Source organism: Argopecten irradians, chromosome 1, assembly GCF_041381155.1.
Source record: "Argopecten irradians isolate NY chromosome 1, Ai_NY, whole genome shotgun sequence".
Lineage (NCBI taxonomy): Eukaryota > Metazoa > Mollusca > Bivalvia > Pectinida > Pectinidae > Argopecten > Argopecten irradians.
In genome coordinates this window covers 68,786,280-68,896,911 of record NC_091134.1, presented here as the reverse complement: position 1 = coordinate 68,896,911, position 110,632 = coordinate 68,786,280, and the positions used below count along the sequence as shown (strand labels likewise).

The 110,632-nt window shown below is 36.7% G+C and overlaps 2 protein-coding genes across 4 annotated transcripts; one reads left to right on the top strand and one right to left on the bottom strand.

Moving 5' to 3' along the window:
- Window positions 1-17,635: 17,635 nt before the first annotated feature.
- On the top strand, window positions 17,636-34,442 carry LOC138306637 (snake venom 5'-nucleotidase-like). Its single transcript, XM_069247080.1, has 8 exons — window positions 17,636-18,638; window positions 28,662-28,875; window positions 29,127-29,312; window positions 29,567-29,764; window positions 31,647-31,898; window positions 32,280-32,435; window positions 32,976-33,179; window positions 33,426-34,442. Exons 1-8 carry the CDS (start codon window positions 18,282-18,284, stop codon window positions 33,626-33,628), a joined length of 1,770 nt encoding a protein of 589 aa, XP_069103181.1. The 5' UTR covers window positions 17,636-18,281; the 3' UTR covers window positions 33,629-34,442.
- Window positions 34,443-34,601: 159 nt separating this feature from the next.
- LOC138306665 (uncharacterized) lies at window positions 34,602-73,397 on the bottom strand. 3 transcript variants are annotated; one of them, XM_069247122.1, is made up of 9 exons: window positions 72,825-73,397; window positions 72,016-72,211; window positions 70,482-70,624; window positions 69,099-69,215; window positions 68,691-68,759; window positions 56,229-56,381; window positions 55,573-55,778; window positions 37,899-38,057; window positions 34,602-37,544 (listed from the first exon to the last, which is right to left on the bottom strand). In XM_069247122.1, the coding sequence occupies exons 2-9, from the start codon at window positions 72,153-72,155 to the stop codon at window positions 37,347-37,349; spliced, it is 1,185 nt and encodes a 394-aa protein (XP_069103223.1). In that variant the 5' UTR covers window positions 72,156-72,211; window positions 72,825-73,397; the 3' UTR covers window positions 34,602-37,346. The 3 variants fall into 3 exon arrangements, with proteins under 3 accessions (XP_069103223.1, XP_069103210.1, XP_069103218.1); XM_069247109.1 differs by having other exon boundaries at window positions 34,603-37,544; window positions 68,646-68,759; window positions 72,825-73,042; XM_069247117.1 differs by lacking the exon at window positions 72,825-73,397 and having other exon boundaries at window positions 34,603-37,544; window positions 68,646-68,759; window positions 72,016-72,354.
- Window positions 73,398-110,632: the final 37,235 nt, after the last annotated feature.

Here is a 110,632-nt window from a genome sequence, read left to right as displayed (position 1 = left end):
GAAGGGGTAAAATTGACTAAAATTTTAAAAATCTTCTTTTCCACTCACAGATGTGCTAGAATCAAATACTCTTCATAGATAGAAAGGTTTCAAGGCCCTCTACAAAAATTGTGAATTATATGACTTTGGAGTCTCATGTTTCCCCCTGGGGAAGGGGTCAAGTTTACTATAGTTTATATAGGAAAAACACATTTATGAACGTTATTTGCTTATTAGTCAAACTGGGTTATAATTTTTAGCCTGAGATAGCATTTATCGTCATATCCATATTGGTCCTGGCCGACCCCCAGGGGCCAGAGGGGCGGGGCCAAAAGGGGTCAAATTGGCTAACTTTTCAAAAATCTTATTTCTGAATTTACAGATTCGATGGAACCAAATACTCTTCATAGATTGAAAGTTAGTGAGGCTCTTTACAAAATATGTGAATTTCTTGGCCCTGGGATCTCAGATTTTCCCCTCGGAAGGGAGTCAAATTTACTATAGTTTATATATGAAAAACACATTTAACATTATTTGTTTTGTTTTAATAGGAAATGAGTCAAACTGGGTTAGAATTATTAGCCCAAAATAGCATTTTAACACCATATCTATATTGGTCCTGGCTGACCCCCAGGGACCAGAGTGGCGGGGTCAAAATGGCTAAAAATTCAAAAATCTTCTGAATTTACAGGTTTGATTGAACCAAATATTCTTCATAGATTAATTAAAGAAATTTATAAAATCACTGACTGACTTCTAGTTTGGTTTTGTTGTTTAACGTTGGCAAAGTAAATTGGAATTTTAAGCATAAGGTTTAGTAACATGATACACTAACTATCAAAATGAAAAACAAAAAATAAAAATTCTAGTACGAAGATTCTACTTGAAAGTTTATTCTAATTCGTAAATTTTTTTTTACAGATTTGAAACAACTTTGCAATTGTCTTTCTGTATCAGCACTCAGGTGACCTTCAAGGCCTCTTGGGCCTCTTGTCTTGAGTTACAAAAGTTACTTACTTTACACTATTACCACCATTGAAAAATTCGAGCTTCTAATTTAACTTAGACAAAATATTTAAAATAACTGATTGCAGTTAAAGAGTAATTGCGACCATTTTGAAAAAAAACCCGTTCGATTCAAATGCCTTTTAGCGAGGAGAAATTTCAGTGATTTGGTGCATTTGTTATGTTTACGATGGCCCATACATTATATGTATACGCCTTGTCAATATGCAACATAGTTTTGACAATAGTTTCACACTAAAGCAGTTGATTTTTAGCTCACCTGACCCGATCTGCATGAATTGTACCCAAATTTAGCCAGAAACATACATGGACGAAGGGGAACAACGTTTGTATACATTTTTTCTCAGACCACCTGGGGGCAGGAGGGGCTGGGTCCAATTGGGAAAATAGAGGTAAATCCTTTAAATCGCTACTAGTCATAGAGCTCTGCATGGATTTTAACCAAATTTTGTCAGAAACATCCTTTGGCAAAGGGGAACAGAGTTTGTATAAATTTATGCTCTGACCCCCCGGGGGCAGGAGGGGCGGGGTTGTAGTATAACGATGCCTTGAAATGGAAATTTAATTTAAAGATTTAAGTGAAAGTAAGCTATATATAACTTGGTAATTTGATTGACCAATGTGAATATGTCTTCAGGCAGTTGATTCAGGAACATCGTCTAAGAATTAAGCCCATATAGGAAGTTAGTTCATATCTAGGAAGTTGTTATTGAATCATTGCCTGACATAATTTTAGGAAATCGTGACCTTTACGCCATTCCTGCTTCCTTCCTGGTATCGAATATATAAGAGACTCGAGATATTCTTTAAACACACTCCACAGACACTCTACACTCCATAGACACTCCGGACACAACAGACACTACAGACATGACACTCTTCACACCAGGACACCTATGAAGATACCAACACTAGGAAGCATGGAAATAATTTTGTACATGTATTTTAGTAGACGGAGAAGTTATGATTGTAATTCCCGTCAGGATGTATAGGACTATATGGTCCTTTATCCACTGTACATATATACTATATGTATATGTACTATACTGTATATATATGGAACCAAATAAAAACTATGCCACTAAAACTCAACGCCTCCATCATCATTCAACTCTACAACTACATCGACACGAACATCACGAGCCATGGGACAAGAACGACCCACATCCATCATAAATTATCAAACATGAAAATATTATACTGATGCCGTGACAATGCGATGGAATTTTGGGTTCCGCGGATATCACCAACGGAGCTACGCCACTATGCGATCATCAGTGCCACAAGAACACAGCCAACCAAACCCATCACCACAAACCACACAATGAACGAAACAAGAGGAACCAAAATGCAGAGACCACCAACAACACCCTACTGACCACTACACAACCAGCGCCGTGAATGAGCCATAAAGTTAAAAGACAGAAGATCGAAGACAGAAGACAAACAAAAATGAACTTCTTAAAAATTTGGACATTTATAAATGTGTTTTTATATATTGGAACTTACTTTTTGGTAATGTATAGTGTTTTATTGTTTTATAAACTGATATACTTATACATTTTTTTAAAAAGTTGTTTTCATCTAAATATCATATGTTTTAAGGTACAACGTATCAGTAAATTTATGATTATTTTTTTTACATACATATAACAGGATGATAATTGTTCTAAGCGAAATGTTATGTAGTAATGTAATACATTTTTTTTTAATTCAATGTGGTAAATATAATTTACTTCATTACACTTAAATATTTAATATTACCATACTATCAATTTCATTTTTATATTTTTTTTCCTGAGCTAACAGATTTTTGAGATTTTTTGATAAATAATGTTTTGTTAATTTCATTTCTATTAATATGTTCATGACTTGTGCTGTTCATTTATGTCATTCACAGAGAAAGTTCCTCAACATACCTTTTTGTTTTAAATTATTATTTTTCATTTACACAAATACATTTTTTACACAATATATATTTAAAACGTCTGGTTTGTTCTGCTGACATGGTTAACATGCAGTATTAAAATGTAAATTGGAACAACCAGTATGTCTTGAGTACAATAGGGTGGTGAGGTATCTCATTAAGGCCCATTGTCTCGTTATTTATGACATATTTACGTTTATATATATTATTTCACGTTGGGAGGAATACCCGATGCAGTTCAATGCCGGGCACACACAAGTTTTTTATGTTTCTTTCAACGTGTACATACACAAATACACAATAATGGAACTTTCTTTGCAAAATGATTTTCATTTCATTTTTATTATTAAAGATATCAGCTTTAATTGGAAAGCGATATTTCATCCGTTTGTTTTTTTAGACGATTCAACGTCAAATTCAAACAATATATTTTTTTTCTCATTAACGTCATTTTTTATACAGCACAAGTCTTAACAGTACTAGATCAGGATAATTGATTTTTTTCTCTTTTGGATTTAATAACTATTTACAATTGATTTTTATTTTGCTAACGAACTGTTATCATCCTATATTTTATAAAATCAAGACATTTCAATTTGGAACAATTACGTTATTCATATCAGTTAACACATTTTGTAATGGTTGGTCAGGTATCTGCCTGAAGACATATCTGCTTCCGCTTTGACAAATTGTGCCCCAGGTCAAAAAACACTTATAGATATCTTATTAATATATATTTGATAATTACGGTAGCTTAACTGTTCATATTAACAGTACAATTTTTTTTAAAGTTTTATAACATTTTATTTTTAAATTTCTAATACACGTTACATCTTACTTTAAAAAAAACTCATCCAAGTCGCATTAATTTTTTTACAATGACTTGTTCATGATTATGCTGTTTTTATATACTTAATATTCATATGGAAGTTCTTTTAACATTTTTTTACTTTATTTGTTGACACGTATACACATTTTACATATTATATATACTTATGGGAAGTTTCTCTCACGTGCTAATGCATGGAGAATGAAACGTATTCATAAACTTCCCATTTTTTATGTTAGAGGCGGAGTATTGATGTGATATAACACACACATTTAATTGTTGTTGCTCCGACGTTCTAATAACATATCACGCACAATTCTCAACATACCACTTAATATCATCAACATACGTCAATCCAAACATCATTGTTACATTGTACATTTACCCGAAAATTTATTTTAATGTGTTTTATTGAAATATTTACATTGTATGGCAAAAGAATAGTGTACAGTTATGTTAATTTTGACAATATCTTTTTTTTTTTGCACATTTCACAGTGAACTTTCTTCAGATGTTTTTAGTATAAACGATGCCTTAATATGGAAATTTAATTTTACTTTTGTAGCATAATGATTTCAAATTTTAGCTAATTTGAAATCATATATGAGTATATGGCGAATGTAGTATAACGATGCCTTGAAATGGAAATTTAATTTAAAGATTTAAGTGAAAGTAAGCTATATATAACTTGGTAATTTGATTGACCAATGTGAATATGTCTTCAGGCAGTTGATTCAGGAACATCGTCTAAGAATTAAGCCCATATAGGAAGTTAGTTCATATCTAGGAAGTTGTTATTGAATCATTGCCTGACATAATTTTAGGAAATCGTGACCTTTACGCCATTCCTGCTTCCTTCCTGGTATCGAATATATAAGAGACTCGAGATATTCTTTAAACACACTCCACAGACACTCTACACTCCATAGACACTCCGGACACAACAGACACTACAGACATGACACTCTTCACACCAGGACACCTATGAAGATACCAACACTAGGAAGCATGGAAATAATTTTGTACATGTATTTTAGTAGACGGAGAAGTTATGATTGTAATTCCCGTCAGGATGTATAGGACTATATGGTCCTTTATCCACTGTACATATATACTATATGTATATGTACTATACTGTATATATATGGAACCAAATAAAAACTATGCCACTAAAACTCAACGCCTCCATCATCATTCAACTCTACAACTACATCGACACGAACATCACGAGCCATGGGACAAGAACGACCCACATCCATCATAAATTATCAAACATGAAAATATTATACTGTTAAATATTTAGAAAATTGCATAATATATTATACCAATTTATAGCTAAATTGTTATAATTTATAACATGGAGACGAATGTGCCATTATATGGAAATGTTAAATATTTAGAAAATTAACTTTATGTATAATTCAATGAATACACTTAGTCTACTATAGGTACACATATAGCCTTAGACATCAGGTCGCAGTGACCAGACCGTTATAGACGGTTATTCATGTATATGCCTTGTAGCTATCATGACCAAGTCATCGGTTTCGATACACTATTACTTAAGTGCATATTCGTGACAAGAAGTGGTCAGATTACTTAAGAAGGATATGTACTCTGACATTTATTATAAAACTGATTGATGTTGAATGTCCATGTACCTCTATATAAACTAAGATTTCACAAGTAAACGGAGTCGCTCTTAAGGACTCCACGAATAAACACCAGAAGCTACCAACACGTGTTTGAGTCCTACATATACACACCACTACAGAACATACCACCAAACTACAGAACTTCTACATTTCAGGGTCCAATAGGTACAAATAGAGGAAAATCCTTTAAATCGCTACTAGTCATAGAGTTCTGCATGGATTGTAACCAAATTTTGCCAGAAACATCCTTGTGGAAAGGGGAACAGAGTTTGTATAAATTTTTGCTCTGACCCCCCAGGGTAGGAGGGGCGGGGCCCAATAGGGAGATTAGAGGTAAATATTATAATTCCTTTAGAAAAGAAACAATGAAGCTGAGCGATACAAGCCCTCTGGGCCACTTGTTTTCAAGTGTTGTGCAATTCTTTTTTGTCAAATTATACCCATATACGCCTGTCATTAATCTAACATTGCTTCGGGGTAATTAGCATTCCTTCCTGATTGTAACTGACTGATAATTTGACAGAAATACTCACATTCTTCCCCGCACAATATCTGAGAGAATGTCGCACGTCTTTAGTTGCTGATGGGTACCGACTGATGGCGCTCAAAGCACGGAAATAACATTTGTTTTTATCAACTATGGGGGAGAGGATTATTGGGGGTAAGGGAGAGGAGGTTACCTGCTTAACGTTTAATGCCATCTGTGTCCCATCAGATGGTTGAGTGTTATCAAGAAGGAATGTAACATGTAATTACTCCAAAGCAACGTCAGAAATGTGACAGGCGTATACGGGCACGAAGCAGCATTGACGACATAAACTAAAAGCAAAGAAGAATTTGACAAAAAAAGAATTGTAAACACTCGACAAAAATCCACTGCTTTTGTGGTTGCTGACAACGTTTTTGTGTGAACGTACTGTCAATACTAGGTTACTTAAGTTTATATCAACAAGGCGTGAACTATATGTACTTTAACTTAAAAATGGAAAGAAATAACGACACATTCAGGCCAAGGCTAGCAAGGCCTTATCAGAAGAATTTTCACTCATTTGGACGAGGTGAACGCCTTGGTGTTATATAAGGCCTTAGTAAGACCCCATCTAGAATACGGAAACACAATCTGGCACTCTCATCAAGTGGAACACATAACAGCGATCGAGAACGTTCATCGAAGAGACGTTAATCACAACTACTACGGATCTTCTATATTCAGATAGACTAAATTAATTACGCCTTCCAACACTAGCCTATAGAAAAATCAGAGGAGGCCTACAAAATTTTAACACTTACGATCAATCAGTCACCATGAACTTACAACGTAACCACAATTTACTAGAGGTCACATTTACAAAACATCATCACGCAGATCTCGGAGAGATGATGGATGTGTTAACACTCATTGTATCATCGTGGAATAATCTACCACCCGGGAAAGATGCGAAAAAAATATAGCGGCCTCAGCCTGTGTTCAGAAATCATCTTAAGGTATCCTAAGGTAAAATATCGCCTCTTTACATCATAGCCGGTAAGACGATGCTCTGTTTCTTGTCTCCTTATATGTCGGGAGTTGGAATCACATGGAGTACCAGAATTACCTTTAGGCAAACAGACATCGGTACATAATGTTGTGTAAATTTAATACCTCTATTTAGTGTTGTAGGTTGTATCTTCTACCTTTTAGAACGAATATCGCATTGTGTAATGTCATACATAGAATTTGGATACACACGCTCACAACTAATTTTTAGCTCACCTGGCCCGAAGGGCCGGTGAGCTTATGTCATGGAGCGGCGTCCGTCGTCCGTCGTCTGTCGTCCGTCCGTCCGTCCGTCCGTCAACATTTCCTATAAATCGCTACTTCTCCTAGAGTTCTGCATGGATTGTAACCAAATTTGGCCACAAACATCCTTGGGGGAGGGGGAACAGAACTTGTATAAATTTTGGCTCTGACCCCCCAGGGGCAGGAGGGGCGGGGCCCAATAGGGGAAATAGAGGTAAATCCTTTAAATCACTACTTGTCCTAGAGTTAGGCATGGAATGTAACCAAAATCAGCCACAAACATCCTTTGGGGAAGGGGAACAGTACTTGTATAAATTTTGGCTCTGATCACCCAGGGGCAGGAGGGGCGGGGCCCAATAGGGGAAATAGAGGTAAATCCTTTAAATCGCTACTAGTCATAGAGTTGTGAATGGAATGTACCCAAATTTGGCCACAAACATCCTTGGGGGAAGGGGAACAGAACTTGTATAAATTTTGGCTCTGGCCCCCCCCGGGGGCAGGAGGGGCGGGGCCCAATAGGGGAAATAGAGGTAAATCCTTTAAATCGCTACTAGTCATAGAGTTCTGAATGAAATGTAACCAAATTTGGCCACAAACATCCTTGGGGGAAGGGGAACAGAACTTGTATAAATTTTGGCTCTGATCACCCAGGGGCAGGAGGGGCGGGGCCCAATAGGGGAAATAGAGGTAAATCCTTTAAATCGCTACTAGTCATAGAGTTGTGAATGGAATGTACCCAAATTTGGCCACAAACATCCTTGGGGGAAGGGGAACAGAACTTGTATAAATTTTGGCTCTGGCCCCCCCCCCCCCGGGGGCAGGAGGGGCGGGGCCCAATAGGGGAAATAGAGGTAAATCCTTTAAATCGCTACTAGTCATAGAGTTGTGAATGGAATGTACCCAAATTTGGCCACAAACATCCTTGGGGGAAGGGGAACAGAACTTGTATAAATTTTGGCTCTGACCCCCCCCCCCCCCCCGGGGGCAGGAGGGGCGGGGCCCAATAGGGGAAATAGAGGTAAATCCTTTAAATCGCTACTAGTCATAGAGTTCTGAATGAAATGTAACCAAATTTGGCCACAAACATCCTTGGGGGAAGGGGAACAGAACTTGTATAAATTTTGGCTCTGACCCCCCGGGGGCAGGAGGGGCGGGGCCCAATAGGGGAAATAGAGGTAAATCCTTTAAATCGCTACTAGTCATAGAGTTCTGAATGGAATGTAACCAAATTTGGCCACAAACATCCTTGGGGGAAGGGGAACAGAACTTGTATAAATTTTGGCTCTGGCCCCCCCCCCCCCCCCCCCCCCCCCCCCCGGGGGCAGGAGGGGCGGGGCCCAATAGGGGAAATAGAGGTAAATCCTTTAAATCGCTACTAGTCATAGAGTTCTGAATGAAATGTAACCAAATTTGGCCACAAACATCCTTGGGGGAAGGGGAACAGAACTTGTATAAATTTTGGCTCTGACCACCCTGGGGCAGGAGGGCGGGGCCCAATAGGGGAAATAGAGGTAAATCCTTTAAATCGCTACTAGTCATAGAGTTCTGCAGGGATTGGAACCAAATTTGGCCACAAACATCCTTGGGGGAAGGGGAACAGAACTTGTATAAATTTTGGCTCTGGCCCCCCAGGGGCTGGAGGGGCGGAGCCTAATAGGGGAAATAGAGGTAAATCCTTTAAATCGCTACTAGTCACAGAGTTCCGCATGGAATGTAACCAAATTTGGCCAGAAATATCCTTGGGAGAATAAGAACTGAGTTTGTATAAATTTTGGCTCTGGTCCCGGGGGGCAGGAGGGGCGGGGCCCAATAGGGGAAATAGAGGTAAATTCTTTAAATCGCTACTAGTCATAGAGTTCTGTATGGATTGTAACCAAATTTGGCCACAAACATCCTTGGGGGAAGGGGAACAGAACTTGTATAAGTTTTGGCTCTGGCCCCCCAGGGGCTGGACGGGTGGGGCCCAATAGGGGAAATAGAGGTAAATCCTATAAATTGCTACTTGTCCTAGAGTTTTGCTTGGATTGTGACCAAATTTGGCCACAAACATCCTTGGAGGAAGGGGAACAGAACAGAAATATAAATTTTGGCTCTGACCCCCTGGGGGCAGGAGGGGTGGGGCCTAATAGGGGATTTAGAGGTTAATATTAAAATTCCTTCAGAAAAGAAACAATGAACCTGTATTCAGAACATTACTTGGCATTACAAACCAGGTGAGCGATACAGGCCCTCTGGGCCTCTTGTTTGTCATGTTTTCGTACATTCAAAATAATCTCAATTGAAAGTAATACTGTCTCTAAAATTCCTACTATTCATTATCGTAGACAAATTTATTGGACCTGAAGGATTAATATGTGAACTAGGATGAAGTTTTGCAATAGATTTGATACATGAGTTACGCATGACTGTGTATGGTGACCAGTTGCGTGTCTAAAGCACCTATTACTGTCATGACTCTGGTCAATTTGTTTGATTACAGGGTAAAGATAGGTGTTTGTTTGTTTGATTAATTAACGTCATATCAACAGTCAGGGTCATGTAAGCACGGCCTTCCATGTATGCGGACTGTTGCGTGTATGAAGTGCAGGTGTTGTGTGTTTCGGGAGTCAGCGGTATATTCGTGTAGGCTTCTTGTTTAGTTTAGTTTAAACATATTTTATTTGAACTAAGTCAAAAGGAATTAAGCACAAGTTATACAACTTAGAATTGCACTCTCCCGTACAAATGTACTTGATGTTACAAAATCAAACATACAATAGTAGCATTGATGATTGTATATCAAATTATATGTAAAAGAAAGAAAGAATAACGAAATGAACAAACATTAACAATTCTTGTATAGTGGAACTATTGCCCATTTTGTAGTGTTCTATCACTGAAACATGTCGCCGAAGACACCAAGCAACACACACAACCCGTTCACATTATACTTCCAACGGACGAACCAGTCGTCCCACTCCCATTGATAGGGCAGTGGGGGCCGAATGGTTAAGATGTCTCGATATATTTCCACAAGCCCTAGACCCTTGGTCGCGAGTTCGAATCCCATGTGGGGCAGTTGTCATGTACTGACCGCTGGTCGGTGGTTTTTTCCCGGGTAGTCCGGCTTTCCTCCACCAACAAACCTGGCACGTCCTTACATGACCCTGGCTGTTAATATAACATGGTCTCATCTTGTTCATGAGCTTCACATAGGTACACTAATTCTATCAGAGTTATAGAGAATACATGGTTAGTATGTTGCAGTCGAGTCATCTCGGCTTTCCGAGTCGAACACTAAAATAAATCTTGTAAGATATTAATCGCGTATTCAGTTTATCCTGCAACAATTAAATTACATAACATTAAAATCAAACAGTCATGAAAGTATGACTTATACACACAAGTCTCGACATTGAATTGTATTATTTACAATTCATTCAAATAACAATTCAAGGAAACATTTTACATATCGCAGGTTACACATGCAGGTCAGAGTTCAGGGTGATGTTGAAAGTAGTTCCATCAGGTTGGTATGGAGTAAATTCACGTGAATCGTATTGACGGATAAAGCACAAACTTATCCGGCAGTAGTTATCGGTCAGTATATGGGACAGTTGCATGATGAAATAATGGATGTAAATTGCTGCTTTTATATTGCTAGTGTACCGCGTCTTTAACCAGACCATCGTGTAAATATATGCTATCATATATATAGCACCCACAAGTTACTAATTTTTGCAAAGAAAGGAAACAACCTCGCCGATGAGAGACTTGCGCAATGTATGTCAATCATATTTTAATAAGTTTGAAGTTGATGTCCATACAAATGAAAGTACGACGATCATTGTTTTTGAAAGATGTCCTTTGATCAGAGGTGTAATTTATATGGAATCGATTCTGTTGATTTGAATGCCAAATAATATGGCATATAAATAAAGAGGAGATAGGACCGAAATTTTTAAGAAAGGTCATTCATACTGTTTTCCCTGCCTGGTGAACAAAGTTGTAAAATGCTAGCTTTAGATAAGGTTCCAGAACAACTAGACAACTATTTACACCCCTGCAACATGAAACAGAGTGAAACACAGCATTAATTGTGAGTCTTAATTAATATGATATAATCTCAGGTTCTATTCACAATTGAAAACAAATCTCTGGGAAACTAACAAATGAAGTGAAAGAAGGTTTGAAGAATACCGGCAAACAATGTAAGTGTGATTAACTGTAAGTTATTATTGCTAGTTTTTGCGAGTACGTATGGCCTTTATTGCGATCATTGCGTAATGTTGACCTTTACTGGCCCCTTATCAAACAGGGTCCGTGAGCCTTGAGCTCTGTTCTCACCCTTTTTTACTGGCCCTTGGTGGTTTTAAAGTGGACCAGTAGCTGACCATATACCTACTAACTAATCAAAACCAAGATCAAGCCGTCAATATATAATTATTATTGGTCACAAATGCCGGTATGTCAATCGCTGTCAATTCTCTGCTCTGTTGAAAGGATTAATCTATCTTATAAGTCATATAACATTTTTGATAATATAGATATACCAAACTGAGACTGTATAGAAAAGCATTCAGCAATTTGCCGTATCGGTCAATAATATCTAAGATATCCTAGAGAAATCTTAGCTCCCATTTTTGAATGTTCAATATTCGTGGAATAAAAGGTTTATTTTTTGTACATTTACTCTTCCTACTGTTTACTGTTTTCCCTTCCTACATTCAATTTCTTCAACTGGCTGAGATGTCACTATCATAAACGGCTTGATAACAAATAACAAGTGTATCACCCGACACGACTTCCAGACCCGAATCAATAGCTTGTATATCATCTCCCCTTGCTTCAGACGACTTTATTAATGTCAAAGACATTGAATCATACAAGAGGTAACTGTCCTTTGAGGTATACCATCCACTCCACAATAATGACCTTATTTTAACGATGCACATGTAATGCTAATATAGTAAATATACTATAGATGCAAGAGTGCTGCAGACAAACATCAGATTGCACGATAAAAAACAGTCTTCTTCAGTTTGGACAGAATTGTTTATGTACGGATTTAATTTCAACAAATTTTGTTACAAATAAGACGCAAATGGTTTGGCATCAGGAAAAGACGTTTATTTATAAATGTGTTTGTTATATAAGATTCGCTCTATCAATATTTATATTATCAAGCCAATTCGTTGAATTTTTATCCCACGCTTTCGTTAAAGATGCTCCACCGCTGACAATTGGTATTTTTCACTATCAAAAACAGGTGCAGACGATTTCATATTTTTCTTCAGTTATAAAAGTTACTTACTTTACACCATTACCACCATTGAAAAGTTTGAGCTTCTAATTTTACTTCAAGTTGAAAATATAAAAAATGATTAATTGCATCCCGAAAAAAATCTGTGGCACTATATCCTATATGGAATGAAGTACTGATTGTGCATGCACCAAAGACAAAATAAGTTATCTTATAATATTTTTTGTGTTAATTAGACATATGTATACAAGATAAAACACCAATTATTGTTCTTATGATGAATGCCATTTTTGCTCTGTCGGCGGTGGAGCATCTTTAATCAAAGGCTAAATAGGGTCCTATGAAACTGCCAATCGAACTAGTCCAGGACCCGAGTCATTTAATCATTTTACAAAATTTCGAGAAAATTCCGGTAATATTTGCGAGAGTTATTGAACAAAAACCGAAGAAAATGACGTTTATCGTTAATCATAGCCCTGCCATAACTCCGCCAAATATCGTCCAAAAAGTGCCGAGTGGATATCGCTCATTTTCAGGCTGTTAAAAAGATAGTTGTACAATTTCTTTTAAATGCTGTGGTGAATGGCTACGGAGTATCTTAAACATAAGAATCAATTTGTGTTTTTGACGCGGATCAGAGAGGTTCCCAAGCTAGTTTTTTTTTATAAAATATATCATTAGATGTAACTCTGCGCATACCCGTTATAATCTTGTTGGCTTCTACATTATCATATGTAGGGAATAGACCCTAGCAGAAGTTTACACTTTTCAGTACAGTTATTACATAAAACATCTGCATATTCTAAAATACATGTAGGTAATTTTTTTTATAAATGTATCAAAGAGTATTACGTGGAACTCTTTTTTAATGCCTTTCAAATATTTTCAAACGAGTCCATTTACAATCGTCAGAAAGTAAAACTCCTAAATGTCTATGTGTGTTACATGTAGCTGTACAGTGTTATTGTCGAAGTAAAACTCCTAAATGTCTATGTGTGTTACATGTAGTTGTACAGTGTTATTGTCAAAGTAAAACTCCTAAATGTCTATGTGTGTTACATGTAGTTGTACAGTGTTATTGTCAAAGTAAAACTCCTAAATGTCTATGTGTGTTACATGTAGCTGTACAGTGTTATTGTCAAAGTAAAACTCCTAAATGTCTATGTGTGTAACATGTAGCTGTACAGTGTTATTGTCAAAGTAAAACTCCTAAATGTCTATGTGTGTAACATGTAGCTGTACAGTGTTATTGTCAAAGTAAAACTCCTAAATGTCTATGTGTGTTACATGTAGCTGTACAGTGTTATTGTCAAAGTAAAACTCCTAAATGTCTATGTGTGTAACATGTAGCTGTACAGTGTTATTGTCAAAGTAAAACTCCTAAATGTCTATGTGTGTAACATGTAGCTGTACAGTGTTATTGTCAAAGTAAAACTCCTAAATGTCTATGTGTGTTACATGTAGTTGTACAGTGTTATTGTCAAAGTAAAACTCCTAAATGTCTATGTGTGTTACATGTAGCTGTACAGTGTTATTGTCAAAGTAAAACTCCTAAATGTCTATGTGTGTAACATGTAGCTGTACAGTGTTATTGTCAAAGTAAAACTCCTAAATGTCTATGTGTGTTACATGTAGCTGTACAGTGTTATTGTCAAAGTAAAACTCCTAAATGTCTATGTGTGTAACATGTAGCTGTACAGTGTTATTGTCAAAGTAAAACTCCTAAATGTCTATGTGTGTAACATGTAGCTGTACAGTGTTATTGTCAAAGTAAAACTCCTAAATGTCTATGTGTGTAACATGTAGCTGTACAGTGTTATTGTCAAAGTAAAACTCCTAAATGTCTATGTGTGTAACATGTAGCTGTACAGTGTTATTGTCAAAGTAAAACTCCTAAATGTCTATGTGTGTTACATGTAGCTGTACAGTGTTATTGTCAAAGTAAAACTCCTAAATGTCTATGTGTGTAACATGTAGCTGTACAGTGTTATTGTCAAAGTAAAACTCCTAAATGTCTATGTGTGTAACATGTAGCTGTACAGTGTTATTGTCAAAGTAAAACTCCTAAATGTCTATGTGTGTTACATGTAGTTGTACAGTGTTATTGTCAAAGTAAAACTCCTAAATGTCTATGTGTGTTACATGTAGCTGTACAGTGTAATTGTCAAAGTAAAACTCCTAAATGTCTATGTGTGTTACATGTAGCTGTACAGTGTTATTGTCAAAGTAAAACTCCTAAATGTCTATGTGTGTAACATGTAGCTGTACAGTGTTATTGTCAAAGTAAAACTCCTAAATGTCTATGTGTACATGTAGCTGTACAGTGTTATTGTCAAAGTAAAACTCCTAAATGTCTATGTGTGTAACATGTAGCTGTCAAAGTAAATATCGTGATTAATAACGTTTCGTTTCCGTGAAAATATTAATGATTCGGTTATTTGGGGGTTTAACTTTATATCCTATTTTTGTGAAAGCGTATTTGCAGCATATATTTGGTTATTACCAATGACTTCACTTAATTAAGTGTCAACTGCAAATAATTTGCAATAACTAGTAATAATATTTGTTATGTCATTTATATACAATAGCAATAAAAAGGGTTTAAGACAGATCCCTGTGGGACTCCAGTATCAGCAGTTTTTAAAGTAGAGAAAATGATTTGAATTAAAACAAGCAATTGCATTACTTGGCTACAAGAGATGGCTACCACATAATGATGCATGGTTTCCGGTTTGTACACAGTATCATTTGGGGTGCTTGTGGTGGTCTTCATATTTTACAGAACCTGAACAGTGGCAATTGGTATATTGTAGTTAAATTACTTCACAGTTAAATTACAGTTCCTGTATTCGTTTGGTGCTCTAGATGGCAACCTGTAGTCATACGGTGTCATAAGGACGGATAAACCTATATTTCCCCAATAAATGGTATCATGAGCTAACAGTCCTTGTCAATTTCGAATTCAAGTTGTTTAATGTTGGTTCTCAATGTGGTACTCTGACGATCAGATCGGTAGCCAAAATGAATTGAAGAGGGACGTTGAAAATGGACCATTTGGCATGGTTGTAACATCCAAAATGGCCAATCACTAGCTGGGCTATCTTAACATTGGCGACGACGTATGTTTTAGGAAATTTTGGCGATTGAAGCTTTTCTTCAGACTGGGCTCGCTAACAACGATAACTTTCCCCGGGTCAAAGATTTATGGAAAATGTTTTCATTATGTATGTAATTGCGATAACATTGATATGTTTCAATCATTAACCATCATACTCGCTTGTGTTTTATGTTTTGGGCGTCAGTGCCTATAACACAAAAAACTCCTACTCCTTCACAGAGCATACAAAGATGATTTTGAATGGATCGCAAATCATAATTAGGAATAGAAGTAAAACGAATGTATAAGAATGGGATATCTAAATCTTATTGAAACAATTAGTCTAAGAAGACATAGGTATTCTATAAGTGACAAGAACAATCTTACAAACATGCTGCATCGAAATTCCATTTCAGTTCTACGCACACGTGGAATTATTTTAGTCTTTGCTTCGTCGACTTTGATGTTCTTTTCCTTGTATAGATTACAGTATTGTGATTACTTACGGGGAACGATTTTTAATGTCAATTTGTCCGTGCACTTTAACGATATGTTTCACTTATGTTGGCAAATGGCTCCCGTCGTTGACCACCCTCATCAACAAGATAATTCCTAAACCAACCTAATGCTTTCCCTTTGAAACCTTAATATTCTAATCTAAATAATAGTCCATCATGTCACACTCTATCAAAGGTTTTACTTATATAAAAGAAAACTGACCTAACTTCTTTTCCTTTGTCTAAAGAGTCAGTAATACATTGTATGGTACATGTATATTGAGAGAAGTTGGAGCCAGATTGATGTTGAGTGATAACTTGACAATCACGCAGATAATTATAGAGATACTTACTTTTTCTATTATTTTACTGAAGCAAGAGTTGACAGAAATGGGTAGATAGTTGGAGATACCATTCACATCACCTTTCCCTTTTATATGGCATTGATGCTAGCAGCTTTCCATGGGAATAGAAGTTTCCATAGTTTTATTACAAAGAATGGTAAGAAATGAAAAATACAAGATGTTCACAATCTCATCAGGTCCCGCAGGGTTTTTTCCTTTAAGATTAGAACTGATCTTTGATATCATGTTGAGTAAATACGATATTGTCAATCTCAAAAGGACACTCGGGAGTAATGCGAGTGGGTTCATTAATAAAACTATTTAGATAATATTGTGTCAGCCTAGATGAGAGTGGGACTGAATGTTAAACATATTAACATTTATATCACCAGCTATGACTACATCAGTAATATTATCATCAAAAACAGTATCGAACATGTCATCTCATTTTCTCCAGTATTCTAGATTAGATTCGGGTCTATATATGCAACCTAGTAAAACTAATGGCTATCTACTGAAACTTTTATGTACGGATATTTGTTAAACAACCATATGTTTTTTATGTAATGTTTCGATGGATAGGACAGTACATACACTTTCATCCTCATCAGATGTCACCGAATGATATTGTTATGGTGGGACTACAGCACAGAACCTAGCATTGTGGCCCTGCAGGTAGGACGTTAAAATTGTACCTGCTGCCCCTATTGCATGATCGTAAAAGGCTACTAAAATTATTATATTTTCTTTCTTCCTAACTTACTTTCTTCGTCCTATCGTCTCCCTTGCCACCGCCTCAATTTGGGCCTTCGTTTAAGCGCTAGCCCCTGAGAGGAATGCTCTGGGGCGACTGGTTCGCCCGTTGTCAGTATAATGTACCCACACTTGCATCTCATACACGCAACATTCCGCATACATGGTAGGCCGTCCTTACATAACCCTGGCTGTTGATAGGACTTAAATTAATCAATCAATCAAGCTAACACCTATCATTGCCCTATAATAAAACACATGGACCAGAGTCATGACGGTACTCCACATGTAAACCTGTCAAATAGTATATTATGGCAATAAATAAACATATCACGCATGGTTTGAACCGGTTCCGGTCGTGACCAAGCTTAGGTTTTCTATAATCCCCCAGGCTTTGCCATTCAGTAAGTTTACTATACCGGTTTATATTAGCCGCTGTATAGATCCGCCTGCGGCTATATTTGTATCTGATTGCTTTTTAGTGGTCGTCGTACCGGATGTAAAACGGGTGTGTTATTAGGAATGATGAGCCGTAAGTTTCAAAGAAATAAAGAATTGAAGGAAGAACAATAATGAGTACCAAGAAGGCACGCTGACCATGGGTTATAATACAATGTGACTTCGAGATTTATTACTACTCCGTGACTTTACGCATGTGTGGAGGACGCACCACTGATGTACAAATAGAATGTTATGAGAGTGGAGATTAAATTAGCATACCTGATACATGTTTGTAAAACAGTTAGTCATTGCCGACATTCTGCTACTAGTTAGTAAAGAAGCTAATAGTTGTATCTCCGAGTTAGGTTAAGGTCTTCACAACAGAAGCACCACTAGTACTGTCTGTGAGTGTCACTCACACTAAACATTGTACACTCTATTGAGTCTAACCTACTTTACCTGCGCGTTACCTGCACAGGTTTATCCTTACTAAAATGTATGTAGAAGTTGGAATTACAATTACTTGACAAGGTGCTCAATTGTTTAAGAGTTATCTACAAATGATGCGATGCTGATAATATTTTTAAGCGCGATATTCATCGAAGGTTAACAGTAAGACAGTGTGTATGAACGTTTTTCTGGTGTCGGTTACAAGGCGTAATACATTCTACTAAGTAAACAGTGTGGAATTCGTGAGGAAGACTTGCGACGATGCGTTCCACCATTTTAGGATTAAAATGCCATATTATGTCTGTGTATACCGGTCACGTGATTGTGTGCGTCCTCGTCGGCGTCTGTCTGACGTCGGCGTTTGACCTGACAGTCCTGCACACAAACGATCTACACGCGCGATATGAAGAAACCAACAAGTTCAGCGGAAGTTGTTCGGGCGATGACTGTTACGGAGGGCTTGTCCGTCTGAAGACAAAGATCGAGGAGCTCCGATCATCGATACCAAATACCATATTGCTAGATGGCGGAGATATGTACCAAGGAACCGTCTGGTTCAACCATTTTGGTGGAGCCATTACAGGATTCTTTGGCAATTTTCTGGGCTATGATGCAATGGTGAGTAATATTTGACCTAATATTGTATTTAATTGAACTGTATATTCCTGTTTACAGTGAAAATGCTTTCTAATTTTTGTTTGAACATCGATTTTGTCTATGCTCTTAAATGTGGACAGCATTAGTACTGATGCTGATCAGCCATTTTACAACCTAGGAAAGAATTAATTGAAGTTATCATAAAGATGTTTCTTTCTCTATTTTTCTTATAATTTTTATGACCGCCATTGAGAGGTGCGTGCTAACCATGCATGCCCATCCGTCGCATCACTTCGTGCGGAGGCGAGGGTATGTTTGATCGTGTGCTGATTTTTAATCTCTTTCAATCAGTGTCGTTTACTAAGATGGTTTTTGTTCATTTAGTCTTGTGTGGAGATAGTGACGAACATTAGCTAACTCACATCACAATCACATGTCGGCGACGAACATTGCAATTAATATTACACCAGTATACTACAGAATTTCGTTCACATTCATATTAGCAGCAAGTTTCAATGAGAGGAAATGATAATTTCAAGGTGAAGTGATAATTCTTAAGTCAAGAATAACCTAAATATAGTAACGCATACATAGGTATTCAAATAATGTGTGATTATGCTAATATATGAATTCATTAGTAAGTATAAACACTACTGTGTACAGAGCTGTTGTTGTTACTTACACCGCCTCGGACATCACTAAATATAGACAATCATTATAACTACGAACATTTTAATATACGAATATTTGAGCATAAATTCTTAAAGAGAATAAGGAAGAATTATTGAAACTGAATCAGTGACATCTTTACAATTTAATCGTGCGTTTGAATTAGTCTTTAGTAATTCCATGAGCAATCTTTTACGCTAAAATTGGATGGGTGTACCCCTGGAGCTCTGAACTGGTTAACAGCTGGTTAAGTTATCTAGCATGTACAAACACACGTTTTTCTTTTTTCAACAAAATTATATTCCGAAAAAAAAAACCTTTTTTAAATCGATAAAAACTTTTAAGCTGGTCTGATATATCTGTAGAATGTGCTATTACCTCCCATTACGGGTTATAAAAACCTTTAATGTAAAATTTATCTCGATTAGATCACTGCCCCATGTCACTTCACTGATAGAAACGACAGTATAACGACAGCATGTTTAGTGATATATAAATAAACCACAGTTTCGATCTATTAACACTCGACTATTTGTACAGGTAGTGATGACGGACATTCACCATAAAATCTATGAATCACCAAGGGCTTTATTTATTTTATTTTGATTCACTATTTACTAAACTTGTTGCTAATGTAGTGTTAGCTGCTCAGTTTAAATAAGCACTGTTTTCTGTATGAATCTTTTAACATTGAGGATAACTATTTACAATATTCACTTCGTTCCTTTATACGAGCGAAACTGTATGGGGTAAATGTTGTCTCACTTGTCCGTCAGATAGCTGGATATCAAGTGATTATTGTTTACTGTAAAACTCTACCAAAGAATTACCAGTTTTATATAGTTTTAGTAATGGCTCTATCCATCAAGAGTTTTGGACATCCTTGTATTACTTCTATTCAATGAAATAACACCGCCCAATGTACATTATTTGATATAACACCCACTCTTACAAGACGCAGATTTACCGTGTGTGATGGTTGAAATAAGCAATACGATCATACATTTCTGTGTATTAAATGTGTCGTGTTCATTGTGTCAAGTAGCTAGAAAGGCCCTTTATGACGTCCCACCACAGGAAACTCTGGCGTATTTACCTGTATTATAACATGATGTTGCCACACTAGTTACTCTAATGTCTGTATTCGTGTGAATGATTGATGTGCCACGTACCACAATGTGCCACGTACCTGTGGAAGAATTTAACTTGATAAATATTATTTAACTTTATTTATCCATAATAATATCTCAATCTTGAATGCTTAGAAGATAAATTCAAATAGAAAGTGCCGAGGCTGAAATCGCCATGAGTTATCTGTGTATCATAATCTCGGTCGAAAGTTGATGTGTAAATGACTCACAAGAATTGCCAATTAAACAGTTAAATTTATAACTTCTGGTTTAAATGATGCATACGGATTTTCACAGCAGCGGTATCTGTAACAACTTTGTTTGATTTGTTATGTATATCCTCTATTCTCTCTTGTTTATTAAATAAGAATCGAAAAATTGGAAATCTCCTTTTTCTGAGGAACGTAATTTTTTAGTTAACATATAATTATCACAATATCTACATCGATGTATTTAAACATTTCAATATTTTCGTAAATCTATAATATAATTATAAAAAATCAATGCATGATTTTATAATGCTATCATTCAACTTATTATATACATGTTTTGGGATATTTATTGATATTCTCCCATTAATTATAACGTTCCTTAGAAATGGATTTATTATAATAATCTTGTAATTGAGTTCCCTTCCTAATTCGACATGCATCTGGGAGGCTATACAAATACATTTCAAGCTTTTACAGTCATGATTTTCATTTGATGAAAAGAATTATATAAATTCATTGTCTTGGCTTATTCTGCGAAACGGCTTTTAATTTTTAAAATGGGAATATAAAACAAGATCGATAATTTTGAAGAGTCACAAAAATTATTAACTTACCGTTAATACTACGTTTATCATCACCTTCTGAACGATTTGGTTAGAATAAATAAAATGTTTATTTTCATAAAGCGGGTCGTATTATGTTTCCCGCCGTCATCCTAAATACCGCGCGGTAGTTGACTATCACTGCGCCAGACGGCAAAACAGCGAATTGACTCTCCACTGTTTTCATATATTACGCAGGAAATCTTGCATATGTTTGGTGTCGTAACCTTACTTTAGGTCATCGGTATGCATTTTCTGATGTTATTAATGTTTTTTAAGACACCTTTATTTTTTGCTCCGGAAAGGTAATGGGCCTTTAATGCTTTCAATAATGTAATAACTTTATATTGGAGTTATCTCCATTTATGTGAGTTTATATGTCTACATGTACATAATACTTTCTTTGAAGTTATCTTTGTCAATTCACATCACCTTCATGAAACAATGTGGATCGTACTGGAAATCGCACTTGACATTCATAATAGTAATCGTTGCTGTTAAACATAAATGAAATAAAAGCGTTGGGGGAAAGAACTGCTAAACATGATAAACAATACTATATTTTAACGAACCTACTGATGATATGCTATATAAATTAGTTTATTTAAATATATTTTATTATTAAAGCAAAAGAAAAAATGATCGGGCTTTTAAATGCCCCTTCCTTACATACAATGACAAACAAAAGAGGCAACAGACCTAGACAATGTTAAGCAATTAAGTACAAAAATTACCTTTTTTTCATCAAAAGATGATATTCATGTTAACATAAAAAAAACTGTAGCAGATTTCGAAAGAGCCACTGTGTACATGTCAGATTAGAATACAGGGCGCTGCATACTTAAGGTGGAATATTTGCCTTTATTCAACAAATGTCACCGGTTAGAGCTGTCTAAAAATAGAAAGCAGCATAAAGTCCAAGGCCCTATACCTGAATTCAAAGTCGGGTACAAAGTATGTGTTAAGTAAAGTTAAAAATACAATAACATCCAATAAAACCGGCCTGTAGTCGGAAATCATTGTAAACACTGGGCTAAAAAACCTATATACCCGGTAGCTTTGTTCAATGCCGTATGTGAAAGTTCATGGAATCCTTTTGAAGAATAAGCGGCCTCTTGACCTTATCGGACACAGCCTTGATACAAATCTAACTTACAATAATGTACCTAACTCACGTTACGATCGGACGTTGGCACGTCTCATTTTCTAGTATATAAGGAAGCACACATAATTCGTGTTACACTGTGATGTTACCATATGATATTGAATTGCTTCAAACACGTCCCCAGATTTGGGTGAAGAAACATTGTCAACATGCCAAAGTGATCTGATATTATATGACTTGCTATCTTCAAGTGTGGGAAAAAGTGTCCACAAGTGATATTATTTAGAAGTACTATTCGTGGTAAGATGTTATAGACGTGCTCAGGGCGTCTGGTGTCCGTTTTATTGGTGATCGGATATGACGTAGAGTTAACGGCGGGATTTCGCCACTAAAGCAGGGAACGCTCACTCTTCTGGAACTTACATTCCCCTGGTAGTGTATATAGTGTGTGAATTAATGACATTTGAATGCATTTTGCCCCGACCCAATAGATTTTATCAACTAATATATATTTGCTTATAAATAAGCACCCGTTTGTTTTATGCGCTAGAATATTGATATTTCATATTATTCCTAATATTCTATATTATTCCATTATAATTAATTTGTATTCATACTAAATCTGATATTCTCTTTTCTTACCTAAATGACAATAAATCCAAAAAGGCGCAAAAACAAATGACGTTTTCGTGACACCGATACGGAGACACTAACGTTGCATATCTATTTGGAAAAAATACCCCTTCAAAATCCTAAATCAAGGTCAAATAAAAACAAATATCCGAAATATTGAGAATAAATTATTGCCAACGTTTGGCTTGATATATTGCTTGTAATTTGTACGATTTCACCGATATTGATTGTTTTTAAAACTTTTAATTATTAAAGTATTGTAGTTTCGTCACATATGTTTTATTATGAAACTTCTTTGTAAGAATTTACTGTCATAGACAGACGACCTGTTTAGACGAATGCCTGTTGTGTGATACAATTACGGCTTTGCTCAAAATGTTTGGGAGCAAATTCCCCGTGTATTTCACAAGTGTACATGAAAATGGAGCACACGTCTGTGACCTTAATCTTCCTTTAGCTACTAACATTACCGTTTAGGATTTATTACGTGTAAGAACAAACAAAATAGTTTAAAAGCTTTGACCTTACTATTCTTATAATAAACATATTGTACATTTTTCATTTAAATACAGTATACAAATGGTAATTATAGTTTAAAACTATCGCACATTTTATCACCTGAACGTCGTAAACAAATAAAAAATAGTATTACCGATATCACAGAATGTAATACAAATTCAGGATTCATCAAACATTGATAGAATCTGACCAGATCAGATAAACATGAGGAAACAGAACCATACATTCCGCGAGAATAAGCTCTCTCGACATACATGTGTGTGGTAAACATAGTTTTCTTTGATGATGACTGTTAACTCAGTAATGGTCCCTCATTTCCTTTAGATAACTGAATACTAATGTTTATTTAGATATTTATTTCAAAGTACTGTGTAGATTTCCGAAGAGATAATGTTATAAATGGGAAAGTTTGCAAATGTGCTAATGTAGAATAAATTGGCTGCATTGTGTCATTTGCACCTGTATAAAAATGTTCAAACGAGAGAGAGAAAATCAATTCGCAGTAACGTACCAAAACAAACGTCCGATTTAAGATTTAAAAACTTTGAAAATTAACAACAGTTGCTATTAGGCCGGGATCTAGTATAATGAAATGAATCTTTTCTATTTTTGTTGTCTGAAGTGGGATGTAGCTTTTGTTGGTTCCATGGCTCGTGAGGTTCATGTCGATGTTGTGTTGTAATTGAAGAAGGACTCCCATGTTGTGTCGACTTTTCATTTCAATCTGTGTTGCATATTTACATTTCAACTACAATATACGTATAAGCATAGTTACAGTGTAATACTGTGGTTGGTCCCAAAATGGGACCAGACACAGGGGTGTCCGCTATCCGTCCCTACTGCTCTGTATGTTCTGGTAAGATATTGCTTACGTGTACAAATGACAGGTAACTCATGTTAGTACAACATAACATTATGACATTGACAGCTACATGTAGGAAGCGACATTAGACTGACCGGTCTGACTGTTACATATACATTAGGCCTTGGGACATACATGTATAGCAATATCTCTTCCTGTTTAATTACCGGTCTAGTTTTAGACAATGACAATATTATTATGGATCTCTAAAATAAAACTGATTATGTTATACTAGGGGGGTCTACGTGCACCCCCCCCCCCCCCCCACAACTTAACGAACCAATGTTTTTCTGAAGCCTTATGACCCACTGATAACGAAATCGAGAGGTAACATTGTATAAACTGGGATGAACTTCCGGTTATGACGTCATCAAGATGGCCGCCATCTCGAATTTCACTAAAGATTGAAAAATAGTCATAACATTGACATTTTTCAACCGAAGAAGACAAATGAGGCATCAAAATGACCACGATAGAACAACAAATACATATCAGGACCATAAAATCCAATATATGTAGTTATTTCTACGCAGGAAATGAAAAAATCGGATTTTAAGCTCAAAAATGGTAATTTTTTAGCAATTTTTTCATATTTGGCTTGACGCAGCAAAAATGTTTGCCAACAGCAAACTATTATTTCTAATCAGTTATTTGACCTCTTATCAATCAGTAAAAACGACACCAACAAAAAACAATGTTAACATTGTATAAGCTCCGGTTATGACGTCATCAAGATGGCCGCCATCTCGAATTTCACTAACAATTGAAAAATAGTCATAGCATTAACATTTTTCAACCGAAGTAGACAAATGAGGTATCAAAATGATCATAATATAACAAAAAATTCATATCGGGACCATATAATCCAATATATGTAGTGATTTCTACGCAGGAAATGAAAAAATCGGATTTTAAGCTCAAAAATGATAATTTTTAGCAAATTTTTCATATTTGGCTTTACGCAGCTATAATTGTTTCCCAACAAGAAACTATTATTCGTAATCAGTTATTTGACCTCTTATCAATTAGTAAAAACAACAACAACAAAAATATATAGAAATGCAAAAGAGAATTATTGTTATACCATCATTTGGTATACAAAACATCACCGGGTGCGTATACAGGGTATATAATTGCTGTTTTTTCCAAACCGCTGACACTACAGTTTCCGGATGTCTTAGAACTTCCTGAAGATAACATTGGCAATTGACGATCCATATCTTAACACATTTGAATTATAAGTTGGCTTAATATCTAAGTGGGACTTGACAATTTCCTAACAAAATTCATTTTCATGTTCGAAAGTTTGTAGACTAGTAGCGTCTCAAAATGAATTTTTACTGCACAACGCCAACTAATAGGGTATCAAATTAAAACTGAAGAAAGCATTTGTTTCCGTTAAAGAGACAATTCACTCAGGCTAATTCTTTTACATAACCAAGAAGCTAAATATAGCATAAATGTATTGTTCTACATTTCTTATGAAACATAAAACGTAAAACATTGACAAATTCCTCGACATTGTTAAGTATTTTAATTAACATCGTTGAAATATCAAATCGTTGATCTATACGATTAACCAGATACAATATGGACGCTGTACCCATACCCGAGCCAAAGTAACGCACGTTAAACAAATGAACTACATAACCACTGAGAAGGTGATAAAATGATTTTAGGCAAGACAATTCACCTAATAAGGTAAACACACTATTGTCAGAGCGATTTGAGCAGTTTTAGGCAAAAGTTGCATTACTCTACGAGCAAGGGACAAGGTTCGGCATACAAGAAGTTTGACCACAGTGTGTAATGGCGGACAGCGGGCGAGTTTGAACATTTCACACATATGTCACCACTATGGGCTTTTCATGCATATCACAGTAAAACCGACTGATCTAATTTCCATTAGAACTTGGTTTTTTTATATATGTACAAATTCTAATGTTCTCTTAGAATGAATTGTCCCTTTAATACCACGACACTTTCCGAAATTTGTTTCTTTTAGAAATAGCGCATCCACTGTTAACTTTATTTTTCTGTGTGTAACGTAAGGAAATGTCAGATGGTTACTGCAGTATCACATATTTCTTTCAATAGTTCTTAATGATAAGCATTATCGTTGTGCGTGCTTTCTCGCCAGAGTGTCGATGAGCTGATGAGCTGATGTGACATTACATTACCGGTTTACCATCGTGGTTCTAACTTGTCAACCGTCCATGGCCAGAGGTAACATCAAGAACATCGGGTTCGCGGATGTGGGAGCTCATCCTGTTTTCAACCTAGTGATTCACATATCGTATATGATGTTCCAGACCTCTCCGGTAGGATGGAAAAGACACCAGAGCCACATTCTGCGAAGGGTTGAGTTGCATCTCCTTAATTCGTATGAAGCACAATTCCTCATTCTTGTGAACCCTCAGTGACCATAGATGACACAGGTGAATTATTTGAGGTCATAAATGAGGTCTACAGTGAAGTTCCTCTCTTTACAGTCTGGAGAGCACTGTAGAAAACTTTTTCTGGAGAGTCTTCAATGGTGTATCCACGCATACACCAGATGCGACACAATCAGTACCTTCAAGGGACATGGAAAAGTCTGACCAATGAAAAAACATTTAACATTTATGACCTCATTAAAGACCTCTAGGATATCACCTGTGCCATCTATAGTCGCACGAGTGTCGACAAGGTTAATGAATGGTGCTTGAATCATTCCACCATTCGAAGAATCTGGATCTGGTGTAATTTCCCGAGAAGTCTGAAACAGCATATACGATGTGTTAGAATCTGAAGGAGATCCCACATCCCTGAACCTGTTGTTCCTGATATAAACTCTGGCCATGGATGGGCCATGAAAGATGACAGGCTAGAACACCACTTTTAATGTAGTGTCACATCATCTCATCGACATCGAAGACGACGCCCTGGCTTTCGACGAATTGGATACTGATATCTCGATTACTCTGATTTGGACTGCATGTACCAGCTACCAGACATGCCGAGTCATGTCAGAGGATAGTGCAGTGAGGTGGGAAAGCACGCACAATGATAATGGTTATAATTGAGAACCAGTGAAAGAAATATGTGACATTGTGGTAGCTATCTGACATTTTGCTAATAATATGCATAGGAAATAAACGAAACTGTGACTTGTCCTACCCGAGGCTAGATATTCTGTCAACTTTACATTCATGTTTCCTACTTATAAATCGCCAATAGTCAAACTTATTTAAGGAACTTGTAATACACCAGGAAACTGTAGTGTCAGCGGTTTGGAGTTAGAAAAATAGCATATACCCAGTATACCCACCCGGTGATGTTTTGTAAACTTAATGATGGTATAACAATAATTCTTTTTTGTATCTCTATATATTTTATTGTTTTACTGAGTGATTAGAGGTCAAATAACTGTTTACGAATAATAGTTTGCTGTTGGTAAACATTTTTGCTGCGTCAAGCCAAATATGAAAAATTTGCTAAAAATTATCATTTTTGAGCTTAAAATCCGAATTTTTCATTTCCTACCTAGAAATCACTACATATATTGAATTATGTGGTCCCGATATGAATTTGATGTTCTATTATGATCATTTTGATACCTCATTTGTCTACTTCGGTTGAAAAATGTTAATGTTATGACTATTTTTCAATTGTTAGTGAAATTCGAGATGGCGGCCATCTTGATGACGTCATAACCGGAGCTTATACAATGTTAACATTGTTTTTTTGTTGGTGTCGTTTTTACTGATTGATAAGAGGTCAAATAACTGATTAGAAATAATAGTTTGCTGTTGGCAAACATTTTTGCTGCGTCAAGCCAAATATGAAAAATTTGCTAAAAAATTACCATTTTTGAGCTTAAAATCCGATTTTTTCATTTCCTGCGTAGAAATAACTACATATATTGGATTATATGGTCCTGATATGTATTTGTTGTTCTATTGTGGTCATTTTGATGCCTCATTTGTCTTCTTCGGTTGAAAAATGTCAATGTTATGACTATTTTTCAATCTTTAGTGAAATTCGAGATGGCGGCCATCTTGATGACGTAATAATCGGAAGTTCATCCCAGTGTATACAATGTTACCTTTCGATTTCGTTATCAGTGGGTCATAAGGGTTCAGAAAAACATTGGTTCGTTAAGTTGTGGGGGGGGGGGGTGCACGTAGACACCCCCCCCTAGATCCAAGCCTATATGTAACATATAATTATTTATCGCTGTTATTTACTTACACGGGTCATAATTATTATTTCGTCATTGATTACTGATATTCTTACCTGTATTTTATCACATGTTTTTAATGATTGCCAGGCCTTGGGAAACCATGAGTTTGACCGAGGTATCTCTGGCCTCCTTCCATTCCTCGACAACGTCACATTTCCCGTGCTCAGCAGTAACCTTGACGACACCTTGGAACCATCTATCAGGGGGAAGTACGCCAGCTCTACTGTATTGTCTGTTGGCGGGAAACAGATCGGGGTCATCGGGTACACAACCAAGGATACTGAGATAATCTCTAATCCAGGTAACTACTGGTAACCAGGGCTACAATACCATATAGGATTATAAGTGCATATAACTAAGGCTACTGAGATAATTTCAAATTTAGATAACTCGGTCAATTATATATATTTTCAACTAATCAAAAACAATGCAAAAACATTATATGAAAAGCGTTATCTACATGAGTATATATCGATCGTTTTTCCTTTTTATTATTCAATACTTTATTTTGCCTTCATCTTGTGATTCAGTCCACCAAAATTTGTTTTCTAGGGTCTGCGTCTTTCAATGATGAAATAGATTCAGTGAAATTAGAGGTCACGCAGCTTCAAGGTCAAGGTATTAACATAATCATCGCGGTTGGGCACGCTGGCTATCTAGTAGATAAACAGATGGCGGCCGAAGTGGAAGGCTTGGACATCATTGTAGGAGGACACAGCAACACATTCCTCTATACAGGTAAACACACACATAGTATAGAGGTTAATACAAACAGAGAACAACACACCTTTCTCTAAAAAGGTAAGTAAAAACCTAATGAAAGAATGACATGTATAATTAACGTTAATGTATACTAGTATTACTTCTTCAAAAGGTCACGAACCATACACATGCTGAAAAATGGCGAAACTGTTACTACCTAACTACTTTCCACGCAGGTACGTAAACAACACCTGTCTTTATACAGGTATTTCTATCTATAACAATTGTAGGCGATGCCCCGTCCAATGAGAACCCTGTTGCAGCCTATCCTACTGTCATTACACAGGCCAACGGAGACAGCGTGCTGGTCGTTCAGGATTATGCTTATGGGAAATATCTTGGTGTTCTTAACATGACCTTCAACGATCAGGGAAAGATAACTCAGTATGGAGGAAATCCCGTGTTACTGGATTCTAGTGTCCCTAAAGGTGATTATAAAATCATTATCCCAAATTTCAAATTCAAAATTATCTTCCTTTTGTACTGTAAAATAATCCCTCCTCTTTTTAAATTATCACATACGTCGTTCAAGGAATGTATGCATACTACACGTTAAAAAGTTAAAACTTGAAAACGTTGAAATGGATTTCATGTGAAATGTATTCATCTATTTAGATATTGTTTTTTTTTTTTTTTTTTTAATTTTCATCAACAGAAATTATTAAAAGAAGGTTTAATGGTAACTCTATGACTTCCGTTTTCAATCTTTTGTTACTGACTTGGATGTTGCGATTTGATCGCACCGAACGACGTGATATGAATATGAAGTATTTTTATGAATTTAAAAACATAATTCAGATGACCTTCGGTCGGCTGACAGCATCCTCTGCAGAACTAAGACGTCCTAACTCGACATGAAAATAAAATTTATCACACAGAAATTTGAGCAATCGTAAAGAAATATATAAGCGTACTCATCACATTGGTATGAGTTTTAATTGTATATATGAGTCTAAGTTGAAAAGCTATTAGCAATGAGAAAGTGTAAGAATTCAGGTGTTGTATTCAGTTGTATTCATACACATAATGATGAAATTCTTTCTATTTCAAATTCAGAGAAGGGTTTTGTAAGCGTTGTCAGGTTAATAACCATATCACAAAATATAAACGCTTGACGTAATCACTGATACCAGTGACAAAACCTTAAGAGAATAACGGAGTTCCAAAGATTTGCATTATGTGATGTTCATAATTAAAAGAGGCTAGTCAAGAAGCTGCAAAGCATGGCCAATTCTTTTTATTGCAAACTGTTTCAGTAGTTCGCCTTTTCCATAGTCTGATAGCAAAGTATACTTTTGATTTTATTTCGCTCTTATCAAATATTCTCGTATGCAGTAATGATATTGTGGAAAGAACTCTATTTAAATTAGCTTCTTTCTTAGTCATCATTGTGGACATAATCCTTCACACTCATAATACTTTTTCCCCAAAGGGCCTCGTTGATTGGACTGTTATTTTTTTATTTATAAAAGGCCATCCCAGTAAAAGTAGAAGAGAGCTTTTAGACGAGTTCATTTATTTTTAATTGAAAACGAATACTTTCATAATATGATTATTATTAGTTAATACAAAAGGTCATACTTCAAATGCATCTATTACCAACATAATCAGGAAACCATAATCCAGAACCGACATCAAAAGATCGAGAATGAACAAACACAGGTTGATACCAGACTACTGATGAAGTACCAGGGTAATCAACATGGACTGAACACGATTAGCTAATCACAATCTTCAGTAGATTATTTTGCAAAACATTTAATCTTTATAACCATCTTTGTATCGGGTATCGTGTTTATATCGGTGGACTCGAAGTAGATTTAGTCAAATATTATTTATATTTATATTTATGTGAGAGTTCACCACATGAGATTAGACCCAGTCATCGAACCCATTAGTCACGCGCTCACACAATGAGTTTTATTGTCGGTAGTTCTCTAGAATACTCTGGTGACCCTGGTTTGTGTCTTTTGCGCTGTTTCCCCTATGAATCAATTTGTTCTTCGGAGCTCCTCACGGTTACACCTTCTAGTTTCCTATAGAAAGATATGTGAGCTCTCCTATGAAATTACAGCACTGATAGTCAAAATGAAAATTTATTTCAACTGCTTTAAAATGAATATTTTCTTTTATAAAATATCCATAATTAAGTGTCCACGATTGGTTTGGTTCCATAGGTGTAAACATCCTATGAACAGAGTGATGCCTGATCGATGCTTCCTCCTAACTAGTTTTTGTATATTAAGCATTGTTTGGTTTAATTCTACGTTTGTAAGATGTGATACTAGATTATGTGTTCCTTCTGATCAGATCCAGCTGCTGAAACGATGTTAAACATCTTTAGACCACAACTGGACGCCTTCCAGAACAAGGTGGCAGGGCACACGTTAGTTAGGATGGAGGGAGAACGCTTCACTTGTAGAATGATGGAGTGTAACATGGGCAATATGATAGCGGACGGCATGGTTTACCAGAACCTCAAACATGCCGACTCCCTGGCAGCATCCAAAATATTCATCGCTCTCCTCAACTCGGGGTCCATTAGGTCCTCATTCAACCCAGGTAGGTAACGCGCGGTTCGTGTTTGGAAAGCGCCATTAAATTTATCTTCAGATAAACTATACAGCTATGCGGAGTAAATAAGTAGGTCAACACTATTTTATACTAAAACATACGTAGTATCAAAGTAAATTCACTTGCTTTATCTTTATAAGTGTCAATGATGTGTACCGCATCTAGATTCTAAGATCAGGAAAGGATTTATATCGAATATCAACTGTTTTTCTTATGTTTGACAAAAATACAGATCATTCACAAAACATGTTTAGATCATTTCGATGGTCAATCTTAAAACACGCTTCATATATAGATCGTTACGTGAAGTCCAAGGCCACTTTTGACCTTTTGCTTTGTGAATATTACACCCTATATATTTCTCTGTAGGGAATATCACGTTCGGCAATATCATTGAGGTACAACCGTTCAGGAACACTCTAGATACCATTCGCCTACAAGGGCGCCACCTACGGGCAGCGTTGGAGAATAGCGTCAGCAGATGGAATACAGTAGATCCGTCTGGCCGTTTCCTTCAAATCTCAGGTTAGTAGTGGACAAAGTCATACTCCATCTGGTAACATACATGTATCAGATCCAAAGCAATTTGTGTGTGTTATTAATGTCGGCTCTTTTTATAAGATACTATAAACAAATATTAAAGAAAACATTAAACGTAGAATTTAATGATCTCATAATTAATGCAATGATCACCTTTGTCTCTCTCTCTTACGTGAGTATCGCCTCTCTCTCACACTCTCCCTTCGAACTTCTTTACGGTTGTTTTCTTCAAAAAACATACCGATCGGGCATTTTCTTTGTAGTCTTACATACTTTCTCTTCTCACCCTAATATTTTTTCACGGCATTGATTTTCTTCATGTAGTATACAATGTATTATCTATACATTACACAACATGGGAGATAATCGTAGCTTAACTGGTACCTAACGTTCTGTCTTGTTTGTTTTGTTAACACGCATGCTATAGTATCAGAATATATAAAACAACTATTACAAACGCATATGTTTATGAATTATGAATGGGGTTGAAATGATATTTTAAAAAAAACATACGTTAATGTTTAGGTCTGCGTGTAACCTATGACCTCACTAAGGCGGTTGGCCAGAGGGTTGCTGACGTACAAGCCCTGTGTTCCGATTGTACAATACCGGAATTCCAGCCTCTGGACGACGATAAAATGTACGGAATGATTGTGTCCAACTTTCTCGTTAACGGTGGCGACGGTTACAGCGCCATCAGGGATAACGCAGAACAGGAACACATTGTTGGTAAGGCAAATACAACTTCATACGACCCATTTTTTCACATTGATGACCTCGATATCATATTTCCGGTAATATGATTACAATTAGTATTGGTTTATTGAGCTCATATATATATATTACAAAATTACTTTCAATTATAGATTTTTCGAAACGCTCGTCATTATTAGCGCATATATGTGATTTTTTTTCCTAATCAGATTAAAGTATTACTTTCCATTTAAATTTTATCATTGACCTTGTACCTGGCAGGTGATCTTGACTCGGACGTGTTGACGGAGTACATCCAGGAGATGTCGCCTCTGTATCATGGTCTGGATGGACGAATCAAGTTTGTGAATAGAACCGACAGTGTGGATTGTGTCGCAGCAGGATCCGCCGCTCATTCTTCTATAGCTTTCACCTTCATTCCAGTGTTCATTTTACAATGCATGGTTGCAGTTGGATTAAGCTAAATAAAGATTCCATTATAGCAAAAGTATATTCCATAGAATGCACGTGTTCGATTGCATACGTTGATGTTCCTTGGATTACACGCCTTGTTAGAAGCTATCTTGACTTAAAACAAAACTGAACCAAACAGAGAGGACACAAGTTTAAGAGACTACATTTATCACATGTAAATCTACCTTGTATGCTTCAAGTCGGTTACTGTAAACCAACTTTCCTTCACGGCTACTAAATTTTGCGATTTCCGTTTCAAAACATTTAGTTTCTCGGAATTAGTATTGAATGGATTCATCATTGAATTCAATTGTGCAAAAATTATGGAAGATATCAATTCGCAGAGATAAACTTTCGCGGATTTACCTTCATCGCGAAATTCGCGAAAATAAATCGCACGCGAAAGAGAGTTGGTTGACAGTACTTGATTGGTTTGGCAGGCGGACAATTGTTATTATACTTTTGGTCTAATCAACCAGGAACTCAAGGAAATGCGACGATATCATTGGATAATGATTGATGTGCAACGGTGTGACTGGCTCGTGATTTTGTACTCTGATTGGATGAACGTTTGTCTTTACATTGCGAAAGATAGTATCAATATTATGATAGAGTTTTTTGTTCATTTGGATGATTCCATTTGTTTTCAATGAAATCCATTTCATTTATAAACAATTCTAATAACATGTCTTTGTTTATATGGATTGTATTTATCTAGTGTGTGATATTTGTTTTTATTATACCTCAAGTGAGAATCCTGCATTCTGATTGGTCGAGAGATATTTGGTATTTTACACTATCACACGGCAGGTAACATTAGAACAATAGGAAACAATAGACACGTTCGTAGCAACCCCCTAGCAAGGGGTGATAGTGTATTTTTGACAGTGCAAAATATTAACCGCCCGAAAAAAATGCGCACTCATTTCTTTTTTCGACGCCATCTTTGTTTTTTGAAGCGACGCTTCAAAATTTATCTAGAGCTATTGAGTAATGGTTTTGCCAAATTAGTCTATTTATCAATGTATTTTTTTAAATTAAGGACGGCGCTTTCCGTTTACACCTTTCCGCTTACCGTCCAGCGCTATATGTTGGTTTTTAAGAACCCGTCGGTGATTAGGTGAACGGAAGACATGCGATTTCAAGCGTCTTCGTGACGTTGCTAATGTTGTAAACAGACGACGGGACGAAATAAAAATCATTGAGATTTACAAAAACATTAAGATTTAAACAAACGCAGGAGACAACACACACACAAGACAAGAAGAATTTTCACTAAATGTTTATTGTGAGTATTCTTTTTTATAATGCAATGATAGTTAGCGTTACTGAGTAGAAGCTGATCATGATTTGCTATTCTACTGCCGACGGTGACTGTTCGACTTTTGCTAAAATCAGTTAAAATGTTTCAATAGATTGAAAATACTTGAAAACTAGTTTTGTTTCTAGACTTTTGGTATAATAAAATAAATACCACCTGCATTAGAGGGTGACAGTACCTAGTGTCACCCCTCGGATTATCACCGTCACCCTCTGCTTCGCCTCGGGTAACAGTGATATCCTCGTGGTGACACTAGGCACTGTCACCCTCTAATGCAGGTAGTATTTATATATTATTATACCTCAAGTGAGAATCCTGCATTCTGATTGGTCGAGAGATATTTGGTATTTTACACTATCACACGGCAGGTAACATTAGAACAATAGGAAACAATAGACACTTTCGTAGCAACTCCCTAGCAACGGGTGATAATGTATTTTTGACAGTGCAAAATATTAACCGCCCGAAAAAGATGCGCACTCGTTTCTTTTTTCGACGCCATCTTTGTTTTTTGAAGCGACACTTCAAAATTTATCTGGAGCTATTTAGTAATAGTTTTGCCAAATAAGTCTGTTTATCAATAAAAAAAATCATATTAAGGACGGCGCTTTCCGTTCACGTCTTTTCGCTTTTACCGTCAAAGCGCTATGTGTTGATTTTTATGAACCCGTCGGTGATTAGGTGAACGGAAGACATGCGATTTCAAGCGTCTTCGTGACATTGCTAATGTTGTAAACAGACGACTTGACGAAATCAAAATTCATTGAAATTGACAAAAACGTTAAGATTTAAACAAACGCAAGAGACAAGACAACAAGAATTTTCACTAAATGCTTATTGTGAGTATATTCTTTTTTAATAATTCAATGATAGTTAGCGCTACTGAGTAGAAGCTGATATGCTATTCTACTGCCGACGGTAACTGTTAGACTTTAGCTTAAAATAACAGGACAACCAGTGAGACAATCGATTTATACTTAAATAGAGATATTTCTCTCTATATAATGAATCAATATGATTTTCGTATACTTCTACTGCAGACATTCTGAATTTATAATAATTATTATTGTAATAATTTAATAATTGTAATATTATAAATTCATAATCATTAATTTATGTAGTAAGACACATTATGTTGATTGATTCCCAGTGATAAAACAAGAAAACTAACCAAGGTACACTGTATGTATCGTTAAAATCTTCCACTATAAAAGATAAACTTCTGTACCGAATCAAAACATTTTCATGTTCTTTCCAAGTGAAGGATCACCCCATAAATGGATATCTAAATTATTAACGGTATTGTATTTTGTGAATATGCCAGAGAGACGTTATTGTCTGATGTCAGCATAGTTGATGCATTGAACAAAAAAAGAAATGTATCTTCTATCATAAATATACAGGCACAATGAGATAAGTCTACAATATTTTTACTGAAAAGATGCAAATTCAGTGAACTACATTCTAGACGCAGCCGAGCATGAAGTATTTGATCTGATCTATTGACAGTCTTAAAATAAACTAAACGGTGAGTTATGTTTGAAAGTATGCTTTGAGAACCTTGATAGAGGAATTTTCTCTTATATCTATTGGAAGTTCATTCCATACTCGAGTAGAAGAAGGCAAAAAAAAATCTTTATACAAATTTGTCCTTGTGCGAATTGTTTGATGCATGTCTGATCGTCTAGTGTCATATGTACGAAATAGTCTAGGGGGTAATATAGACGAAAGATATGTTGGAGATGTGTTATGAACCATTATTCTAAAAGTTTAAGTTTTCGGCTAGCTTCTCCCATTGTGTGTCTTTATAGAGTAGTTCTATATTTTGAAAGTTTTATACCCCCTATTACAATTCGGACCTATTCCCATGTCTTCAAATACTACGTGTATGATTGAAACAATAATGAGAAAATTAGTTTTCTTCTAAATGTAGATGTCTGTTTTACCAACACTCAAGCTGGATAACTCTACTATCCTTCTACCGTCGCAAATCACTTCCTCACATACACAGCTGCTTTTAGTTATAGACAATTAATGACAGAAAACAGGTATCATTATATAATACAGAAAAAACTTACTTATGATAATAATATGTACCTAAAGTATATCTGACTGAAGGTATAGAAATAATTAATAAATCTGTTTAATTATAATTGTAAACAAAACAAACTTCAGGTTGATTGTTAATTAACATGATAAACAAAGAAAATGATAACAATTTATGTTATATTTTACCATCTATTATCAGATAATATTATCACTAGTTTTCAATAATATAGAATAGTTTCAAGACTATTCTTCTCCTTGTTAAATACATCACAAAACATAACACTTATATTAACTATACACCAGTATTGTTGAACAATAAACAAATGGTTACACCATAGGGATATAACGGCATTATGTTACTAATTATTCTCGTTTTTAATAAATGTGTGTCGTTTCTCAGCTATTGACATAATGGCCTTCCCATAGGTCTCATAGTCCTGCATACAGTTGTAGATTTGGACGGACACGCGAGCGTATAACTGGTTCTGTATAGACTTCAGACTTGCGTCAATACGGTAATCAAAGAATAGGATATCTGTCAAGGCCATGGCGTCCTCCTGCAACAGTCATACATATAGTAAATATAGTCTTCTTGGTCATTTGTATAGACATATCAGTAAAAACAGTCAAAGCTAGAGGAGTGCAATTGTTTAAAATATTTACTATAACGAAGAATTTCCTTCGTGAAGCCGTCGATTTGTTCCTTACAGACTTCAGATAGCTTGGTCACATTATCTTAGCTGTAAGCTTGTACTTTGGTTTCACATATAACCTCAGAAGTAACAAATCTGTGGATTATCTGTAGACCAATAAATAATCCAAAAAACAAGTAGCGTTACAAGTAAACGCCAAACATTTTGATTTGTCCAGTACCTGAGCTTATAAATTTGGTTATGTTATCATTTTCTTACCTCAGAAGTACCGAATCCGTTGATTTTCGGAAGACGTATCATCCGTATAAATGGCGGTTCCATGGATGTTGGGATATCTAATTTACTAGTCTGCCATAACGATACCAGGTACTCGGATGCCATTTGTAGAAGTCGGGTATTGTATCCGGATATACGTTCCTAAAAAACACGGAAACACGGACGGTTTTAAATATGTACCTATTACATAATGTAGGCTATTACTTAAACACATTATACCAGAGGATCATGGACTATTAGAATCTTACATGGGTCTGTCAAGTGGACAGGGATATCTCAACCCGAGTGAAAGATTTTGGCATGTCAACCCGAGGCTTGCCAACGGTTGACGACCAAAAAAAATTTCACCAGCATTGAGATATTCCTGTCTACTTGACAGACCTATGTTTGATTCTTTTTCTCCCATACTTATTTGAACAAATATGAAACTTCCGATGCTTTCCAGCATTTTCATCACGTCATGATGAAAGGAACGTCGTTATACGTTAAAATTTATGACGTCATCGACAATGCAAGCCGCGGCTACGCCGCATCCTTTGATGGCGTCATTTTGATTACAACCCCGTTATCTTTTCCCTAGCACCAACGGGATATACGTGTAAAGTATGGGAGAAAATCAGATCGTATCACCATTAAACAGGCGGGTCATAAACAATCAGATCACATCACTATTATACAGGAGGGTCATAGACAATCAGATCGTATCACTATTATAAAGGAGGTTATGTATGATCAGATCGTATCACTATTATACAGGAGGGTCATGGACAATCAGATCGTATCACTATTATACAGGATGGTCATGGACAATCAGATCGTATCACTATTATACTGGAGGGTTATGGACAATCAGATCGTATTACTATTATACGGGAAGGTCATGGACAATCAGATCGTATCACTGTTATACAGGAGGGTCATGGAATATCAGATCGAATCACTATAATACAGGAGGGTCATGGACAATCAGATCGTATCACTATTATACAGGAGGGTTATGGACAATCAGATCGTATTACTATTATACGAGAAGGTCATGGACAATCAGATCGTACAGGTATCACTGTTATACAGGAGGGTCATGGACAATCAGATCGTATCACTATTATACTGGAGGGTCATGGAAAATCAGATCGTATCACTGTTATACAGGAGGGTCATGGACAATCAGATCGTATCACTGTTATACAGGAGGGTCATGGACAATCAGATCAAATCACTGTTATACAGGCGGGTCATGGACAATCAGATCATATCACTATTATACAAGAGGATCATGGACAATCAGATCGTATCACTGTTATACAGGAGGGTGATGGACAATCAGATCGTATTACTATTATACAGGGGGTCATGTACAATCAGATGGTATCACTATTATAGAGGAGGGTCATGTACAATCAGATCGTATCACTGTTATACATGGACACTCATATCGTATCACTATTATACAGGAGGGTCATGGACAATCAGATCGTATTACTATCATACAGGGGGTCATATACAACCAGATAGTATCACTATTATAGAGGAGAGTCATGGACAATCAGATCGTATTACTGTTATACAGGAGGGTCATAGACAATCAGATCGAATCACTATCATACTGGAGGGTCATGGAAAATCAGATCGTATCACTGTTATACAGGATGGTGATGGACAATCAGGTCGTATTACTATTATACAGGGGGTCATATACAATCAGAACATATCACTTTTATAAGGGAGGGTCACGTACAATCAGATCGTACCACTATCATACAGGCGAGTCATGGACATTCAGATCGTATCACTATTATACAGGAGGGTCATGGACACTCAGATCGTATCACAATTATACAGGAAGGTCATGGACATTCAGATCGTACCACTATTATACAGGAGGGTCATGGACAATCAGATCGTATCACTATTATACAGGAAGGTCATGGACATTCAGATCGTTCCACTATTATACAGGAGGGTCATGGACAATCAGATCGTATCACTATTATACAGGAGGGTCACGTACAATCAGATCGCATCACTATTATACAGGCGGGTCATGGACAATCAGTTCGTATCACTATTATACAGGAGGGTCATGGCCAATCAGATCGTATCACTATTATACAGAAGGGTCACGTACAATCAGATCGTATCACTGTTATACAGGCGGGTCATGGACAATCAGTTCGTATCACTGTTATACAGGAGGGTAATGGCCAATCAGATCGTACCACTATTATACAGGAGGGTCATGGAAATCAGATCGTACCACTATTATACAGGAGGGTCATGGACAATCAGATCGTATCACTATTATACAGGAGGGTCATGGACAATCAGATCGTATCACTATTATACAGGAGGGTCATGGACAATCAGATCGTATCACTGTTATACAGGAGGGTCACGTACAATCAGAACATATCACTTTTATACGGGAGGGTCATGGACAATCAGATCGTATCACTATTATACGGGAGGGTCATGGACATTCAGATCGTATCATAATCATACAGGCGGGTCATGGACAATCAAATCGTATAACTGTTATACAGGCGGGTCATGGACAATCAGATCGTATTACTATTATACAGGAGGGTCATGTACAATCAGATCGTATCACTATTATACAGGAGGGTCATGGACAATCAGATGGTATTACTATTATACAGGAGGGTCGTGGACAATCAGATCGTATTACTATTATACAGGAGGGTCATGGACAATCAGATCGTATCACAATTATACGGGAGGGTCATGGACAATCAGATCGTATCACTGTTATACAGGAGGATCATGGACAATCAGATCGTATCACTATTATACATGAGGATCATGGACACTCAGATCGTATCACTGTTATACAGGAGGATCATGGACAATCAGATCGTATCACTATTATACATGAGGATCATGGACAATCAGATCGTATCACAATTATACGGGAGGGTCATGGACAATCAGATCGTATCACTATTATACAGGAGGGTCATGGACAATCAGATCGTATCACTATTATACAGGAGGGTCATGGACAATCAGATCGTATCACTGTTATACAGGCGGGTCATGGACAATCAGATCGTATTACTATTATACAGGAGGGTCATGGACAATCAGATCGTATCACTATTATACAGGAGGGTCATGGACAATCAGATCGTATCACTGTTATACAGGAGGGTCATGGACAATCAGATCGTATCACTATTATACAGGAGGGTCATGGACAATCAGATCGTATCACTATTATACAGGAGGGTCATGGACAATCAGATCGTATCACTATTATACAGGAGGGTCATGGACAATCAGATCGTATCACTGTTATACAGGAGGGTCATGGACAATCAGATCGTATCACTATTATACAGGAGGGTCATGGACAATCAGATCGTATCACTATTATACAGGAGGGTCATGGACAATCAGATCGTATCACTATTATACAGGAGGGTCATGGACAATCAGATCGTATCACAATTATACAGGAGGGTCATGGACAATCAGATCGTATCACTATTATACAGGAGGGTCATGGACAATCAGATCGTATCACTATTATACAGGAGGGTCATGGACAATCAGATCGTATCACTATTATACAGGAGGGTCATGGACAATCAGATCGTATCACTATTATACAGGAGGGTCATGGACAATCAGATCGTATCACTATTATACAGGAGGGTCATGGACAATCAGATCGTATTACTATTATACAGGAGGGTCATGGACAATCAGATCGTATCACAATTATACAGGAGGGTCATGGACAATCAGATCGTATCACTGTTATACAGGAGGGTCATGGACAATCAGATCGTATCACTATTATACAGGAGGGTCATGGACAATCAGATCGTATCACTATTATACAGGAGGGTCATGGACAATCAGATCGTATCACAATTATACAGGAGGGTCATGGACAATCAGATCGTATCACTGTTATACAGGCGGGTCATGGACAATCAGATCTTATTACTATTATACAGGCGGCTCATAGGCTATCAGATCGTATCACTTTTACACAGGAGGGTTATGGACAATCAGATCGTATTACTATTATACGGGAGGGTCATGGACAATCAGATCACATCACTGTTATACAGGAGGGTCATGGAAAATCAGATCGTATCTCAATTATATAGGAGGGTCATGGACAATCAGACCTATCACTGTTATACAGGCGGGTCATGGACAATCAGATCGTATCACAATTATACGGGAGGGTCATGGACAATCAGATCGTATCACTGTTATACCAGGAGGATCATGGACAATCAGATCGTATCACTATTATACATGAGGATCATGGACACTCAGATCGTATCACTGTTATACAGGAGGATCATGGACAATCAGATCGTATCACTATTATACATGAGGATCATGGACAATCAGATCGTATCACAATTATACGGGAGGGTCATGGACAATCAGATCGTATCACAATTATACAGGAGGGTCATTGACAATCAGATCATATCACAATTATACAGGAGGGTCATGGACAATCAGATCGTATCACCGTTATACAGGCGGGTCATGGACAATCAGATCGTATTACTATTATACAGGAGGGTCATGGACAATCAGATCGTATCACTATTATACAGGAGGGTCATGGACAATCAGATCGTATTACTATTATACAGGAGGGTCATGGACAATCAGATCGTATCACTGTTATACAGGAGGGTCATGGACAATCAGATCGTATCACAATTATGTAGGAGGGTCATGGACAATCAGATCGTATCAATGTTATACAGGAGGGTCATCGACAATCAGATCGTATCACTGTTATACAGGAGGGTCATCGACAATCAGATCGTATCACTGTTATACAAGAGGATCATGGACACTCAGATCGTATCACTATCATACAGCAGGGTCATGGACAATCAGATCGTATCACTATTATACAGGAGGGTCGTGGACAATCAGATAGTATCACAATTATACAGGAGGGTCATGGACAATCAGATCGTACCACTGTTATACAGGCGGATCATGGACAATCAGATCGTATCACTATTATACAGGAGGGTCATGGACACTCAGATCGTATCACTATCATACAGCAGGGTCATGGACAATCAGATCGTATCAGTATTATACAGGAGGGTCGTGGACAATCAGATAGTATCACAATTATACAGGAGGGTCATGGACAATCAGATCGTACCACAATTATACAGGAGGGTCATGGACAATCAGATTGTATCACTGTTATACAGGAGGGTCATGGACAATCAGATCGTATCACTATTATACAGGAGGGTCGTGGACAATCAGATAGTATCAAAATTATACAGGAGGGTCATGGACAATCAGATCGTACCACAATTATACAGGAGGGTCATGGACAATCAGATCGTATCACTGTTATACAGGCGGGTCATGGACAATCAGATCTTATTACTATTATACAGGCGGCTCATAGGCTATCAGATCGTATCACTTTTACACAGGAGGGTTATGGACAATCAGATCGTATTACTATTATACGGGAGGGTCATGGACAATCAGATCACATCACTGTTATACAGGAGGGTCATGGAAAATCAGATCGTATCTCAATTATATAGGAGGGTCATGGACAATCAGACCCTATCACTGTTATACAGGCGGGTCATGGACAATCGGATCGTATTATTATTATACAGGAGGGGTCATGGACAATCAGACCGTATCACTGTTATACAGGCTGGTCATAGACAATCAGATCGTATAGCCGGGAAATGGACAATCAGATCGTATCACTAATATACAGAAGGGTCATGGACAATCATATCGTCTCACTATTATACCGCAGGGTCATGGACTGTCAGATCGTATCACAATTATACAGGCGGGATATGGACAATCAGATCGTATCACTGATATACAGGCGGGACATGGACAATCAGATCGTACCGGTATCACTGTTATACAGGAGGGTCATGGACAGTCAGATCGTATCACAATTATACAGGAGGGATATGGACAATCAGATCGTATCACTAATATACAGGCGGGACATGGACAATCAGATCGTACCGGTATCACTGTTATACAGGAGGGTCATGGACAATCAGATCGTATCACTATTATACTGGAGGGTCATGGAAAATCATATCGTATCACTGTTATACAGGAGGGTCATGGACAATCAGATCGTATCACTGTTATACAGGAGGGTATTGGACAATCAGATCGAATCACTGTTATACAGGCGGGTCATGGACAATCAGATCATATCACTATTATACAAGAGGATCATGGACAATCAGATCGTATCACTGTTATACAGGAGGGTGATGGACAATCAGATCGTATTACTATTATACAGGGGGTCATATACAATCAGATGGTATCGTTATTATAGAGAAGGGTCATGTACAATCAGATCGAATCACTATTATACTGGAGGGTCATGGAAAATCAGATCGTATCACTGTTATACATGGACACTCAGATCGTATCACTATTATACAGGAGGGTCATGGACAATCAGATCGTATTACTATTATACAGGAGGGTCATGGACAATCAGATCGTATCACTATTATACAGGAGGGTCATGGACAATCAGATCGTATCACTATTATACAGGAGGGTCATGGACAATCAGATCGTATCACTATTATACATGGACACTCAGATCGTATCACTATTATACAGGAGGGTCATGGACAATCAGATCGTATTACTATTATACAGGAGGGTCATGGACAATCAGATCGTATCACTGTTATACAGGAGGGTCACGTACAATCAGAACATATCACTTTTATACAGGAGGGTCATGGACAATCAGATCGTATCACTATTATACAGGGAGGGTCATGGACAATCAGATCGTATCACTATTATACAGGAGGGTCATGGACAATCAGATCGTATCACTATTATACAGGAGGGTCATGGACAATCAAATCGTATCACTGTTATACAGGCGGGTCATGGACAATCAGATCTTATTACTATTTTACAGGCGGCTTATAGGCAATCAGATCGTATCACTATTATACAGGACGGTTATGGACAATCAGATCGTATTACTATTATACAGGAGGGTCATGGACAATCATATCGTATCACTGTTATACAGGAGGGTGATGGACAATCAGATCGTATTACTAATATACAGGAGGGTCATGTACAATCAGATCGTATTACTATTATACAGGAGGGTCATGGACAATCAGATCGTATCACTATTATACGGGAGGGTCATGGACAATCAGATCGAATCACTGTTATACAGGCGGGTCATGGACATTCAGATCGTATTACTATTATACAGCAGGGTCATGGACAATCAGATCGTATCACTGTTATACAGGAGAGTCATGGACAATCAGATCGTATTAGTATTATACAGGAGGGTCATGGATAATCAGATCGTATCACTATTATACAGGAGGGTCATGGACAATCAGATCGTATCACTGTTATACAGGCGGGTCATGGACAATCAGATCGTATCACTATTATACAGGAGGGTCATGGACAATCAGATCGTATCACTATTATACAGGAGGGTCATGGACAATCAGATCGTATCACTATTATACAGGAGGGTCATGGACAATCAGATCGTATCACTATTATACAGGAGGGTCATGGACAATCAGATCGTATCACTGTTATACAGGAGGGTCATGGACAATCAGATCGTATCACAATTATACAGGAGGGTCATGGACAATCAGATCGTATCACTGTTATACAGGAGGGTCATGGACAATCAGATCGTATCACTATTATACAGGAGGGTCATGGACAATCAGATCGTATCACTATTATACAGGAGGGTCATGGACAATCAGATCGTATCACTATTATACAGGAGGGTCATGGACAATCAGATCGTATCACAATTATACAGGAGGGTCATGGACAATCAGATCGTATCACTATTATACAGGAGGGTCATGGACAATCAGATCGTATCACTATTATACAGGAGGGTCATGGACAATCAGATCGTATTACTATTATACAGGAGGGTCATGGACAATCAGATCGTATCACTATTATACAGGAGGGTCATGGACAATCAGATCGTATCACTATTATACAGGAGGGTCATGGACAATCAGATCGTATCACTATTATACAGGAGGGTCATGGACAATCAGATCGTATCACTATTATACAGGAGGGTCATGGACAATCAGATCGATCACTATTATACAGGAGGGTCATGGACAATCAGATCGTATCATATTATACAGGAGGGTCATGGACAATCAGATCGTATCACTATTATACAGGAGGGTCATGGACAATCAGATCGTATCACTATTATACAGGAGGGTCATGGACAATCAGATCGTATCACTATTATACAGGAGGGTCATGGACAATCAGATCGTATCACTGTTATACAGGCGGGTCATGGACAATCAGATCGTATCACTATTATACAGGAGGGTCATGGACAATCAGATCGTATCACTTTATCAGGAGGGTCATGGACAATCAGATCGTATCACTCAGGGGGTATGGACAATCAGATCGTATCACTATTATACAGGAGGGTCATGGACAATCAGATCGTATCACTATTATACAGGCGGGTCATGGACAATCAGATCGTATCACTATTATACAGGAGGGTCATGGACAATCAGATCGTATCACTATTATACAGGAGGGTCATGGACAATCAGATCGTATCACTATTATACAGGAGGGTCATGGACAATCAGATCGTATCACTATTATACAGGAGGGTCATGGACAATCAGATCGTATCACTATTATACAGGAGGGTCATGGACAATCAGATCGTATCACTATTATACAGGAGGGTCATGGACAATCAGATCGTATCACTATTATACAGGAGGGTCATGGACAATCAGATCGTATCACTATTATACAGGAGGGTCATGGACAATCAGATCGTATCACTATTATACAGGAGGGTCATGGACAATCAGATCGTATCACTACTATATACAGGAGGGTCATGGACAATCAGATCGTATCACTATTATACAGGAGGGTCATGGACAATCAGATCGTATCACTATTATACAGGAGGGTCATGGACAATCAGATCGTATCACTATTTATACAGGAGGGTCATGGACAATCAGATCGTATCACTATTATACAGGAGGGTCATGGACAATCAGATCGTATCACTATTATACAGGAGGGTCATGGACAATCAGATCGTATCACTATTATACAGGAGGGTCATGGACAATCAGATCGTATCACTATTATACAGGAGGGTCATGGACAATCAGATCGTATCACTATTATACAGGAGGGTCATGGACAATCAGATCGTATCACTATTATACAGGAGGGTCATGGACAATCAGATCGTATCACTATTATACAGGAGGGTCATGGACAATCAGATCGTATCACTATTATACAGGAGGGTCATGGACAATCAGATCGTATCACTATTATACAGGAGGGTCATGGACAATCAGATCGTATCACTATTTATACAGGAGGGTCATGGACAATCAGATCGTATCACTATTATACAGGAGGGTCATGGACAATCAGATCGTATCACTATTATACAGGAGGCATGGACAATCAGATCGTATTACTATTATACAGGAGGGTCATGGACAATCAGATCGTATACTATTATACAGGAGGGTCATGGACAATCAGATCGTATCACTATTATACAGGAGGGTCATGGACAATCAGATCGTATCACTATTATACAGGAGGGTCATGGACAATCAGATCGTATCACTATTATACAGGAGGGTCATGGACAATCAGATCGTATCACTTTATACAGGAGGGTCATGGACAATCAGATCGTATCACTATTATACAGGAGGGTCATGGACAATCAGATCGTATCACTTTTATACAGGAGGGTCATGGACAATCAGATCGTATTACTATTATACAGGAGGGTCATGGACAATCAGATCGTATTACTATTATACAGGAGGGTCATGGACAATCAGATCGTATCACTATTATACAGGCATGGACATGATCGACAATACAGATCATGGACAATAGATCGTATCACTATTATACAGGAGGGTCATGGACAATCAGATCGTATCACTATTATACAGGAGGGTCATGGACAATCAGATCGTATCACTATTATACAGGAGGGTCATGGACAATCAGATCGTATCACTGTTATACAGGAGGGTCATGGACAATCAGATCGTATCACTATTATACAGGAGGGTCATGGACAATCAGATCGTATCACTATTATACAGGAGGGTCATGGACAATCAGATCGTATTACAATTATACAGGAGGGTCATGGACAATCAGATCGTATCACTGTTATACAGGCGGGTCATGGACAATCAGATCGTATAGCCGGGACATGGACAATCAGATCGTATCACTAATATACAGGCGGGACATGGACAATCAGATCGTATCACTATTATACAGGAGGGTCATGGACAATCAGATCGTATCACATATTATATACAGGAGGGTCATGGACAATCAGATCGTATCACTATTATACAGGAGGGTCATGGACAATCAGATCGTATCACTAATATACAGGAGGGTCATGGACAATCAGATCGTATCACTATTATACAGGAGGGTCATGGACAATCAGATCGTATCACTATTATACAGGAGGGTCATGGACAATCAGATCGTATCACTATTATACAGGAGGGTCATGGACAATCAGATCGTATCACTATTATACAGGAGGGTCATGGACAATCAGATCGTATCACTATTATACAGGAGGGTCATGGACAATCAGATCGTATCACTATTATACAGGAGGGTCATGGACAATCAGATCGTATCACTATTATACAGGAGGGTCATGGACAATCAGATCGTATCACTGTTATACAGGCGGGTCATGGACAATCAGATCGTATCACAATTATACAGGAGGGTCATGGACAATCAGATCGTATCACTATTATACAGGAAGGTCATGGACAATCGGATCGTATTATTATTATACAGGAGGGGTCATGGACAATCAGATCGTATCACTGTTATACAGGCGGGTCATGGACAATCAGATCGTATCACTGTTATACAGGCGGGTCATGGACAATCAGATCGTATAGCCGGGACATGGACAATCAGATCGTATCACTAATATACAGGCGGGACATGGACAATCAGATCGTATCACTAATATACAGGAGGGTCATGGACAATCATATCGTCTCACTATTATACAGGAGGGTCATGGACAGTCAGATCGTATCACAATTATACAGGCGGGTCATGGACAATCAGATCGTATCACAATTATACAGGAGGGTCATGGACAATCAGATCGTATCACTATTATACAGGAGGGTCATGGACAATCAGATCGTATCACTATTATACAGGCGGGACATGGACAATCAGATCGTATCACTAATATACAGGAGGGTCATGGACAATCAGATCGTATCACTATTATACAGGAGGGTCATGGACAATCAGATCGTATCACTATTATACAGGAGGGTCATGGACAATCAGATCGTATCACTATTATACAGGAGGGTCATGGACAATCAGATCGTCTCACTATTATACAGGAGGGTCATGGACAATCAGATCGTATCACTGTTATACAGGCGGGTCATGGACAATCAGATCGTATCACAATTATACAGGAGGGTCATGGACAATCAGATCGTATCACTATTATACAGGAGGGTCATGGACAATCAGATCGTATTATATTATACAGGAGGGTCATGGACAATCAGATCGTATCATAATATACAGGCGGGTCATGGACAATCAGATCGTATCACTAATATACAGGAGGGTCATGGACAATCATATCGTCTCACTATTATACCGGAGGGTCATGGACAATCAGATCGTATCACTATTATACAGGCAGGGATCATGGACAATCAGATCGTATCACTATTATACAGGAGGGTCATGGACAATCAGATCGTATCACTATTATACAGGAGGGTCATGGACAATCAGATCGTATCACTATTATACAGGCGGGTCATGGACAATCAGATCGTATCACTATTATACAGGAGGGTCATGGACAATCAGATCGTATCACTGTTATACAGGAGGGTCATGGACAATGCAGATCGTATCACTGTTATACAGGAGGGTCATGGACAATCAGATCTATCACTATTATACAGGAGGGTCATGGACAATCAGATCAGGACAATCAATCACTATTATACAGGAGGGTCATGGACAATCAGATCGTATCACTATTATACAGGAGGGTCATGGACAATCAGATCGTCTCACTATTATACAGGAGGGTCATGGACAATCAGATCGTATCACTGTTATACAGGTGGGTCATGGACAATCAGATCGTATCACAATTATACAGGAGGGTCATGGACAATCAGATCGTATCACTATTATACAGGAAGGGTCATGGACAATCGGATCGTATTATTATTATACAGGAGGGTCATGGACAATCAGATCGTATCACTGTTATACAGGCGGGTCATGGACAATCAGATCGTATCACTAATATACAGCCGGGACATGGACAATCAGATCGTATCACTAATATACAGGCGGGACATGGACAATCAGATCGTATCACTAATATACAGGAGGGTCATGGACAATCATATCGTCTCACTATTATACCGGAGGGTCATGGACAGTCAGATCGTATCACAATTATACAGGCGGGATATGGACAATCAGATCGTATCACTAATATACAGGAGGGTCATGGAAATCAGATCGTATCACTATTATACAGGAGGGTCATGGACAATCAGATCGTATAACTATAATACAGAAGGGTAATGTTAAATCAGTTCGTATCACTATTATACAGGAGGGTCATGGACAATCAGATCGTATCACTATTATACAGGAGGGTCATGGACAATCAGATCGTATCACTATTATACAGGAGGGTCATGGAAAATCAGATCGTATCACTATTATACAGGAGGGTCATGGACAATCAGATCGTATCACTGTTATACAGGCGGGTCATGGACAATCAGATCGTATCACAATTATACAGGAGGGTCATGGACAATCAGATCGTATCACTATTATACAGGAAGGTCATGGACAATCGGATCGTATTATTATTATACAGGAGGGGTCATGGACAATCAGACGTATCACTGTTATACAGGCGGGTCATGGACAATCAGATCGAATCACTGTTATACAGGCGGGTCATGGACAATCAGATCGTATCAGCCGGGACATGGACAATCAGATCGTATCACTAATATACAGGCGGGACATGGACAATCAGATCGTATCACTAATATACAGGAGGGTCATGGACAATCATATCGTCTCACTATTATACCGGAGGGTCATGGACAGTCAGATCGTATCACAATTATACAGGCGGGATATGGACAATCAGATCGTATCACTAATATACAGGAGGGTCATGGACAATCAGATCGTATCACTATTATACAGGAGGGTCATGGACAATCAGATCGTATAACTATAATATAGAAGGGTAATGTAAAATCAGATCGTATCACTATGAAACAAGAGGGTCAGGGACAATCAAATCGTATTACTATTATACAGGAGGGTCATGGACAATCAGATCGTATCACTATTATACAGGAGGGTCATGGACAATCAGATCGTATCACTATTATACAGGAGGGTCATGGACAATCAGATCGTATCACTATTATACAGGAGGGTCATGGACAATCAGATCGTATCACTTTATACAGGAGGGTCATGGACAATCAGATCGTATCACTATTATACAGGAGGGTCATGGACAATCAGATCGTATCACTATTATAATACAGGAGGGTCATGGACAATCAGATCGTATCACTATTATACAGGAGGGTCATGGACAATCAGATCGTATCACTATTATACAGGAGGGTCATGGACAATCAGATCGTATCACTATTATACAGGAGGGTCATGGACAATCAGATCGTATCACTATTATACAGGAGGGTCATGGACAATCAGATCGTATCACTATTATACAGGAGGGTCATGGACAATCAGATCGTATCACTATTATACAGGAGGGTCATGGACAATCAGATCGTATCACTATTATACAGGAGGGTCATGGACAATCAGATCGTATCACTATTATACAGGAGGGTCATGGACAATCAGATCGTATCACTATATACAGGAGGGTCATGGACAATCAGATCGTATCACTAAATACAGGAGGGTCATGGACAATCAGATCGTATCACTATTATACAGGAGGGTCATGGACAATCAGATCGTATCACTATTATACAGGAGGGTCATGGACAATCAGATCGTATCACTATTATACAGGAAGGAGAGGGTCATGGACAATCAGATCGTATCACTATTATACAGGAGGGTCATGGACAATCAGATCGTATCACTATTATACAGGAGGGTCATGGACAATCAGATCGTATTACTATTATACAGGAGGGTCATGTACAATCAGATCGTATCACTATTATACAGGAGGGTCATGGACATTCAGATCGTATCACAATTATACAGTAGGGTCATGGACAATCAGATCGTATCACTATTATACAGGGGGGTCATGGACAATCTGATCGTATCACTATTATACAGGAAGGTCATGGACAATGAGATCGTATCACAATTATACAGGAGAGTCATGGACAATCAGATCGTATCACTAATTATACAGGAGGGTCATGGACAATCAGATCGTATCACTATTATACAGGAGAGGGTCATGGACAATCAGATCGTATAACTACAATATAGGAGGGTAATGTAAAATCAGATCGTATCACTATGAAACAAGAGGGTCAGGGACAATCAAATCGTATTACTATTATACAGGAGGGTCATGAAAATCAGATCGTATCACTATTATACAGGAGGTCATGGACAATCAGATCGTATCACTATTATACAGGAGGGTCATGGACAATCAGATCGTATCACTATTATACAGGAGGGTCATGGACAATCAGATCGTATCACAATCAGATCGATACATATACAGGAGGGTCATGGACAATCAGATCGTATCACTATTATACAGGAGGGTCAGGGACAATCAGATCGTATCACTATTATACAGGAGGGTCATGGACAATCAGATCGTATCACTATTATACAGGAGGGTCATGGACAATCAGATCGTATCACTATTATACAGGAGGGTCAGGGACAATCAGATCGTATCACTATTATACAGGAGGGTCATGGACAATCAGATCGTATCACTATTATACAGGAGGGTCATGGACAATCAGATCGTATCACTATTATACAGGAGGGTCATGGACAATCAGATCGATCACTATTATACAGGAGGGTCATAGACAATCAGATCGTATCACTATTATACAGGAGGGTAATGTAAAATCAGATCATATCACTATTATACAGGAGGGTCAGGGACAATCAGATCGCATCACTTTTATACAGGAGGGTCATGGACAATCAGATCGTATCACTATTATACAGGAGGGTCAGGGACAATCAGATCGTATCACTATTATACAGGAGGGTCATGGACAATCAGATCGTATCACTATTATACAGGAGGGTCAGGGACAATCAGATCGTATCACTATTATACAGGAGGGTCATGGACAATCAGATCGTATCACTATTATACAGGAGGGTCATGGACAATCAGATCGTATCACTATTATACAGGAGGGTCATGGACAATCAGATCGTATCACTATTATACAGGAGGGTCATGGACAATCAGATCGTATCACTATTATACAGGAGGGTCATGGACAATCAGATCGTATCACTATTATACAGGAGGGTCATGGACAATCAGATCGTATCACTATTATACAGGAGGGTCATGGACAATCAGATCGTATCACTATTATACAGGAGGGTCAGGGACAATCAGATCGTATCACTATTATACAGGAGGGTCATGGACAATCAGATCGTATCACTATTATACAGGAGGGTCATGGACAATCAGATCGTATCACTATTATACAGGAGGGTCATGGACAATCAGATCGTATCACTATTATACAGGAGGGTCATGGACAATCAGATCGTATCACTATTATACAGGAGGGTCATGGACAATCAGATCGTATCACTATTATACAGGAGGGTCATGGACAATCAGATCGTATCACTATTATACAGGAGGGTCATGGACAATCAGATCGTATCACTATTATACAGGAGGGTCAGGGACAATCAGATCGTATCACTATTATACAGGAGGGTCATGGACAATCAGATCGTATCACTATTATACAGGAGGGTCATGGACAATCAGATCGTATCACTATTATACAGGAGGGTCATGGACAATCAGATCGTATCACTATTATACAGGAGGGTCATGGACAATCAGATCGTATCACTATTATACAGGAGGGGTCATGGACAATCAGATCGTATCACTATTATACAGGAGGGTCATGGACAATCAGATCGTATCACTATTATACAGGAGGGTCATGGACAATCAGATCGTATCACTTTTATACAGGAGGGTCATGGACAATCAGATCGTATCACTATTATACAGGAGGGTCATGGGACAATCAGATCGTATCACTATTATACAGGAGGGTCATGTAAAATCAGATCGTATCACTATTATACAGGAGGGTCATGGACAATCAGATCGTATCACTATTATACAGGAGGGTCAGGGACAATCAGATCGTATCACTATTATACAGGAGGGTCAGGGACAATCAGATCGTATCACTATTATACAGGAGGGTCATGGACAAGCAGATCGTATCACTATTATACAGGAGGGTCATGGACAATCAGATCGTATCACTATTATACAGGAGGGTCAGGGACAATCAGATCGTATCACTATTATACAGGAGGGTCATGGACAATCAGATCGTATCACTATTATACAGGAGGGTCATGGACAATCAGATCGTATCACTATTATACAGGAGGGTCATGGACAATCAGATCGTATCACTATTATACAGGAGGGTCATGGACAATCAGATCGTATCACTATTATACAGGAGGGTCATGGACAATCAGATCGTATCACTATTATACAGGAGGGTCATGGACAATCAGATCGTATCACTATTATACAGGAGGGTCATGGACAATCAGATCGTATCACTATTATACAGGAGGGTCATGGACAATCAGATCGTATCACTATTATACAGGAGGGACATGGACAATCAGATCGTATCACTGTTATACACTCGGGACATGGAAAATCAGATCGTATTACTATTATACAGGAGGGACATGGAATCAGGAAACTATCAGATCGTCGTATCACTATTATTCAGGAGGGTCATGGGAAATCAGATCGTATCACTATTATACAGGGGGGTCATGGACAATCAGATCGTATCACTATAATACAGGCGGGTCATGGACAATCAAATTGTATCACTGTTATACAGCAGGGTCATGGACAATCAGATCTTATCAATGTTATACAGGAGGGTCATGAACAATCAGATTGCATAGCTATTTTACAGGCGTTGTACAAGATGGTGTCACATTTCATAATCAAATTATAAACATTACTATTTTGGTAAACTTCATGTATCTTTACAGCAAACTGATTTCGAACTAGTAAGCACAATGATCAATTGGATTATTCGATGTAGCTACATGTGCCAAACTTACAGTGGAGAAAATGTGTGTATATGTAAAAGTGTTTGAGTATAGTTTTCACAGACATAGGTACGTATATAGTATTGCCATATCGTTGTGGTATGTAACTCACAAGTCCTCCTTTAGACTTGAAGTATTCCACGGCGGCTGGTATGGACCCATAGTTACTGTCATCTTTCGTGCCTTGTAAACAAAACTGTGTTACCAAGTCATAAGTCGGCGAGGAACTCAACAAAGACCTCAAAGGGAAAGTTACTCTCTTGTTCTTCCACACAAAAGCACAACCCCAAGGCGCGAACATCCATTTATGGAAATTTCCTTAAAGTAATAGAAGCTAACTATTATGTACAACCAGTGTAAAAATTATATTATAACACAAGCTGGCAACCCTCAATGCCGGTGTGATAATTAAACTACTTTAAAACAAATTGCCTATTTCATGTTTTCGTCTTTTTTCGTTTTTGCTGGTTAATTAATGATTTGCAAATGGTATTCTATTTCTTTCTTATTTCACTTTTCAGAACATTTTGATAATTATTTTATCAATTACAAATTTTGTTTTTTAGTTGGTAAACTATAATTGTACTTTGTGCTATGCATACATTTATATAACTGGTATCGAACAACCTGAAAAATTTCAGATGATTTTTGTGTATCTTTTATACCAATACATTAATTAATGTTTTATGCAATTATTCATGTTTAAGTTCAAATATCGATAAATAGATAATTTCGACTCAAATATACTTTGAATAAGAACATAGATACCGAAGAAAAAATCAGCTTCAACATCACGAAGCGAGACCGGAAATTGCCCAGGCCAATGCGCACCATCGACGATGGTGATAGTGTTGTATTTCTGACAAAGTTGTACGATTTCTGTCACTGGAAGTTGCATTGCGCATCCACATGAAACGTAGTCTGAAGAAGAATGTGAATACATAATATCACTCACACAGCTTCAACAGAAAATTCGTTTTCAGACGATTTAAAAACAACTCGAAAATATTACGATCAGGTGTAAAGATAATGAACGAATGACAATAACTCGACTGTTTAGGATCTGGGTTAATGATACTGTACCAATGACAACAACTCGAATGTTTAGGATCTGAGCTAATGATACTGTATCAATGACAACAACTCGAATGATTAGGATCTGAGCTAATGATACCGTATCAATGACAACAACTCGAATGTTTAGGATCTGAGCTAATGATACTGTATCAATGATAACAACTCGAATGATTAGGATCTGAGCTAATGATACTGTATCAATGACAACAACTCGAATTATTAGGATCTGAGCTAATGATACTGTATCAATGACAACAACTAGAATGTTTAGGATCTGAGCTTATGATACTGTATTAATGACAACAACTCGAATGATTAGGATCTGAGCTAATGATACTGTATCAATGACAACAACTCGAGTTATTAGGATCTGAGCTAATGATACTGTATCAATGACAACACCTCGAATGTTTAGGATCTGAGCTAATGATACTGTATCAATGACAACAACCAGAATGTTTAGGATCTGAGCTAATGATACTGTATCAATGACAACAACTCGAATGTTTAGGATCTGAGCTAATGATACTGTATCAATGACAACAACTAGAATGATTGAATCTGAGCTAATGATACTGTATCAATGACAACAACTCGAATGATTAGGATCTGAGCTAATGGTACTGTATCAATGACAACAACTCGAATGTTTAGGATCTCAGCTAATGATATTGTATCAATGACAACAACTCGAATGATTAGGATCTGAGCTAATAATACTGTATTAATGACAACAACTCGAATGTTTAGGATCTGCGCTAATGATACTGTATCAATGACAACAACTCGAATGATTAGGATCTGAGCTAATGATACTGTATCAATGACAACAACTCGAATGATTAGGATCTGAGCTAATGATACTGTATCAATGACAACAACTCGAATGATTAGGATCTGAGTTAATGATACTGTATCAATGGCAACAACTCGAATGATTAGGATCTGAGCTAATGATACTGTATCAATGACTACAACTCGAATAATTAGGATCTGAGCTAATTAGGATCTAAGCTAATGATGCTGTATCAATGACAACAACTCGAATGATTAGGATCTGAGCTAATGATACTGTATCAATGACAACAACTCGAATGTTTAGGATCTGAGCTAATGATACTGTATCAATGACAACAACTCGACTGATTAGGATCTGAGCTAATGATACTGTATCAATGACAACTCGAATGTTTAGAATCTGTGTTAATGATACTGTATCAATGACAGCAACTCGAATGATTAGGATCTGAGCTAATAAAACTGTATTAATGACAACAACTCGAATGTTTAGGATCTGCGCTAATGATACTGTATCAATGACAACAACTCGAATGATTAGGATCTGAGCTAATGATACTGTATCAATGACAACAACTCGAATGATTAGGATCTGAGCTAATGATACTGTATCAATGACAACAACTCGAATGATTAGGATCTGAGTTAATGATACTGTATCAATGGCAACAACTCGAATGATTAGGATCTGAGCTAATGATACTGTATCAATGACAACAACTCGAATAATTAGGATCTGAGCTAATTAGGATCTGAGCTAATGATGCTGTATCAATGACAACAACTGGAATGATTAGGATCTGAGCTAATGATACTGTATCAATGACAACAACTCGAATGTTTAGGATCTGAGCTAATGATACTGTATCAATGACAACAACTCGAATGATTAGGATCTGAGCTAATGATACTGTATCAATGACAACAACTAGAATGATTAGGATCTGAGCTAATGATACTGTATCAATGATAACAACTCGAATGATTAGGATCTGAGCTAATGATACTGTATCAATGACAACAACTCGAATAATTGAATCTGAGCTAATGATACTGTATCAATGACAACAACTCGAATGTTTAGGATCTGCGCTAATGATACTGTATCAATGACAACAACTCGAATGATTAGGATCTGAGCTAATGATACTGTATCAATGACAACAACTAGAATGTTTAGGATCTGAGCTAACGATACTGTATCATGACAATGACAACAGCTCAAATGATTAGGATCTGAGCTAATGATACTGTATCAATGACAACAACTAGAATGTTTAGGATCTGAGCTAATGATACTGTATCAATGGTAACAACTCGAATGATTAGGATCTGAGCTAATGATACTGTATCAATGACAACAACTCGAATGATTAGGATCTGAGCTAATGATACTGTATCAATGACAACAACCAGAATGTTTAGGATCTGCGCTAATGATACTGTATCAATGACAACAACCAGAATGTTTAGGATCTGCGCTAATGATACTGTATCAATGACAACAACTAGAATGATTAGGATCTGAGCTAATGATACTGTATCAATGACAACAACTCGAATGATTAGGATCTGAGCTAATGATACTGTATCAATGACAACAACTAGAATGTTTAGGATCTGCGCTAATGATACTGTATCAATGACAACAACTCGAATGTTTAGGATCTGAGCTAATGATACTGTATCAATGACAACAACTAGAATGTTTAGGATCTGAGCTAATGATACTGTATCAATGATAACAACTAGAATGTTTAGGATCTGAGCTAATGATACTGTATCAATGACAACAACTCGAATGTATAGGATCTGGGCTAATGATACTGTATTAATGACAAAAACCAGAATGTTTAGGATCTGCGCTAATGATGCTGTATCAATGACAATAACTCGAATGATTAGGATCTGAGCTAATGATACTGTATCAATGACAACATCTAGAATGTTTAGGATCTGAGCTAATGATATTGTATTAATGAAAACTCGAATGATTAGGATCTGAGCTAATGATACTGTATCAATGACAACAACTCGAATGTTTAGGATCTGAGCTAATGATACTGTATCAATGACAACAACTCGAATGTTTAGGATCTGAGTTAATGATACTGTATCAATGACAACAACCAGAATGTTTAGGATCTGCGCTAATGATACTGTATCAATGACAACAACTGGAATGATTAGGATCTGAGCTAATGATACTGTATCAATGGCAACAACTCGAATGATTAGGATCTGAGCTAATGATATTGTATATTGTGAAAACTCGAATGTTTAGGATATGAGCTAATGATACTGTATCAATGACAACAACCAGAATGTTTAGGATCTGAGCTAATGATACTGAATCAATGACAACAACTCGAATGATAAGGATCTGAGCTAATGATACTGTATCAATGACAACAACAATACAACAACTAGAATTATTAGGATCTGAGCTAATGATACTGTATCAATGACAACAACTCTAATGTTTAGGATCTGCGCTAATGATACTGTATCAATGACAACAACTCGAATGTTTAGGATCTGCGCTAATGATACTGTATCAATGACAACAACTCGAATGATTAGGATCTGAGCTAATGATACTGTATCAATGACAACAACTCGAATGATTAGGATCTGAGCTAATGATACTGTATCAATGACAACAACTCGAATGATTTAGGATCTGAGCTAATGATACTGTATCAATGACAACAACTCGAATGTTTAGGATCTGAGCTAATGATACTGTATCAATGACAACAACTCGAATGATTAGGATCTGAGCTAATGATACTGTATCAATGACAACAACTCGAATGATTGGATCTGAGCTAATGATACTGTATCAATGACAACAACTCGAATGATTAGGATCTGAGCTAATGATACTGTATCAATGACAACAACTCGAATGATTAGGATCTGAGCTAATGATACTGTATCAATGACAACAACTCGAATGATTAGGATCTGAGCTAATGATACTGTATCAATGACAACAACTCGAATTATTAGGATCTGAGCTAATGATACTGATCAATGACAACAACTCGAATATTAGGATCTGAGCTAATGATACTGTATCAATGACAACAACTCGAATTATTAGGATCTGAGCTAATGATACTGTATTAATGACATATAGCTCAGATCCTAATCATTCGAGCTGTTGTCATTGATACAGTATCATTAGCGCAGATCCTAAACATTCGAGTTGTTGTCATTGATACAGTATCATTAGCTCAGATTCAATCATTCGAGTTGTTGTCATTGATACAGTATCATTAGCTCAGATCCTAAACATTCTGGTTGTTGTCATTGATACAGTATCATTAGCTCAGATCCTAATCATTCTAGTTGTTGTCATTGATACAGTATCATTAGCTCAGATCCTAATCATTCGAGTTGTTGTCATTGATACAGTATTTTTAGCTCAGATCCTAATCATTCGAGTTGTTGTCATTGATACAGTATCATTAGCGCAGATCCTAAACATTCGAGTTGTTGTCATTAATACAGTATCATTAGCGCAGATCCTAAACATTAGAGTTGTTGTCATTGATACAGTATCATTAGCTCAGATCCTAATAATTCTAGTTGTTGTCATTGATACAGTATCATTAGCTCAGATCCTTATCATTCGAGTTGTTGTCATTGATTCAGTATCATTAGCTCAGATCCTAAACATTCTGGTTGTTGTCATTGATACAGTATCATTAGCTCATATCCTAAACATTCGAATTTTCATTAATACAATATCATTAGCTCAGATCCTAAACATTCTGGTTGTTGTCATTGATACAGTATCATTAGCCTAGATCCTATACACTCGAGTTGTTGTCATTGATACAGTATCATTAGCTCAGATCCTAAACATTCTAGTTGTTGTCATTGATACAGTATCATTAGCTCAGATCCTAAACATTCTAGTTGTTGTCATTGATACAGTATCATTAGCTCAGATCCTAAACATTCGAGTTGTTGTCATTGATACAGTATCATTAGCGCAGATCCTAAACATTCTTGTTGTTGTCATTGATACAGTATCATTAGCTCAGATCCTAAACATTCTAGTTGTTGTCATTGATACAGTATCATTAGCTCAGATCCTAATCATTCTAGTTGTTGTCATTGATACAGTATCATTAGCGCAGATCCTAAACATTCTGGTTGTTGTCATTGATACAGTATCATTAGCTCAGATCCTAATCATTCGAGTTGTTGTCATTGATACAGTATCATTAGCTCAGATCCTAATCATTCGAGTTGTTGCCATTGATACAGTATCATTAGCTCAGATCCTAAACATTCTAGTTGTTGTCATTGATACAGTATCATTAGCTCAGATCCTAATCATTCGAGTTGTTGTCATTGATACAGTATCATTAGCTCAGATCCTAAACATTCTAGTTGTTGTCATTGATACAGTATCATTAGCTCAGATCCTAATCATTCGAGTTGTTGTCATTGATACAGTATCATTAGCGCAGATCCTAAACATTCGAGTTGTTGTCATTGATACAGTATCATTAGCTCAGATTCAATCATTCGAGTTGTTGTCATTGATACAGTATCATTAGCTCAGATCCTAAACATTCGAGTTGTTGTCATTGATACAGTATCATTAGCGCAGATCCTAAACATTCGAGTTGTTGTCATTAATACAGTATCATTAGCGCAGATCCTAAACATTAGAGTTGTTGTCATTGATACAGTATCATTAGCTCAGATCCTAATAATTCTAGTTGTTGTCATTGATACAGTATCATTAGCTCAGATCCTTATCATTCGAGTTGTTGTCATTGATTCAGTATCATTAGCTCAGATCCTAAACATTCTGGTTGTTGTCATTGATACAGTATCATTAGCTCATATCCTAAACATTCGAGTTTTCATTAATACAATATCATTAGCTCAGATCCTAAACATTCTGGTTGTTGTCATTGATACAGTATCATTAGCCTAGATCCTATACATTCGAGTTGTTGTCATTGATACAGTATCATTAGCTCAGATCCTAAACATTCTAGTTGTTGTCATTGATACAGTATCATTAGCTCAGATCCTAAACATTCTAGTTGTTGTCATTGATACAGTATCATTAGCTCAGATCCTAAACATTCGAGTTGTTGTCATTGATACAGTATCATTAGCTCAGATCCTAAACATTCTTGTTGTTGTCATTGATACAGTATCATTAGCTCAGATCCTAAACATTCTAGTTGTTGTCATTGATACAGTATCATTAGCTCAGATCCTAATCATTCTAGTTGTTGTCATTGATACAGTATCATTAGCGCAGATCCTAAACATTCTGGTTGTTGTCATTGATACAGTATCATTAGCTCAGATCCTAATCATTCGAGTTGTTGTCATTGATACAGTATCATTAGCTCAGATCCTAATCATTCGAGTTGTTGCCATTGATACAGTATCATTAGCTCAGATCCTAAACATTCTAGTTGTTGTCATTGATACAGTATCATTAGCTCAGATCCTAATCATTCGAGTTGTTGTCATTGATACAGTATCATTAGCTCAGATCCTAAACATTCTAGTTGTTGTCATTGATACAGTATCATTAGCTCAGATCCTAATCATTCGAGTTGTTGTCATTGATACAGTATCATTAGCGCAGATCCTAAACATTCGAGTTGTTGTCATTGATACAGTATCATTAGCTCAGATTCAATCATTCGAGTTGTTGTCATTGATACAGTATCATTAGCTCAGATCCTAAACATTCTGGTTGTTGTCATTGATACAGTATCATTAGCTCAGATCCTAATCATTCTAGTTGTTGTCATTGATACAGTATCATTAGCTCAGATCCTAATCATTCGAGTTGTTGTCATTGATACAGTATCATTAGCTCAGATCCTAATCATTCGAGTTGTTGTCATTGATACAGTATCATTAGCGCAGATCCTAAACATTCGAGTTGTTGTCATTGATACAGTATCATTAGCTCAGAATGATTAGGATCTGAGCTAATGATACTGTATCAATGACAACAACTGGAATGATTAGGATCTGAGCTAATGATATTGTATTAATGAAAACTCGAATGTTTAGGATATGAGCTAATGATACTGTATCAATGACAACAACCAGAATGTTTAGGATCTGAGCTAATGATACTGTATCAATGACAACAACTAGAATGTTTAGGATCTGAGCTAATGATACTGTATCAATGACAACAACCAGAATGTTTAGTATCTTAGCTAATGATACTGTATCAATGACAACAACCAGAATGTTTAGTATCTTAGCTAATGATACTGTATCAATGACAACAACCAGAATGTTTAGGATATGAGCTTATGATACTGTATCAATGACAACAACCAGAATGTTTAGGATCTGAGCTAATGATACTGTATCAATGACAACAACTAGAATGTTTAGGATCTGAGCTAATGATACTGAATCAATGACAACAACCAGAATGTTTAGTATCTTAGCTAATGATACTGTATCAATGACAACAACCAGAATGTTTAGGATATGAGCTTATGATACTGTATCAATGACAACAACCAGAATGTTTAGGATCTGAGCTAATGATACTGTATCAATGACAACAACTAGAATGTTTAGGATCTGAGCTAATGATACTGTATCAATGACAACAACCAGAATGTTTAGTATCTGAGCTAATGATACTGTATCAATGACAACAACCAGAATGTTTAGTATCTGAGCTAATGATACTGTATCAATGACAACAACCAGAATGTTTAGGATCTGAGCTAATGATACTGTATCAATGACATCAACCAGAATGTTTAGGATCTGAGCTAATGATACTATATCAATGACAACAACCAGAATGTTTCGGATCTGAGCTAATGATACTGTATCAATGACAACAACTCGAATGATTAGGATATGAGCTAATGATACTGTATCAATGACAACGACTCGAATTATTAGGATCTGAGCTAATGATACTGTATCAATGACAACAACCAGAATGTTTAGGATCTGAGCTAATGATACTGTATCAATGACAACAACTCGAATGATTAGGATCTGAGCTAATGATACTGTATCAATGACAACAACTCGAATGATTAGGATCTGAGCTAATGATACTGTATGAATGACAACAACCAGAATGTTTAGGATCTGAGCTAATGATACTGTATCAATGACAACAACTAGAATGTTTAGGATCTGAGCTAATGATACTGTATCAATGACAACAACCAGAATGTTTAGGATCTGAGCTAATGATACTGTATCAATGACAACAACCAGAATGTTTAGGATCTGAGCTAATGATACTGTATCAATGACAACAACCAGAATGTTTAGGATCTGAGCTAATGATACTCTATCAATGACAACAACCAGAATGTTTAGGATCTGAGCTAATGATACTGTATCAATGACAATAACTCGAATGATTAGGATCTGAGCTAATGATACTGTATCAATGACAACAACCAGAATGTTTAGGATCTGAGCTAGTGATACTGTATCAATGACAACAACTCGAATGATTAGGATCTGAGCTAATGATACTGTATCAATGACAACAACTCTAATTATTAGGATCTGAGCTAATGATACTGTATCAATGACAACAACCAGAATGTTTAGGATCTGAGCTAATGATACTGTATCAATGACAACAAGTCGAATGATTAGGATCTGAGCTAATGATACTGTATCAATGACAACAACTCGAATGATTAGGATCTGAGCTAATGATACTGTATCAATGACAACAACCAGAATGTTTAGGATCTGAGCTAATGATACTGTATCAATGACAACAACTCGAATGATTAGGATCTGAGCTAATGATACTGTATCAATGACAACAACCAGAATGTTTAGGATCTGAGCTAATGAAACTGTATCAATGGCAACAACTCGAATGATTAGGATCTGAGCTAATGATACTGTATTAATGAAAACAACCAGAATGTTTAGGATCTGAGCTAATGATACTGTATCAATGACAACAACCAGAATGTTTAGGATCTGAGCTAATGATACTGTATCAATGACAACAACTCGAATGATTAGGATCTGAGCTAATGATACTGTATCAATGACAACAACCAGAATGTTTAGGATCTGAGCTAATGATACTGTATCAATGACAACAACTCGAATGATTAGGATCTGAGCTAATGATACTGTATCAATGACAACAACCAGAATGTTTAGGATCTGAGCTAATGATACTGTATCAATGACAACAACCAGAATGTTTAGGATCTGAGCTAATGATACTGCATCAATGACAACAACCAGAATGTTTAGGATCTGAGCTAATGATACTGTATCAATGACAACAACCAGAATGTTTAGGATCTGAGCTAATGATACTGTATCAATGACAACAACCAGAATGTTTATGATTTGAGCTAATGATTTCATTTCAACAAATTGTATTGACATATTGATTGTACAGTTAAAAGGATGGAACAACAGGCTAGGCCTATATAAGTTCTCTCCATTGGTGGATGGAGTGTTTATATCAGTTATAATATCTCTATATATATTGTTACATTAATATTTTTGAAATGAAAAAAATACAATAACATTCAGGGGAGGTAACTCAGGTTTAACACACACAGACACACCATAACACACACCTTACACACAATTATAATCTAAACATGAGGATATAGTGATCATAATATCGATATCAATATATATATATTATGAGTCATAACTTTTTTATGGAATAATATACAGTTAGGTGCATTGACCAAAAGTCCGCGTGCATTATTGCACAGGTCATAACCATCCAAAATGTTATTGTTTGAATTATACATAATTAATTATTTTAAGTTTAGAAATATAATAATATGATAACTTATTAACTGTTGTAAAGAATCACAAACTAAATAAATGAAAATCAGTTTATTAACACAGAAACACAGAAATATTACCAAACTAGTTTCCAACTTTTTGAAGGATTTTACAAAATTACATGTACTTGATTGATATGAAAAATATTCTATGAATAAGTCCAAAGGTCAATATAAAGGCTTACTGTATCTTATAAAGATTAAAACGTTGAGACTTTCCTATGAATATATGAATATCTTAAGTATTTGTCTATTTGTATTTATACCACAATCAGGACATCCGTACAGAAATGTGTCAATACTAATATGATTATGTGTATTAGTGTACCTATTCAGGTTTTGGAGTAATTCATTGCGGGAATCATTGTAAAGGGGATAGCTAGAAAATAATAAGAAACTGTTTCTAATGAATTAGAGCGACTACATGAAGGGTTATCAATTAGATGATCATGGTGTAAATAAGAATTTAAATCACTACAATTATTTCTAAGTTGCGTAAGAATGATATTTGCCCTCCTTTCCCCTTCTGATTTAAAAATTTGAACTGATATTATATCAGTTACTTTAGCTTTATCTAATAAAAGTTTGATTCTTGCAAGTGTAGGAGAGTTATAGAGATTAGTATCAGAGGTATTAACAGTGCGGCACATGAATGGAAAGAAGCTGTCATAGTAACTGTTAGTCCTGCATATTAGGGGGTTAAATTGTCTAGTGTGACGGAGAGAATAGTGGTTTTCATTAGGGTTATTAGTATTATTTTGTGGGGAAAGTTCGTGCATTGATTTATACATCAGGATGTATTTGTGTTTCTCTCTTCTGGCAGCCAGAGATTCCCAACCAAGTTCGGTATAAAGTTTAATATGAGAAGTGCTTGATCGAAAGCATGTGATTATTCTTGCTGCTTCTAATTGAATTGATTCTAAAAGTTCAGTAGATTGTCGGGTGCAGTTATCCCAAACAATGTCAGCATATTCAAAAATTGGCCTAATAAATGCTGTATATATCAAAAGTAATGTTTTCCTACTGACTTTAGTTTTTATGTAGCGAAGAATGTTGAGTTTTGTGTAAGATTTTTCATATATGTTGTGGATGTATTGATTTCATGTTGCATCATCTGTTAATGTAAGCCCTAGATGTGTATTAAATGAAGTGTCAGTGATTTGGCTGTTTTGAAAATTTATTGTAGGGTGATTTGTGTTTCTTTTCCTGGAAAAGATTACAGATTTAGTTTTAGTAGGGTTAAATTTTATGTCCCAGGTGTGTGCCCATTGACTTATGTTAGTAAGGTCAGATGTTAATTCTTGTGCCGCTCGTGCTGGGTTGTTGTCTTTAATAACATAAAGAGAAGTGTCATCTGCAAAAATCTTTATATTAGTTGAGATATTTTCTGTGATATCATTAATGTAAAGAAGAAATAGAAACGGGCCAAGAACAGATCCTTGGGGTACCCCTGCATTAATAATCTTGAATTGAAAAAAACGACCTTCGGTACTTACTCTCTGCATTCTATCCGAAATTTTGAAACCAATTAAGCAAATTTCCATAAATACCATACTTTTTTAAATTTAAATAGAAGACCATGGTGCCATACTCGGTCACATGCTTTGCTTATGTCACAAAAAATAAACCTCAACTCTTTTCCCTGATCCATATTACTAATAATTTCATTATAAATAAACAATAATTGCTTTACAGTTGAGTCACCTGGTGTTAAGCCTGACTGATGTCTGGTAATTATAGAATTATCAACAAGGTAGTTATAAAAATATTTAAAAATATTTTTTTTTTCAATCAATTTACTAAAACAGGAAGTAATTGAAATTGGTCTATGATTCAGAACATCGTTGGAAGAACCATTTCATCTGTATATTGCATTAATATTAACTTGCTTCCAGTTAGATGGTACTGATCCTGATTCTAATAATTTATTTAACAATAGTGTGAGGGGAAGTGCAATTGAAGTATTGAGTTTTTTTAATTATTTTTGGAATAATGCTATCAGGACCAGCTGGTTTGTTAACATTAATAATATTAATTTGGTCAAGGACATCTTGTTATGTTATTTGGATATTTCAAAGTGAGAATGGTGGTAGTTGTATATGTTCTGCTGTTTGGGGAAGTTTAAGGTTTGGTGAGGTTGTAGATATATTAGCGAAGTGATTGTTTAGTATTTCAGCTTTTTCTACTGGATGATGAAAAACTTGATTATTAGATACAAGAAGGGGGATAGAGGAAGATTTGTTAGTGAAGTTGGTGATAGATTTAGCTATTTTCCACCGTTTGTCTGGAGGGACTTTATTATCATTCAGAGAGTTTTCAAGTTGTTCAATATATTTTGATTTTGCTTCACGGATCAAGTCGACAGTTTAATTTCTTAAGATACGATATCTATGCCAAACATGGGGATTGGTGTTTATTTTTGCTTTTTTGTGTAGTCTGTTTCTATATCTCATGTGAGCTTATGATACTGTACCAATGACAACAACTCGAATGTTGGGGTCGTTGTTTAGCGCCTCACGGAATAAGTCGATAACTTGAGCTGTGTCCTTGATGGGGATGCTAATCCGCAACACTTCCGTCTTAACACCTGTCATGGAACAAGAGGACAACAGTTGTATATTTATATATACATGTTAATATGTTCACCAACTAAAGAAACTTACCTACTTGATGTTTTATCAAGAAGAATCAGGTACACATTAATACGGATTGTAAATGTGAGGAATTTATTTATCCTAATCAAATCTCTTCCAGTTTCATGTAAATCATATCAGTGTCTGAAATACCTCTACAGAACATATTCTTATAAAACAGGCTAAAGTGTGTCATTATAAAACAAGCATAATACTAAACTAAATCATGAGAACGGCGAAATATAATTATTTAGTGACATCGTCACAGTTTGTTGTAGGTTCTGTTTTATTACCTTTATGGTGCTCTAAAATATGTGCGCATGCGTTGTGTGTAGAGGCATAGGTGTGGTTGGTGATGAGGATAGTATCTCCCGTATTTATCGGGACCGACATCAACAAGGTACTGATAGCTAGTAAACAAAGAAATAATCATACAGTACTACAACAATCACTGATGTAAAACTGGCCATATAGACAATATCAGTAACTATATTATATACATATAGGTGAGCTGTTTCCAATCGAACATTCCATAACAAATTCTGTTTTGGAGAAGATATTGTAGACATAATCTCGACTAATACAGCACATCACTTTCCCAGAAGTGTTCACCAAACTCTGTATAGTAACCTGCCTTCTCCGATCCAAGAGATATGACATCAACATATGTTGCTAGGTGACACATGTTGGGTATTAATTATTACTAATACGGATATGGAACATCAAAAGGCTCATGTAAAATTGCCATATGTACAATGATTAATATTTTTAAAATTCAGTATTCCATTTCACCAGTTAAGGGCAAAGTAAGGACTCAAAATGTAACATATAACGGCAATAAATACATTTAACCATAACCGCGGACTTCAAACTGTAGCCCCAGTTTGTTCAAATAAGTTATTGCCAAATGGACCTATGATGCATGTAACTGTAAATAGCATATACCCGGATTAACCCACTGTTCTGCGTGACTGACTATGTATTCCTTTAGTTAGCAATGCACTTCTTAAAGTAAGTTTTTTTTTATAATAAATCCTGTTACTACGTAAAAACACTACAGTAATACCCGAACTTATCTTGAGGTGTAGTTTGTGGGAATCATCAATAATACTGTACCATGACTTTGTCACCTCTAGCAACTTCAACCGAGACATTACCATCAGTGACTCCACTCTGATAGTGTGATGCCATAGAAATTTACTTATATAACGAGGAAAACATATCATGTAATTGTACATTTATCTGGTATAGCCAATATATTTACGTCATTTCCTTGCACAGAAAGGCCTGGACTACCCCCACAATAAACAACCAATATTTCAGTCATAATTGAACGTCCAGATATGTTGTTCTCTCAGTCTAATTATAACAAGCAAATGAAAATGTGTTCCGATGTAATCACAGTAATAAAATAGATCATCACTAAGGTGTCTATCAGAAAGATTTGCGTTTATGCTTCTATATTGTAATTGGAGAATAGGATGATAGATTTGTGCTTTATGGTTTCTACAGATGATATTGATCCGCCGGTTTGTTTTTGTCACTATCAAGATAATTTTAAGGACTGTCTTATTGTAGTAGGTAAATTGTTCCATAGATGAACAGTAGTTGAAACCTTAGGTTCAAAGGTAAATGATTCTACCATCTCATTCAATACTATGGTAAACATTTGATACCTGTTGTTGCATTCGGCACAAGAACAATATCGCTTGGATCAGCATTAAGAAAGTCAGCTACGACGTTCCGACTGTTTGTCCATTCCGGAATTTTGTTTCTTATAACCGTGGAAGAGGGTTGTCTCTTTACTCTATCGCGCAACCTGGAATAAACAAAGAACTTTTTTTCTTGTCTCTTCACATTCGATATCATTGTGTCAATAATGTTCCTTAAACTTATTCAGATATAGTATTATCCTAGAGAGTAACTATTTATCACTATTTTTTAGAGTTGGAAACGTACCTGTCCTTAAAGGGGAGGCTTTATGGGATATTACAATTATCAAAAATGAAAGAAAAGGAGGAGATAAAATTGCACAATATTCATTTTTCAGACAGTATTTCAAAAGATGAATTATAAATAAATACATTTTAAAATCATAAGAAAAAAATTAACAATATCAAATCTGAAGAAAATAAATGGTCTACGAAAAGATTGTCGAACCCGTTATTGATGCAAACAAGCAAATACAAGCTAAACAGGCATCCTCATAATTAGAAAAAAAAGACTACTGTTGAGCATTTCGATTTTCCAGTTTTACTTTGAGATAGTCCAGGAGTGGATATAAGGTCAGTGATAGTAACCTCTGGATTATCGGGCATGAGGATTGACGTGAAATATTGTTTTTTTTTTTTTTTTTTTTTTTTTTGTGTTAAGCTTTTTTAAGTCCGGTGACAGCCATTTTGTTTTTCACTAGTCTTTTGTGCCACTAGAAGAGAAAAACTCGAATTGCAATGTCCAGTTTCCCATAACTTCAGTACATGGCTTGTATCCTATGACTTCTGTGTTATGTCAACATGAATGGAATACAATAGTAGATTTTTATCTACCTTTTCTTATGGATACAAAATAAAATCAGAAATTAAATAGGTAGCTTTAACTCCATCTTATTGTGTGTGTGTAATGTTATCTCATAAAGAAACGTAATCACGAGATTTAAAAGATACACCGTGAAAATTATTTAATGGCTGTGTTTCATTGTCCTTTGAGTTACTAGAACATATCATATTTCGCAGCAAACTGTTTTAATCTCAGCGTAAAGCGTGACTTTGCGCATGACATTATTAGCAAAACAATTGTGACACTCGTAACTTCTCGGCAGACCCCGTGCCAAGGATGCCGGAATCAGCCGAGGTTAGTCGAATGCAAATTAAAACATTGTTCGATCACATCTGATGGTCTCTGTGGAGAACAACACGTTAAGTCATGATAGTAATAAAATAGTTATTACCAACATTCTGGTTAATATTCAATAGAAAATCGTTGGCGCACCAAGTCATGGGTCTATCCTTCGTAGAATTTATTTCAAATATATCTAAGCATTGTCGGTTTAATTTTTTATTGTCATACATTATGTACATTCGTAATGAATGATATTTGTCTCGTATTTAAATAAATTTAAACATTTGTAGACTAAATATTCGTTAACATGTGTTACGTTGTCTCGGCCTCAGATAACAGTTTGGAAAGCATATGTTATTACACTATACCTACTTTTGCTCCGCTGCTATCACTGACTTAGGTACAGCTCCCATGTAGCCATTATTGATGAAAGTGTAGCCCTCCTCCAGAACAAAGTCAGTCTCGCGCAGTTTAGATCCAAACTCTGGGAAGTCTTTCAAGAGATCCGACATTTCGCCGACGATCAGCCTTTCTGAAGCTTACTGTGCAATCTGAACCTATTCACTTCCTGCAATGACACGGGGCCTAGTTAATAACGTGTGGGCATCCATCCATGTCAAACAAATATCTAGTATGGAATACATTGGATGATCAAGCATGCATAACATATTTAATAGGGGTCTCGAAAATCAATTCATCTGATTACTATTAAAAGTTGTGTTCCATATTTTAAGATTTAAAACAATTATTATATAACAGTTCGAAAAAGTGCTTTTAGTGCATGTCAATATGTTTGATTACACAAACAATTAAAACGTATTCTTAATATTTTCTTCGGGTTATCAATTATGGCTAATGTAGTGCTATTCACAACCAGTTTCTTGCGTGACGTTTCGGTGACTAGTACGATGTGAACTTCAGTACTGTCAATTTCATCAGAAAAATGACATAATAAACATTCACTAATTGGGTAACATATAACATTACGTAAAAAATTAAATGCAACTAAACTCTTTACCTTAAATAAGGCCATATATCACAACAAACATATACTTTAAAATACAATAGTTCTATCATTAAATTGCATTTCTCATATCATGCACATACATATCCTACTACCAAACCGGCCATAGAAACGACTTCCATGTTTAATGGAGCGTTAATGTCACCATTCAACAAACCTGTACAATAATTGACTAGTTGTATAGATTCCTTCGATCCAATCCCATTTTCGACCTTGTCGGTATTGACCTAGATATTGTCGAGCAGTTAATACCCAATTTGTCTTCTCCGAACAGTAATTGTCTACCTATTAATTAGTCAGACAAAATCAACAAGGTCAGGGTTGTCAAACCCGCTTTACCCGAACCATTAACAATGGAGTAGAATTGACAATGCTTGATTTTGCGCAGCACAGTACATGGTAAATAATAGAATAGACTTGTGGAAAAAAAATCAAAATGAATGTTCGTGTATATAACGCATGATTCCAAAACTGACTTTACACTGCTTATCTTATGCTTAGTCATGGATGAACTGTCACATAGCTTTATTACAATGAAATACGGATAATATTACATACCTTTTAGTTATCATGGGTCTTTCGTTACTATAACTTGTGACTATAAAATAATGTATGTAACGCTCATCCTCTGTACCACGAAGATGAGTGTGGAATAGTTATATATACTTAAGATACAGCATAGACGCAGTTTGGTGTGTAATGAAATTGATATCATGTTGTTAAAATTTACTACTAGGATGCATTTATATACTCTATCTAAATAAATCACCGCAGTCAAATATATAGAAGGTTTTATAAAGTTTTTGAAGACACATAGCATTGTAAGTAGTTTAATAATAAATTGTCTTATTAATGTAGATATGATAAATTCTTCAGACACATTCACATCTAGGACAATAACATGCAAAACACAATCTTAGTAGTTATAACTCTCTCCTATCTCTTTCTCTTCTTAATAATAATTATTTGATAAGAGGTGCCACTGTTCTTAAATAATTTTTGGGGGCCGCGGTGGCCGAGTGGTTAAGATGTCCCGACATATTACCACAAACCCTCCACCTCTGGGATGCGGGTTCGAATCCCATATGGGGCAGTTGCCAGGTACTGACCGCTGACCGGTGGTTTTTCTCCGGGTACTCCGGCTTTCCTCCACCAACAAACCTTTTTCTTTACCCATGATCCTTTACTCCTATCATTAAAAGGAAGTAATCCTTACAATAAATTTGGGTGGGTACTAGATCAAAGAGAGAAAACTCGTACAAAATATATGTGCAAGTATTGGTATGCATAAATTAAGCTAAGTACTTAGCTGCCTTCGATATCAGCCACAAAACGACAGATATCCACTGAGAAACGACCATAAATATTCCTTTATCATTATGTAGCTGTGATAGCTTTTTCAATTTGAACAAAATTGCATTGTGTTTATATACATCAAATGGATTGGACATCAAGCTACGCCTATTAATATACATATATATTCAATGCATTTTAATGTATACACAAATAACATTATGTTATATTAATATACAAAGGGAGACAACGCCAATTTCAATTATAGTCCTTATAAAATATATTTCCATATGACGCCAAAGTTATTCACACATACATACATACACACGCGCACGCGCACGCGCACGCGCACGCGCACGCGCACGCACATACATACACACACACACACACACACACACGCACACGCACGCACGCACGCACGCACATACATACATACATACATACATACATACATACATACATACATACATACATACATACATACATACATACATACATATACATACATACATACATACATACATACATATATATATAGATATGGATTTCCCGATTCAGTGCATCAAAGCGTCGAAGTCATTTAAGCGTTTGAATGCGACATGCATTATAACGTTGATGAATTAAGCGTTTCTAAGATGCCGATTTTGTTGGTACCACATTTTCGTCAAACACAACGAATGATAGATACAATGTAGACGGGTTTGCCTCTCTGTCGGTAGTCTTGGGAAGAAATGAAACATTTTAAACAACGTCAGAGCTACAAATACAAAGATGTAATTATTATACACGTACGGGCGGTGCTTTTATTTATATTCTAGACAGTAATGTTGTAAAAACTGAATGTAACGCAGTCCGCTGAATGACTGGCTCACCTACTCCGCGTCGCGGGCTCGACGGCAAGCGTAGACGCCATCGTTGGGCTGTGTCTGGCTCCAAATTGCTCAAATACAGGGATGGTAAACAACACACACGTCCGTTTAGGTTGGGGCTAGGTCTGGAACCGGCGCTCAAGTGGGAGCCCCGACGTCACTTCCGGTAGTGTCTGGTCAGGGGTTCTTCGGGACGCCTGACATCCCTGGGCAATTTCACTACATTCCTCCCCACTTTATATTTGGGAATTGGTGGTAGGTTTAGGGATCAAAGAAGTCCTGGGGATTTCTATTTCAGTGAACCGGCACCGGTTCGAGTGATACATCTGGCTGGGCCGTTATCGGTCCAGAGATATCCAATTGTTACCGTCTCCGGGCGTCAGGGAACCACCGTCTCCGGGGTCGGGAATGAGCTGGTCATCCTAGTCAGACAGACGAGAAGGGTTCTCATTTGTCAGTCCTAGGACGACTGCCATGTCGAGGTCCCTGAGGTCCTCTGCTATCCGCTGTGGGGCATAGCCCAACAGATATGGGATACTGTATGGGTGCCCTCGAGTTACCGGTGAGTAAGTTAAGTCCAATTCCCGGACAAGCTGACCCCAGGCAATGACCCACAGGGTCCGACAATGAGTGCCATTGTGATGGAAAGGGTTAGTCCTTCCAGACATACTACAGTGAGTGTTTATGAACCGTCTCAGCAATGTATGAACTGCCCAGCCGGTTCCGCTGATGCAGTGCCATTGTATTCTTGGACTTGGCAGTATAAGCTCAGTCCTCAGTGGCGTAGCGCCCCTGCATGCTTGCATGCTCAAGCATACAAAATTTGAGCATGCAAAATATAATCTGACTAACATTTGTGTACAGTCAGAAAAAAACCACATTTGTATACACGTAACGCTGCAGAATATAGATGACGTATAAATACACGTGATATGACCGGCTGTATGTCTAACATAACTTTGTGTACATTTGAAAGACTTACTGGCCATCAAGGAAATTTATTAGAATAGTGTATATTTCCTGTTACTTGTTTAATGTGGTTATGTTTGAAAGAAAATATTAGATCCGGCAAACACTTACGATCAACAAAATAAGTAACATCGTATGATAGTTAGAAATATCTTAAGACAAATAATTATGTTATACGATAGCAAAACATCTCAGAACTAGCACTTACAACATGTTTTTTCGCCTTAGTTATGATTTTTTTTCATTTTGGTTCAATTCCAGCTCGTTTAAACGCGTGTTAACCAATGATTTCCGAGGTACGATATAGTTGGCTTTGATTTTTGTCGAATATGAAGTTCAGGTTGTGTTGTGAATTTAGAAAATAGTTTTTGTTGTTGATTTTTAGAAAAAATATCTTAATAGACCAGAATATGTAGAAATCTTGTCATAAATATAATGTTTCATTTTTTGACGTGTTCGGGGACTGGTCTTACGCAATTTCCACCATTTTGGCAGTGGTCTTTGACTTGCTGTCGTAAACAAACCAAACACGTAAACTTACTTAATTTTGTTGAAAATATTCGCCAAAATTTTGTCCTAAGTTAAAATAATACAAAATTTAGCCATTGCTTACTATTTTATTTTTCACAGCCAAAATCCGTGTTTATTGCTCGAGCACTGATCAGGGGAGTCTAGTATAGTACGATTATACAGTGAAGACAATATAAAATCACCACTGTTCTAATTTTGTGTATTATTTTCGCATGGTTATAAACCTTAATATCGTGACCTCCATTTAACCATTCATATATACGTTTTTAGTTACCAAAGGGGTAAAATAGTTATTACATCGTGACAATTTCCCGTCAGCTTCCCCATACCCCTACCTACCTCTTCGCATAACGTCTATATGACAGAGCATAAATGATACCCATCATTTGAATTATAACTGATGTATAATCGTGTTTATATTTACATTATCAACTCAATGTAGGGTATCTGCATTAACATTGGTTAAAACCTAGACCAGGGAACCCGTTTATCAACGACGATTTAATCCATAAGAAGGAACAGCCATTTTGACGGTGATCAGTTGACGTCACCACTTCAACATTAGTGACGTCATAGTGGTCACGTTTTGGGTATCAGTTATTTAAGGATTAACTTGAATAGATTCTTTATATTATGGAGATATAACAGTATATGTACGCTAAATAAATCGCGAAGCGGTTTATGATGTCTCCTGGACCTTAGGGTGTACAGGTATGCAAAATGCCATTGGGGAACTGGGTCACACAATACCGGGAAGTGCAACCTCATAACCTGGTAGGGCTGGATAACCTGTGGTTCATGTTCCTGCTTATACTGGAGATCAGGGAAAGTCACTGCTTGGTCTATACCGACTTCACTTAAGACTTTAACCTCTGGCTGCTTTGTCAGCCTCAGGATGGAGTGATTATCTTCAGATGACAACGGCCCATTTAGGTAGGTTCCAACGTCCCCGTGGAAACCCTCCCTGTTGGTCTGGGAGATCTCAACTTCGCTAGGGTAGTTGTTAAGGTTACAGAATACTGATACTCTCCCAAATACCCTCGGGCAGTACCCAGCCTCAAGGGAATCCTTTATGTCCAGTACCAATGTGGTTTCTGATAACCAAAGTCTACCACAGGTCTTGTCTACAGGGAAGGGGCTGTCACAAGGTAGAAAGTCCTCCATTTCCTCTTCTGGTAATACCCCACCATATTCAGGGTGGAAACACAATGTCATCGTGTACCGATGACAAAAGGGCTGACTGAGAGATGGTTGGCCCATAATTTTCCATAAGCTCCGGCACTACAGTATTTGGCTCAGCTGTAGTTGTCACCGTCGGGCATTGCCAGTGCATTAGGGCCTTTGCATTGTTCACCAGGTCCGGGGATGATCCAATCAGGTATTGGTTCATCTAGGGTCCGACATACAGTGATGATGGCTTTCCTTCGTACCTTTGTTACCTGGGAAATCAGCCGGTATTGGTTGATGTGATTCAGGTTATCACGAATTGCCACTTGAGGCCTTAACGCTGCCGTCCAACCCAAAACAGTCCTTCTTGGATCCTTTCAAGGGGATACAGCAATTCCTATAACCTTGTTGCGTAGACAATGGTTCCACGCACTCCTTTGTTTTGTTTTGTTCAGGTCTTGATCCCAGATACTCAGTCTGCTGAACCTGACCTTGTCTTAAGACCAAGGTCACTGCTACCGCATGATCTAACCTGTGTTCCCGCCCTCGGGAATGCGACACAGTTTCCTGGGGAGCCATATTTAGGCTTTGTGGTTCTTTGGCCCAGACAGGGCTTGGACATGAAGCCTTATCCCTCGAGATGTCAGGGGAAGCTGGACAATCTCTAGCTAAACTAGCATAGAGAGTACGCAGAAATGACTGCAGCTCAACAACCTTTTCGGTCCCGAGGCCCCATAGTATAGGGCTCTGCCATTCCAACATCAACAATCTGGCGAGATATATCCGGGGGTCCCTCTGGTATGTTGGAGCAAGGAGGCTTGATATCAAGGACATATGAGCCATCTAAGTAATGAAGAAGTGCAGTTGGACTCTTTTGTATTGGAATCATTGGATATCCTGACACAAGTGGGGAACCCTTCTGCATGGAAAAAAACCGACACTGGCTCTGGGTTTGCACTTATGGCCTTCATATGAGAGAGTGCCACCAGAGCTAGCAACCTGTGAATGACAGTTTCATGACCATGAACATATTCAGGCCTATTTACCTTAAGGTTGACCGTTCCTTGAATGTCCCCAGGAATAACGACCTCCTTTCCATGATCATGTACCTCACCAGGCTTGAGTCAATCTCTGAACCATTTCCCGTGACATCCACCATGGAACCAGCCACAATAATATTTTCAATTTTTAGCTCGTCATTTGTTGATAACTTTGGTTTATGTCCCATCTTACTGGGACATTCTTTACTAGAATATCGGGGTTGGCCAGATCCATAACCCTGTCCTGCTGGTGCAGATGACCGACTCCAGTCATACTTTGCATTGCACCCTGACTTGTCGAGGATAACAGGGATTTTGGTAATCATTGTATCCACAGCTTTGTTTATTTATCCACTCGTGCAGGCAAGCATCTCTCATGACCCGTCATTAGTTTCATGGAGGACTGCAACTTAGTTTTTGTCACGTCACCGTGGCGTAGATCGCTGTGTCGTGATTTGACCTCTTTTGCTGAAGGATATGGAGTCTCTTCATCCTCACTGGAAAACGATGTTAAAGATGACCAGTTGTCCTCAAGTTTAGTCTGTCTTCTGCATGGCTGGCGAGATGCTGTCTTGTACCTGTTTGAGGTAGAGTCCGTCGTGTGCCTCTCTTGCCTTCTACGTGTGCATTGGTACCGCTCCATCGCATCTATTGCCTCATCAATGGATTTATGTTTACCCATGCCTACATACAATCCAGCCTCTTGATCTCTACAGCCAAGGCAAAAATGTTATATTGCTTGGTTCTCAACGCACACTTCGTGTCGATCACGAAATGCCTTTGATGCTAGTAACAGGATCTTATCCCCCCAATTATATAGGTCTTCGTCTTTGCGTTGCTCCGCAAGCTGAAACTTGGTCTGTGCGGTCTCTGGTGATTCATCCGATTTAAACCGGCAGTCAAATTGACGGAGGAGTCTTCTATAGGAAATCTCGCCATCCATTTTCATGACTGCACTGTAGAAATCCCTAGCTTTACCGGCCATGGCCCCACACAATGCATCTTTTCGTGCTCGGTTGCTCAATTCCTCATTATCCGAATATCTCGTAAACTTCTGTTTGAATAATAACAAATCAGAGGTTCCATTGAATTTCAATGTCTTAGGTAAAGTTCGGGAATCGAGACTTCTGCAAGATTTGGTCGATCTCCGACCATAATCAACATCACTATCGCTATCAGATGGTTTCGTATCCCGACATGGCCTTCTGCGCCTATAGCGTTTATCCCAGTCGCGAGATTTGGTCGATCTCCGACCATAATCAACATCATCATCACTATCGCAGTCAGATGGTGTCGTATCCCAATGTGGCCTTCTGTGCGCATAGCGATAGCATCTATCCCAGTCTGAGTCTGAATCTGAGTGAGACGAGTCCACTCGACGAGACCGTCTAGTGGAGACTGGAGGTGAATGGAATCGTCTGGATGTATGTCGACGTGAGTGTGACCTACGTGATGATGAATTATCCTCGCTGTCGAGATAGTACTTGCTGGATTGCTTGGTGGATTTTCTGAATGAAAGGTTGTCACTGTGTGTACACTCAAATGTCACATCCGACACTTTTCGACTTTTGCTCTGTCGCTGTGCATTGTTTTCTCGGCTATCTAATACAGCATTTACCCTCTCCGCAAAAGTCTTGGATGTTGTTCTCATACCTGGTTCGAGACCAGATAGTTTAGGGTTTGGTGTAAAATCAATCAGGTCAAACAATGACCTTGTGACCTTCACATTGGGTATCTGCGAAAGGGTCTTTGGTGTAATGTTGCCGTAGAGGTCCTTAAACCTACTTATCTGCTTTGCCACATTTTTACCAACACGGGGAAGTATATGGAAATCCTCCTCTTGACAGAAATTGATTCGTAATGGATAGACTGGAGGCGGTCTTCTAGCCATGCTGACTAATATATATATATACATATATATATATATTGAAGTTTACCTCAAAAATATATGAAGACAATATCCCAGGAATTCTTAGCAAGGTACAGAGTAGAGTGCTGAAATGATATCACAACACATGACAACCACACACTCCTCCCCTCCTTATATATTGACAAAATGTGGGAAAAATAACTGTAATCGAAACCGATCACAGATACTATAAGTAAATTTGATGTCGACACCGGCAAACAAATTATCCAATTCTTATAATCGTAACCCGAAATATAAATATAATTGTACTAAAAATAAAAAATAACACTGTATAGAAGTATAACTGCTATCGGTACCGACAGAGTATACAAGTGTATATTGTTTTATTTCATACAAACCTGAAAATATAAAACTCAGTGTCAAGTATAAACAAATACAAAATTACTCCTAGTTGATAAAAAACATAGAATAAATACAAGTCAAAATCTGATTGACACCGACAGAAATTTTAACAAGAAATATGTGAATATCACACCTTTTTTACTATAAACAGTTAACTCAATTTAGAAAACCAACCAGTAAAATATGAGTACAAAAGCTAAATGATACTACAATATCATAGTATCACAGCAATCACAATCAGGTTTGTCAAAATATATAAACAAATATCAGCTGAATATAGCAACCGGAAACAGGAAGTATATTAGAGGAAGTACCCAGTGCGAGTCTCGCTCTGAGATGACACTAAATATTCACCTTCCAAAAGTAATTTGGCACAAACAAAAAACGAAAAATAGAATACAGGGCCGAAAAATGGTTGCTTTGTAAATTATAAATAAAAAATAGTAACCAAATAAATATACACAAATAATAACAGTACCAACTCGCAATATACTAATCACTGGGGTACACGTGTGTGCTACTACGACGTGCTACCACGCGCATGTGGTTCACACATAGTCGTCCCCGACCAGTTTATCCTCGTCGCCAATGTTGTAAAAACTGAATGTAACGCAGTCCGCTGAATGACTGGCTCACCTACTCCGCGTCGCGGGCTCGACGGCAAGCGTAGACGCCATCGTTGGGCTGTGTCATGCTCCAAATAGCTCCAATACAGGGATGGTAAACAACACACACGTCCGTTTAGGTTGGGGCTAGGTCTGGAACTGGGGCTCAAGCGGGAGCCCCGACGTCACTACCGGTAGTGTTTGGTCAGGGGTCTTCGGGACGCTTGACATCCCTGGGCAATTTCACTACAGTAATATAAGCTACACACGTCATTTATCGGACATTGAGAACTATGAAAACTACAGTATGGCATTCGCCATTCTTCTACTGTATATGTATCTGGAAAGCAGGATTAAAATGGAAAACTGTATCTTAATCCTCGTAACATTGGTATATGATCAATTTTGTTATTTACTTATTCAATTTCTGGTAATATATCCTGAAATACAAATGCAGATGTATACACTAGATTGTTTTATGTCTTTTTATTTATTGCTTATAAAAAAATCAAATAATAAAACAATTGTAGCATTTTGAATTCGGTCGATGCATGTTTCCATTGACCAAAAAAAATTATAAACCTTGGACTACGTCCTCGGTCGATAAGTTTTTCTTTGGTTAATAAAAACATGCATCGATCTCATTAAAATGCTATAATTTGTTGTATTATGAATGCACGGATTGTACTCATTAAATCAATATACAAAATGTAATGTTGTCTTCATTTATTATCGATGTCTCTTTCTTTTTCAAATTAATTTTGTTTAATTATTAGTGAAAATGTGTAAAGAAAAACGGTCTAGTTGATGTCAAACGCAGGTAATGTAGGCAAATATATCCGGCAATTTACCGGTATTACTCGTATATTATAAACGAGGACTTGTGTGTTTATATTTTCTTACATTATATACAACATGTGTAAAAGGACGCATAGAAATAGGGCTAAATTTGCCTCTTCTGGTGCGCTTTGGGTTAGCGTAACAAGGTACAATGTGAAAGGGTTGATGTGATGTGAAACACCATGGTATTAGGTGATTTTTTCTGATTTTTGTCTAGGAGGAGTCGTCAAAATATATGTTATCGGATGATGTAGAAATAAAACTTACAACACATGACATCAATTTATATATTTCCTTCAAAGAAACACAAATCTGAGTACGCTAATTGGAACTAGAGTCGGCCAGTGTGATAGTCACATATTACTCCTAACGCTAAGCCATAGGAATTCTGTACAATTTAAGTTTGCAGAAAGGAATCTATTATTTAGATAAATGAACAGGCGTGATTCCCGTTTCTCCTCTTCTCCATCAGTAAAAGACAGCATTCCCAAGTTTTTATAATCATCCAGACAGTTGTAGATGTGAACAGACAAACGGACGTACAGCTGATCGTTGACGGACTTCAGACAGACGTCTATGTGGTGGTCATGGTAAATTAGGTCCATCAGGGATTGGATATCGTCCTGTTAATTACAAGATGTCATGCAAATTGTGTGCAGAAAGAATTTTTTCATAAAAACGATTTTAAAAGTCTTGACATTTACTTTATCAATTAACATATACTTTTTTAAAATTCCATATCAGTTTCCTTTTTATTTTATTGGATCATGAAAAATGTATCTAGGTCATTTTCTCCTTTGTAAATGATATCGAGAAATAAAATTGTTATTCAAAAGAATATATTGAATTTGATATCCTACTTTAAATCAGATTTTTGTGTTATTTAAATAATTTCTATCTATGCGGGACAGATAACTATCACAAACATACCATTCACCGATCCGCTCGATATGTAAATTGTATATAAGCCTTTGTGTGTTAGGAATAATTTACAATACCCGCGTAGGACGATCAAGCCTGAAAGTGTAGTATGTTCTATCCTGCCAGGCTTAACACTAATGTGTATCACCATCGGTAATATTGGGCATCAAAACCTTACTGTGCTACCTCAAAATAGATGCCAACAATTCTGATTTTCCAAAGCAAAAAGCTACAATCGCCTTTGACATTGCCTATCTGATGTCACCTTTTGTTGACTTATAGGGACAGTTTAGTTAATTCATTCTGCCACAAAATTACGAAGCCAAATATTAAATGCCATCTCTGTTATATAAGGTCGAGTAAAACCGCTACTTGAAGGACGATGATTTTAGTAGTTCTAGATATTACATGTGCTCCACAAGTGCGGGTATGGGTACGCTCTATAAAGTAACTACCGGTTTCGATTTGAAATTGTGGGGAGCAGGTTATTCTTCGCAATTCAAACACTGACCATGGTAGGCATTTTCGGGCATATAGATCACAAACTAGTACTTACTAGTCGAGTAATACAATTGTACCAACTTTCATTAGAACTGCTTTACTTTTAGATAAACGTTTTATATATAATTAATGTAAACTGAGACTTCATCATCCATTTACGTTAGTGTTTTACTTCGTTGGGTTCGGAAAATCGGGACCAGTTCCCATCATGATATTTATACCTCAGAAGTATTGAATCCGTTGATTTTCGGAAGACGAATCATCCGGATTAAATGGCGGTTCCATGGAGGACGGGACGTCTAATGTACTCGTCTGCCACAGTCGTACCAAGTACTCGGACGCCATTTGTAAAAGTCGGGTATTGTACATAGAAATCCTCTCCTATCAAACACACTCAACTTGTTAATTTGTTCCGGTTTAGAGGACAGCAGACAAACAATGTTGTAGATTGTGTAAGGTGACTTTGTTAACAGATTATCAATGAAGAAATTAAGGACATTGCATACTTTAACATTAAAATCATAATACTAACTCATAAATTCATTATCCATGAAGTCCTATTGGCGTGGATGTATCCTTAGGAAAGTCTTCGCTCCTACAGAAGCTGACAACCTTCCCGCCATTTTCCTTTCTTTGTTTTCAGTTTTTTCATACGATTATTTCACCATTGGAGGGTACATATGAAACCTGTACAAATGACGTTTACAAACACTTCTACATACCTTGCTGAGTACCAAATAAGGTTATGTGAAATATTTTCGTGGAATATCTCAACAGGTTTTCCCCACTTTACTCCTGAGGTAGTGTACTGCTGATACAGGTAGGGAGTAGAACAACTTCTCGTTCCAACAAGCTGCTGGTCGTAAAAAACTGGGACAATATAATCATTCTTTGGGGAGGAGGAACTCTCGTGAGGGACTTCTAAGGAAAACTGTCTTTCTTGTTCTTCCACAGATGAAAGCACAGCCCATGGCCGTAATCCATCCATTTTTGACCAGATCAGTTTCTGTAAGGCAAGATCAGTGCACATATCTAGGACGCCTTATATAACCTATCACGATAAATTGTGAGATTGGCATTATCCTGTTACTGACACTGAAATCGAATCGACTTTGAGAAATATCATTTATGTGGCGAACAAGAAAATGTACTACGCGGACGGAAGCGAGACGGACAGAACGACCAGATGGAGAATTTTGCGAGTTCGAAAGACTGTCCATCTCAATCTGATAATATGTATCCTAAAAATCCGAGACAATAGGCTGAAAATCCAAGAGCGGATCTTGATGTCACAAATCAATGGTAACATTGTACGTTAAATACATATAATTACTTAACGATCAATTAACAGAACCACAAAGTTTATAATCTGTCTCTAAAGACTCGCATATGAGTCTTTATGTTAGTTATTAAGATGAATTGTATGTTCTTGGGTTGGTGAATAAGATGAATTGTATGATCTTATGTTAGTTATTAAGATGAATTGTATGTTCTTGGGTTGGTGAATAAGATGAATTGTATGATCTTTTGTTAGTTATAAAGATTAATTATCTAATCTTGTGTTGGTGAATAAGATGAATTGTATGATTTTGTGTTAGTTATTAAGATTGTCTAATCTTGTGTTGGTGAATAAGATGAATTGTATGATCTTGTGTTAGTTATTAAGATTAATTGTATGATCTTGTGTTGATGAATAAAATGAATTGTATGTTATTGGGTTGGTGAATAAGATGAATTTTATGATTTTGTGTTAGTTATTAAGATTGTCTAATCTTGTGTTGGTGAATAAGATGAATTGTATGATCTTGTGTTAGTTATTAAGATTAATTGTATGATCTTGTGTTGATGAATAAGATGAATTGTATGATCTTGTGTTGATGAATAAGATGAATCGTATGATCTTGTGTTGATGCATAAAATGAATTGTATGATCTTGTGTTGGTGAATAAAATGAATTGTATGATCTTGTGTTGATGAATAAAATGAATTGTATGATCTTGTGTTGGTGAATAAAATGAATTGTATGATCTTGTGTTGATGAATAAAATGAATTGTATGATCTTGTGTTGGTGAATAAGATGAATTGTATGATCTTGTGTTAGTTATTAGGATGAATTGTATGATCTTGTGTTAGTTATTAGAATGAATTGTATCTTCTTGGGTTGGTGAATAAGATGAATTGTATGATTTTGTGTTAGTTATCAAGATTAATTGTATGATCTTGTGTTAGTTATTAGAATGAATTGTATGTTCTTGGGTTGGTGAATAAGATGAATTGTATGATCTTGTGTTAGTTAATAAGATGAATTGTATGATCTTGTGTTAGTTATTAAGATGAATTGTATGATCTTGTGTTAGTTATTAGAATGAATTTGTATGATGATATATCTTTGTTAGTTAATAAGATGAATTGTATGATTGTATGATGAATTGTATGATCTTGTGTTAGTTATTAGATGAATTGTATGATCTTGTGTTGCTGTTAGTTATAGATGAATGATGAATTGTATGATCTTTGTTAGTATAGATGATTGTAGATCTTGTTTTATTAATGAATTGTATGATCTTATGTTAGTTAATAGATGAATTGTATGATCTTAAGTTATAGATGAATTGTATGATTTGTGTTGGTGATCTTATGTAGTAATAAGATGAATTGTATGATCTTTGTTAGTAATTGAGACTTATGTTAGTTAGATGAATTGTATGATCTTGTTAATTGTATACTTATTAGTTATGAATTGTATGATCTTATTTAGTTTTAAATTTAGATGTTTATGTTAGTAATAGATGAATTGTATGATCTTGTGTTAGTTAATAAGATGAATTGTATGATCTTGTGTTAGTTAATAAGATGAATTGTATGATCTTGTGTTAGTTATTAGGATGAATTGTATGATCTTATGTTAGTTAATAAGATGAATTGTATGATCTTATGTTAGTTAATAAGATGAATTGTATGATCTTATGTTAGTTAATAAGATGAATTGTATGATCTTATGTTAGTTATTAGGATGAATTGTATGATCTTATGTTAGTTAATAAGATGAATTGTATGATCTTATGTTAGTTAATAAGATGAATTGTATGATCTTATGTTAGTTATAAGATTTGTATGATGGAATTGTATGATCTTATGTTATTAATGAAGTATGATTGTTGATGTTGTATGATCTTATTAGTTAATAGATGAATTGTTATGATTTATGTTAGTGTTGTATGATCTTGTTAGTATAGATGAATTGTATGATCTTATGTTAGTTATTAGATGAATGTATGTTTATTTAGTTTATAGTTAATGATGAATTGTATGATCTTATGATATGATGCTTATGTTAGTTAATAAGATGAATTGTATGATCTTATGTTAGTTAATAAGATGAATTGTATGATCTTATGTTAGTTATAAGATGAATTGTATGATCTTATGTTAGTTATTAGGATGAATTGTATGATCTTATGTTAGTTAATAAGATGAATTGTATGATCTTATGTTAGTTAATAAGATGAATTGTATGATCTTATGTTAGTTAATAAGATGAATTGTATGATCTTATGTTAGTTAATAAGATGAATTGTATGATCTTATGTTAGTTAATAAGATGAATTGTATGATCTTATGTTAGTTAATAAGATGAATTGTATGATCTTATGTTAGTTAATAAGATGAATTGTATGATCTTATGTTAGTTAATAAGATGAATTGTATGATCTTATGTTAGTTATAGTGATTGTATTGTTAGTTAGCTAATAAGATGAATTGTATGATCTTATGTTAGTTAATAAGATGAATTGTATGATCTTATGTTAGTTAATAAGATGAATTGTATGATCTTATGTTAGTTAATAAGATGAATTGTATGATCTTATGTTAGTTAATAAGATGAATTGTATGATCTTATGTTAGTTAATAAGATGAATTGTATGATCTTATGTTAGTTAATAAGATGAATTGTATGATCTTGTGTTAGTTATTAGAATGAATTGTATGATCTTATGTTAGTTAATAAGATGAATACTATTATCCTGTCTTAGAGATTGATATGTAAGTATTATCAATATGTACAATTATGTGATATAAATGGTAGAAATTTTAGATGGGGTATGTGTAATATTTTATACAAATTTCCAGTCTGCCTGTGATTAACAAGAGAAAAAAAACAATAAACTGTTGTACTCTCTGTAAAGTTTATTATTGCTGTGATATAGTTAATGGAAATGGTCCATAATCTTGAAAGAAATTGAAAAATTTCACTATTATGGCAAATAAAATGCTAAATTTCATTAAATATTGATAATTCCCATTTTCATGGAAAACAGAAATTCCAATAACAATCAAAAACCAATATGGATACCAGCTACAAGTCCTTAGTGAGCGGAGTAAGCCTGGCAGAGGGAACCAGTCTTCAAATCTGTACTGGTATACATTGTAGATACCCACTACTGGTCCTTAGTGAGTGGAGTAAGCCTGGTGGAGGGAACCAGTCTTCACATCTGTACTGGTATACATGGTTGATACCCAATACTGGTCCTTAGTGAGTGAAGTAAGCCTGGTAGAGGTAACCAGTCTTCACATTTGTACTGGTATACATGGTTGATATCCACTACTGGTCCTTAGTGAGTGGAGAAAGCCTGGTGGAGGGAACCAGTCTTCACATCTGTACTGGTGTACATGGATGATACCCACTACTGGTCCTTAGTGAGAGGAGTAAGTCTGGTAGAGGGAACCAGTCTTCACATCTGTACTGGTGTACATGGTTGATACCCGCTACTGGTCCTTAGTGAGTGAAGTAAGCCTGGTAGAGGGAACCAGTCTTCACATCTGTACTGAATGATACCCAATACTGGTCCTTAGTGAGTGGAGTAAGCCTGGTAGAGGGTACCAGTCTTCACATCTGTACTGGTATACATGGTTGATACCCACTACTGGTCCTTAGTGAGTGGAGTGAGCCTGGTGGAGGGAACCAGTCTTCACATCTGTACTGGTGTACATGGTTGATACCCACTACTGGTCCTTAGTGAGTGGAGTAAGCCTGGTAGAGGGAACCAGTCTTCAAATCTGTACTGGTATACATGGTTGATACCCACTACTGGTCCTTAGTGAGTGGAGTGAGCCTGGTGGAGGGAACCAGTCTTCACATCTGTAGTGGGTACTGGTATACATGGTTGATACCCACTACTTGTCCTTAGTGAGTGGAGTGAGCCTGGTGGAGGGAACCAGTCTTCACATCTGTACTGGTTGATACTCACTGCTGGTCCTTAGTGAGCCTGGTGGAGGGAACCAGTCTTCACATCTGTACTGGTTGATACCCACTACTGGTCCTTAGTGAGTGGAGTGAGCCTGGTGGATGGAACCAGTCTTCACATCTGTACTGGTGTACATGGATGATACCCAATACTGGTCTTTAGTGAGTGGAGTAAGCCTGGTGGAGGGAACCAGTCTTCACATCTGTACTGGTGTACATGGTTGATACCCACTACTGGTCCTTAGTGAGTGGAGTAAGCCTGGTAGAGGGAACCAGTCTTCACATCTGTACTGGGTACTGGTGTACATGGATGATACCCACTACTGGTCCTTAGGGAGTGTAGTAAGCCTGGTAGAGGGAACCAGTCTTCACATCTGTACTTGTATACATGGTTGATACCCACTACTGGTCTTTAGTGAGTGGAGTGAGCCTGGTGGAGGGAACCAGTCTTCACATCTGTACTGGTGTACATGGTTGATACCCACTACTGGTCCTTAGTGAGTGGAGTGAGCCTGGTGGAGGGAACCAGTCTTCACATCTGTACTGGTTGATACCCACTGCTGGTCCTTAGTGAGTGGAGTGAGCCTGGTGGAGGGAACCAGTCTTCACATCTGTACTGGTTGATACCCACTACTGGTCCTTAGTGAGTGGAGTGAGCCTGGTGGAGGGAACCAGTCTTCACATCTGTACTGGTGTACATGGATGATACCCAATACTGGTCCTTAGTGAGTGGAGTAAGCCTGGTGGAGGGAACCAGTCTTCACATCTGTACTGGTGTACATGGTTGATACCCACTACTGGTCCTTAGTGAGTGGAGTAAGCCTGGTAGAGGGAACCAGTCTTCACATCTGTACTGGGTACTGGTGTACATGGATGATACCCACTACTGGTCCTTAGGGAGTGTAGTAAGCCTGGTAGAGGGAACCAGTCTTCACATCTGTACTGGTATACATGGTTAATACCCACTACTGGTCCTTAGTGAGTGGAGTGAGCCTGGTAGAGGGAACCAGTCTTCACATCTGTACTGGGTACTGGTGTACATGGATGATACCCACTACTGGTCCTTAGTGAGTGGAGTAAGCCTGGTAGAGGGAACCAGTCTTCACATCTGTACTGGTATACATGGTTGATACCCACTACTGGTCCTTAGTGATAGGAGTGAGCCTGGTGGAGGGAACCAGTCTTCACATCTGTACTGGGTACTGGTGTACATGGATGATACCCACTACTGGTCCTTAGTGAGTGGAGTAAGCCTGGTAGAGGGAACCAGTCTTCACATCTGTACTGGGTACTGGTGTACATGGATGATACCCACTACTGGTCCTTAGTGAGTGGAGTAAGCCTGGTAGAGGGAACCAGTCTTCACATCTGTACTGGTATACATGGTTGATACCCACTACTGGTCCTTAGTGAGTGGAGTAAGCCTGGTAGAGGGAACCAGTCTTCACATCTGTACTGGTGTACATGGATGATACCCACTACTGGTCCTTAGTGAGTGGAGTAAGCCTGGTAGCACTGTATGGTAACGGGATCCGGCCCCGGTTGTTTGGTATCTACTTTTGGAAAAATCGTACCTAAACAAATGAGAGGGGCACGTACTAAATCGCTTTAAAAACTCGATAATATTTCATTTGTTTATTGAAACATATCAAAAATTAGAACATTTGAATCTTAACATTTTAATATGTCCAACAATTGTATGTGAAAATGAGAATAAAGCTTCCCTATTTGTATTCAAACATGTAACCTGGATGGTATTTCCGTGCAAAACTGAGAAAAATGCGTGAAAATATGAGCATATCTCAAGATTTCGGATGCAATTCTTTAAGATAAGAAAGATATTGAATGAAGAATTGGGATAGAACAAAAACTATCTACCACTTCAAATTTGTCGTAAATACATACTGTGTGCCATAATCGATGATGTTTAGTGAGCATGTTATGACTAGAGTGTACGTGTTTGGTACGCACAAAATTCCGGTTTGGTATATCCATTAGTATACGGTTTGGTATCACAACCTAGTTAAATTTGAATCACAAACAGGGAGCCGCAAATAAAGCGTGGCATAATCCCCGTGCTTCATAGTTGGTGTGAAGAGATAAAAAGCTCAAAGTAAGAGTTATTAATGCGTGTGTTGTAAAACTGGAAAAAACCAGCTGGTGACAAAAATAAACAGTATTAAATTTGGTATTTTGACAGTTTCCATGACTCCAAAAAAAATACCAGAAATGGAATGTTTGCAATAGCAAAAGGCACAACTAGGGCACTTGTCTGATATATACACAGAAAACGTGGTTCGCACCACAGGGGGCCAACTCAATGAAAATGGATGTTGTCATACATTTTTTGTATTTGGTAGATGGACTGATGAGTATATATGACTGTAATGTGATTTTTTTTTTCGAAAAATACGAGATTTGAAAAATTATTAAAAAATCGGGATATTTACTATAAAACAGATATTCCAATTTTTTTTTTTTTTTTTTTTTTTTTTTGTGTTGGCCCCCTGTGTTTCACACGGGATAATAAAATCTGATTTACTGAAGGAACGAACAAACGATCAAAGTAACTAAGGAGCAAAAAAGGACGCACGAAAGAAATATTTTTTTTTGGTTTGACCAGACTACTTTCGTACGAAACACTTTATGATTTTATAATTTTGAATATTTTAGCATTGTCAGCAGATAAATATACATTTCCGGTAGATCGTTCACGAATATTACGGACAGTAGTGGGCCCAGCACGGATCCTTGAGGGATTCCTGATGATACGTCTTTCCAATGATTTCATATACGTCCTTGTTCTTTTCTATAGGAATGTTGTTTAAATAGATGTAGGGCAGTTAAACAACTGAAATGACATCACAGCCAGTAAATTATGGAGAATTGGATATAAGCTGTTTCATAAAAATGAACACTTGAATAAGCATCGTTTGTTTCACCCTGTAGATAATATCACGGGAGAGATTATAACCAGAAAAATATCATGAGTAAACATTACGCATGAGTATGGAAGTATATACAGCTACCAAACACAGGATCACAAACTTAAATGTATATAAATTAATAATTGTTTTCAATGATGGTAATTATGTATCGGCTCTTGCGGTGTAATATGTTAATTTGACTGTGTGAAATAATAATACTGTCCTTAAATTATCTGGCAAAATTAAGTTTTTATTTGTGATTAGAATTTTTAACCAGGTTGTTATACCAAACCGTATACTAATGAATACCAAACCGGAATTTTGTACGTACCAAACACGTTCACTATAGTCATAACATGCTCACTAAACATCATCTATTATGGCACACAGGATGTATTTAAAATAAATTTGAAGTGATAGATAGTTTTTGTTCTATCCTAATTCTTCATTCAACATCTTATCTTAAAGAAATGCATCCGATATCTTGAGATATGTTCATATTCTCACGCATTTTTTTCAGTTTTGCACGGAATTACCATCCAGGTTACATGTTTGAATACAAATCAAGGGACTTTATTCTCATTTTCACATACAATGGTTGGACGTATTAAAATGTTAAGCTTTCATTGTTCTAATTTTTGATAGGTTTCAAAACACAAATGAAATAATATCGAGTTTTTAAAGCGATTTAGCACGTACCCCTCTCATTATCCCCCGCCCAACGAAGTTGGCGGGGGATATACAAATGGGTTCAGTCCGTCCGTCCGTCTGTCCGTACGAATGGTTTCCGGAGCATAACTCTAAAATCAGTAGAGATATTTCCACGAAACTTCATACACACATTGGTCTTATGGTCTAGTAGTGCCTTTTGCTATTTTTAGATTTTCACTTTTTGTACTTTATTCTGTAACCATGGAAACATTGCTGAAAATGGCAGATTTTTGTGTAAGAATCGTTTCCGGAGCACAACTCTAAAACCAGCAGAGATATTTCCATGAAACTTCATAGACACATTGTTCTTATGGTCTAGTAGTGCCTTTTGCTATTTTTAGGTTTTCATTTTTTGCACTTTTTCCGTAACCATCGAAACATTGCTGAAAATATCATATTTTTGTACCAGGTTCATTTCCACAGCATAACTGGAAAACCGGTTGAGATATATGCACGGAACTCCATAGGCACATAAGTCTTATGGTCTAGTAGTGCCTTTTGCTATTTTAACGTTTTCACTTTTTGTACTTTTTTCTGTAACCATGGAAACATTGCTGAAAATGGCAGATTTTTGTGTAAGAATCGTTTCCGGAGCACAACTCTAAAACCAGCAGATATTTCCATGAAACTTCATAGACACATTGTTCTTATGGTCTAGTAGTGCCTTTTGCTATTTTAACGTTTTCACTTTTTGTACTTTTTTCTGTAACCATGGAAACATTGCTGAAAATGGCAGATTTTTGTGTAAGAATCGTTTCCGGAGCACAACTCTAAAACCAGCAGAGATATTTCCATGAAACTTCATAGACACATTGTTCTTATGGTCTAGTAGTGCCTTTTGCTATTTTTAGGTTTTCATTTTTTGCACTTTTTCCGTAACCATCGAAACATTGCTGAAAATATTATATTTTTGTACTAGGTTCATTTCCGGAGCATAACTCTAAAACCAGAAGAGATATTTCCACGAAACTTCATAGACACATTGGTCTTATGGTCTAGTAGTGCCTTTTGCTATTTTTAGGTTTTCATTTTTTGCACTTTTTCCGTAACCATCGAAACATTGCTGAAAATATCATATTTTTGTACCAGGTTCGTTTCCACAGCATAACTGGAAAACCGGTTGAGATATATGCACGGAACTCCATAGGCACATAAGTCTTATGGTCTAGTAGTGCCTTTTGCTATTTTAACGTTTTCACTTTTTGTACTTTTTTCTGTAACCATGGAAACATTGCTGAAAATGACAGATTTTTGTGTAAGAATCGTTTCCGGAGCACAACTCTAAAACCAGCAGAGATATTTCCATGAAACTTCATAGACACATTGTTCGTATGGTCTAGTAGTGCCTTTTGCTATTTTTAGGTTTTCATTTTTTGCACTTTTTCCGTTACCATGGAAACATTGCTGAAAATATCATGGTAAATGGTAAATGTTACTTCGCAAAACTCCACCCATCTTTGTGTACATAGTCTAATATAAATGTCAAGGCTGTATACCTGATTCAACAATTGCAGCTCCGCTCTATTTGAATTATACTCCATCTTTCTTTAGCTCAACTTCCTTTTTCCTGTTTTTTTTCCATACACATAAGTCTCCACAATCAAACTTACTTCAGCTTTGATATCTCTATTGGCGGGGGATCTGAATGACTATGTCCTTGTTTGTTTGGGTACAATATTTCCGGAAGTAGATACCAAACAACCGGGGCCGGATCCCGTTACCATACAGTGGGTAGAGGGAAACAGTCTTCACATCTGTATCTTTATTTAAGATAGCGTATATTTTCGTAGCAAAACTAGAAGTTGGTAAATACCCGGATAAATTATGAAATAGCGGATTGCGATTTTTGATAAAATCATAAAAATTGGCATGTGAATATCAAGACAATCAAAATAAGATTTAAAGTAAAAGCCATTGAAAATAGTAACTACTCCCGGTATTATTCATAGAGTTTTATATGGAATGCCACCAAATTTGGCCAGAAACATCCTTGGGGGAAGGATAGAGTTTGTATAAATTTTGGCTCTGACCTCCCCGGGGCAAGAAGAGGCGGGGCCTGATGGGGGAAATAAAGGTAAATCCTTTAAATCGCTACTTTTCATAGAGTTCTGCATGGAATGTAACCAAAGGCCAGAACATCATTGGGGGAAGGGGCCCGGAATATAGTTTGTATTAATTTTGGCTCTTACCCCCCAATAGCTGAAATAGAGGTAAATTAAGCCTTTAAATCGCTACTAGTACGTCATAAAGTTCAGCTTGGATTGCCACGAATATCCTTGAAGGGGGGAACAGAGTTTGTATAAATTTTGGCTCTGACTCCCTGGGGGCAGGAGGGGCAGGGTTCAATACGGGAAAATTCTTTAAATTGCTACTAGTCATAGAGTTCTGTATGATTGTTTGGCCAGAAACATCTTTCGCGGAATGGGAACAGAGTTTGTAAAATTTTTGGCTCTGACCCCATGGGGGCAGGAGGGGCGTGGCCCAATAGCGGAAATAGGGGTAAATTCTTGAAATTTCTACCAGTTCTGCATGCGTTGTAACCAAATTTGACCAGAAACATCCTGTGGAGAAGAATAACAAAATTTGTCTCTGACCCCATGGAGCAGAAAGAGTGAAGCCCAATAGGGATATTAGAGGGATCATTCCTTGAGAAAAGAAACAATTATTTAATGAACCTGTATATTCAGAGAATATTACTTAGCATTACAAACCAGGTGAGCAATACAGGCCCTCTGGACCTCTTGTTATATAAACGACTCCTTCTCTGAAACTAAGCATGGAATAGCTTTCATAATGCAATGGTAGCATCCTTATAGGGTGGGGATTCAAAATTCTACAAATGGTCAGGCTGACCCCCGGGGACCTGAGGAGTGGGGCCAAAAGGGGTCAAATTTTCTATTTTCATATAAACAACTTTTTAACTGAAACTAAGCATGTGATAGCACTCATCCTTAATAGGGTAGGGATTCAAAATTGTACAATTGTGTCGGGTCAAATTTTCTATTTCTGATTATGAAAATGGCAGCCATAATGAAAAAAAAGGAAGTAGGTACATTTTTTAATGGGTTTGAATATTGTTTTGGTAGTCTGGACTACCAAATTTCATGAAGTTTCATGGTTGTATTAAGAAGTGGACGATTTATTCCTATGCAGCTCTACTACTACCTGAGCGGCACAGATGGCATGCATGAGGTTTGATCAACCGACCGTGAAATACAAACCTGTATCTATAGCTATCACATGTCATGTCCTGGGGCATGTTTTGCTATATGTATGCAGTAATTATACTAGCTGCAATATTGTAGCTCAAAAGACTTTTTGACAGAAAATGGTGTCGTCTTTAGAGCTACAATTGGTGCCTATTACTGCTAATGGAGCAAAGTAATCATTATGCAAACAATTATAAAACGTTTGTTTGCATTTTTATCGTACTTGTTTGATATCGCTTACCTACTAGGCAATAAAACTAAACCACATGAAATATCAAATTCTCATCGAGGCATTATTTTTTTTACATAATACATGTGAAGGTGTTTCTGAACGGAATTTATACGGCAAGTCCACAAATTGTGAATTTGACGTCTTGTGAGTGGTACGGTAGAATGGTAGTTATGTTTGTTTTGGACAAAAATAATATGTAAATGCATGTATACGCATGAAATAATTGGAAACCTACAATCAAAGTACTGAACGTACTGAAGGAGGCGTAGCTCAGATTCTAGAAAGGGTAATGATATATTGAAATATTAAAGATAGATCATAATAGAGGTAATAGTACATGTTCAGGTTATTTCAATCAATATGGATTGAAATAACAGATTGAAAATTCCGTGCTTTCGCAGAATGAATGTTGTTTATTATAGGATAATGTGGATCAAATATTTGAAAATTGGTTAAATCATGGAAATGTTTAATCTTGTAAGGTTGTTAAAAATAAATGCCCCAAAGATCTTGAAAATATTGTATGGGAATACATATGAACAATGAATAATGATATATAGAATAAAAATGATGCAAGACTAATGTTTATTCCTTTTGAAAGTTTGTGTTGGTTTTTACATTTTTAAATTTCAATCATGGTTTGAACTTTCTACCATCTGGGCAAAGTGTATGAAAGTGGTATTTATGCTCCTGCTGAGCTCAGCATATACTGGCAGTAGAACGACTGGCTGACCCATTGTCAGTTTAATGTGACCAGGTGTGTTGGGATGCTTGGGTGTCTTCAGCGGCATGTTCTCGTGATATCATTATACATGTAGCACAATGAAACGGCAAGAGTTCCACTATACAAGAAGACCGTGCATGCTACACACAAAGTACATTGGAGTCCGTCCATGCCATTAATGAACCCAATAATCAGTTATTGCCAAATCAAGTGTAAATCTGTCAATGTTAAAGGATTTGTGCAGTCAAAAATGATAATTTCAGTTTATGCTGGAAATGGCTTTATTAGCACGTGTAGAAACCTCTTCGTGCCGCGCGCGACCGGAATAATCTGTAAGCCGTCTATATCGAGGTCCAAAATTATGACCACCCGATTATGCATATTTTCTAGCTCTAAACCATGTGACGTCATAATAGTCCGTGGCTTATAGCTGTACTATAACTGATGTGCTATCACTTACATCGACGGTTACAGGAAAAGCCGATCAACGATTTTTTATGAACACTTTTGAGTGAAGTTAATCGTACAATAACTTTGGCTCGAATGTACATAACTAAAAGAGTAAAATTCGATGTTTCGAATACTCTAATTTAATCTCTAATAGCAGGTATCTTCGTGTAATTATGAAAGAAAATCCACACAGAAATAAAAATTTCGGATTTTTTTGTCGAGGAGTTCAGCAACGAATAAGCTTTAATTAGATAACATTTTCCTGTAGTCTGTATCTTTGATACACTGTGAATTACAAAGTTTTGGACTGTAAAATGAAATTTTACGTAACAATTTAAGAAATCCTTGATTAAAATATTGACGTACGTATACACACGTATACACACCAATGATTGATCATTACAAACATTGTGTTGTGTGTTGCTAACCGAATAAATTGAGATACATTTATTATAATACCGTAAAACGTTTCAACATATGGTAGAAAGAATTTATTTTTGATATTATAAAAAATCTAAATATTGGGATATTAAGCAAAACAAACTATTTTTTTTCAGACAATGCGGTCGCTTTCAATTTTTTAATCGATATACGAGTAGATACTCCGATATAGATATACAATTAGCCATGCCTTTGGTTTGATGGTTATGTAATACCTGGACCAGGATGTTGTTTACCTGTACACAACGCCATTCATCGAACTCACCTGTAATTACCTGGCCGCGGGCAATTTGCTATTCGGTGGACTATATCGAGTATTTGCTATTGTCTCGCTGTCAATCAGGTTAGGACATCCGTTAATTGGATTGTGATTTAAATTATGGAAACCCCTTATATCTATGCTCTAGGTTTTTTTATTGTCACCTCCATTTTTAAAAAGAAGATGTAAAAGCAAATGGAAATAAAATATCCCTGATCATACCTAGGAATATATATATATATATTATATATAAAAATTCTAAGCATGTATTTCAACGTTTCGAATCTACCTGTATAGTCATACAAGAAGGGTTACAACATAACCACACTAAATATACTTATTTAAATATCACTAAGTATATTTTTGAAAAGGTACAAACTATTACATTATGTATATCTATTTATAATGCCTGTATACAAGTAATTTCATTTTTAGCTCACCTGGTCCGAAGGACCAAGGTGAGCTTATGCCATACCGTGGCGTCCGGCGTCCGTCGTCCGTCGTCCGTCGTCCGTCCGTCCGTCCGTCCGTCAACAATCGACTTCTTCTCCATAACCGCTGGTCGGATTTCAACAAAATTTGACTGGTAGCATCCTTATGGGCTACTAACTGAAAATTGTACAAATGATGGGGCTGACCCCCCAGGGGCCTGAGAGGCGGGGCCAAAAGGGGTCAATTTGGCTATTTCCATATAAACGACTTCTTCTCTGAAACCAAGCATGGGATAGCACCCATAATGCAATGGTAGCATCCTTATAGGGTGGGGATTCAAAATTGTACAAATGATGGGGCTGACCCCCCGGGGGCCTGAGGGGCGGGGTCAAATGGGGTCAATTTGGCTATTTCCATATAAACGACTTCTTCTCTGAAACCAAGCATGGGATAGCACCCATAATGCAATGGTAGCATCCTTATAGGGTGGGGATTCAAAATTGTACAAATGATGGGGCTGACCCCCCGGGGGCCTGAGGGGCGGTGTCAAATGGGGTCAATTTGGCTATTTCCATATAAACGACTTCTTCTCTGAAACTAAGCATGAGATAGCACTCATAATGCAATGGTAGTATCTTTATAGGTTGGGGATTCAAAATTGTACAAATGATGTGGCTGACCCCCCGGGGGGCCTGAGGGGCGGGGTCAAAAGGGTTCAATTTGGCTATTTCCATATAAACGACTTCTTCTCTGAAACCAAGCATGGGATAGCACCCATAATGCAATGATAGCATCCTTATAGGATGGGGATTCAAAATTGTACAAATGATGGGGCTGACCCCCAGGGGGCCTGAGGGGCGGGGTCAAAAGGGGCCAATTTGGCTATTTCCATATAAATGACTTCTTCTCTGAAACTAAGCATGGTATAGCACCCATAATGCAATGGTAGCATCTTTATAGGGTGGGGATTCAAAATTGTGCAAATGATGGGGCTGACCCCCAGGGGGCCTGAGGGGCGGGGTCGAAAGTGGCCAATTTGGCTCTTTTTCATTTGTACACTATATGTGGTTACTTTTTGGATAATACGATAAATTTTCATATATCATACTATTAAATCTCGGTATGATATACAAAAGGATCGACAATGAATATACTATTTTAAGGATTTAGTATAATTTTGAAATAATGAATTTAAATCTACACTTATACTGTAATTTAGAAACATATATAAGAAATATCATTGATGTATTTCTGCTTTTTAGTAAACGTTATGGATAAAGTTTCAAAGGCAACAATATAGATATACATATTATTTTCGGTATAAGTTCGGTACTGGTACTCCAATATCACATAACTGATAAGTCCACATTTTATTTTTACTCAAAAACTGCAGTGTTTGCATCGTTATGGCAGAAGTTTGAAATAAAAACACGGATTCTAGATATATTCATGCTAAATTTTGAGATTTTACTCGTAAAAAGATAGTGTTATATCATACTGGGTTTTTTATTACAAAGAAATTTACATAACATGCTATCTAAATCTCAGTCCAGACTGATTCGAACATCATTTTGATATCGCTATCAAATTGGACTGATTATCTAATCTTAATTTAGATATATGCTTGTTTGAATGTTTGAAATGGAATGTTTTGAAACTGAAAATATCTACATCATAAAGCTGGAATAACCATTTACACGAAAAACTCAAATTGTAGATCTAACGTATGTACGTGTATGTGCTGTATAGATGTATAGTACTAGGCTTACCTAGTGTAGCCGCGGGTGGCATCACAAGACCACGTGACCGCCTAGCTCATTATCTCTGAACCGTAGTCGCCACTACGCATACCCGTAAATCACGACCAAAACCAACCGATAGCGCTAAAAGCTAGGCGATTCGTTGGGTGGGACTTTTCATTCATCAAAAGCAATATCCTGATGCATTATCAAAAAAAAAAAAAATTTGGCTGCACAAATCCTTTAACAACAGTGTAAGGTGAAGTTGAAATCAATGTCCAACGATTTTCTCTAGGGATATTCCATTAAAACATCTAACCCAACTCAGGATATTAGGTATAAACATTGATACCCCTGATTTCAATTTACAGAAGTTAAAACTGGATTTGAATATTACATTTTGTTGCAATGAAAGTACTAGTTAATATCTTAACGGACTACCCCTTTGTATAGAATATACAACATCTGCAAATAAACAAGATATTGTCTTCACAGTTTTACAGATCAAGTGACTCTTTTAGACAGATAAAAGTTTTAACTTATCATATAACATTCAAGCATACCATGTATCTACATCAACTATCGAGTGAACACATCAGCAGATAACCCTTTACCACATGCAAACTAGTAGACTGCATCATCATGCTTCCATGAGGAAATTATACAATGTTCAACACGAACATTACATCTGTCAAGTGTATGACCATCTCAATGGCACTTCGTGAAGTTTTCAGTCTGGATTGATAATACTTTTTAAAGTTGGATTTATTTACTTTTATGTTTATTTTTGAGAAAAGTTTTGTTAATAATGTTGCTTCAGAATGAATCAAACTACACAGTGATGCTATCATTTCCAAATATTATTCGACATGAGGACGTTTACATGTCAGAAAATGGACGATATTCTCTGTCGGAAATACTCAAAATATTGCCGATTTTTAATAACTTTAAAAAACAATATATGCACAAATTACCAGATTATCGTAAACTAACTAATTAATATCTGTATCATGGCTCCATCAATATGCTTGCTCTGTAAAACAGTTATTTCTGCTTTGTCCGTGCCGATTCACCGTCCGTTCACCGCTTCTTTCAATTTCTATCGTTCCTCGTAGTGTGTTAATAATAATAATAATAATAACTTTATTTAAACGTCGATGACCCATTGAGCCAATGGCTCATCTCCCATGGGGTCGACACAAAAGCATGCAATACAACAGACAATAGTATGACAAATTATACATGTATATATAGAAGTAAATCAACTAAACTAAGGTAATTAATAAAAAAAAATAACATACGAAAACATTTACATTTATATGTATATCAACTACGACTACAAATCAAGTTAAATGAATCAAAGTAAAAATAGATTCATCACAACATACTATTCATGGACAGGATCTCCATTGTGTTGTTTACAACAATTAAACAATTTCAATATACATTTGCAATAAATGCTTTTTAATCGGTATTTAAAATTTGCAAGTGGTGCACATTCTTTAATTTGCCTGGGTAATAAATTCCAGTTAATCACTCCAGAGTAGCTAAATGACTTTTTCATTAGTTCTGTACGAGGTTTTGGGAGCACAAAAGCATCTTTTGAGGCTGACCTTAGACCATACGAACAGCTGGATGAGACTGGTGTAAATAATGTTGATATGTATTCAGGGGCCACTCCGTGAATTGATTTGTATATTAACACACACATGTGGTATTTGATTCTATACTCAAAGGGTAGTATTTTGAGTTCATTAAACATTTCCTTAGAAGGTGTGAGAGGTGGTTTAATAAGAATTATTCTCAGTGCCTGCTTTTGAATTTTTGTTAATTGCTTTATCTGTTCTTTAGTACAATTTCCCCAGACAATAGACGCATAGTCAAGAATTGGTGAGATATAAGCATGATAATACAACAGTTTCGCGTCTTTTGACAAATAGGTATTTAATTTTCTGAGGAGGGCTAATCTAGTTGCCAATTTAGAGTAAACCTTATTAACTTGTTCATTCCATCCAAGGGTGTGATCGATGTGTATCCCTAGCACTTTTTGTGTAGTGACTGAGTTTAATATGTAATTGTCTAATTCTAGCTCTAAAACTCCAGCAGTATGTAATGCTCTGGGTTTGCCAAGGAGCATACATGTCGTTTTTTCTTTATTAAAAGCCATATTGTTATTTGTACACCACTGCTTTATATGATTTAGGTCAATTTGGAGATTTGATTGAATTACATCAAGAGTCGTGCCGTTGATGTGAATGGTAGAGTCATCAGCATACATGTCGATATTTGAATGTTTAGTGTATAATGGTAAGTCATTTATATACAAAATAAACAGCAGAGGACCAAGTATTGATCCCTGAGGAACACCTGATATAACTTGTTGGGAGGTAGATTTAATGTTCTCAATTTTAACCGATTGTTTTCTTTGGTTAAGATATGATTCAAACCAAAGTAAACTATGTGCCGATATTTTCATTATTTTTAATTTATGCAATAGAACTCTATGGTCTACTAAGTCAAATGCTTTTTTAAGATCTAAGAAAATGCTACCGACTAAAACATTATTATCAATGTTAATTCTCCACTGATCTATTAATTTAACTAGAGCTGTTTGACAAGAGTGATTTTCCCTAAATCCTGATTGTGCAGAGTGGAGAAGTTCATATTTAAGGAGGTATCTGTTTAAGTGATCCGTAACATGTCTTTCAATTATTTTAGCAAGTGTCGGTAGAACTGAAATTGGTCTATAGTTTCCAGCTTCATCAACATTACCTCCTTTAAATAAAGGAGTTACTCTGGCCTCTTTTAGTCTAGCGGGGAAGATACCAGATTGCAAACTTAAATTGATTATGTACGCTATGTGTGGAGCTAGCTGTTGAACACACAGCTTGATAATTTTGGGTCCAACACCATCAATCCCAGTGGCCTTTGAAGTATTTAGATTATTCACGAGATCAAAGACGCCTTGTACAGAAATTAACGGAATAGAAAATTCAGCATGATTAGGTACCATGTTTAGTACATGGTTTTCAAGTAATGTATGATCTTGTTCATTTAGGGGAGTTTTTGCCACACCATGGGATATATTGACAAAGTGGTTATTGAGATGTTCTATTATATCCTGTTTTTGGTTAAGTGTAACATCCCCGTCTTTTAGGGTTGACGGTATTGTCGAATTTGAAGATTTGGAGCGAAATGATTTTAAGTGATTCCATAAAACACTTGTATTCTTATTGTTTTCTACTGCATTGATGAAAAAGTTTCTTTTTGAAGTTACTAACAAATTCTTAGCTTTATTTCTCCAGTATTTAAATAAGTTCCAATGACCCTTCTTATGATGGTAATCTCGTTTTATTCTGGCTTGTTTTATATCCTCATTATACCATTCGGGTTGTTTATACCTTTTTATTCTTTTCGTTTTTATTGGAGCATGTCTATTTAATACTCCAATTAAGGCAGTAAAAAATATCTGTAAAACTTCATTAACATCATCAGTAAGAAAGAGGTCATCGATAGTTGTTTCATGAAGTTCTTGCAAGAATTTTTCTCTGTCAAAACTGTTGAAACATCTGTAAGTTATTGTTTTATGACAGTTGTTTTTACTCTGAAAAATGGGTTTTTTTACATGCTTTGGTGATAAATACGGGATAATGGTCACTTAAAGCAATGCAAGGTATTTGTACTTCACTGATTAAGTCTTCATTTGTAGAATAAACATGATCTATTATTGTACTGGATGAATGATCTACTCTTGTAGGTTTATTAACTAATTGAGACAGACCATAACATGTAGTGTTCATTGTAGGATGTTAGTAAATTATTTGCCGTTGAAAAATGCACGAAAATAATCTTATCAACTTTAAATGAAGTATATTAAGGGTTTATTGAAGTTTTGACAACAAGTTTTTAACAAAATTATCAACACTCACGGCTGTAAACTCGCCAGCCATTCCAGGACCAACACACTGTAGTGCAACTAGTACGGCAACGATGTTTTGATCCGTTTCCGGTATCGCTTCGATATACGAGTACCGAGCAGGTAGGTTCCAACTTGTAGAGTTTAAATACATTGCGCATGGTGTTACAGACCGATATTCAGCTCAAGTGTTAATTAGATATCCTACCTTGTATTGAGATCGTGATTTCACGCAAAGTACTCCTATTTATCATACAATTGTGACACTTACATACAGCTTGATGCGAGTTCCTAGCAAAAACTTAAAGTTTTCATCTGAATCTTGCTTATTATCCAAGATATTCACAAAATATGACTGAGAAACAAATAATTAGATTCATATGTATCAATTTGATATGCGCTTTGCTAAATTTGATGAAGAATAAAGAGTGTTTGACCCATTGTTTACATCGTTGTGTCAGTCTTTGCGCAACGGTTTTGATCGATGATATTGCGAAAACGTGTACGGTTTGGAGTTTGAGATTGCAACGGTTTGGTATTATTTATATGATGGCATTTCCATGCGTAATATAATCCAACCGTAACGTATTAAGCACAGGGATCTGAGAATTAGTTACAGTTTATATAATTATGGACCCGCCAGAGTGCCCATAGACTATTTTTAGACGTTTTAGGGACCTAGATAAAAAAGAAATCAGTAAAAATCCTATTCTACATTAAACACACATAGTACAATGTAGAATAGGATGTTTACCGATTTTTTTTTATCTAGGTCCCTAAAACGTCTAAAATGGTCTTTGGGTACTCTTGTGGGTCCACGATTACATTGTAATTAATGTACATAAATATCTAAACTGTAAATAATCATCAGATCCCTAGCTATGGCATTAAATGCATTTGTCTAGTTCACCTTTAAAATAATAGTTTGACGCTGTCCACTCGGTCACACTGACCAATGCATATATATTATTACTAATTAGGCACATTTTCATTATACGAGTGAGATGTGAGTACCTGCATCTGATATGTACATGATTTCGTATATCGTTTTTATGCCCATCATTACAATGCCTATAAGGTCTCTCAAATCCTTTGATGTGGGACTAAGGAGTTTTTATTTTTGAACACTTTTGAATTTATGAAACTTTTTATCGAATACCTACAAAAACTATTTTGGGAGAATTTTAACGGAAAAATTTGCTGTAAATATGCAATAGAGTCGGACATCTTAACTTGCCTGTCCCGCCGTCCTCGAATCCTATCGTAACCACAAGGATCTGAGAATAAGCTACAGTTCATTTCAATATGGACCAAAGAGCCCATAGACCATGTTTACACGTTTGAGGGGTCTAGATAAAAATCGGTTAACTCACATTCTACAAAGTACGTATATATTGCGAAAGGTGGAAAGCTCCTCAACACACAAAAAATCGAAGAAAAATCTACCACGCCTGCGCTTTAGCGGCTAAAAATCATACTTTTAGGAAGTCTTAAGAAACAGATTACTGCCGTTGGAAAGAACGATACTTTTTGCTTTTAAAATCGTATAAAATGGTCCATGGGCACTGTTTTTGGGTGTACATTGATACAAACTTTATCTAATTATCAGACTCTTGTGGGCGTAACGTCTTGGTTTCTTGATGTCCCTTCATCGTTTTTGAAATGACGTCAGATTGAATTTCGTGCCCGTTAATAGCCGATATTTATATTGTCACTGTACATATGTACAGTACCTATGTATGGCTATTAACCCTAATGTATGATAATTCTCATTATTAACATTGGCAGTTACATGTAGATTTTGGTGTGCTAATTATTTCTTCAGAGTTCAAGAGGTCACATAAACACTGAGTTTAAGTCAATGTGAGAATTCGTTGAATAATATCAATGTATTCTTAAAATTGAAGAAGTATATATATCTGTGTATATTTGGTTTATCGGCAGTCAGATACTGTCATTGTTTAATCGGTTGCTGATTACAACACACCAGAAGAAATTCCCCCCAAATCATCAACTGTTTATCAAATAGTATTCTTACTCTATACAGACGTATAAACGAACGCGTTTTATTGTTAAACTTTAGCTTTTTTCCCTTTATAACTGGAACGACTAGTGATTTTGCCCGTATAATATTTTGCATGTATCACTAGTGTAATTAAGCATTCGTTGTCATATTTTGACATGCATTGGTGTGTGACATAAATTGGTTGTTCTCGCATATCTATCATGGTGCGGATATATGTTAAAACACAGTCATATGATATACATCATGTACATGTATATGTGTATATTTCTATTATGGAGTGCTAATTCGCACCAAGTATTTATAAGTATATTTTTGAAGTCCTTGTGCGTGCTATTTGATATGCCTTTTAAAAAAAAATTAAAATAGCCGATGTATACAAAAATATGACATAAACAAGGTTACTGTATATCAAGCGCATTATGGGATAAACTAGTATACCCATTTCTAGTCTACTACAAAATTAAGATAGCTTACACGTTAAATATTACGTCTAATGAATTTAATTCTAATAATAGTACAAAAATTGGTCCATTTTCATGTCATTATCTGAAAGAAAGAAATCGAAACCGTACACTCACTTTTGTTTTAAACTTGTGTCTCAACCGTACACTATTGAAATTCGAAACCGTTGCGATACTAGTCTGATATCGAACACAAATTGTTGAATTTCATAAGTATTTTTAACATTATTGTAAACATATTATATACCAATGGAAACGGAAAAGTCTAAAGATTTCCAATATTGAATCACAGTAAAACTATACCTCAATATAAGTCGGCAAATCGAAGCTGAACGAAAAATCTAGCTGTGTTTTCTGTCATGTGTGATATTCAAATGCATTTTTTGAAATATAAGAAAACAGAAAATAATATATTTTTTGGTATGGTTGAAACTTACCATACTCTTCAGCAATCACTACATACCATGGTATCATCCGCAACACCAGCAAATTAGTGATACAAAGCACGGTACCGTGGTCTTCATGTCGCCGAAGCGATACCGGAAACGGATCAAAACATCGTAGCCGTACTAGTTGCACTACAGTGTGTTGGTCCTGGAATGGCTGGCGAGTTTACAGCCGTGAGTGTTGATAATTTTTGTTAAAAACTTGTTGTCAAAACTTCAATAAACCCTTAATATACTTCATTTAAAGTTGATAAGATTATTTTCGTGCATTTTTCAACGGCAAATAATTTACTAACATCCTACAATGAACACTACATGTTATGGTCTGTCTCAATTAGTTAATAAACCTACAAGAGTAGATCATTCATCCAGTACAATAATAGATCATGTTTATTCTACAAATGAAGACTTAATCAGTGAAGTACAAATACCTTGCATTGCTTTAAGTGACCATTATCCCGTATTTATCACCAAAGCATGTAAAAAACCCATTTTTCAGAGTAAAAACAACTGTCATAAAACAATAACTTACAGATGTTTCAACAGTTTTGACAGAGAAAAATTCTTGCAAGAACTTCATGAAACAACTATCGATGACCTCTTTCTTACTGATGATGTTAATGAAGCTTTACAGATATTTTTTACTGCCTTAATTGGAGTATTAAATAGACATGCCCCAATAAAAACGAAAAGAATAAAAAGGTATAAGCAACACGGCGTCAGGTAATGGCGATAGTACGGGACCTCGCCGTTCTTCATGAACCACTGTAGTGCAACTAGTACGGCAACGATGTTTTGATCCGTTTCCGGTATCGCTTCGATGTACGAGTACCGAGCAGGTAGGTTCAAACTTTTAGAGTTTAAATACATTGCGCATGGTGTTACAGACCGATATTCAGCTCAAGTATTAATTAGATATCCTACCTTGTATTAAGATCGTGATTTTACGCAAAGTACTCCTATTTATCATACAATTGTGACACTTACATACAGCTTGATGCGAGTTCCTAGCAAAAACTTCAAGTTTTCATCTGAATCTTGCTTATTATCCAAGATATTCACAAAATATGACTGATATACAAATTATTAGATTCATATGTATCAATTTGATATGCGCTTTGCCATATTTGATGAAGAATAAAGAGTGTTTGACCCATTGTTTACATCGTTGTGTCAGCCTTTGCGCAACGGTTTTGATCGATGATATTGCGAAAAAGTGTACGGTTTGGAGTTTGAGATTGCAACGGTTTGGTATTATTTATATGATGGCATTTCCATGCGTAATATCATCCAACCGTAACGTATTAAGCACAGGGATCTGAGAATTAGTTACAGTTTATATAATTATTGACCCGCCAGAGTGCCCATAGACTATTTTAGACGTTTTAAGGACCTAGATAAAAAGAAATCAGTAAAAATCCTATTCTACATTAAACACACATAGTACAATGTAGAATAGGATGTTTACCGATTTTTTATTTAGACCCCTAAAACGTCTAAAATGGTCTTTGGGTACTCTTTATTGCGTATGCGTAACTCTATATATACTTAATTATATCGTTTTTATGCCCATCATTACAATGCCTATAAGGTCTCTCAAATCCTTTGATGTGGGACTAAGGAGTACTTTAGAACACTTTTGAATTTATGAAACTTTTTATCGAATACCTACAAAAACTATTTTGGGGAGAATTTTAACGGCAAAATTTGCTGTAAATATGCAATAGAGTCGGACATCTTAACTTGCTTGTCCCGCCGTCCTCGAATCCTAGCGTAACCACAAGGATCTGAGAATAAGCTTTAGTTCATTTCAATATGGACCAAAGAGCCCATAGACCATGTTTACACGTTTGAGGGGTCTAGATAAAAATCGGTTAACTCACATTCTACAAAGTACGTATATATTGCGAAAGGTGGAAAGCTCCTCAACACAAAAAAAATCGAAGAAAAATCTACCACGCCTGCGCTTTAGCGGCCAAAAACCATACTTTTAGGAAGTCTTAAGAAACAGATTACTGTCGTTGGAAAGAACGATACTTTTTGCTTTTAAAATCGTATAAAATGGTCCATGGGCACTGTTTTGGATGTACATTGATACAAACTTTATCTAATTATCAAACTCTTGTGGGCGTAACGTCTTGGTTTCTTGATGTCCCTTCATCGTTTTTGAAATGACGTCAGATTGAATTTCGTGCCCGTTAATAGCCGATATTTATATTGTCACTGTACATGTGTACAGTACCTATGTATGGCTATTAAACCGGCAATGTATGATAATTCTCATTATTAACATTGGCAGTTACATGTAGATTTTGGTGTGCTAATTATTTCTTCAGAGTTCAAGAGGTCACAAAAACACTGAGTTTAAGTCAATGTGAGAATTCGTTGAATAATATCAATGTATTCTTAAAATTGAAGAAGTATATATATCTTTGTATATTTGGTTTATCGGCAGTCAGATACTGTCATTGTTTAATCGGTTGCTGATTACAACACACCAGAAGAAATTCCCCAAAAATCATCAACTGTTTATCAAATAGTATTCTTACTCTATACAGACGTATAAACGAACGCGTTTTATTATCAAACTTAAAGGCCCCACTACCTTTGCGGAGCAAATTTTATAGGTTTCTTAAAAACATTAATAACATAAGAAAATACCTATCGATGGCCTAAGATGAGGTTACAACACCAAACAAATGCAAGATTTCCTGCGTAATATATGAAAACTGTGGAGATTCATTTCGCTGTTTTGCCGTCTGGCGCAGTAGTATTCAACTACCGCGCGGTAATTAGGACGTCGGCGGGAAACATAAGACGACCCGCGTTATGAAAATTAACATTTTATTTATTTTAATTATTTTGTTCAGGAGATGATGATGAGTGTAGTATTAACGGTAAGTTAATAACTTTTGCGACTCTACACAATTATCGATCTCGTTTTTACATTCCCATTTTAAAAATTAAAAGCCGTTTCGGAAAGGTAGTGGGCCTTTAAGCTTTTTTTTCCCTTTATAACTGGAACGACTAGTGATTTTCACTAGTGTAATTAAGCATTCGTTGTCATATTTTGACATGCATTGGTGTGCGACATAAATTGGTTGTTCTCGCATATCTATCATGGTGCGGATATATGTTAAAACACAGTTAATGATATACATCATGTACATGTATATGTATACATTTCTATTATGGTGTGCTAATTCGCACCAAGTATTTTATAGGTATATTTTTTAAGTCCTTGTGCGTGCCATTTGATAAGTTTTGTTTTAATTAAAATAGCCGATGTATGCAAAAATATGACATGAACAAGGTTACTGTATATCAAGCGCATTATGGGATAAACTAGTATACCCATTTCTAGTCTACTACAAAATTAAGATAGCTTACACGTTAAATATTACGTCTAATGAATTTAATTCTAATAATAGTACACAAATTGGTCCATTTTCATGTCACTATATCTGAAAGAAAGAAATCGAAACCGTACACTCACTTTTGTTTTAAACTTGTGTCTCAACCGTACACTATTGAAATTCGAAACCGTTGCGACACTGGTCTGATATCGAACACAAATTGTTGAATTTCATAAGTATTTTTAACATTATTGTAAACAAATTATATACCAATGGAAACGGAAAAGTCTAAAGATTTCCAATATTGAATCACAGTAAAACTATACCTCAATATAAGTCGGCAAATCGAAGCTGAACGAAAAATCTAGCTGTGTTTTCTGTC

Bases quoted from the DNA above. Each gene is read 5' to 3' on its own strand.
- LOC138306637 (XM_069247080.1), top strand. From the start codon at position 18,282: ATGCGTTCCACCATTTTAGGATTAAAATGCCATATTATGTCTGTGTAT. The intron at 29,765-31,646 runs GTGATTATAAAA...CCTTCTGATCAG, and splicing joins GGATTCTAGTGTCCCTAAAG to ATCCAGCTGCTGAAACGATG. The intron at 31,899-32,279 runs GTAGGTAACGCG...ATTTCTCTGTAG, and splicing joins TAGGTCCTCATTCAACCCAG to GGAATATCACGTTCGGCAAT.
- LOC138306665 (XM_069247109.1), bottom strand. From the start codon at position 72,155: ATGTCGGATCTCTTGAAAGACTTCCCAGAGTTTGGATCTAAACTGCGC. The intron at 70,625-72,015 runs GTAGGTATAGTG...TGTTTATTCCAG, and splicing joins GTGATAGCAGCGGAGCAAAA to GTTGCGCGATAGAGTAAAGA. The intron at 68,760-69,098 runs GTAATAAAACAG...GTTCCATGACAG, and splicing joins TATTTTAGAGCACCATAAAG to GTGTTAAGACGGAAGTGTTG.